We start from the raw sequence: 144,179 nt of genomic DNA, 5'->3' as shown, positions 1-144,179 counted from the left end.
ACTAGTCTAACCAGATGGACCAAAGAGGTCACTTTTCAGAACCTATTTTCATATCTAAACTGAGTCACTGCAGACTAATACAGACCTCATCCTTTTCCCAAAAAAACCTACTATCTCTGCAATACTTTTAGGGTTTGACATCATTGGGAAGGCACAGTGCAATTTAAGAAATAGATTGTTACGTCCACCATGGATGGAAGAGTACTTATTCGTATAGTGATACATGTGCCTTTCCTTTTTCACTAGTTTCATATTCCTAGGCTTTCCTTTTGTTTTTGTGGTGCTTATAGGAAAACAGGCAGGATCCAATAAGAAAGTTCTAGTCAGTTGAAAAGACTTTAAAATCAGAAAGTTTCTTGCTGTCATAGGATGAGCAAATGAGGGATTAACTGCAGAAACTGGACATTCAAAATACCTCTCCTAAAAACCAGTCCCACAATCCTATTTTGGCAGAGTATGTGAAGAGGAGACCCAGTTTCTAAATGAAGAAACTTTGCCTTTTCTCTCTCATGTTGAAAAGTTGACATATAATGTAGGTGATACCCTGTCCCTTAACTATGCCTTTTTTAACTTTGTACATGTTGAAAGAGATAATATCTTTCGAGGAACATGTGTCAAGCAGGAACCTTGGCATGGATTTGGTTTCAGTTGTTTTAAGGCTTAATGAAATGCCTGTATTAGCTTTCCAAACTTTATATATATATATGAATACAACAGACTGAGGAGCTAGATCTTCTGCTGTACCCACATGCCTAAAGCTATCATTAGTGTCTTGGACAAAGTGGCAAAAGATAACATAAAATCTTTGTTGTGAATTAGTCAGTAGGGTCTGACACATGCTAACAAGGTTCCTGACTAGTGCCTTAGTATTTGAGCACCTTAAGCATGATAAGGGCTTCCCTGGTGGCTCAGACAGTAAAGCATCTGCCTGCAATACAGAAGACCTGGGTTCGATCCCTGGGTCAGGAAGATCCCCTGGAGAAGGAAATGGCAACCCACTCCAGTACTCTTGCCTGGAAAATTCCATGGACAGAGAAGCCTGGTAGGCTACAGTCCATGGGATCGCAAAGAGTCAGATATGACTGAGCAACTTCACTTCAAGCATGATAAAATTCAGTCAACAATAAAGTGAGTGTTTCAACTAGAAAAAAGAATTTGATAGTGGGAAATCTTTACATTTGGCCTTTAAAAGTTACTGTTAACTGAGGACCTATTAGGTACCAAGCACAGTACTAGGTTTCTCAGGTGATGCTAGTGGTAAAGAACATGCCTGCTAACATAGGAGACATAAGAGATGCGGGTTCAATCCTTGGGTTGGGAAGATCCCCTGGAGGAGGGCATGGCAACCCACTCCAGTATTCTTGCCTGGTAAATCCTATGGACAGAGAATCCTGGCAGGCTACAGTCTAGGGGGTTGCAGAGTCAGACACTACTAAAGTGACTTAGCACAGTACTGAGAATTAACTTTGACAGGTTGATGAGGAGTCCAAGCCTACGGCCCTTTTATGGAGGAAGTAAGCATTGTTTTTCACATTCTTTTGCTGTGGACAAGTAGGCCTTGTAGGCAGCAGTATCTCTTGTTCAAGGACATGCCTCTTTTTGAGCTTTGGATGTATGTTATGGAGGAAAGTCTGGGTAAAAACTTCCACAGCCTTGAGCTCTGGGTTACCCTGTTCCTTCTGACTAATCTCGTGCTGATGTCAGGATGTATGTTACAGGAAAGGGTCAGCAAAGTTCTCACAGCCTTGAGGTATTTTTTTTTATCTATTTTCAGACGTATATAAGGCCCTACTTAAATTAGTGAGGTGGGTACTCTTCTGCCCCCTTCTGATATCTATGTCAGAAGCCTTTGCTGTCACTTTCACTTTAAATAAAATCTACACAATGCTCTGAGTGACTGAAACTGTCTTTGGTCCCAGAGTTAAATCTCCTTCAGAGACCACCAGCAGCACTGTTCACTGTTTACCGCTAAGCTATCATCTTGGGTGCTCGTCCAGGATCTTCAAGAAAAGGTAAGGACACTTGGAGCTCTAGTTCTTTTGTTATCCTAGTAAACACGTTTTCTGCTTTGTTAACTCTACAGTGTGCCTGTGTAAATGATTGACTGAAAGCCAGAAATGCACAAAACAAGTGCAAAGCAAGAGTAGAGCCCAGTTTGTGTTTCTGTGGCACCTCATAATGACTGAGGGCAGCCCCAAAAGGGGAGCCTGTCAGGGATTTATACTGACATGGTGATACCAAGAGGCAGCCAAGGGTAGTGGCCAGAAATGGGTGAAGTATGTGGACCAAACTTTCCTTCCTTGGTCACGTTTTCCTGGTCTTTTTGACCATTTTTTAACTGCCTGGAGAATTGAAACTACTAACCTAATCTGTCAAATCATAGACTTTCAAGGGACTTGCCATCCATTCTGTTACTGTGTATTATTACTTAGACCTCAAATTTGGATTGACAGTCACAAAGCACCTAGTCTTGCTAGAAGCCAAAAGTTACACCTGGATTGTCTTTTCATGCACTGCAGACAGGAGCACAGTTGGGAGCTGGGTGGAGCTCTGACTCCAGGAACATTTCTCAGGCTAGAGGTTGTTCCCTTAGCTACCTGCCTCGGGCCAACAACCTGAAAATGAATCCTTGTTACAGCTGTGCATCTGGTCTATATGGATGGAGGCACTGCTGGCAAATGTGAGATTTCTGAGGACACAGATTGGGAATTCCAGGACCTGGTCAGATTGGAAGTGCAATGGGCTTCATTTGGTAAGGCTGGCTCTTAGCAGACCAGAGGAGGTTCTCCAGTGGTTTTTGTCTAAACTCCTTAGATATTCTCTCTGTGTAATCTGTGGAAATGAACTGGAAGGATTGGCCCCAGTAGCTCAACAAAAATCACTATTTCCTCGCTGGCTGGCCCTTCACCACCTACTTTTTTCTTATCATATATCACCCTGGGTGGCATCAGAGGAGGAGCAGAAATCATGCAAAGGTTTTAATGGTGAGGAACTGGACATCAATCTGAGATGCCATCAGGACTACCCCTCCACCTCGGTGGTAGAATGGGGAGGGATGGTAATGAGACACCTGCATCGGTAAGTTCAATTTAGTTCAGTTGCTCAGTATTGTCCGACTCTTTGTGACCCCATGGACTGCAGCACACCGGGCTTCCCTGTCTATCACCAACTCCTGGAGCTTGCTCAAACTCATGTCCATCGAGTCAGTGATGCCATCCAACCATCTCATCCTCTTTTGTCCCCTTTTCCTCCTGCCTTCAATCTTTCACAGCATCAGGGTCTTTTCTAGAGTCAGTTCTTCCCATCAGGTAGCCAAAGTATTGGAGCTTCAGCTTCAGCATCAATCCTGCCAGTGAATATTCAGAACTGATCTCCATTAGGATTGACCGGTTTGATCTCCTTGCTGTCCAAGGGACTCTGAAGAGTCTTCTCCAACAGCATAGTTCAAAAACATTAATTCTTCAGTGCTCAGCTTTCTTTATGGTCCAATTCTCACATCCATACATGATTATTGGAAAAACCATAGGTTTGACTAGACCTTTGTCAGCAAAGTAATGTCTCTGCTTTTTAATATGCTGTCTAGGTTGGTCATAACTTTCCTTCCAAGGAACATGTGTCTTAATTTCATGGCTGCAGTCACCATCTGCAGTGATTTTGGAGCCCAAGAAAATAAAGTCCATCACTGTTTCCATTGTTTCCCCATCTATTTGCCATGAAGTGACGGAACCAGATGCCATTATCTTAGTTTTTTGAATGTTGAAGTTTTAAGCCAGCTTTTTCACTTTCCTCTTTCACATTCATCAAGAGGCTCTTGTTCCTCTTCACTTTTTGCCATAAAGGTGGTGTCATCTGCATATCTGAGGTTATTGATATTTCTCCCAGCAATCTTGATTCCAGCTTGTGCTTCATCCAGCTTGGCATTTTGCATGATGTACTCGGCATATAAGTTAAAAAGCAGGGTGACAATATACAGCCTTGACATACTCCTTTCCCAATTTGGAACCATTCCATTGATCAATGTCCAGTTCTAACTGTTGTTTCTTGACCTGCATACAGATTTCTCAGGAGGCAGGTAAGGTGGTCTGGTATTCCCATCTCTTTAAGAATGAGTGTTCAACAGTTTGTTGTGATCCACACAGTCAAAGGCTTTAGCATACTCAATGAAGCAGAAGTAGATGTTCTTCTGGAATTCTCTTGCTTTCTCTATGATCCAACTGATGTTGGCAATTTGATCTCTGGTTCCTCTCTGCCTTTTCTAAATCCAACTTGAACATCTGGAACTTCTCAGTTCACGTATTGTGAAAGCCTCACTTGGAAAATTTTGAATATTTGCTGGCGTGTGAGATAAGTGCAATTATGCAGTAGTTTGAACATTCTTTGGCATTGCCTTTCTTTGGGATTGCAATGAAAACTGACCTTTTCCAGTCCTGTGGCCACTGCTGAGTTTTCCAAATTTGCTGGTATGTTGAGTGCAGCACTTTCATCATCTTTTACGATTTGAAATAACTCAGCTGGAATTCCATCACCTCCACTAACTTTGTTCATAGTAATGCTTCCTAAGGCCCACTTGACTTTGCACTCCAGGATGTCTGGCTCTAGGTGAGTTACCACACCAGCGTGGTTATCCAAGTCATTAAGATCTGTTTTGTATAGTTCTTCTGTGTATTCCTTCCACCTCTTATTAATATCTTCTGCTTCTATTAGGTCCATACTGTTTCTGTCCTTTATTGTGCCCATCTTTGCATGAAGTTTTCCCTTGGTAGCTCTAATTTTCTTGAAGAGATCTCTAGTAATTCCCATTCTATTGTCTTCCTCTATTTCTTTGCATTGATCACTTAGGAAGGCTTGCTTATCTCTCCTTGCTATTCTTTGGAACTCTGCATTCAGATGGATATATCTTTCCTTTTCTCCTTTACCTTTCACTTCTTTTCTCAGCTATTTGTAAGGCCTCCTCAGACAACCATTTTGCCTTTTTGTGTTTCTTTTTCTTGGGGATGGTTTTGATTACTGCCTCCTGTACAATGTTACAAACCTCCATCCATAGTTCTTCATGCACCCTATCAGATCTAACTCCTTGAATGTATTTGTCACCTCCATGGTGTAATTGTAATGGATTTGATTTAGGTCACACCTAAATGGTGTGGTCTAAGTGGTTTTCCCTACTTTCTTCAATTTACGTCTGAATTTTGCAATAAGGCGTTCATGATCTGAGCCACAGTCAGCTCCTGGTCTTCTTTTTGCTGACTGTATAGAGCTGCTCCATCTTTGGCTACGAAGAATATAATCTATCTGATTTCGGTATTGGCCATTGGGTGATGTCCATGTGTATAGTCTTCTCTTGTGTTGTTGGAAGAGGGTGTTTGCTATGACTAATGTGGTCTGTTGGCAAAACTCTGTTAGCCTTTGCCCTGCTTCATTTTGTACTCCAAGGCCAAACTTGCCTGTTACTCCAGGGATCTCTTGACTTCCTCCTTTTGCATTCCAGTCCTCTATGATGAAAAGGACATCTTTTTTTGGTATTAGTTCTAGAAGGTCTTGTAGATCTTCATAGAATTGTTCAACTTCAGCTTCTTCAGCTTTAGTGGGGCATAGACTTGGATTACTGTCGATAAGGGACAGGTTAACTCTAGCCAGGGAAGGAAGCTTAGGTGGAAGAACTGTCTACACCCCTATCTAGAGCAGGGAGGGTCACCTCTGGTAGAAAAAAGCCACGGCACTGGGTGCTGCTTTTTTCTCTTACAGATGGGAGCTAGCAGTCCTAGAACTACCCCTTTGAATTGTATCTTGGAAAAACTGGGGTAAGTTTCATACCCAGAGCCCAAAATGTCCCTTATATACAGGCTTTCTTTAAAAGAAGACCTCACTTGCCCAGAGAGACAATCCCTGCTGGGACAACATCTTATCAATCAGTCTACCCCTGTCATCAGAGCCAATTTGAACACTCTGGTTTAAATTTTAGCTATGAAACTGTGACTACAAAAGGAAGAGATGACATTTTTGACACTGAATGGCCATGATATTTTTTAGACTCTGGAGAAAATAGGTTAAAATGAAATCTTTTTGAAATTGCAAAACCAGTTCTTCTAGCACATGCAATTAGGAAAAAGCTGACTTGTTAAAATACTTTTTTTTGGAGCTCCGATCCTGCCTGAGAAACAGAAAACATGCCTGGGGAAAATCCTGAAGTTAACGCTTATCATGCCCTTGAGATACACAGCCCACTCTGTCTGGGACTCCAACCATGAGCAAGTTGGCAGAACTTCAAGCCAAGAAAAAAAAGGGGGGGTGCAAAGAGACATTTTATATTTCAAGTGGAAAACTGTGAGGTCTCTGTGTGTGTCTTCGTCCTTGGACAATATTGCTGAAGCTTAATTGGCCTAAAGAGAAGTAAGCACTTAGAAATCAAACAATTCTAAATTCAAAAAAATTAAACTAAAATGAATTTCAGGCTTGTATGAACTGGGAAATATTCACTATTGAATTAATATCTGGTATTGATGTTTGTTTATTGACCTAATTAACATAGACATTGTGGAGACGCTTTTGCAAATGACATAGCTTTGGGTGATTTATATTTACTGATCTACAAAATGATGATATAAAGTACAGTTCATGGTTGCTGAAGGAAAGTAAGATGTGTGTTTTCAATAAAAAGCTATAAGAAATGAAATTACATTCTATTAAGAAAAAGAAAGTAAATCTGAACTTAGAGGTAGCTGTTCTCTGAATGGGCAAATACAGTGATGAATACAGAAAATACAAAAAAGGTTTGTGACAAATGAGAAAAGATTTGTGGCAAGTAGAAGAGAGTTTTGTGCAAGATACAAGTTTCTTAAGACATTAAACTGCCTTTGAGGCCTTTTATTGTTACTTTGACTAAGTGAACAACTATTGTTTCACAGTGAACATAAGCTGGTACCAAACTGGAATTTGGTTTTCTCTCCGATTAAAAGAACAAAGTTTTCTGAAATATGGCTTTTGATAATGGACTATGGCACACATAGACAAAGCTCATTCTGCTTCTACAAAATTAACCCCTCATCAGGGAATTTAAAATGGATAAAGAATGGCTGTAAACCAAACAGTCAGGGCTATGGGAGGTCCAACACAGCGCTTGGCTTTTCCTGGCTCCCTGACAAACCTCACTTTTATTTGCTAGACTAAAGCCTTTCCTGGCTGCGGGGTTAATATCTCACAATGGGAAAGAGTGGTTAAAATGTGTTTTCTGCAGTCTGCAGTGATTGGGGCACCCACTTTGCTGGACAGATCATACAGACATTGGCAAAAACTTCATGAGCCTCTTGAAGACTATTGCTTTCACTGATGTCCTTGGTAATCGGGCAGGAATGGCAGAATAAAGGGGTCGGTTGCATAGAATTGAATAGACTGCAAAATATGACTACAATTTTCATGACTTTTTGTCTAATGTATTACTGTCTTCTAATCTTTGTTTTCAGATATAAAGAAGCTCTTCTTCTCAAGTTACTGATGGTTTAAAACAATTTAATGATTTACACCTATGGGTAAAATTAAAACATTTTTCTTCTCTCTCCCTCGTCCCTCCAAAGTTGGAGACACTTGGGTTCTGAACAGCCTTATCAAGGTAAAAAAGACTGTGTCCCAACATATACAGAAATCTCAAAGTATACTGGGGAGCTCTAAAAGAAAAATCCACCCAACTGATGTCAGGCCTATGGCATCTATCATGTTTCACTGAGTATTACATTCTAGTTTTATTAATTAAGGTCTGTATTTACTGACTCACTTCTGAGTTAGTTCCTTGTGGTTATGTTACATTGCTAAGAGGTTTAATTAAGTTATTAAAAAGGACACTCTGAGTTTGTTTCTAAAGTTTATCCCAGTAACCAGTCTTTAAATAAAGATCAGATGCTCCAGGATCTACAACCAGAAGATTAATAGCAGGCTATAGTCATTTAACAAACTCAGTCAGATGACCTGGAGATATCACTGGGCTATACCTAATTAAGTTCTTGACTTAAGGTCTTACTTGTGATTTTACTATTACTGCTAACTATATTGTTTTCTATATTGCCTGTTTCAAGAAGTGTTGTCCCTTACATTATCAAGTATGTGATGGAGCCACTGATATAATGATGGTGTGCAGTTCCATATAAAATCCATAATTATAATGGTGTGACTCTGTATATGAAAAGAAGCAAGAGGGAATATTCTCCTGGACCAAGAGACTAGTGAGACAGGTGGGTCCAGAGATTTTGCTACTCACAGGGCCTAGTACAGTAACAGCACATTGATTGGCCTATCAGTGAAATCTTCAACAGACCTGGTAATGAGCTTTCCCAGCACTGTGGGACAAGATGGTCATGAAATGCCCCCAAACCATGGTCAAACTCATGGCCATAAAGGGGCCCTGTGACTGGAAATTGGCCCTTGCCATCTGCCTCTACAAAGATTAAATCATGTACACTACAGCTGCTGACCTTCGACATCCTCTGAAAGGAGTTCAGGGTGAAAATCAGAGATTAGACACTTGCTCTGTGCTCTGAAAAAAAAAAAAATGGACAAAACAAGCCTTTGAATAGTCAGATATTTTCAGGTAAAAAAATTTTTAAGCCCAAATTCTTGCATTTTCTCATACCTAGAAAAACACTATCTACAATTGTTAATAGTAACAACTACTTTGGCTTATATGTTAATACCACAATAAGAGGCTAAAGCCTACTTGGACAAACTTAGACAACTAGCTATGACCATAGTGAAAGTGAAAGTCGCTCAGTCGTGTCCGACTCTTTGCAACCCCATAGACTAACAGCCCATGGAATTCTCTAGGCCAGAATACTGGAGTGGGTAACCTATGACTATAAGTCTCCCTAAAACAGCTGTATACATAAAGGTTCAGACTCATTCTTCTAAAAAGAAATGGTAAGATTTATTTTGTCTGTTAAGGTTCAGGTTGTCAGTCTTTCAACTACTTCTAACTGGGTTTGTTATACCCACATTCAAAATGTATATGAACATGCCAAATGGCTCCATTCTTATAAATAGGGCAGCCCAAGTGTTGACTATATCTAAACCAGGATCAAAGTTACTAGCAAATGTAACCTGATTCTTACTCTTGCTTGGACTGCTGATTACAATAATTCTCTTACTGATTTTTGGTCTGTGCCTTTTAATCTACTTGTCTAGTTTGTTCTTTCTGAAGGATACAATAGCTTCCCATACAAAGTAACGGTGATGCAGAGATTCTGGTCACTCTTCAAAACTGGACTCCCCTGATGTTCCACTCTGGTCGTAGATATAATCTTGGTTTACAAGCTCTCCTTGGTGAAAAACTATCTTGACTGTAATACTTGTAATCATTCTGATTTTGCTGTTTTTTCCTTACATCTGTAACTGTGTAATGAGATTTGTTTCTAACCATCTGAAAACATTTAAATTACAAATGATTGTTCATGCTCCTACAATTTCTACTGCCTCCTCTAGCTATTACTTGGGATCCTTGGATCAGAAACCCTAAATAAAGGGGCAATGAGAATATGTTGCTTCAACAACTTAGGGTCTGCCCCCCTCACCTGCAGGAAGCAGCTACTGACAGATTTCTCCACCCCTTTCTCCTCAGCAAAAATATTCTCCTAAAAGAAAAAGGGGAGAAGGAGAGAGTTAATTTAGGCAGGTTGATAAGCAGTCCAAGCCTAAGGCCTCTTTATGGAGGAGGTACACATTCTTTCTTTTTCACATTTTTCTGCCCTGGACAAATAGGCCTTTGTAGGCAGCAGTATCTCTTGTTCAAGGACATGCCTCTTTTAGAGCTTTGGATGAATGTTATGAGAAAAGTTCTGGGTAAAAACTTCCACAGCCTTGAGCTCTGGGTTAACCTGTTCCTTCTGGCTAATCTTACGCTGATGTCATCCCAGGATGTATGTTATGGGAAAGGGTCAGGACAAAATTCTCACAGCCTTGAGGTATTTTTTATCTATTCTCAGCAGCTAGTTGAGAAGTATATAAGGCCCAGCTTAAACTAGTGAGGTGGGTATTCTCCTGCCCCCTTCTGTTGTCTATGTCAGAAGCTTTTTCTGTCACTTTCACTTAAAATCTACACAAAGCTCTGAGTGACTGAAACTGTCCTTCAGAGACCACGAATACAGCAGCATCACTCACCTCTAAGCTATCAGTACTAGGCTCTTGTACATTGTTTCTAAACCTTGAACAACTCTGCAAAGTAAGTACTATCTTCACTTTACACATGGGCAAACTGGTTCAGTGTTACATAAGTTCACATACAACTAATAAGTGATTAAAAACCAGAGTTCTAAATCTAAGTTTGTTTTGACTAAGTAGATAATACTGAACCCTGCTCAGCATTCCTTCCTCCTATGGCAGCAGTTAAGCCTAGTTTTTTCCCTTTTTGGGGAACTACTCCTCCCAATCTTGGGATAGAGGTGGACTGACCATCAGTCACATGGCTTCACCTCCCCCAGTGCTGGGATGGGTATATGACCCAAGCAGCGCCAATTGTGTTATTGGCATGGACTTGAAGGAGAACATGACCAAGAAGGCAGATATCTCTCCTAAAATCACAAGCATTAAGAATAATGTGAGCCTGGAACATTGTCTTCTATTTATATCTTCAACTAATCTTTATTTGTGTGTAAGAAATAGGAAAATTCTGTGCTCATTTATTAGGAGCAGATGCAGAAAGTGATCTTTTTGAGGGATTACTATGTGCCAGGGAGAATTCTAGGCACTTTATACCTTTTAAATTTTTTCATTTTATTATTAAGTCCTTATACATTTATAATCTTTAACTCTAGAAAAGGAGAATGTATCAGTTGGATAGCCTAGATTTTGCTGCTACGCATGTATGCATGCTTAGTTGCTCAGTTGTGTCTGACTCTTTGTGACCCTTTGGACTGTAGCCCGCCAGGCTCCTCTGTCCATGGGATTTTTCAGGCAAGAATACTGAAGAGGGTTCCCATTTACTCCTCCAGGAGATCTTCCTGACGCAAGGATCGAACCTGCGTCTCCTGCATTGCAGATGGATTCTTTATCGCTGAGCCATTGGGGAAGCCCTTTGCTGCTATAATAATCCCAAAATCTCACATAATAAAGGTATACTTCTTGCTCATTATGTCCAGCATAGATTGGCAGAGGAGCTTTGTTCATCCAAAGCCACTTGAAAACTCAAACCAACAGAAGCCCCATCACTGAGTTAGGAAGGGATGTGACCAAAACACACACTGATCCTTACAGCTTAAAATGTCACCCATCACTTCTCTCTTCATTACCCAAGAAATGGCCCACATGGTTGCACCTAATTTCCTGGAGGTGGAAAGTACAAATCTACTGTGTCCCTGAAACACGGAAGAAATAAGTTTGCTGAGTCAAAATAATAGCATCACAGGGAGAAATGACCCATTTCTGGGTAGATTTGATTCATTGCCTTTCCCCTCCCCACCCTGGGTTGGCAGTTTATTTAAAAAAAAACAACACAGTTATCTTATTTTCTTCCTTGCCCATCATTTTTCTTAACAGAAAAAGTTATAGAAAACTGGGGAGGGGAGTTATATTATCTTTGCAGACTGATATATTTGCGGACGACTTGTGAATAATAACAATGATTCAAAAGCTCCTAGGTTTACTCCTGAATCCTTTGCAAAGAGCAAAGGACAACACAAGAAAGAATTTTGTTTACAACAAGCTCGTAATACCACATTGATTATGACAGTGCAGTGGTTACGATTATGTTCATGATAGGATATTCCTTGCCCAAACACCAGACACTGCTAAAATCACTTGGCTGCTTACAAACTGAAGGAACCAGTGCAAACAGTCATCTGTAAAGCGGGAACCAGAATGGGTAAGGCTTCTCTGGCGGTGAGACTCTGACATCAACAGCTTCTCACCTGGGCCACCCTCCCTCACTTCGAGTCCTGGTCTTTGGTTTCATCTAAGAGGGCGGAGTGGATCCCCAGCTTTTTGAGTTCTTCCACCAGGTCCTCGTTCTGGTGCATCTGCGGGAGAGTGTCACAGCACCCCGCTGCCCACCACAAACTCGCCGTTGAGGTACACTTGCAGGATGGTGGGCCGGTTGGAGTAGTGTTTAATGCCTTACTGGAGCTGGGGGTCATCCAGCACATTGTAGGCCGCATAGTAGCAGATGCCATGCAGCCGGAGAATCTGCACCACCGCGTTGCTGAAGCCACACTGGGGCTGCTCCAGCGTCCCCTTGAGGAAGACCACCACCTTGTCCTCCACCAACACGTCCAGGTGCTCAGACAAGCCGCTGCCGCCCTCAAGCCGGGGCCCCACAGGCCAACGCCACCCGGCCCAGGGACCCGCTCCAATTAATTGCCTTTTGATTGGTTGCCACTGCCTAACCACTTGAGTTATTATACCTAAAATTTGTAATGGAATAGTAAAGCACTCATTCCCATTCTAGTGTCATAGGGCTTCTCTGCATGTGCACTGAAGTGGATATAATCTGGGGTAAAGCAAGCATTGAGTTTAGCTCCCCCTAAACATAGTGTATGTAAAATGCCTGGCATATAATGCAGCCTCAATAAATGTTAGCTGTTACAGGTGTGGCCAGGGGGTGGGGGAAAGAGTTGTCTAAGCTCCAGGTCCTGATTTCCTCATAACACATTTCTCCCTAGCCTATAATCTGGCATCAGCCCTTCTTATTTGAATGTGGCTGCTTCCAAATGTGACGTGTGCGCCCTGTCACCAAGACCACAGTTTTCATACAGGCATCTCGCTGAGGCCTTCCACAGCAATTGACGTTGAAATACAACCCATTCGTGAAACTCTCTGGCTTCCTTGACACTTCTCTGCTGTTTCACTTTCCTTTTTTGACTATTTAAAAATATTATTATGTACTATTTAATAAGGGCTTCCCAGGTGGTACCAGTGGTAAAGAACTTACTTGACAATGCAGGAGACTAAGAGATGTGTATTTGATCCCTGGGTCAAGAAGATACCATGGAGGAGGGCATGGCAACCCACTTCAGTATTCTTGCCTGGAGAATCCCATGGATAGTGGAGCCTGGCGGGCTACAGTCCATAGTGTCACAAAGAGTCGGACATGACTGAAGCGACTTAGCACACACATTATTTGATAAATGCAAAAGGATATGTAACATTTGTTATGAAATTCAATAATAAACAACTTTCCTGAGCCCACTGCCCAACCTAAGAACTATCCCCTCTCTGCCTTCCCCAGAGGTAACCAGTATTTTCACTTTTAGTTTTCATTCCCTTGATTTCTTCTGAAATAGTTATATTACATATGTAATTATTTTTGAACAATATAGTGTTAGATTGTACTTGCTTTCTAATTTTATAAAAATGTTATTTTATGTAGGTTCTGCAACTCCCTTTTCTCATCCAACCTTTTTTTCCTCTAAAATACAAACACATTGCTGCTATAACTGTAGTTAATTTTTCACTTCTATATAGTAATACCACAATTTATCTACCCATTCTTTTTTTTTCTTGGAGTAAAAGTTTATTTGACCAAAATGTAGAAAAAGTGATACTATTACATATGATACAGTTGCAAGAACCTAAATGAAAAGTGTGGGTTTTATTCAGTTGCACAACTTGCTAGTGTATTTCTTGCATAGTGTGGTGCTTAATAAATAGGAGTGAGGGCAGAAGATTCAGATAAGGTAGAAGCAGTGTGATTTTTTAGTCAGAATTGTAACCTTGAGTTGGCCCCTACACTGCTGGGCAATGTGGAATGTTTCAGCTCTGAGATGTTAACTGAGAAAGCAGAAATATAACAAAGCTAAAACATGCAGCCCTGTCTACAAAATACTACATTTCCAGTTTAACCAGGAGTTTCTTGGTTTTTTATTAACTTGGTCCTGAAGAAGGAATTAAAATTCTAAATAAGTAAATCTCCAATTTGCCATTTCCTCAAGTATAGAGGCGATGAAGTTGGGTCAATTACTTCTTTCATTTTTACTTTGTAGTCTGAGAGGGCCATTCTGTCCAATATTTGTTCATAGAAAAACAGTCTTGCTCAGTTACTGATGGCTAAGCAGTCTTTTTGAAAAAGACAGCTTCTCCTAATAGGACTGAATTATCCAACATTCATTTCTCCTGAGTGAATGGCCTCATATCAAAGCAGATAAGCATGTGCCATTACTGGAATAAGACATCAGCTCCTCAGAGAACAACTTTAGAGTGAAAGAAACATATAGAAGAGTATATCAAAGATCAGTCCAGAAAACATTTGGGTAATTATTACGACTCTTTTCTAAGCATTCTCACACTGACTGCTCAGATAATGTTCTGAATGGTGCAGTGTGGAAAAGCCAGGATAATGAGGTTAACCTCTTGGTAGTTTATGATTTCCCACAGTAACCTCACCTCCCCCCAGTTTTTCGCTCTGGTGGAAAATCACCACCCATTTTAATGTAGGGTTGGGAAGATCCACTCGAGATTTTAATATGATGATCCCTGGCCTCCTACAGTGTGACCAATGGTGGAATTCTTCAACCTTTTAAACTGACCCATGACCAGATGTTGGAATCTGTGTTTTGAAAGTGTGAGTTTGTCTATTCTCCCAGGAACTAAATGCCCTCAGTCTTAAAAGAGAGTATGCTCAATATGAAATACCCTGCCTACCTTAAGAACATATGCAAGGTAAGGATAAAAATAGAGCTGAAAAAACTCGTGCCACTTGAAAAAAAGAAAGGAGTAGATTTAACTGGTGCTCTAAGCTTCTCTGATACAAAATATTTTTCATGTATTCATAATTTCCTTGACATTTCCAGCAAGGCGGGGAAGCAATAACAAAAGAAACTTCTTACAAGAGAAGAGAAAGACACGGAGCTCTAGAGTTTCTGTTGGAACAAGACTCTTCTGTTTTGGTTATATACAGTTTAGTTCACTCAGTGTCTAATCCAGTGTCTGAGATAAGCCCCTGTTCTCTTCTTTGGCCTGGGCAAGTTTTTCTTCCAGGTCATCAATTGTCTTTTCCGGTTTCACAACTGTTCTATGCAAATTTGGTATGGGTCTCAGCCTCTTTCAGTTTGTCAGACAGAAGTTTAATTTCTTCTTCATATTTGTCCTCCTTTTCAGAATACGTTAAAGATGCAGCCTCTAGCAACTTCAGGTTGTTAGTGACATTCTTTGAGTTCTTCCAGGTCACCACATTTTAGTTCAGACACCTCACACTCCTCCACCCTCTCCAGCTCGCCCTCCAGGATGACCAACTTACGAGCTACCTCCTTGTATTTGTGGTCGGTATCCTCAGCAGTGTGCTTGGCCTCTTTAAGCTGCATCTCCTGATTCTCCATCTTCTCATTTTTCATGGCTGGGTTTTCTATCACCTTCATCCCTCTCTCAGTCACATCTGCAGCCTTTTCTGCCTCCTCCAGCTTCTGCAGGGCTGTGGCCAGTCGTTCCTGAGCCCTGTCCCACTCCTCCTCGACAAGCTGGATGTGTGGATTGAGAGCTGCCACATCATCTTGGTCTTTCTCATGCTGCTCATGCTTGCTGTCCAGCTCCCGCTGCAGGCCCTGCGTGCAGTCCTCCACCTCATCTGCTTGTTGCTGCAGAGCCTGCATCTTGCGTTTCACCGCCTCCAGGGAGTTGAGGCCAGCCATGGCACAGAGGTGTACACAGTGGGCCAGCAGTGGGTGCTCAGCTCTGGTCAACTCTAGCAAGCTCTACCCATTATTATTTCCATCAATGTTGCCATAAATGCTTGTGTACATGTCTCCTGCTGGGACCTAAGGCAGGCAAATGCTCAGTTTTATAAGATAGTTACAAAATTATTTTTAGAAGTAGTATTAAATGGGAATAGTAATGCCTGCTTTACCTCCCTTATAGGTAGTTGTAAGAGTAACAGAAGCTAATGGATGTGAAAACACATTACACATTAATACATTAAGATGGCACAATTGGCATGCTGGTTTTGAGTCCAAGCTCAGACTCCTGAAGAGTGTGTCATGTGCATACTGGTTTCAAGGACCAGAAAGACTGACTGTTCCATATCAATTTAAAGTATTTCTAGAATTTTCTCATGATAAAGACTAGACTCTTAGATTCTGATGTCTGTTTTGCTACCTGATCAGCAGCCTTTCCTCATTTCTTCCAATAATAACACCTCAATTTTCTGAAAAACTACCTCTGTTCCATTTTTGGAAGTGTTCTGAAGTGCCCCGCTCTCCCTAGCCAGCTCACTGTGGTTTATTACTGCTATTGTCATGGCTTTGTTTCTTTGCTTTATCTTGCTTGCTCTTTAAAGACTTTTTCCACTTCTAAGTCCAGCATGATAAACTGATTACAAAAATGGTCACAGCTGTTTACACCTCCCTGTATTTACACCTTTTGCAGCTCTTCCCTTTAAGAGATGGTATCTGTTTCTCTACCCTTCAAATCTAGAATAGTCTTGTGTTTTCCTTTGATCAATAGAATGTTGCAGAAGTGATATTATGTCAGTTCTAAGCCTTGCATGCTTCTGCTCACTCCATTGGACCCCTGGAGTTACCATGGGAATGAGCCTGGGCTAGCCTTCTGGAGGAGAGACCCATTTGTCTAGCTATATCCAGCCAGACCAGCTTAGACCTGTCAGTCCTCAACCAAACCACCAGCCACAGATACGTAAGTCAGCCCAGCTAAGATCAGCCAAGCCTAGTGCAGATCAACAGAGCACTGACCTATAAACTTATGAGCAACAATACATGGTTTGGTTTCAAGCTACTGCGTTTTGGATGGTTTATTATGCAGCAGTTGCTAACTCACACAATAAAAAATATGTTTTATGCTGAATCTGGTTGTTCTTTAGCAGGAACACCCTTCAAGATATTTATTCTTCTCTACTATCTCTCCCACTACTTCTCCATTTTCTTCTTAGAATGTCTCTTAAGATTAGCATTTCTGAGTTTCTGTTTTCAGCCACCTTCTCACTATTCTTTCTCCCTGGTCAGTTTCATCCTATCACATGGCCTCAGCTCTTACCTTTATACAGATGACTCCCAAATCTATACCTCTATGTGAACTTTACTGAGCAGAGTCAGAATTCAAATGGTCTACTGGGCAAGTCTATATAATATTCTCCCAGAAAAATCATGACTCAATATGTTCAAATGTGAAGTCTTACTCACACTCCTTCATTGTTTCCTATACCTCCTCCTCCTCTAGCTTGATTTCTCTGTCTCTAGATAGTGTCACTACCATCTTCACATCACCCAGGCCAAAAAGTTCATCACCTAAGACTCTCCATATGCCCAGTCATTCTGCAATGTCTCATATCTGTCCCTTCCCTCTATCTTCATAGTCCCTCCTCCTTCTGCTTCTTCTTTTTCCTGTTTTCCTCTTTCTTTGTTCTTGCTATCAAAGTGTGGCCAGTAGTCCAGCGACATCAGCATCATTCGGGGAGACTATTAGAATGCAGAATATTGGGCCCCATCTAAAGATCTATTTAATCAGAATCTGCATTTTAACAAAATCCTTAGATAATTCATATGCACTTTAAAGTACAGTTAGCAACTCCCTAGTTAAGTCTCAATCAGGATAGGTATAAGTCCTCAGCAGTGTATAACCTATGCACCATGTTAGTGGCACTCAAGCCCAGCTGCACATCAGAATACCTGAGAAGTCTTCAATTTTCCATTTATCTTTTCATTATTTAATCTTAAAAAAATAATACATTTATTAGTTGTTTCTTCAATAGAGAAATACAAAGAAGGAAATTACAGTTGAATTATGCCTTGCCCAGATAACGCCAAATGACTTTTCTTTTTTGACAAAAGGAAAATTTACCTAAGGTTAGGCAACCCAAACAGAATAAAATATACAAAATGAAGACTGAAAAACTGCTAGCACCACCTCAATTCCAACTCTTTTTCTCAAATATTGCTGTTCTTAATCAGAATTAACCTTCCAGGAAATAATTAACCACATAAGTACATATATTTTTATTCTTTTGTTTAAAAAGTATAAATTACTCCCTTTTAATCATCGTGATTTTTATATTTAATATATCTTAGAGATTTTTTCTACAAGCATATACAGAACATTTCATAATTGTTAAACCACATGGTATTCCATTAGATAGATGATTCCATCTGATGGATCAATTCCCTACGGACAAGTGCTTTGACTGCTTCCAGTTTTAGCTATTACAAACAATGCTGCAATGATCATCCATCGGCATATGTGTGTGTGTGTGTGTCACACACGCATTGTGTTTAGTCACGTCCAACTCTTAGTGACTCTATGGACTGTAGCCTGCCAGGCTCCTCTGTCCATGGGATTTTTCAGGCAAGAATACTGGAGTGGGTTGACATTTCCTTCTCCAGGGGATCTTCCCAACCCAGGGATTGAACCTGCATCTCTTGCATTACAGGTGGCTTCTTTACCTCTGAGCCACAAGGGTAGTCTATCTGTCAGCATATATTTTGATAAAGTTCTGCAAGTATATCCATAGGGTAAATTTTTAGTCCAAAATTTCTGAATATATTGGTTAGGGTGCTTTTGGTTACAAGTAACAAAACACAATTCCAGGGGTAGGGTGAGCTAGAGCTACCCAGTTTCTTTAAGTCTCTCTGCTGTGCAGTCCCTACTTTATCCAAGTAGTTTTTTTCAGTGTGATTCCTGGACCAGTAGCATCAATCTCACCTGAGAATTTCTTAGAAAAGGAAATTCTTTGTCCCTACCACAGACCTGCAGAATTTGAAACTCTGAGAGTAGATAAAGATCAGCAATCTATGTTTTAACAGATTAGGTGATTCTGATGAACACTAAAGACTGAGAACCAGTGCTTTAAGCCAAGGTGCCAATGAAATGGCTGACAGTGGCAATGGAGGCTTTGAATCTCTTCCTTAAGTCCAGCAGAGAAGAGAAAACTCTGACCCAACATTCCAAGTAAGTAGGACTCCCATGGTTCTCCCTCATTGACTTGCTTAGGTCACAAGTCCTCTGAACTAATGATGTTTGTGGTCAGAAGAACTGAGAGTAAAATCTGTTTACCTGCAAATACATGGGCTATGAGTGGGAAGAAAACTTCTTGGGAAGGATAAAAAATGGGGAATCATTGCTGAGAAAGCATGAGCAATGCCTACAACATTCAAAGAATATCTGCATGTTTTATTTTGATATATTCTACCAAATTATACATCAAAAAAGTTGTAACATCAAGCCCACCAGCAGCATATGAAAACATCTAGTATTTCTTCATATCCTGACTTGCTCTGTTTAAATCAAACTTTAAACATTTCCCAGTCTTATAGATAAAGATGGCATTTTATTGTTTTGATTTATATGCCTTTACTCATGGATGAAATTAAACATCTTTTGAAATCTCTATTGATGTGTGCATGTCTTTCTCTGTAGATTACTTGCTTATTCTTTAGCTCACTTTACTATTGGGTTTTGTCTTTTTCATGTTAGTTCTTCTGAATTTGTTGTAAATTAAATTAGCCTTTTATCATATATGATGCAAATATGTTTTCCCAGCTTTACTGATCTTTTGAATTTGTTTATGGTATTCTCCCCCACCCCGCACCTCCAAAGCTTTAACTTTTATGCAGTGAAATTCATCAGTATTTTTCTTTACTGGAATCTGGATTTGGGATTTTGCTTTAAAAGGGCCTTCCCCCATGTCCACCTTTCCAGGTGAACATCAGTCAACTCTGTAAAGCTTTTAAAAATTAAGGATGCTGGGCCTCCACTCCAGACCTAATAAAGCAGGTTTTTTAAATGTGACCCTCTGTACTGGCTTGAATAGTGTCCTCCCAAACTGTGATTGTGACCTTATTTGGAAATATGGTCTTTGCAAATATAACCATGTTAAAATGAAATCATATCACATTAGGGTGGACCTTAATCCAATGACTGGGGTCCTTACAAGACGGAAATTCAGGTACACACATGTGATGATGGAGGCAGAGTGATACACCTACAAGTCAAGGAATATCAAAGACTGCAATCACTAGAAACTAGAAAGAGACAAGGAAGGATGCTTTGCTAGGGCTTTCAGAGTGAGCATGGCCCACCATCACCACTTCTAGCCTCCAGAACTGTGAGACAATAAATTTCTGTTGTTTTAAGCCACACAGTTTGTGGTACTTTGTTGTGGCAGCCCTAGGAAACTATATACACTCTGTTTGTTCAGTTGCTCAGTCATGTCTGACTCTGCAACCCCATGGACTGCAGCATGCCGGGCCTCCCTGTCTTCCACCACCTCCCAGAGCCTACCCAAACTCATATTCATTGAGTCAGTGATGCCACCCAAACATCTCGTCCTCTGTTGTCCCCTTTTCCTCTAGCTTTCAATCTTTCCCAGCATCAGGGTCTTTTCCAATGAGTCAGCTCTTTGTATCAGGTGGCCAAAGTATTGGAGCTTCAGCTTCAGCATTAGTTCTTCCAATGAATATTCAGGGTTCAGTATGAAAAGGCAAAAAGACATACACACTCTATATCTAAATTTAAAAATAAATCAAGTGTGATTCCAAAACACTACAGGTTGAGAAACACTGGACCGAATAATAGTCATAACCATCCTCGACTCACTCAGTATTTAGTAAGAGTAGAAAAACAGGGTGACTGAAATATTTCTCCTTTAGAAAAGGGAGTCCTAGGTGTTGTGACAATACTTTGAAAAAAATTAAGTTATCACTATCAAGTTCACTATAATAAACTCTAAATGTGTTCTAGAAGCTAGGGACAGGACAAAATCCCTACTTGCATGGAGTTTTCAGTATAAGGAGAGACAGACCATGAACATATAAACAAAAGTTGGGTAACTTCAGTAAGAGGTGATCTATGAAGAAAATGAATTAAGGTAATGAACTAGGGCACATCTTAATGTAGTTAATTTAGTTAAGGTGGTCAGGAAAGGCCTTTTGGAAGAAGTAATATTTGAGCTGAGCCCTGAGGGTGTCAGCCATAGGAACATCTCGGGGAAAAGTGTTCCAGATAGGAGAAATACAAAGGTTTTGAGAAGGAAATGAGTTTAAGGTAGGTTAAAGACCTAAATGGAAAGCACTATAACAGAATGAGAAAAAGAGATAATATGGTTGTTGCCTTGGATAAAAAAGGTCTTGCAAAGCAATAAACAAAACAGAAAATCCACAGAAGAAAAAACTGACATAAATATATCAAATGGCTACACAAACATCTAAAACCCCTGTATGAACACAAACTATAAACATGGTACATACTATAGGAAAATATCAGCTATATATATATAATAGACAAAGGACTAATATCCAGAAATATAAATGACTCCAACAACTCAATATGGAAACAACCCTGTAAGAAAAACTATGCAAAGGTTACAAACAGTTCACAGAGAATAGGCCAATAAACATCAAATAAAAAGATGCTCAACTGCACTAGTGAGGGAAAATGCAAAGTTAAAAACAAACACAAGTTACTATTTTTTTTCTCCATCAGATTGGCAAACAGTTTAAAGGTTGGAGTCTTAGGAAATGTGAAGCTACACTGCTGATGGGAGTGAAAACTGACATAATGCTTTTGAAAGGCAATTTGGCAGTATGTATTAAGATTGAAAATATCCATACCCCATGGCCCAGCAACTCACTTACTTGTGATTGTCCACCTACAGAAACATGCCTGTGCACAAGGCGGCCCTTACTAGTATGTTCACTGCAGCTCTGTATTACTGAAAAATTAAACCATTGTAAATATCCATCAGGGGAGTGGAGAAATAAATCAAAAGCCATCCAAGTCATGGAATTCCCTGAACAAGAATTCAAAAAAGAACAAGGTTGATTATTTTCCTTGTAGAAAGATCTCCAAGATGTTGCCAAGTGAAGAAAGCAGTCAGCCAAATGATATGGATAGTATGATCCTGTTCACATGGAAATGATTGATATCTACACTAACCTCCATTTTCTGTGTTGTCATCTTGTTTCTACCCACCCCCACCTCCTACTCCCAGTGAAAAGGAGTTTCGTTAGGGCAGTAACTGTTTGAGTGGCTACAATTCCCTCAAATCATCTCACAATTACCATCCAGCAGGAGTGAGAGCCTGCTACATAATTTGTAGGGCCCAGTGCAAAATGAAAATGGAGGGTTCCTTGTTCAAAAACTAGGGGAGAGATGGGAAGTACAGTTAAAGGCATGAAAATAAAATGTTTTTTCTTTAAAAATATTTTATTACTTATAAAACATAATGGTGATAATAGTGATAGCTGAAAAATAATTTACAAATTGCAGAACAATATTTTTAAAATTTATATAATAAATGTTACGTGATATCTTGATTGATCATAAGATTTTTCTGCCTCTCTTTTCTGCAAATTCAATTAGTCATTTTAGCAAGCTCATTTTGAACCAACATGATTGAAGGCAACATCAGTCACAAGATTGTAAATGTTTGATAACTTTTCATTTTGATAAGGAGCTTTCTGCTGATGCATTGGCACTATTTTTTGTAGGCTGTGACAATGGGATAAATTCCTGATAAATTTTTCAAAATACAAATTTTCACACATCTAGACCTGATGATTCCTGCAGAACACTTCTAAAAAGATTTAACTCTTCATACAGATCAGTTTTGTCCAAGTCTAAATCTAATTTTAAATATAATTTTTACAATGGCATTTAATGTTTCCTCTGACATTTCCTGTAACTTGTGGAGGTATGCTATATAGACTGAATGCTTGTGTCCCTGACCCCCAAAGTCATATGTTAAAATACTAACCTCCACAACGTGATAGTATTGGGGGGGGGGGTCTTTGGTAGGTGATTAGGTCTTGAGAGTGGGGGCTCTTATAAATGAGATCAGTGCCCTTATAAAAGAACCTCCAAAGAGCTCTTTCACCCCTTCCCCCAAACAGCAAGAAGATGACCATCTATGAGCCAGTGTCTGGCTCTCACCAGACAGTAAATCAAGCCAGCACCTTGATTTTGAACTTCCCAGCCTTCAGAACCATGAAAAATAAATCTTTGTTCATTAGCCACCCAGTCTATGGCAATTTTATTATGGCAACCTGAATAGACTAATACAAGGTCATACAAGAAATGAAAATGGCTTCATAATTTATTTATAATTTAAAACATATCTGTATGCATTCTACCAATACACCTTCAATTATAAGGAAAACACTTTTAAATTATCTTCCTCATTAATAATTGGTTAATCCAAAGTTTTTGTCTAATGTGTCTACTTTGATGATCTTTAAATTTAATTTTCATTTCCTAGCCTGTGGATATTTGCTTTGCAATTTTGCACTAGTTTTCAAAATGAGATATTCTACTTTGCTCAAAAAATTCTAACAACCACACCTCAAAGTAATTTACTTTGAAGGCAAACCATTCAATATCACAGTAATCCAAGTCTATGCCCCAACCATTAATGCCAAAGAAGCTGAATGGTTCTGTGAAGATCTACAAGACATTCTAGAACTAATATGAAAAAAAAAGATGTCCTTTTAATCATAGGGGACTGGAATGTAAAAGTAGGAAATCAAGAGATATTCAGAGTAACAGGCAAGTTTGGCAATGGAGTACAAAATGAATCAGGGCAAAGGCTAACAGAGTTTTGCCAAGAGAACACAGTGGTCATAGCAAACACCCACTTGCAACAACACAAGAGATGATTCTACAAATGGACATCACCAGGTGGTCAATACCGAAATCAAATTGATTATATTTTTTTGTAGCCAAAGATGGAGAAGCTCTATACAGTCAGCAAAAACAAGACCTGGAGCCGACTGTGGCTGAGATCATGAACTCCTTATTGCAAAATTCAGATTTAAATTGAAGAAAGTAGGGAAAACCACTAGACCATTCAGGTATGACCTAAATCAAGTCCCTTATGATTATACAGTGGAAGTGACAAATAGATTCAAGGGATTAGATCTGATAGAAAGAGTGCCTGAAGAACTATGGATGGAGTTCTGACATGTACAGGAGGCAGTGATCAAAACCCAATAAGAAGAAATGCAAAAAGGCAAAATGGTTGTCTGAGGAGGCCTTACAAATAGGTGAGAAAAAAAGAGAAGCAAAAGGCAAAGTAGAAAAGGAAAAATATATCCATCTAAATGCAGAGTTCCAAAGCTGAGCAAGGAGAGATAAGAAGGCCTTCCTCAGTGATCAATGCAAAGAAATAGAGGAAAACAATAGAATGGGAAAGACTAGCGATCTCTTCAAGAAAATTAGAGATACCAAGGGAACATTTCATGCAAAGATGGGCACAATAAAGAATAGAAATGATATAAACCTAACAGAAGCAGAAGATATTAAAAGAAGTGGCAAGAATATACAGAAGAACTATATTAAAAAGATCCTAATGACCCAGATGATAATGATGGTATGAAAACTCACCTAGAGCCAGACATCCTGGAATGTGAAGTCAAGCGGGCCTTAGGAAGCATCACTATGAACAAAGCTAGTGGAGGTGATGGAATTCCAGCTGAGTTATTTCAAATCCTAAATGATGATGCTGTGATACTGCTGCACTCAATATGCCAGCAAACTTGGAAAATGCAGCAGTGGCCACAGGACTGGAAAAGGTCAGTTTTCATTGTAATCCCAAAGAAAGGCAATGCCAAAGAATGTTCAAAGTACTGCACAATTGCATTCATCTCACATGTCAGCAAAGTAATGCTCAAAATTCTCCAAGCAAGGCTTCAACAGTATATGAACTGAGACCTTCCAGATGTTCAAGTTGGATTTAGAAAAGGCAGAGGAACCAGAGATCAAATTGCCAACATTGGTTGGGTCATAGAGGAAGCAAGAGAATTTCAGAAAAACATCTACTTCTGCTTTATTCACTACACCAAAGCCTTTGACTGTGTGGATCACAACAAACTATGGAACATTCATTCTCAAAGAGATGGGAATACGAGACCACCTTACCTGCTCTTGAGAAATCTGTATGCAGGTCAAGAAGCAACAGTTAGAACTGGACATGGAACAAAGGACTGGTTCCAAATTGGGAAAGGTGTACATCAAGGCTGTATATTGTCACCCTGCTTATTTAACTTAAATGCAGAGAACATCACGTGAAATGCCAGGCTGGAAGAAGCACAAGCTGGAATCAAGATTGCCAGGAGAAATATCAATAACCTCAGATATGCAGATGACACCACCCTTATGGCAGAAAGCAAAGTGGAACTAAAGAGCCTCTTGATGAATGTGAAAGAGGAAAGTGAAAAAGCTGGCTTAAAACTTCAACATTCAAAAAATTAAGATCATGGCATCCAGTCCCATCACTTCATGGCAAATAGATGGGGAAACAATGGAAACAGTGACAGATTTTATTTACTTGGGCTCCAGGATCACTGCAGATGGTGACTGCAGCCATGAAATTAAAAGACGCTTGCTCTTTGCAAGAAAAGCTATGATAAACAATCTAGACAGCATATTAAAAAGCAGAGACATTATTTTGCTGACAAAGGTCTATCTAGTTAAAGCTATGGATTTTCTAGTAGTCATGTATGGATGTGAGAATTGGACCATAAAGAAAGCTGAGTGCTGAATAATGGATGCTTTTGAAGTGTGGTGTTGGAGAAGCCTCTTAAGAGTCCCTTGGACTGCAAGGAGATCAAACCAGTCAATCCTAAGGGAAATCAGTCCTGATTCATTGGAAGGACTGATGCTGAAGCTGAAGCTGCAATACTTAGGCCTCCTGATGTGAAGAACTGAATCCTTAGAAAAGATCCTGATGCTGAGAAAGATTGAAGGCAGGAGAAGTGGATGACAGAGGATGAGATGGTTGGATGGCATCACCAACTTGATGGACATGAGCTTGAGCAAGCTCTGGGAGTTAGTGATGGACAGGGAACCCTGGCTTGCTACAGTCCATGGGGTCGCAAAGAGTTGGACAAGACTGAGCAGCGAAATGAACTGAACTGAACTGAACTGAAAGTTGTTCTGCAATGTCCATGAGTACCTTTTTATTTTGTAATAATTTACTGACAAAGTTTACTGCCTGAATGCTAGCAGTTCCTGACCCAGTTCTCAGGCCAGAGTTAATATTTGTGTATAGTGGCAGGGACAGGTTCTGTGACAGAAGGGCAAGATTGCCTCTCACCACAGGTCCCATCACTACCCCCATGCAGAGGCTATCCTTTCTCTCAGGGCTACAGCTACTGCTACCTCTGCTGCTGCTGCTGCTGCTGCTACTGCAGCCACCATTGTCATTGGCTCAACATCCCCCACTCCAGGCCCCATAGTGTCCCAGACTGCCCCTGATTTGCTAATACATACCAGGCACTGCCGTGTCCACAGGCTGTGCTCACTGCCACTCAGTATACCTCTTCTGCTCATTTGTATGCTCCATTGTCACACTGGACCATACTTAAAGACACAGGTTCAAACATAAAATTAAGAATGTCAAGACAGTGCCAGGAGAGCATTAAATCAAGCCTGAAGTCTTTTCTGGGAGTACAGCTCTGTACATCTGGCACACTCCAAGATGGCCATGGAGGAGTGGGCTGGTGTTCTTAGTTACCTAGTTTGGCACCTGGGGGACTATCTTGTTAGTTTTCATTCTAAGTGAGTGTAAACCCTATTTTGCTTCTGTGATTCAAATTGTGCAAATAACTGTTGATCACCTTCTCCTATTACATGGATCTTAGAGTCACCAGTTGCTGTTAGATTCACAAATGGAGTGGTGAAAAGCCTGGAGCCTGGTCCTGTACTGCCAGGAACCCCAGCTTGCATACATACTAGCCATATGGCCTCGAGCAGGTGGTTTTAAGTGTCTACACTCAGCTTCCTCATCCATAAAATGGGGATAGTACTAGTACTGTCATTGGGTTAGTACCCAATGTACTAGTATCACTAGTACCTCATTGGGTTGCTGTAAGGATTGACTTAATGCATATAAACAGGTTAGAACAGGTGCTTAGCACACAATAACTTCTCAGATAATGTTATTTATCGTTATTTTGTCTTCTGTTTTCACTGTCTTTGTACTTTCCAGTCTATTTTGGAGCAAGTCTGTTCTTATGTAATGCTTTCCCATTTCCCCCTTGTTTTTCTTCATGAATTTTATAGTTCACTTTGGCCCTCATAATTTTTTTTTATCTCAACAGTTATATGTATGTACATTTAGACAGATGAATCAGAAAAGAGCTCGCTGAGGTTCCTTCTAGGAAACCAAGCAGGGATTGAATGGTGGTCAGTGTGGATCTTCAGCCTGTTTGAATGTTAATTCACAATGGGAATGCATTTCCTATTGTTTATATAATTAAAAGTAAATGTTTACAGCTGCTAAGTAGAGGTGGTGTAGAGGAGGAGTTTCCAGGGCAGCCTGTGCTATGGCGGCCAGTTCAGATCAAGTGCTGATGTTGTAAGGCACAACTGGAGGACACATTTTCAGGGCATCAGCGGGCTGCTTCCCAACCAGGGCAGTGTGAGTTACTTTGTCAGCAAATCTAACTGGCTTGATTAGCCCCCTTACAGCTTTGCTTTCCCCATTATCTTTTATCCCACCAACCTCACCACTCAAGATCACTGGGGATAATTTTAGGGATGGGTACCACTGTACCTAGGTCAAACACCACCTCCTGTGAAGCCTTTCTTGACACACCCACTGAATATATTTGAATTAATTGTGGTTCCCTTTCTGTTTATACATGTTATTCATACCTCTAGTTAGCACTTGAGAGGGTTTGACCTTTTAAGCCTTGTTATTGTTCATTGAACCTTGCCTTCCTAATTAGATTGCACAGGGTCTCTAATTCATGTCTGGAGACCCCACCCCCAAACCCCACCAGTCCATCATAAATGTTCAGGAGGTGTTATTGAGAGAGAGCCCTGAAATGGCCCCCACAACCAAATTAGGGGCTTTACACTTTTTATTCCTTCTATCCTGTCCCTGGCCAGTTCTTCCTGTTATTCAGGTCTTCTGCTCACATGTCAGCTTCTCCAAGAGGCCTTCCTTGACTATTTAAAATAGACTAGTGTCTATTTAAATCTTTGTCTCGTAACTTGTTTTATTGTCCTCATTGAACTCACTGCAGTTTCAAATTCTTACTTAACTCAATTGTCTCGCTCTCTGGAATGTGAACCACAGGAGGGCAGGGACCTTGTCTGAATCCCCAGTGTCTAGAACAGTACCTTGTATATTAGTTGTTTTCAGTTGTTCAGTCATGTCTGATTCTTTGCAACCCCATGGACTGCAGCATGCCAGTCTTCCCTCTCCTTCACCATCTCCCAGGGCTTGCTCAAATTCATGTCCATTGAGTTGGTGATGCCATCCAACCATTTCATCCTCTGTTGTTCCCTTCTCCTCCTGCCTTCAATCTTTCTCAGCATCAGGGTTGTTTCTAATGAGTCAGCTCTTCACATCAGGTGGCCAAAGTACTGAAGCTTCAGCTTCAGCATCAGTCCTGTCTGCCAATGAATATTCAGGATTGATTTCCTTTGGGATTGACTGGCTTGATCATTTACAGTAGGTGTTCAGTAAATATATGAATGAATTGTACATGATTATTGACTGATCTCCATGAAGAATGTTAATATCACGAGGGCCAGGACCTTATCTGGGTTACTACTACATCCTCACACCTAGTACAGTACCTAGTGCATAGTAGATGCTCAAGAATTGTTGGGTGAGTGAATTAATGTTCAACACACTCTTTAACCCAGCATATTCAGAACTGAACTTAGTCTCTTCTGCACAAAACCTGCTTTTCCTTCTATGTACCCTGGCTCAGTCAATGGCATCATTATCCAGAAATGACACCCAATCCATAAATGAACTCACACTCCTTTCACTCATTCATCTACTATTTTCAATTAGTCTCCTAGCCCTGCCTATTCAACCTCCAAAATACCCCACTTATCTGATCATGTTCTACCCCCTGCTGCAACTGTTCTGATTCAGGCCTCATCTTTTTTTCATGGCTTTTGCAACTGCCTCCTCTCTGCCTTCTCCCTTTTCTGCCATTTATTATGGAATCCTTCATAAATTTGTATGTCATACTCATACAGGAACCATGCTTAATCTTCTCAGTGTCTTTTCAATCTTAATATATGTGCTGCTTAAGCAAACATCCTTCTGCCTTCATGTGAAGTTAAGAAAGCTTAGCTGCAGGGTTTGTCACCTGCCATATGGTTATGTGGTTATATGTTTTATAAAGTTTACAAAGTGTAATTAAACCACAATAGGTTAAAATTGCTGTCCCTTTCTACTGAGAGTTTTCCTCGTCACATTTTCCTTGTAGGTGGTATTGGAGCTGCCTCAGACATTTTTGAGATTCAGCTAAATAGAAGTTGATTTGTGGGATAAATTTAGTTTGGGTTTAGTGGGGACATCTATATGTTTGTGCCATTTCCATTTATAGTTATTACCCAAGTATAAGAATGACTTCTAGAAAAACTTTACCTTTTAATGTAATTTTGCATTTGCAAGTCTGTATTCTTTTCCTAATGAAATGAACCTCACAAACTGCATAAGCTTCAGGTCCCACTAAACCTGGACTGTCCTCTGCCTAAGCCACAAATGTGACCCTGTTGCTTCTGCTCAAAAACTATAGTGATTTCTTATTGCTTACAGGAGAAAATCTAATAGTCAACTTTTTTGTAAATATTTTCCCTGTGCATCCATGCATTTGAACACAATGTTTGTGTGTGTGTGTGTGTGTGTGTGTGTGTGTGTGTGTGTGCATGTGCATGCACTCAGTGGTGTTTGACTCTTTGCAACCCCCATGGACTGTAGCCCACCAGGCTCTGTCCATGGGATTTTCCAAGCAAGAATACTGGAGTGGGTTGCCATTCCTTTCTCCAGGGGATCTTTCCCACCCAGGGATCCAACCTACATCTCCTGTATCTCCTGCATTAGCAGGCAGATTCTTTATCACTGAGCTACCTGGGAATCCCATTTGTACATCATAATCCTTTTACATACAATGTTCTTGTTAATTTAATGAACTTTTATATACTCTCCAAGTCTCTCTAAAATCTTCCTTGACATCATCAAGCAGCTTCTGAGACACTTTCTTAGCCTCATTCTACATTTTGCAAGAGGTTATCTGTGTACTTATTGGACGCTATATTCCAATCGTTTACTTGCAGCCTTGTCTCCTGCACTGGCTGGCAATTTCCCACTGCAGTGTCCCTCTTTTTCATCATTCTATCCCCAGGGCCTAACCCCCTCATCGCTTAGGAAATTGGTGTGCACACACGCATTTTCTTTTCTAAAGCAGTGGGACCCGTTAAGAAAATGAAATAGTAAGAGGATTCCTAGAGAATTTTCTAGACTGTCTGAGAAAACCGGCGCCACCCTGAAGCATGTGTGTGGAGTTCCATCCCCTCAACCTCTTCTACTCCATCCTCAGGCTGTAGTAAGAAAATCATGGGACAGGTGCATGGAAACCCTTCAATTGTATCTGAACTGAACTGGGGGGGGGTGTGTGGGTGTGAAAATGAAAGTTGCTCCTTCGGGTCTGACTCTTTGCGACCCCATGGACTATATAGTCCATGAAATTCTCCAGGCCAGAATACTGGAGTGCATAGTGTTTCCCTTCTCCAGGGGATCTTCCCAACCCAGGGATTGAGCCCAAGTCTCCCCCACTGCAGGCGGATTCTTTACCAGCTGAGCCACTAGGGAAGCCCAGACGGGGGTGGGGAGTACCAAAGAAGAGAGATTTCAGAGGGAGCTGGGGAGTTCACAGAGGCTTTATGGAAGGACTGAGGGCAGGACCCCTTGGGTAGTAGAGGGTGCAAGGTTCAGCCTTCTGGCTCTGAAACTCAAGCAACTTGGCCTCCCTAAGCCCGTGTCCTCACTTGGGGATGACAGCTTCTCTTTCATGGTGAAGATTAAAGACCCGGAGACCCTGTTAAACAGGCCGACCTGCTGAAGGTGCTCAGTGAACAGGAGACTCTGTGAGTACTCGCCCTCCCCCATCGCCCCCATGCTGCCACCTATTAAGTTTGCGGCGCACAGTCGCAGAGTTCACCTTCTAAGAAAAAGCTGGGGAGGAGTGGGAAGAGAGAGTATGTGTGTGTGTCAGTGTCTGTTGGGGGTGGGTGCTTAACTCCCTGCTTGCCCGGAGGAAGGGGAAAGCAGGGAAGGCTCTGGCCCCACTCAAAATGGAGCCAGGTGCCTGCCTCGCCTAAGATGGCGGCCTCTCCGCCTCTTGGTTCCGGGTCCTCGGCGTCGACTGGGTACCTGGGGAGTGCAGCGGGTCCAAAGGTGGCGGAGCCCCGCCCTACTTCTCAAGGTGACGCTCCGCCCCTCATGGCGTCACGCGGGAGCCGAGGCCCGCCTCTGCCGCGGTTACCTCGCGAGTACGGACCTCATAAGATGGCGGTTGGGTCGCCTCCCCACGGCGGTGCCGCCACTCTCAACATGGTAGCTGTTTACCCCGTATTTCTCCAGCCCTCTCCGCCCCAACTTCCTCGTTGTTTTGAATAAACTTTATTGACTACTCCGAATTGCCTACCACCGCCACTGAGCATCTCCCAGCGACTTTCCGGACTGCTTTTCTCCAACCCGGCCGCCGGTTCGTCTCTTTCTTCGTTGGTTTGCCCGCGGCGATCTCCTGCCAGCCCAGCGACGCCGCCGCTAGCCCGTTCTTTGGGCGGCCGCCGGACTAGGCCCGAGCCGAGGGCTCCAGTAGGCCCTAACGGCCGGGCCCGAGGCAGAGCTGTGGAGAAAGCTACCCTGAAGCACCGCCGGGCGGCCAGCGAGACCCAGCGGGTGGTTCGAGGGTAAGGCGAGCGAGGTTCGCCGCGTTGCCGTGACGATCCCACAATTCGGCGCGCGCAGCCTGTGGGGCCGGAACTGCCGGCCGAGCCTCCCGCTGAGAGAGGCGCTGAGCCGCTCCGGAGCGAGCCTGGCCGCTGGCAGTTCGGTGGGACTGGGCTGCGCGGGCTTGAGGACTCTCTGCAGCTTTACGGATGAGAAGGTCCCTGTAGGTTTCGGGACCGAAGACGTTCTTGTCAGGTTTGGGTCATGAGGAGGTTCCTGTCAGTTTGGGAGGCGTGAGGAGATTCTCCTAAGTTTCTGGAGCTGGAAGGATATTCCTGTCACTTTGGGATCTGTGATGAGATACCTGTCAGTTTTAAGGGGGCAGAGGAGTCTTGGTCAGTTTGAGGGGGCTGTGAGGAGATGTCTGCCAATTTCAGAGCTGTGGGAGGAAAATCCTCACTTGGTTGCGGAGTGTGAGGAAATTCTAGTCAGTTTCAGGGGTTTTGAAGTGAACTATTTGAGTTTCTGGGGTGCAAGAGAAGCCTGTCAGCTTTGAAGAAGTGGGTGAGCTGATCATTTTTGGGGTTAAGATTTATTTCAGTTATTGGGGTTAAGATTTATTTCAGTTATTGGGGTGATGAGACTCCCGTCTGGTCGTGGATGGAATAATTTTGAAAATAAAGGAGCAGATAAGTTAAACTCTCAGAACACGACCCCAGAACTGTGATTTTAGTTGGGCGCCTAGTCTTGTCTCCCTCGTTCCTGAAGGCATCGAGGTAATTTTCGAGTAATCTGAGGACTTCCAGGGATCCCTATTCTCTCTCTTGTTGCCTCTATTTTTGGAGTGAGAGAAGGGGCTTTTTCTAAGATACCCCCAGCCTCGTCTTCTAGGCTGTAGTTTGCGTCATAATAAAGAGAGCCCTGGGAAGCAGCGTTGCTAACAAGGAGAGGGTGCAGTGAGAGATTAAAGGAGCTTCCTGAAAAGGCGTCAGATCTTTCCCTGAAATCCGGAAAGAAGTTATCACTGACGCAGGGGGCTGAAGGAGGTAAGGAGGGGAAATAAAGCTTCGAGAGCAGAGCGCTGTTCTTTATTTGTTAAAGCGGCCCGTGGACTTTCTCCAGTTGCCCCCTACAGCCCCAACCAGCTGTGTTGCATCCTGGCGGCAGCGGTAACTGTCCATTTGAGAGTTGAGGGTTGGTACCCTGGGGGACCTGATTCACTCTGTAAAAGTGTCGTTTGTGCCCAGCCTTGGTCCAGAGGGGACGCGTGCTGCCGCCTCCTGCTCCTTTTGAAGCTAAGAACCTGGCCCACTGCAGAACACTCCAAGGCCTGGTGAAGATGGCTTCAGTACCAGTGTATTGCCTCTGTCGGCTGCCTTACGATGTGACCCGCTTCATGATTGAGTGTGACATGTGCCAGGACTGGTTTCATGGCAGGTAAGGAGGGCAGGGCATCCTGGACAGGATGCAGTGGCCAGGTGCTCACTGGCTTGCTCCTTTCTCAACTCTGGTTCAGGTTCCTCCTCAGAAACTTAATTTCCCCTCTCTCCAGGACAGTTAGGTCCAACCCACCCCCAGACACAGGTTCTTACATCCCTCCTTGTAGATTATGGCCTAACTTAACATTGACATTTGGTTTCTCCTCTTTTTTCTTTTCCTATATATATTTCTATTTTGAACCCTTCTTCTATTTTTTATTTTTATTTTTTCTTAGAAAAATACTTTCTTTTCAGTTACAAAGAATGTATCATCTTTATATTCTGGTAATTTTGTTTTTCCTCAGAGGCTGGCTTTGGGAGAGACTGTACTGCATTTTTGAGATATTTGAGTCCAACAAACATGGATTTGAGTTGTGGTTTTGCAGCTTACTATCAGAGTGACCTTGGACAAGTTGCTTTGCTTCTCTGAGTCTCTTTGTCTTCAGGCAGACAGAGTGTTTTCTTTATTTATTAGATAAAATATATCTAATACAGCCTTCCTCTTTATTTAAAGCATTTTTGCATGCACTTAGTAAATGGAGGCAGAAATGCAATAGTATTTTATTTCTACAGTATTACCTGCAGAACCATCCAGGTAAATTGAATTAAGCAGAGGAGATATTGGGTAAAACAGTAGGAGTAAAACCACTAATGAGTTCCCTCCAGGTAACCATGTGTGCACATAAGCACCTGTCACCCAGGATTCCAGAAAGGTTAGTGTGTGGAATAAACCTATAATATTATCCCATTATTGGGACTTATGTCAGCTCTAGAAAGAAAACCATGAGAGGATTTGTACATTGGGGTACAACAAAACAGTGTATGGCGCCCTCCTGCTGTTGCATGTTGTTAGGTTCTAGAATTTTCAGTTGTTAGCAGTCGTTTTCAAAGGGAGGCTTCACAGAGGCTCTAGTGACCTGCCAGTGCAGGAGACACAGGAGACGCAGGTTCAATTCCTGGGTCAGGAAGATACCCCAGAGGAGGAAATGGTAACCCACTCCAGTATTCTTGCCTGGAAAATCCTATGGACAGAGGAGCCTGGCAGGCTACAGTCTAGGGGATCGAAAAGAGTTGGACATGACTTAGTGACTGACCACATGTGCACTTCCCGAAGGAGATGTTCCTGTTACCACACCCAAGACCAAACTGAAGGTTTTGGTACTGGTAAAATTCTACTCTTAGCAGGGACTGTCCCATGCAGCACATCCAAATTCATGTTCAGCTGATCTTTGTTGAGTATTTACTGTGTGCCAGGTGCAGAGTTCTATTTACTGCCTCATATTATTTCATTTAAGAGGGGACAGACCTAGATGATGGGGCCTTTTTCTTTCCCCTGGAAATAAATGGGCATTAAAATGTCTTCAGGATTCCTGGTATCTTTGCTAGTGCTGATCAAGTCACTCCTCTGCTTAAAATTCTTTCAGTGATCCTCCTACAGAATAAAAATCAGTCTCTTTTGTGTGACAGACAAAACCTTTTGTGATATACTTGTTCAGTCTCATTTACCATCACTCCTCCTCCCTTGTTCTTTATATCCCAGAAAGAGTTCTGGGGAAATTTTATACTTCCTTATGCCTCTTTGTCTTTGCACATGCAAAGAACACTAATGTCCTTCCATTTACAACTCATAGCATACCTCTTTTGTAGAAGGCCTCTTTTTGGGTTCCCATGGCACTTTATGTATATTCTTATTGAAAGTAATTATTTCATCATATCATAGTTATAAATATATTTTTGTCACTCATTAGCAAGAGCTACGTGAGGGCAGAGATGCAATCTTTTCATATTTGGTATCCTCAGAACCTAGTTCAATGCTAAACATGTAATAGATGCTGAGTACATTTTTCAATGAACAAATGAATGAATCTTCTTGATTTTTTGCCTGTGGCCCTTGCTTTGGATTGTGTAGGTTTAAACCTAAAAAGTGAACTTTCTGCACGCAATACAGAGACCCTAACTCTGCAGTGTGGGAACAGAAAATAGGAATGAATGCTTCCTGAGTGCTTACTGTGTGCCAGGCCCCATGACAGAGACTTGGCATACATTTATCTCATCTAATGCAAATCCAAGCCTGAAAGTTAGATATTTCGTTTTCAAATAATATTAAAAAATTTTCCCTGACTATGTAAGTGAGACATGCTTATTGTAGAAAATACAGAAAAAGAATAAAGAAGGAAATAAAAATCCATGGGCCTTTTATCCAGCACAGTCTACTGTTTAATTTTTTGTTGCATTAACTCCCATCGTTTGACTTAGAATATAAACGTATATTTTATTGGGTTGGCCAAAAGGTTCATTTGGGTTTTTCCATAACATCTTACAGAAAAACCTGAACCAATTTTTTTGGCCAACCCAATACAATATGGGATTGTATTATAAACACAATTTTGTAACATGATTTTTATTCTTAACATTATAAAGTTACGGTCATTAAATATTGATCTAAAGATGATTTCTGATATCTCATTATATATCTATGTCATCAGTTACTCAGTCATTTCCTTTGAGGTTGGATATTTAGGTTGTTTTTACTTTTTTATATTGTAAATAATACTATGATGTGAGGGAAACTTTAGGGTTTCTGAAAATGTTTGGCATTTTTATTTGGGTGCTCGTTGAAACAAAAAGGAAAACATTGTGGTAAGCATCTTTGCACAGTAGAGACCTGACATTTATAAGGAATACCACTGAGGCCTTTAACAATTCCAAATTTACAATATGAAAATGTGTTTATGGGCCAGGCCCCTTCTTAATCACATTTCTGTGATGAGTCCTGTGTTTCTGTGCACACCCTGACATAAGTTAACTGCCTTAATTTTTTTTTCCCATGAAAGAGACCAAAATTTTATCTCTTACCGTGCTTTTCTATGGACTGCCAGAGAATAAGGAAGCCAGCTGAGAATCAGGTCCTTGGTGGGTGGCTGTTCTTGGTTACTAAGTGCATTGCACACATGCACACACATGCATATACACACATCCTAGGCTCATAGTACTTTAGCATAATTGAAAATTACTAAATATTGTGCGTTTTTCATGGTTGCCCACAATAGTTAAGCCCACAGATGCCTGTAGATGATATAAATTTGTTCATATCTTTGATGACTTCCAAAGGCCAGATTTCTTAAAGTCCAGTTAGGGATTAGTAATGCCATGTTACTTCCTGGAAAGGTTATAACAAGGAAGATGACTATTCCATTTTGCTGGTGAGAATCTGGAACTCATGGAAGTTAAGTTACTCTTTGAGTCTGGATTTGAACTTAGAATTATCTGGCTTGAGACCAGGTTCTCAAAAGTGGAAAAAACAATGGTATAGCTCCATTCCTCTATTGTAAGGGGCTGGATTTGGAAGAGCACTTCGATTTGTAGAGCAGTGGTTCTCAAACTTTAGGGTGTATCAGAATCACTTGGAAGACCTCTTAAAAGATGAGATAGGTAGGCCCCACCTGCAGGATTTCTGATTCAGTATGTGAGTGGGAGCTACTCTCAGAACCACTGATTTAGAACATTGCTGCTGCTGCTGCTAAGTCGCTTCAGTCGTGTCCGACTCTGTGTGACCCCATAGACGGCAGCCCACCCTCTGTCTCAATTCCTTCCCATTCTTTGGAGTGTGACAGCTTCTGATATTGTGGGATGGGTGGGCTAACATATCATAACTGTACACTGTTGTTCTCAAAATATGGTTCATTAACTGGAAATTTGTTAAAAATGTGAATTCTTGGGTTGGAACCCAACAGTCTATTTTAACAAGCAGGTAGATTCTGATGTATCCTAACTTTTGAGAAACCTTGCTGTATACTAGCGGGGGAAGTTAGTTGGCAAGCATATATCTGGGGCTTTGACAAAACCTCACTCCTTTACAGTTTTCCTATCTATAAAGGAAGTATTGGTTGCCACATCCCCAAGGTGGTGGCCGTGGTGTGGACTCTAAAACTCTAGGGAAATTGGCACTGGCTTCAGATCTGGGTTCAAATTCTGACTCTGTTTCTGTTACTTTTTAGCAAAGGATTTCATCTCTGTGAAGCCTCAGTTTCCCCAAGAGAGCTTGTAATGATTTAAATAAAATGGTAATGACCGTTGTTTATTGAGTACTAGCTAGTCTGCCAGTCATTATACTAAACACTTGATGTATGAAACCACCTGATGTGAACAGCTGACTCATTGAAAAGACCCTGATGCTGGGAAGGATTGAGGTTAAGAGGAGAAAGGGATGATAGAGGATGAGATGGATGCATAGCATCACCAACTCAATGGACATGGGTTTGGGTGGACTCTAGGAGTTGGTGATGGACAGGGAGGCCTGGCATGCTGCAGTTCATGGGGTTGCAAAGGGTTGGTCACGACTTGAGCAACTGAGCTGAACTATCTTTAATCTTTTTTTTTGAGTTTTAAAATTATCAATTCAATTCATTTAATAGTTATAAGACTATTTAAATTATCTATTTTATATTGGATATGTTGTGGTAATTTGTGCTTTCCAAGGAATTGATTCATTTCTTCTAAGTTGTCAAATTTAGTGTGTACAGTTGTTCATAATATTCCCTTATTATCCTTTTGATGTCTGCAGGCTGGCTCTGTGGTGACATCTCATTTCATTTCTGATATTGAAAATTTTTATTTTCTTTTTTTCTTTTCAGACTTGCTATAGTTTTGTCAGTTTTATTGATCTTTTCAGAGAGCAAGCTTTTTATTTCATTGAATTTCCCTTTTATCTTTCTGTTTTCAGCTTCGCTGATTTCTATACTTTATTATTTCCTTCCTTCTGCTTGCTTTGGGTTCATTTTGCTCCTCTTAATATCTTGAGGTGGGAGCTTAGGTTATTGATTTGAGACTTTTCCTGTATTCTAATATAAGTATTTAGTGCTATCAGTTTTCCTCTTAGTACTGATTTAGCTATGTCCCTCAAATTTTGATGTTTTCCTTTTCATGTAGTTCACTCTAATTTTTGCTTACCTTAGAGACTTCATGTTTGACCTGTGAATTGTATAGAAGTATGTTGTTTACTTTCCAGGTGTTTGCAGATTTTCCTGTTATTCTGTTGTTGATTTCTGGTTCGTTTCCATAGAATATACTCTGTACAATTTTAGTTCCTTTAAATTTACTGGGTTTTGTTTTATGGCCCAAGATATGGTCTGTCTTGGTAGATGTTTCCATGGTCACTTGAAAAGAATGTATATCCTGCTGATGTTTGGAGGAGTTTTCTGTAAATGTTGATTTACCCCTGTTGGTTGATGGTGTTGCTGAATTCTTCTCTGTCTTTGGTGATTTTCTGTGTAATTGTTCAGTCAGTTGTTGAGAAAGAGGTGAAGCATCCAGGTATAATTGTCAATTTTTCTATTCTTCCTTTCAGTTTTATCATTTGCCTCATATCTTGCAGCTTTGTTGTTTGATGCAGATGCATTTAGGAGTGCTGTGTCTTGGTGGATTGACCCTTTAATTATTATGTAACGTCCTCTGTCACTGGCAATTTTCTCTGCATGGAAGTCCATTTTATAGGATATTAATATAGACATTAAAATAGCCACTCCTTCCTTTTGATTAATGATTGCCTTGTGTCTTTTTATATCCCTTTACTTTCAACTGACACCATTATATATAAAGTGAGTTTCTTGTAGACAGCATATAAGTTTGGAATTATTTTTTTCCACTCTGCTAATCTCTATAATTGGTATATTTAGACCAAATATACTTAATGCAATTATTGATGTGTTAGGGCATAAGTTGGTAATTTTTTTGTTTTGTTTGTTTTCTCTGTTCATTGTTTTCTTTCTCCTGCCTTCCTTTGGGTTACTTAAGTCTTTTCAAGAATTCCATTTTGATTTATCGATAATAAATTTAGATATAAATATATATATATAAATAAGTATAAATTTATCTATAATGTTTTTGAGTGTATCTCTTTGTATAGCTTTTTCAGTGCTTGTTCTAGGCATTAACATAAAACATACATAACTTATCACAATCAACTTATAGACATTTTAGTAGTTTGCGTGAAGAGTAGGAATCTTATTTTAAATTTCTTTATGCTCCCCTGCTGTAGTTATCTTAAATATTTCATCTACATATGTTGAGAACCATATCATATAGTAGTATAATTTTTGCTTCAACTGTCAAATATGATTTAGAAAACTCAAGTGGAGAAGGAAAATATATTGTATGTACCCATATTTTCAGTCTTTCCCTTGTTCTGTCTTCCTGGTGTTCTTAAGAGTCCTTTTATCATTTCCTTTCTGTTTAAAGAACATCCTTTAGACATGCTTTTAGAATTGGCCTATTGGCAACAAATACTCTTAGTTTTCCTTCATATCAGAATGTCTTGATTTCCCTTGAATTGCTGAGGGGGTCTTTTCATTTGATATCAGATTCTAGGTTTCTAGTTCTTTTCAGCCCTTGAAAACTGTTGTGCTACTGCCTTTTGGCTGCCATGGTTTCTGATAAGAGATCTTCTGTCATTTAAATTGGCATTCTCCTTTAGGAAATATCATTTTTCTCACTGATGTCAAGATTTTTTCTTTGTCTTTTTTATGTTCAGGAATGTGATTTTTTTTTTTTTTGGCTGTACCACATGGCTTGTGGGACCTTAGTTCATGAACAAGGATCAAACCTGGACCACGGCAATGAAAGCACCGAGTCCTAACCACTAGCTCATCAGGGAGTTTCCTGATTATGCTATTTCTGAGTGTGGATTTCTTTGGGTTTATTTTTGTTTTAGTCTACAGGTTGCTAAAGCTCTGTTCATTTTCCTCAGTCAATTTTATTTCAGTTTTATTGAGATGTAATTGACATACAGTACTGTTTAAAGTATAGAGTATAATGATTACCACAATTACGTATAGATACAATAACTATACCACAATAAGGTGTAGAATGAAATGATTACCACAATTAGTTTAGTTAACATCCATCATCTCATGTAAGTACAAAAAAGAGAGGAAAACTAAGCTTTTTGCTTGTGATGAGAACTTTTAGGAATTACTCTTAGCAATTTTCAAATATACCATGCAGCAGTGTTAACTATAGTCATCGTGTTGTGCATTACATCCTCATTACTTATATAACTGGAAGTTTGTATCTTTTGACTACCTTTATGCAATTCTCCTACCCTACTCCCACCTCTGGAGGATAACCACAAATCTAACTTTTTCTGTGAGTTTGGGTTTTTTCCCTAGATTTCATATATAAATGAGATCATAGAGTAGTCTTTGACTTGTTTTACTTAGCATAATGCCTCCATGTAACTGTTGGTCATCTGTGTGTCTTTGTGAAAATGTCTGTTCAGTTCGTCTGTTCACTTTTTTTAAAAAACTGGATGATAGTTGCTTTACAATATTGTGTTGGTTTCTGCCATATATCAACATGAATCAGCCATGGGTATACACATGCCCCCTCCCTCCTACCTCCCACCCCATCCCAACCCTCTAGGTCATTACAAACACCAGGTTTGAGCTCCCTGTGTCTTACAGCAAATGCCCACTGGTTATCCATTTTACGTTTGGTAAAGTACATATTTCATTGCTACTCTCCCAATTCATCCCACCCTCTCCTTCCCCAACTGTGTCCACAAGGCTGTTCTCTGTGTCTGCATCTCTATTGCTGCACTACAAATAGGCTCATCAGTACCAGCCTTCTAGATTCCATATATAGGCATTAATATATGATATTTGTTTTTCTCTTTCTGACTTTGTTCTGTATAATATGCTCTAGGTTCATCCACCTCATTCAAACGGACTCAAATGTGTTCCTTTTTATGGCTGAGTAATATTCCATGGTATGTATGTACCACAGCTTCTTTATCCATTCATTTGTCAATGGACATCTAGGTTGCTTCCATGTCCTAGGTATTGTAAATAGAGCTGCAGTGAACATGGGGTTACATGTGTCTTTTTCAGTTTTGGTTTCCTCAGGGTATATGCCTAGTAGTAGGATTGCTAGGTTGTATGGTGGTTTTATTCCTACTTTTTTAAGGAATCTCCATACTGTTCTCCATAGTGGCTATATCAGTTTACATTCCCACCAATAGTGCAAGAGGGTTCCCATTTCTCCACACCATCTCCAGCATTTATTGTTTGTAGTTTTTGATGATGGCCATTACAATGACGTAATACCATATTGTAGTTTTGATTTACATTTCTCTAATAACGAGTGATGTTGAACATCTTTTCATGTGTTTCATCTGCCCACTGTTTAACCAAATTTTTTTTGCTGTTGACCTGTAGGAGTTCCTAAATTTTTTGAATAATAACCCCTTATTTAATATTTAACATATTTGCAAGTATGTTCTTCTGTTCCATAGGTTGCCTTTTTATTTCTGCATAGCAGAAACTTTATAGTTTGATGTGGCCAAACCAAATTTTTGATTTATTTTTGAAATTATTTATTTTTGATTTTGTCACTTTGTGCTTTCAGTGTCACAGCCAAAAAATTATTGCCAAAGTTCCACATTAAGGACATTTTTTCCTGTGTTTTCTTCTAGGAGTTTCATGGTTTTCGGTCTTACCTTTAAATCTTTAATACATTTTGAGTTAATTTTAGTGAGTAATATAAGTCAGGGGTCTATTTTCATCCTTTTACATTTGTTTTTTTTTCTTCTTTTCTAATATAAAGTTATTTATTTTAATTGGAGGCTAATTAATTTACAATATTGTATTGGTTTTGCCATACATTGACATGAATCCACCACAGGTGTACATGTGTTCCCCATACCGAACCCCCCTCCCATCTCCCTCCCCATACCATCCCTCTGGGTCATCCCAGTGCACCAGCCCCAAGCACCGTGTATCATGCATCAAACCTGGACTGGCGATTAGTTTCACATATGATAATATACATGTTTAAATGCCATTCTCCCAAATCATCCCACCCTCGCCCTCTCCCACAGAGTCCAAAAGACTGTTCTATACATCTGTGTCTCTTTTGCTGTCTCACACACAGGGTTATCCTAACCATCTTTCTAAATTACATTTATATGCATTAGTATACTATATTGGTGTTTTCCTTTCTGGCTTACTTGACTCTGTATAATAGGCTACAGTTTCATCCACTTTATTAGAACTGATTCAAATGTATTCTTTTTAATGGCTGAGTAATATTCCATTGTGTAAATGTACCACAGCTTTCTTATCCATTCATCTGCTGATGGACATCTAGGTTGCTTCCATGTCCTGGCTATTATAAACAGTGCTGCAATGAACATTGGGGTACACATGTCTCTTTCAATTCTGGTTTCCTCAATGTGTATGCCCAGCAGTGGGATTGCTGGGTCGTATGGCAGTTCTATTTCCAGGTTTTTAACGAATCTCCACACTGTTCTCCGTAGTGGCTGTACTAGTTTGCACTCCAGCAGTGTAAGAAGGTTCCCTTTTCTCCAACCCTCTCCAGCATTTATTGCTTGTAGACTTTTGGGTCTCAGACATTCTGACTGGTGTGAAATGGTACCTCACTGTGACTTTGACTTGCATTTCTCTGATAATGAATGATGTTGAACATCTTTTCATGTGTTTGTTAGCCATCTGAAGGTCTTCTTTGGAGAAATGTCGGTTTAGTTCTTTGGCCCATTTTTTGATTGGGTCGTTTATTTTTCTGGAATTGAGCTGCAGGAGTTGCTTGTATATTTTTGAGATTAATTCTTTGTCAGTTGCTTCATTTGCTATTATTTTCTCCCATTCTGAAGGCTGTCTTTTCACCTTGCTCATAGTTTCCTTCGTTGTACAAAAGCTTTTAAATTCAATTAGGTCCCATTTGATTATTTTTGCTTTTATTTCCAGTATTCTGGGAGGTGGGTCATAGAGGATCCTGCTGTGATTTATTTCAGAGAGTGTTTTGCCTATGTTTTCCTCTAGGAGTTTTATAGTTTGTGGTCTTACATTTAGATCTTTAATCCATTTTGAGTTTATTTTTGTTTATGGTGTTAGAAAGTGTTCTAGTTTAATTTTTTTTTACAAGTGGTTGACCAGTTTTCCCCGCACCACTTGTTAAAGAGATTGTCTTTTTTCCATTGTATTTTCTTGCCTCCTTTGTCAAAGATGTCCATAGGTGTGTGGATTTATCTCTGGGCTTTCTATTTTGTTCCATTGATCTATATTTCTGTCTTTGTGCTAGTACCATACTGTCTTGATGCCTGTGGCTTTGTAGTAGAGCCTGAAGTCAGGCAGGTTGATTCCTCCAGTCCTATTCTTTCTCAAGGTTGCTTTGGCTATTCGAGGTTCTTTGTATTTCCATACAAATTTTGAAATTGTGTTTTCTAGTTCTGTGAAAAATACCATTGGTAGCTTGATAGGGATTGCACTGAATCTCTAGATTGCTTTGGCTAGTATACTCATTTTCACTATATTGATTCTTCCGATACATGAACACAGTATATTTCGCCTTCTATTTGTGTCCTCTTTGACTTCTTTCATCAGTGTTTTATAGTTTTCTATATATAGGTCTTTTGTGTCTTTAGGTAGATATATTCCTAAGTATTTTATTCTTTTTGTAGCAATGGTGAATGGAGTTGTTTCCTTAATTTCTCTTTCTGTTATCTCATTGTTAGGGTATAGGAATGCAAGGGATTTCTGTGTGTTAATTTTATATCCTGCAACTTCACTATATTCATTGATTAGCTCTAGGAATTTTCTGGTGGAGTCTTTAGGGTTTTCTACGTAGAGGGTTTTCTATCATGTCATCTGCAAACAGTGACAGTTTTACTTCTTTTCCAATCTGAATTCCTTTTATTTCTTTTTCTGCTCTGATTGCTGTGGCCAAAACTTCCAACACTATGTTGAATAGTAGTGGTGAGAGTGGGCACCCTTGTCTTGTTCCTGACTTTAGGGGAAATGCTTTCAATTTTTCACCATTGAGGATAATGTTGCTGTGGGTTTGTCATATATAACATTTATTATGTTGAGGTATGTTCTTTCTAGTCCTGCTTTCTGGAGGATTTTTATCATAAATGGATGTTGAATTGTGTCAAAGGCTTTCTCTGCATCTATTGAGATAATCATATGGTTTTTATCTTTCAATTTGTTAATGTGGTGTATTACGTTGATTGATTTGCAGATACATTGATTGAAGAATCCTTGCATCCCTGGGATAAAGCCCACTTGGTCATGATGTATGATCTTTTTCATATGTTGTTGGATTCTGTTTGGTAGAATTTTGTGAAGGATTTTTGCATCTATGTTCATCAGTGATATTGGCCTGTAGTTTTCTTTTTTTGTGGCATCTTTGTCAGGTTTTGGTATCATGGTGGTGGTGGCCTCATAGAATGAGTTTGGAAGTTTGCCTTCCTCTGCAATTTTCTGGAAGAGTTTGAGTACGATAGGTGTTAACTCTTCTCTAAATTTTTGGTAGAATTCAGCTGTGAAGCTGTCTGGTGCTGGGCTTTGTTTGCTGGAAGATTTCTGATTACAGTTTCAATTTTTGTGCTTGTGATGGGTCTGTTAAGATTTTCTATGTCTTCCTGGTTCAGTTTTGGAAAATTGCACTTTTCTAAGAATTTGTCCACTTCTTCCAAGTTGTCCATTTTATTGGGATATACTTGCAGATAGTAGTCTCTTATGATCCTTTGTATTTCTGTGTTGTCTGTTGTGATTTCTCCATTTTCATTTCTAATTTTATTGATTTGATTTTTCTCCCTTTTTTTCTTGATGCATCTGGCTAATGATTTGTCAGTTTTATTTATCTTCTCAAAGAACCAGCTTTTGGCTTTGTTGAGTTTTGCTATGGCCTCTTTTGTTTCTTTTGCATTTATTTCTGCCCTAATTTTTAAGATTTCTTTCCTTCTACTGACCCTGCAGTTCTTCATTTCTTCCTTTTCTAGTTTCTTTAGGTGTAGAGTTAGGTTATTTATTTGACTTTTTTCTTGTTTCTTGAGGTAAGCCTGTATTGCTATGAACCTTCCACTTAGCACTGCTTTTACAGTTTCCCACAGGTTTTGGGTTGTTGTGTTTTCATTTTCATTTGTTTCTATGCAGATTTTGATTTCTTCTGTGCTTTGTTGGTTATTCAGCAGCATGTTGTTCAGCCTCCATATGTTGGAATTTTTAATAGTTTTTCTCCTGTAATTGAGACCTAATCTTACTGCATTGTGGTCAGAAAAGATGCTTGGAATGATTTCAATTGTTTTGAATTTACCAAGGCTAGATTTATGGTCCAGGATGTGATCTATCCTGGAGAAGGTTCCATGTGCGCTTGAGAAAAAGATGAAATTCATTGTTTTGGGGTGAAATGTCCTATAGATATCAATTAGGTCTAACTGGTCCATTGTGTCATTTAAAGTTTGTGTTTCCTTGTTAATTTTCTGTTTAGTTCATCTATCCATAGGTGTGAGTGGGGTGTTAAAGTCTCCCGCTATTATTGTGTTATTGTTAATTTCCCCTTTCATACTTGTTAGCATTTGTCTTACATATTGTGGTGCTCCTATGTTGGTTGCATATATATTTATAATTGTTACATCTTCTTGGATTGATCCTTTGATCATTATGTAGTGTCCTTCTTTGTCTCTTTTCACAGCCTTTGTTTTAAAGTCTATTTTATCTGATATGAGTATTGCTACTCCTGCTTTCTTTTGGTCTCTATTTGTGTGGAATATCTTGCTAGCCCTTCACTTTCAGTCTGTATGTGTCCCTGGTTTCAAGGTGGGTCTCTTATAGATAACATATATAAGGATCTTGTTTTTGTATCCATTCAGCCAGTCTTTGTCTTTTGGTTGGGGCATTCAACCCATTTACATTTAAGATAATAATTGATAAGCATGATCCCATTGCCATTTACTTTATTGTTTTGGGTTGGAGTTTATACACCCTTTCTGTGTTTCCTGTCTAGAAAAGATTCTTTAGCATTTGTTGGAGAGCTGGTTTGGTGGTGCTAAATTCTCTCAGCTTTTGCTTGTCTGTAAAGCTTTTGATTTCTCCTTCATATTTGAATGAGATCCTTGCTGGGTAGCATAATCTGTGTTGTAGGTTTTTCTCTTTCATCACTTTAAGTATGTCCTCCCATTCCCTCCTGGCCTGAAGAGTTACTACTGAAAGATCAGCTGTTATCCTATGAGATTCCCCTTGTGTGTTATTTGTTGTTTTTCCCTTGCTGCTTTTAATATTTGTTCTTTGTGTTTGATATTTGTTGCTTTGATTAATATGTGTCATGAGGTGTTTAGCCTTGAGTTTATCGTGTTGGAACACTCTGGGTTTCTTGGACTTGGGTGTCTATTTCCTTCCCCATTTTAGGGAAGTTTTCAACTATTATCTCCTCAACTATTTTCTTGTGGTCTTTCTTTTTGTCGTCTTCTTCTGGGACTCCTATGATTCGAATGTTGGGGCATTTAACATTGTCCCAGAGGTCTCTGACGTTGTCCTCATTTCTTTAAATTCTTTTTTCTTTTTTCCTCTCTGCTTCATTTATTTCTACCATTCTATCTTCTACCTTACTTATCGTATCTTCTGCCTCCATTATTCTACTGTTGGTTCCCTCCAGAGTGTTTTTGATCTCATTTATTGCATTATTCATTATATATTGACTCTTTTTTATTTCGTCTAGGTCCTTGTTTAACATTTCTTGCATCTTCTTGATCCTTGTCTCCAGGCTATTTATCTGTAACTCCATTTTGTTTTCAAGATTTTGGATCATTTTCACTATCAATATTCACATTTCTTTATCTAGTAGATTCCCTATCTCTTCCTCTTTTGTTTGGTTTGGTGGGCATTTATCCTTTTCCTTTACCTGCTGAGTATTTCTCTGCCTTTTCATCTTGTTTACATTGCTGTGTTTGGGGTGGCCTCTCCGTATTCTGGCAGTTTGTGGTTCCTCTTTATTGTGGAGGTTCCTCCCTGTGGGTGGGGTTGTTTAGCTTGTCAAGGTTTCCTGGTTAGGGAAGCTTGTGTCAGTGTTCTGGTGGGTGGAGCTGGATTTCTTCTCTCTGGTGTGCACTGAAGTGTCCAGTAATGAGTTTTGAGATGTCACTGGGTTTGGTGTGACTTTGGGCAGCCTGTATATTGAAGCTCAGGGCTATGTTCCTGCGTTGCTGGAGAATTTGCATGGTATGTCTTGCTCTGGAACTTGTTGGCCCTTGTGTGGTGCTTGGTTTCAGTGTAGGTATGGAGGCGTTTGATGAGCTCCTATTGATTAATGTTCCCTGGAGTCAGGAGTGCTCTGGTGTTTTCAGGATTTGGACTTAAGCCTCCTACCTCTCTGGCTTTCAATCTTATTCTTACCGTAGCCTCAAGACTTCTCCATCTATACAGCACTGATAATAAAACATCTAGGTTAATGATCAAAAGTGTCTCCACACTGAGGGAAACCCGGAGAGGTACACAGAGTACATGGAGAAGAGAAGAGAGAGGAGAGAGATAGAGGTGACCAGGAGGAGAAGAGGGGGATTCTAAAGGGGAGAGAGCAAGCCAGCCAGTAATCACTTCCTTATGTGCTCTCCACAGTCTGGATCCCTCAGAGATGTTCATGGAATTACACAGAGAAGAGAAGAGGGAGGAAGGAGACAGAGGTGGCCAGGAGGAGAAAAGGGGGAGTCAAAACGAGAGAGAAAGATCTAGCCAGTAATCAGTTCCCTAAGTGTTTCCACAACCCAGAATACACGAAGATTCACAGAGTTGGGTAGAGAAGAAAAGGGGGAGAGAGGAGTAGAGGCGACCTGGTGGAGAAAAAGGAGAGTCCAAAGTGGGAGAGAGCAATCTCACTCCCAGGTAAAAATGGGTACTCAAGATTGGGTTCTCAAAGGTACAAAATTGATAACAAATATAAAAAACCAAAGATTAAAAATCTAGAGTAGAGGTTAGATTCTCAAAAAAAACAAAGTCACAAAAATTATAATATATATATATATATATATATATATGAAGTTTGCTTTAAAAATAGGGTCTTTTGCAAACTTATAGTAGATTATAAAAATGAAAATTAAAGGAGTAATAGAGGACTTAAAATTTAAAAAAATTTTTTAAATGATAATAGTAAAAATATATCTAGGACTTTGTCTGGTGTCGTTGTGGACAGTGTGGGGTCAGTTCATTTTCAGAATGTTCCTTGAACCAGCTTATACTTCTCAAGATCTATAGGCCCCTTCCTATGTAGTCCGTGCTAATTGCAGGGTTTTAATCTATTGTACCTGTCACTTCCAAAAGCGGTTCCCTCTGTTTATTTTAGTTTCTTTTGTTTGCTGGTCTCTTCAGTGTCTAATTTCTGCCCTGACATAAGGGGGCAGTGGTGGTCACTTTCTCAGGCTTACTTGTTCAGTCGTTCTGTGGGGAGGGCGAAACACTGCAAGCAAATATCACTGGCTTGTGTGGGGAGTGCTCACAGTGCCTCAGCTACAGTGGGTTTGCCCCCACTCATGGTTTATGTGCTTTCCCAGTCTGCACTGTTCAGGCTCTAGGTTGCTCTGCCAGGAGCTGTCTGAGGTGGGCCCTGGGTTCACCTGCACTTCCCAGGTCTAAGATGCTCAGATTCAGGTTCTTGGGTACTCCACAAAGGCGCAGATTTGTTTGGGCCTGCATTTTGTGCCCTTTGTAGGTCCGAGCAGCTCAGGTGTCGAGGTGCTTGGTGAGCGCAGTCGTCCCCAGTTGGGGGCTGTGTCTTATTGCCTCTCCGGTCCCAGCCGCTCGGTTTTCTGGGTGTACAACCAGCATGCCTTCTCAGGTGTGCCGTGTGTCTCTTCTGGGGGCTGATCTCTGGCTGCGACCCTTCTGGTGGATGTCGACCGTCCAGAATCCCAAGAAGTCTTGGTTAGCAATGAAGCCTGCTTGCAGTTTGGTAGATGATGCCTCCCTGGGGCCGCGATTGCCCCCTTCCGGCTCTGGCTGCCCTCGCCTGCCTGTCTCCAGCAGGGGATGGGCCGGTCCGCAGCGAGCTAGCTCTGCTCAGTCCTTTGTTATGTGAGCAGGCCTGGCAGTGTCTTCAGTTCAGTTCAGTTCGGTCGCTTAGTCGTGTCTGACTCTTTGCAACCCCATGAATCGCAGCATGCCAGGCCTCCCTGTCTATCACCAACTTGCGGAGTTCACTCAGATTCACGTTCATCGAGTCAGTGATGCCATCCAGCCATCTCATCCTCAGTCGTCCCCTTCTCCTCCTGCCCCCAGTCCCTCCCAGCATCACAGTCTTTGCCAATGAGTCAACTCTTCGCATGAGGTGGCCAAAGTACTGGAGTTTCAGCTTTAGCATCATTCCTTCCAAAGAAATCCCAGGGCTGATCTCCTTCAGAATGGACTGTTTGGATCTCCTTGCAGTGTAACACCATAGTTCAAAAGCATCAATTCTTTGGTGCTCAGCCTTCTTCACAGTCCAACTCTCACATCCATACATGACTACTGGAAAAACCATAGCCTTGACTAGATGGACCTTAGTTGGCAAAGTAATGTCTCTGCTTTTGAATATGCTATCTAGGTTGACCATAACTTTTCTTCCAAGGAGTAAGCGTCTTTTAATTTCATGGCTGCAGTCACCATCTGCAGTGATTTTGGAGCCCCAAAAAATAAAGTCTGACACTGTTTCCACTGTTTCCCCGTCTATTTCCCATGAAGTGATGGGACCGGATGCCATGATCTTCGTTTCCTGAATGTTGAGCTTTAAGCCAACCTTTTCATTTTCCTTTTTCACTTTCATCAAGAGGCTTTTTAGTTCCTCTTCACTTTCTGCCATAAGGGTGGTGTCATCTGCATATCTGAGGTTATTGAGAGTTCTCCTGACAATCTTGATTCCAGCTTGTGCTTCTTCCAGTCCAGCATTTCTCATGATGTACTCTGCATATAAGTTAAATAAGCTGGGTGACAATATACAGCCTTGACGTACTCCTTTTGCTATTTGGAACCAGTTTGTTGTTCCATGTCCAGTTCTAACTGTTGCTTCCTGACCTGCATACAGATTTCTCAAGAGGCAGGTCAGGTGGTCTGGTATTCCATCTCTCTCAGAATTTTCCACAGTTTATTGTGATGCACACAGTCAAAGGCAGTGTCTTAGGTTAGGGCTTTTCGTGGGATAGCTATTCCACAGTTTGGGTTGCTATCTCAAGTTAGTTCCCTCAGATTGCCCTTGGGGCATTCATGCCTGGTCCTTATCCTAAACAATGCAGCCTGGGCCTGCCTGTCCAGCCCCCGCTTGCTAGTCCTGGATGTGGAGCATCTGCGCTGCTTCTCTGCTGGGAGTTGCCGTTAGGTACATAATCTTTGGGTTTTAATTACTGTTTTTTTTTCTTCTTGGTTATATTGCCCTCTGAGGTTCCAAGGCTCGCCACAGACTCGTTGGTGAGAGTGTTTCCTGGTGTTTGAAAACTTCTCTCTTTTTTAAGACTTCCTCCCTGGGTCGGATCTCCATGCCTACCTCTTTTGTCTCTCTTTTTATCTTTTATATTTTTTCCTACCTCCTTTTGAAGACAATGGGCTGCCTTTCTGGGTGCCTGATGTCCTCTGCCAGCATTCAGAAGTTGTTTTGTTGAATTTGCTCAGTGTTCAGACGTTCCTTCGATGAATTTGTGGGGGAGAAAGTGGTCTCCCTGTCCTATTCCTCCACCATCTTAGGACCGCCCCTCCTTTTACATTTGAATATCCAATTTTCCCAGCACCATTTAAGGGACTGTCTTTACTGCACTGAGTATTCTTGACTCCCTAGTCCATTATTAGATGATCGTGTATGCAGGGTTTATTTCTGGTCTCTTGATACTGCTCCTTTGGTCTGTGGGTCTGTTTTATGCCAGTACAACACTGTTTTGATTACCATAACTTCGTAATACAATTTGGAATCAGGAAATGTGATACTTCCCACTTTCTTCATCAAAATTGCTTTAGCTATTCTGGGTCCTGTGTGGTTCCATATAAATTTGAGTGTTGTTTTTTCTACTTCTTTAGAAAAATAACATTGGAATATTTTTAAAGATTTATTTTGAATTGGAGGATAATAGCTTCATAATGTTGTGTTGGTTTCTGTCATACATCAACATAAATCAGCCACAGGTATATGTATGTCCCTTCCATCCTGAACCTTCCTTCTTTCTCCCACCCCATCCCACCCCTCTGTATTGTGACAGAGCACTGGGTCTAGCTCCCTGAGTCATACAACAAAATCCCACTGGCTACCTATTTTACATATGATAGTGTATATGTTCGGAGAAGGCAATGGCACCCCACTCCAGCACTCTTGCCTGGAAAATCCCATGGACGGAGGAGCCTGGTGGGCTACAGTCCACGGGGTCGCTAAGAGTCAGACACGACTGAGCAACTTCACTTTCACTTTTCACTTTCATACATTGGAGAAGGAAATGGCAACCCACTCCAGTATTCTTGCCTGGAGAATCTCAGGGACGGTGGAACCTCATGGGCTGCTGTCTGTGGGGTCGCACAGAGTCGCACACGACTGAAGCGACTTAGCAGCAGCATCAGCAGCAGTGTATATGTTTCAGTGATACTCTCTCAATTCAAAAATATGAAATGCTTCATGAATTTGCATGTCATCCTTACACTGAGCAGATGACTCACAAACTGGAAAACAATTATACCAAAGAAATTCTCACACTTTTGTGAAAATTTTAGGGCCCATAACAGATTTCCTAACCTGGGGATCTGGCATAGGGACTGAGAACCCCCAGGGAATTTGACTTTGAAGGCCAGTGGGATTTGATTACAGACTTACATAGGACTGAGGGAACAGACTTTTGGAGGGCACAAACAAAACCTTGTGTGTACCAGGACCTAGGAGAAAGTAGCAGTGACCCGACAAGAGACTGAGCCAGACTTGCCTGTGAGTGTCCTGAAGTCTCTGGCAGAGGTGTGGGTCGACAGTGACCTGCCGTGGGATCAGGGGAAATGAATAGAACAGTCCTCGGAGCCATGGCATGCTGGCAGAAGTCCTTTTTAAGGAGGTCATCATTACCCCTGCCATAGTTTGGCCTGAGGCCAAACTACAGGGAGAGAACAGTCCCACCCATCAACAGAAAATTGGATTAAAGATTTACTGACAATGGCCCTGCCCAGCAAAACAAGACCCAGATTCCCCCACAGCCAGTCTACCACTCAGGACGCTTCCACAAGCCTCTTATCTTTATCCATAAGAGGGCAGACAGAATGAAAACCACAATTACAGAAAACTAATCAAACTGATCACATGGATGACAGCCTTGTCTAATTCAATGAAATTATGAACTGTGCTGTGTAGGGCCACCCAAGATGGACGGGTCATGGTGGAGAGTTCTGACAAAATGTGGTCCACTGGAGAAGGGAATGGCAAACCACTTCAGTATTCTTGCCTTGAAACCCCATGAACAGTATGAAAAGGCAAAAAGATATGACACTGAAAGATGAACTCCCCAGGTAAATAAGTGCCCAATATGCTACTGGAGAAGAGTAGAGAAATAGCTCCAGAAAGAATGAAGAGGCTAAGCCATAGCGAAAACAGTGCCCAGCTGTGGATATGACTGGTGATGGACATAAAGTCTGATGCTGTAAAGAACAATATTGCGTACGAATCTGGAATGTTAGGTCCATGAATCAAGATAAATTGGAAGTGGTCAAACCGGAGATGGCAAGAGAAAATCGATATTTTAGGAATCAGTGAACTAAAATGGACCAGAATAGGCAAATTTAAGTCAGATGACCATTATATCCACTATGTGGGCAAGAATCCCTTAGAAGAAATGAAGTAGCCGTTATAGTCAACAGAAGAGTCCAAAACACAGTACTTGGATGCAATCTCAAAAATGACAGAATGATTTCTATTCATTTCCAACACAAACCATTGTATATGACAGTAACCCTAGTCTGTGCCCAAACTTCTGGTGCCAAAGAAGCTGAAGTTGAATGGTTCTATCATGACCTACAAGACCTTCTAGGACTAACACCAAAAAAGATGTCCTTTTCATTATAGGGGACTGGAGTGCAAAAGTAAGAAGTCAAGAGATCCCTGAAGTAACAGGCAAGTTTGGCCTCGGAGTACAAAATGAAGCAGGGCAAAGGCTAACAGAGTTTTGCCGAGAGAATGCACTGGTCATAGCAAACACCCTCTTCTAACAACACAAGGAAAGACTATACATGCACATCACCCGATGGTCACTACCGAAATCAGACTGATTATCTTCTTTGCAGCTGAAGATGGAGACGCTCTATACAGTCATCAAAAACAAGACCAGGAGCTGACTGTGGGTCAGATCATGAACTCCTTATTGCAAAATTCAGACTTAAATTGAAGAAAGTAGGGAAAGCCACTAGACCATTCAGGTATGACCTAAATCAAATCCCTTGCAGTGGAGATGACAAATACATTCAAGGGATTAGCTCTGATAGTGACAAATACAGTGGAAGTGACAAATAGATTCAAGGGATTAGCTCTGATAGAGTGCTAGAAGAACTATGGATGGAGGTTAGTAACATGTACAGGAGGCAGTGATCAAAACCATCCCCAGGAAAATGAAATGCAAAAAAGGCAAAATGGTTGTCTGAGGAGGCCTGACAAATAGCTGAGAAAAGAATAGATGCAAAAGGCAAAGGAGGAAAGGAAAGATATATCCATCTGAATGCAGAGTTCCAAAGAATAGCAAGAAGAGATAAGAAAGCCTTCCTAAGTGATCAATGCAAAGACACAGAGGAAGACAATAGAATGGGAAAGACTAGAGATCTCTTCAAAAAAATTAGAACTACCAAGGGAACATTTCATGCAAAGTTGGGCACCGTAAAGGACAGAAACAATATGGACCAAACAGAAGCAGAAGATATTAAGAAGAGGTGGCAAGAATACACAGAAGAACTACACAAAAAAGATCTTCATGACCCAGATAATAATGATGGTGTGATCACTAATCTAGAGCCAGACATCCTGGAATGAGAAGTCAAGTGGGCCTTAGGAAGCATCACTATGGACAGAGCTAGTGGAGGTGATGGAATTCCAGCTGAGCTATTTCAGATCCTAAAAGGTGATGCTGTGAAAGTGCTGCACTCAGTATGCCAGCAAATCTGAAAAACTCAGCAGTGGCCACAGGACTGGAAAAGGTCAGTTTTCATTCCAGTGCCAAAGAACGTTCAAACTACTGCACAATTGCTCTCATTTCACATGCTAGCAAAGTAATGCTCAAAATTCTCCAAGCCAGGCATCAACAGTACATGAACCTAGAACTTTTAGATGTACAAGCTGGGTTTAGATAAAGCAGAGGAATGAGAGATCAAATTGCCAACATCCTGTGGATCATAGAAAAAGCAAGGGAATTCCAGAAATACATTGGCTTCATAGACTATGTAAATGCCTTTGACTGTGTGGATCACAACAAAGTGTGGAAAATTCTTTAAGAGATGGGAATCCCAGACCACCTTATCTGCCTCCTGAGAAATCTGAATGCAGGTCAAGAAGCAACAGTTATATCCAGACATGGAACAACAGACTGGTTTCGTATTGGGAAAGGAGTATGTCAAGACTGTATATTGTCACCCTGCTTATTTAACTTATATGCAGAGAACATCATGTGAAATGCCAGGCTGGATGAAGCACAAGATTGTAGGGAGAAATATCAATAACCTCAGATATGCAGATGACACCACCTTTATGGCAGAAAGCCAAGAGAACTAAACAGCCTCTTGATGAAAGTGAAAGAGGAAAGTGCAAAAGCTGGCTTAAAATTTCAACATTCAAAAAACTAAGATCATGGCATCTGGTCCCATCACTTCATGGGAAATAGATGGGGAAACAATGGAAACAGTGACAGACTTTATTTTTTTGGGCTCCAGAATCACTGCAGATGGTGACTGCAGCCATGAAATTAAAAGACACTTGCTTCTTGGAAGAAGAGCTATGAGAAACAATCTAGACAACATGTTAAAAAGCAGAGACATTACTTTGCCGACAAAGATCTGTCTAGTCAAAGCTATAGCTTTTCTAGTAGTCATGTATGGATGTGGGAGTTGGGCTGTAAAGAAAGCTGAGTGCTAAATAATTGATGCTTTTGAAGTGTGGTGTTGGACAAGACTCTTGAGAATCCCTTGGACTACAAGAAGATCAAACCAGTCAATCCTAAGGGAAAGAAGGACTGATGCTGAAGCTCCAACAATCTGGCTACCTGATGCGAAGAACTGACTCATTAAAAAAGACCTGATGCTGAGAAAGATTGAAGGCAGGAGGAAAAACGGATGACAGAGGATGAGATGGTTGGATGGCATCACCGACTTGATGGACTTGAGTTTGAACAAGCTCCAGAAATTGATGATGGACAGGGAAGCCTGAAGTGCTGCATTCCATGGGGTTGCAAAGAGTCAGACACAAGTGACCAACTGAACTGACTGACTTGCACAGGGGCCATAGTAATCTTCTGTGTATCATTACCATTGGAATCTTGATAAAGATTGTTTTGTATCTATAGATGGCTTTGGGCAATGTGGACTTTTTAACAAAATTGATTTTTCCAATCCATGAACCCAGGATATCCTTCCATTTCTTTGTGTTTTCTTCAGTTTGTTTCACTGATGTCTTGTAATTTTCAGTGTAGAGATCTTTCACCTTCTTGATTAAATTTATTCCTAAGTAGTTTATAGTTTTTGGCACTATTGTAAATGGAATTGTTTTATTTATTTTTCAGATAATGTTTTTGGTGTATAAACATGCTACTGATTTTTTCATATTAATTTTTTAAATTAATTTTTTGTTTTTGGTTGTGCTAGGTCTTTGTTTCTGCATGTGGGCTTTCTCTGTTGCAGTAAGCAGAGGCTCCTCTTTATTGCAGTGTGCAGGTTTCTCATTATGGTGACTTCTCTTGTTGTGGAACATGGGCTCTAGGCCCATGGGCTTCAGCAGTTTTGGTGCATGGGCTTAGTTGCCCCATGGCGTTTGGGATCTTCCCAGATCAGAGGTCGAACCTGTGTCCCCTGCTTTAGCAGGTGGATTCTCAACCACCAGGGAAGTCCCCCATGTTAATATTTTATCCTGCAACTTTACAGAATTTATTGATTAGCTGTAACCATTTTGGGATGGAATTTTAGGATTTCTTATATATAAAATCATGTCACCTGCAAACAGATAATTGTGCTTCTTTCTTGCCAATTCTGATGCCTTTTTCCCCTCTCTTGCCTGATTGCTCTGGCTGGGATTTCTAGTACTCTGTTGAATAGAAGTGGTGAGAGTGAGTATCCTTGTCTTGTTCCAGATCTTAGAGGAAAAGCTTTCAACCATATACCATTGAGTCTGATGTTAGCTGTGGGCTTATCTTATATGGCCTTTATTATGTTGAAGTACATTTCTTCTATACCCCAGTGAGTGTTTATAAATCAGTGTTGAATTTTGTCGAATGCTTCTGTATCTTCTTTTGAGATCACTTTTTTCTTTCATTCTATTAATGTGATATATCACCTTTATTAATTTGTTTATGTTGAACCAGCTTTGTGTTTCAAGGATAAATCCTATTTGATCTTGGGAAATGATCCCTTTAGTTTGCTGCTGAATTTGGTTTGCTAGTATTTTATTGAGAATGTTTCCATGTGTATTCATCAGGGATATTGACCTGTAGTTTTCTTTTCATGTAGTGTTCTTACCTGTCTTTGGTATCAGGGTAATCCTGGCGACATAAAATGAGTTCTGGAGTGTTCCCTTCTCTTTGATTTTTTAAAAAGGAGTTTGGGAAAAATTGGTGGTAATTCTTCTTTAAATGTTTGATAAAATTTACCAATGAAGCCATCTGGTTCTGGGCTTCTCTTTGGGAAATTTTTTTTTTTTAATTACTGATTCAATCTCCTTATTAGTCTCTTCAGATTTTCTGTTTCTTTCTGATACAGTTTTGTCAGGTTGTATGTTTCTAAGAATTAATCTATTTCTTCTAGGTTGTCCAATTTTTGACTTATAGTTGTTCATAGTTCAGTCTATTTTCTTTCTGTTGTTCAGATTGGATAGTTTCTGTTGTTCTGTCTTTAGATTTACTATTTTTTTCCCACTATTGTCTACATTCTGTTGTTGAGCCCATGCAGTGAGTTTTCATTTAAGTTGCATTAGTTTTTTCTAAGTGCTTCCTTGGTGGCTCAGTGGTAAATAATCTGCCTGCCAATACAGGAGACGCAGATTTGATCTCGGTTGGGAAGGTTCCCATGGAGAAGGAAATGGCAACCCACTCTGGTATTCTTGCCTGGGAAATCCCATGGCCAGAGGAGCTGGTGGGCTACAGTCCATGGAGTCTCAAAAGTGTCAGACATGACTTAGTGACTAAGCAACAACAGTTTTTTCTAAAAATGTCATTGGTTCTTTTCTATATCTTCTATTTCTATGCAGAGATTCTAGTTTTTGCTTATACTTTTTATTTATTCATTTGTTTCTGGCATGTTTGTAATTGTTATTGAAGCATTTTTGTGGTTGCCCTTTTAAAATCCGTCAGATAATTCCAGCATCTGTGTCATCTCATTAGTGAGATTACTGATTTTCTTTGTTCATTCAGGTTGTGATTTTTCTTGTTCTTGATAAGCTGAGTCATTATTTTCATTATATCCTGAATATTTGGGGTATTATGTTATGAGACTCTGGATGTTATTATATCTTGTTTTTGCAGACTTCTTCAGACACTGCACTTCATTGTCAGGGTAAGAGGTAGGTACTGCTCTTGACTGCCAGGTAGAAGTAGAAGTCCAGGTTCCCCCACTTGCTGTCTGTTGACACTCACTACCTCAGGTCCTGCTGTCATCTGGTCAGGCTGCCTTCTCTCCATTTTTCAGAGTCATTTTACCTTTTATTTTTCTTAATGTCTGAGATTTTTAGCTGTACTTAGAGTAATAGAGAGAAGTACATTTACTCCATTATTCCTGAACCAAAAATTGACCAATTAATCTTTCAAATAGCTCTTTGGAGCTGTTATTTTCTCTCATGAGGTTAAATAGCTTGCTCAAAGCTACACAGCCAGTTAGTTGTTCAACCACAAGTCAAACTTGGGTCTCTTGGACTCTTACTGTAGGATATAATACTGTAGATAGTATAAGGCACTGCTGGGTTAAACCATTTTCAAGTGGGAGATAGAGAAAATCAGGCTTATAAGCTCACACACACTCCACATTTTTGTTCCAAGTGAAATCAAGTTAAAGTGGATACCACTCTCTTTAAAGCAGCAGAAGCGTAACCCACAGCTTTCAGAGTGTGTAGCAAAGGGAAGAGAAGGCCTAGCATTCATATTCAGAGTTTGCTAGATGCAGTGTATGGGCTGCTGAATCCCTGGTCTGGAGAAAGTCTTGTAGGGTGTGGAGTTAGAAGGATCAGAAGGACAGCCTGCTCTGTCAGGGCTCATAGGTTGTCTTTGGAGTGGTGTATTTTTTAAAATAAATTTTATTTTTTAATAATTATAGATTCATGAAAAGTGAAAGTGAAGTTGCTCAATCGTATCTGACTCTTTGCGACCCCATGGACTGTAGCCTACCATGTTCCCCTCTCCATGGGATTTTCCAGGCAAGAGTACTGGAGCAGGTTACCATTTCCTTCTCCAGAGGATCTTCCCAACCCAGGGATAGAACCTGGGTCTCCCGGATTGTAGGCAGACGCTTTACCATCTGAGCCACCAGGGAAGTCTCAGCCTTAGTCCTTTACATTCTTTTTTTTTAAGGAAGTTGCAAAAAATGTATGTGGAGGGCCTTTGTACCTTTATGCAGTTTCTCCATGGTGGTATCTTATATAACTGCAGTGGTACAACTCACCAATCTTATTCCAGTTTCACCAGTTTTATACATACTCATTTATGTATATGTATATTTAGTTCTATACATTTTATCATATTTGTAAATTCATGTAACTGCCAAAATCCAGATTCAGAGCCATTCCTTCACCAGTGGGGTAGCATAATTTTTGCCCCAACTCACCTAGGAGAAATTTGGAATGGCAAATATGTACCAAAGGATGGGTAGTCAGTACCCAAGAGGAGTTATAAAAATTCAGACCAGAAGACCTCATAGGCATGATGCCCAGGAATGAGTTATGGGAACTAAATGAACATCTGCTTTTGGTAATAGAGGAATAGTGATGAAAAACTGGCCTGGAATCCTAACTTTCCCTTTTACTAGCCCCATTTCTTTGGGTAGATCATTTCACCTCTCTAAGTGTCTGCTTTCTCAGCTTTACTCATATATTAAAAAAACTTTTTTAATTGAAGTATAGATTTCACAATAATTGCATTAGTTTTGGGCATGCTATCTTAGCTTTAAAACAGAAAGAATCTATATTTCATTGATTGTTATGAAGATTAGTAAGAGAATCTCTGTAAAGCACCTAGCACAGTCCTAGCACACAGTAGATACCCAGTTCTGGCTGTCACCTAGAATATTCATGCAATAAATATTTCTTGAGTATTTACTATTTGCTAAGGTGTGAGCTAAGAGCTGTCGGAGATAGAGATGAATGACACACAGGCTGTGACCTCTAGATTATTTCGTGTTAGAAAACAAGATGAATTCATTCATTTATTCACTCATTTATGGACTTATTCAGTATGTGTGTGCTATGGTATTTTCTAGACACTGGGAGAGTGGATACAGCAGTGAACATGAGACAGTAAGCTTACAAGTAAATATAGTGTGTTTGGCTTCCCTGGTGGCTCATACAGTAAAGAATCTGCCTGCAATGCAGGAAACCTAAGTTTGATCCCTGGATCGAGAAGATCCCCTGGAGAAGGGGATGGTTACCCACTCCAGTATTCTTGCCTAGAGAATTCCATGGACAGAGGAGCCTGGAGGGCTACAGTTCTTGGGGTTGCGAACAGTTAGACACAACTGAACAACTAACACTTTCACTTCACTTTCATATAGTGTGTTAAGTGATAGTGCTGTAGAGAAATGTAAAGCAAGATGAAAAGGAGTGCCATCTCCAGGAATGGAGGCGTAGTTATTTTATTGATGTATAGGGTGATTATATGGGTGACACTTGAGCAGAGGCCTGAAGGAAAGTGAGGGAGGGAAGTTGGGGAAGAGGGTTCCAGGTAGAGGAAATAAGGGACCTGAGTGGGGAGCACGCCTGGCATGTTCCAATTAAAGTGAAGAAGCCAGTGTTACTAGACAGAGTGAGGAGAGAGTAGTAGAAGCTGATGATAGGGGCTGGGAGTGGGGGTGGGGGCATAAATCATGTAGATCAATGGTTCTCCAAGTAGGACCAGCAGGATCAGCATCACCTAGGAACTGGTTAGGCAAAGTCCATTGTCCTACCCCAGACATACCAAATCAGAAACTGGGGGTCCACTCCAGGAAGCTGTGGTTTAACAAACCTTCCAGGTGATTCTGAAGTTTGAGAACCACAGGTATAGGGCCCTATGACCTGTTGTTAAGTTTTTTCATGCCAAGTGGGATGGGAACCACAGAAAAATTTTGAGCAAAGGAGAGTTGTGATCTCGTTTAGGCTTTGGCTGTTGTGAGGACAGACTCAAGATGAGGAGTATGAGATGAAGCAGGGAGAGTTTTGAGATCACTGTAGATCATTGTTTCTTAAAGTGTGGTCCTTGGACCAGCAGCATCAGCATCACCTGGGGTCTGGTTAGAAATGCACATTTCTAGGCCCCACCCCAGATCTATCAAATCAGGATCTCTGGAGATAGACCTAGGAATCGGTCTTAAGAAGTTTTCCAGGTGTTTCTGATGTGCCCTAATATTTGAGAAAATATTCATCTAATTAGGTAATGGTGATTTGGACCACAGTCAGTGTTGATGAGAAGTGATTAGATTTTGAGTATATATTGATACAGGATTTGCTGTGTGAAAGGACTCAAGTTTTTGTTTTGAAGGGCTTTGATATACAGGGGAACAGAGTAATAAGGCAATAACAGAAGGGGTCACAAAAGGCTTTTTTGTTTGTGTGGGTTTTTTGGGGAGATGAGGTGACACCTTGTTTGTGTGCATGTCAGTGCATATAGAATAATTCTTTTGGTACATCCAGAATTTAGTGAAACCTGTTATTGGCAGAGTTATGTGCCAAAGACTGGGTAGACCAGAAAAGAAACTTCCCTGGTACACTGAAACTTGCTCAATGTTCTTTGTACTCCTCCAGTTCTATGTGCTTGGAGGCAGAGGGAATTGGTATGAATGGTGGGTGCCTCAACATCTGGGGATGGATCATCCCTGTTTTTATAGATTGTGCTTGGCCTGATCAAGATTGTAGCAGGAACCAGAATTTGACTTGGATTTTCTGATAGTTTTTGAATAATGAAGAAAAGTAAAATATTTTCTTTTTCCTCTTTATTGATGAAAGAAGATATTGTTTTTGCAGGCATAGGTGGTGACAGCACTTGGCTCTTTGGACATCCTCAGAGAGCAGAGCTTGAGCACATAAGAAGCTAGACAGGATCCTGAGCAATCTTGTTACCTCTTAAGCTTCTCCAGCCCTTAGTCCCCATCTTAGTTCCAAACCCTAGAAGGGTTAAATGCCCAGTTTTGTATTCTCATAGCACTTGTACTCTAACAACCCTACATTATATTCTGATATATATTATAGTGGTATAGTGGAGTCAAACGGATCCAGATTTTTATCCTGCTCTTTTATTTATTAGTTTTGTAATGACCAACAAGTAACTTAGCCACTCAGATTTCTCATCTGTTAAGTTAGAATAATATTAATAATGATGTGCCAAGTACTCTCGGTTTCTTTACCTACTTGAGCTCATTTAAGCCTAACAACCCTATGAGGTGGGGTACTATTAATATTCTTATTTTATAGATGCTGAGGCCCACCAAAGTTAGGTAAACTGCGTAAGTTCACACAATTAGTAAGTGGCAGAGGTGAGATTTAAACCCAGGCAGTTTTGCTCCCAAGTTTGTACTTTTAAACTCTGTGCTTCTGAGTACTGTACAGATGCCCTGGTTTGTTGTGGAGGTTAAATGTGATAATATATTCATAGCTCACTTTTCTCCTCAATTCCTTTTATGAAGACTTCAGATTCACTCACCATCCCCTTCAGTTCAGTTCAGTTCAGTCACTCAGTCATGTCCGACTCTTTGTGACCCCATGAATCACAGCACATAAGGCCTCCCTGTCCATCACCAACTCCCAGAGTTCACTCAGACTCGCATCCATTGAGTCAGTGATGCCATCCAGCCGTCTCATCCTCTGTCGTCCCCTTCTCCTCCTGCCCCCAATCCCTCCCAGCATCAGAGTCTTTTTCAATGAGTCAACTCTTCGCATGGGTGGCCAAAGTACTGGAGCTTCAGCTTTAGCATCATTCCTTCCAAAGAAATCCCAGGGCTGATCTCCTTCAGAATGGACTGGTTGGACCATCCCCTTACCCTGCTTTATTTATTTTATAGCACTTATGAAACTATTTTTCACCACCCCTCTAGAATGTCCAGTCCATGAGGGCAGTAGCTATTTTCAATCAATGTTTATTGAATTTGTGCACCAACTTACATCCAAATACTGAGTACCTACCATGTGCCAAGCTCTGTGGTACATATTGGGAATAATTCATTTTAATCTTGAGACCTGGTGCTGTAATAATTGTCCTCCTCACTAGGGAAGCAAAACAGCATTTAGAAACCTTGGTCCAGGTGATAATTATTGAGACAGTGCAGCCAGAAGTCTGATGTGAGATGTTATCTAGCCCAATGAATTGGATTGAATAATAAGCTGACTTGGGAGATGGATAAGGTGAGGACTTGGGGTGAACAAGAGATGCTGTCTGCTGTATGTAGTAGAGGCAGATAGCAAGTAAATGGGCAATTGCAAGTCTGTAGGGTGGGTACTGAAATAAGAATAGTTGGTGAGGGGTGGGTGGCATGGGAGTAGGGAAGAGAAAGAGAAGGAATGTTCTGGGCATAAGGAGCCATGTGTGATGAGTGCCAGAGACCAGAAAGAGCTTGGCACTGAGAGTTCAGCTGGGTTTTTAGAGCAAGGCTGGCTTCATGGCATGTGTGACAACTGTAGTCACACACAGCCTCATATTTGAAAGGGGGCCCCATGCCCATGCTTGAGGTTTAATGCTATGTGGTTGTTGTCTTGAAATTCATAATAATTTTACCTTTGAATTTGTGTTTTGTATGTGAAGTTCAATGGGATAGTGTAGTTTGTCCTGGAGACCTGGAGCTTTAGCTCACCTGTGGTCCTACTTCTTGCTGCTTCCCTGCCTCCCTGAAGAGATTCTCAGCTGGCTGCCTGTATCACCAGGCTTGGGTGCAGTTCCTGGAGAGTCAGGGTCAGGTGCATGGGTCCTGCACTCTGAGTGCCTGTGAGGGCCTGTGCTTGTCCTTTGAATAGTCCCATGCCCAAGGGAACATGACAGGAATTAGCAAATAAAAAGCCCCATGACAAGTTTGAGAGAGAAATCATGGAAGAGAGGAAAAAGCTTTGTTCGTTTGTCAGCAGGGAGGCCCTGATTTTCATTTGCACTAGCCCCACAAATTATATATAGCTGATGCTGTGTGTGAAGGGCAAATGGTGGGGCCTTTTAGGCCATGAGAAGTTTATACTTTACCTTAACAAAAATAGAAAGCATGTGGTGGGTTTAAGAAGCATTGACAGGATCAAATTTGCATTTAAAAATGATCACTTTTGGCTGTAGTGTGGCTGGCCATTTGGGTGAGGACAGAGTAGAGGCCAGGAGCCCATTTAGGAAGGCAGGACAATAATTCCAGTTAGAGATAATAGTGGCATGAATTAGGGCAGGGGCTGTGAGGATGACAGGACTATCCAGTGGACAGGACACTACTAGAAGGGCAATTGATAGCCAATTAGGACATGGTGATAACTTGGATGATAATAGCATCATATACAGAGCACTTGGTCTGTACAAGGCACTGTTCTAAACACTATATAAATTAACTCATTTATTTTTGAGAGAAGCTTTATGATACACAAAACAGTTTTTATCCCCATCTTACTGACTAGGAAACTGAGGCATAGAGAGGTTAACTTGCCTAAGATCTCACAGCTAGTTAAGTGGAGGTCTAGCTAGGATGTGGGCTTCCCTGGTGGCTCAGCTGTAAAGAGTCTTAACTGCCAATGCAGGAGACATGGGTTCAGTCCCTGCATTGGAAAGATCCCCTAGAGAAGGAAATGACAGTTTACTCCAGTATTCTTGCCTGGGAAATCCTGTGGACAGAGGAGGCTGGTGGGCTACAGTCCATGAGGTTGCAAACAGTTGGACACAACTGAGCAATCATACTAAGCACAAGCACTAGCTAGGATGCAAACCCAGGCAATCTTGGCTTAAAGTCTTAACGTCATGAGCTTGAATACCTACTAAGGGTATAGTGGAGGGAGAAAGATGAGAGGCACGTCATTAGTGGCTGCCAAGTTTCTGACTTAAACACCTGGTGAGCTTATGGTGATAGTTTAGAGAGGGAGTAGGTTTAAGGGACAGGCAGGGAGACAAGTTGAATTTGGACATGTTAATTTGAAGTGCTATGTAAGTGGGCTATCCAGTAGAAATATCCAGGAGACATTTCAAGGGAGTAGTCTGAAACTCACCAGAGAGATCTGGCTTGCAGTTGTAGGTACATAGAGGGCACATGGAGCCCTGGGAGTGAGTGAAACCAACGAGGAAAAAATGAGAAAAGGGTGCCCAGGCAAGAGGACCTAAGAAATGTCAACATTTAAGAAGGGGACAGGAGAAAAAGAGTGCACTGAGAAACAGAAGGAGCAGCCAGAGATGTAATTAAGATCACATCACATCCCTGCTCATAATCCTCTGGTGGATTTCACCCAGTTTTTCACTCAGGCAAAGCCAAAGTTCTTTATGATGGCCAACAGGACCCTATTGCATGAGCCTTTCCAACCTGTTATTGTCCCCCTTGCACTCTGCTCTTCTCTGTTTCCTTAATAATCTGGGCAGACTCCTGCCACAGGGCCTTTGTACTTGCTGTTCTAATTGGAATGCTCTTCTCTTATATACATATGGCTTGCTCCTTTACTTCCTTCAGGTCAAAACAACAATTCAAAAGTTGTTTTGTTGGTGAGTCCTTCCCTGGCTGCCCTACCTAAAATTCCAGCACTGCTGTCATTCCTCTTGCCGCCCCCCAACCCACTGTGTGTGTCTGTATACTTGCATACACATGCATACATATTCCCCTTCTGCTTTATTTTTCTACTTGGCTCCTCTTGCTATCTAAGGCACAATATATTTCACTGATATATTGAGTTACTTTGTTTCTTGTCTGCATCAACCATTAGAATGTCAGCTTCTAAAAGAATACATTTGAATCAGTTCTAATGAGGTGGATGAAACTGGAGCCTATTATACAGAGTGAAGTAAACCAGAAAGAAAAGCATCAATACAGTATACTAATGCATATATATGGAATTTAGAAAGATAGTAACGATAACCCTATATGCAAGACAGCAAAAGAGACACAGATGTATAGAACAGTCTTTTGAACTCTGTGGGAGAGGGCGAGGGTGGAATGATTTGGGAGAATGGCAATGAAACATGTATATTATCATATGTGAAATGGATTGCCAGTCCAGGTTTGATGCCTGGGACAGGGTGTTCGGGGTTGGTGCATTGGGATGACCCAGAGGGATGGGACTGGGAGGGAGGTGGGAGAGGGGTTCAGGATGGGGAACACATGTACACCCGTGGCTGATTCATGGCAATGTATGACAAAACCACTACAATATTGTAAAGTAATTAGCCTCCAATTAAAATGAATAAATTTATTTTAAAAAACAAAAAAAAATGTACTAATCATACCACTGCTGAAAATTTTATCAAACTAGTCAAAAAAATTAGTGAATTTTGGTTTAAGGTCCAAAATAAAAATATTTGCAAAATTATTTCGCCATATAACACTTTTGGACCTTCAGTTCAGTTCAGTTCAGTCGCTCAGTGGTGTCCCACTGTTTGCAACCCCGTGGACTGCAGCACAGCAGGCCTCCCTGTCCATCACCAACTCCTAGAGTTTACTCAAACTCATGTCTATTAAAAAGAATGTCAGCTTCTTAAGAGCAGGGATTTTTGTATGCTTGTTCTGTGTCTTTGTCTCTCCAGCACCAAGACCAGGGCCTGGCAGATGCTCATTAAATATTAGCTTGAGGAATGGACCCCAGGCAAATGGGGTATTATGGAAGTCAAGTAAAGAGAGCACAGGGTCAGTACTGTGATAATGCTGCTAGGTCAAGTGAGATAAAAAAGAGAAGTACTTATTGCATGTATCAATAAGGAGGTTAAGATATCAGTGAGGTCTGTTTTTGCTTTCGAACTGTGGTGCTGGAAAAACTCTTGAGTGTCCCTTGGACAGCAAGGAGATCAAATCAGTCAATGCTAAAGGAAGTCAACCCTGAATATTCATCGGAAGGACTGATGCTGAAGCTGAAGCTCCAGTACATTGGCCACCTGATGCAAAGAGCTGACTCGTTGGAAAAGACCCTGATGCTGGGAAAGATTGATGGCAAGAGGAGAAGGGGATGACAGAGGATGAGATGGTTGGATGGCATCACTGAATCAATGGACATGAGTTTGAGCAAACTCTGGGAGATAGTGAAGGACATGGAAGCATGGCATGCTGCAGTCCATAGGATCACAAAGAGTCAGACATGACTTAGCTACTGAACAACAAAAAGACTAAAATCAGACTGCAGCAGTGGGTGAGAAAGTGTACACAGCAACCTGAAAAAATTCTTTTTATCGGTTTGGTCCCTGTGGAAGGTCTCTGGATACTACCAGTTGGCTAGGAACAGGAGGGAGACTTTTTTAAAAAAGATTTTTTTTTGATGTGGACCACTTTTACCGTCTTTATTGAATTTGTTACAATGTTACAATGTTGTTTCTGTTTTATGGTTTTATGGTTATTTTTTTTGTTTTTTTTTTTTTTTTTGCCACAAGACAAGCAGGATATTAGTTCCCCAACCAGGGATTGAACCCTCACCCCCTGCACTGGAAGATAAAGTCTTAACCACTGGACCATCAGGGAAGTCCCAAAAGGGAGACTTTTCACTGTAAAACACTTCTGTACCTTTTGAGTTTCATAAAATGTATACTTGATATTTATTTAAATAAAAGTCATTGTGAAGCTGCATAGGTTAAACAAAGAAGATATTTAGCTTTGAAGTGACAGAGAAGGGCAGACAAGGAGGGAGGGTGTTGTCTTTTTTATATCTGTAAAGATTAGTGAGCTAGTTTAAATGCTATTATGAAGGAGAAGGTGAAGAGGGAGAGGAAAGAAGAGATAACTTATTGAGAAGGTAAAAATGTGACCCAGGTAGAAAAGCTGACTTTACAAAGAAGGAAAGAGTTCTTTTGTTGTGACAGGAGGAAAAGAAGGGTGTAGAAGGAGGTGGATTTGGTGTGGGAAGTTGAGGTAGTTCCCCTCTGTTTACTTCATTTTATCTAAGAAGTCAGAGGCAAGGTCATTTGTTGCGAGAAAAGAAGGTAGTGGGGTCAGAGATTTGAAATAGCCACTGTGGATAATGGAGGAGAGAACTGAGCAGGGAAATACAGGAGAATTATCAGGCAGCATTACCCAGATTGTTTTTGAAATAGGCTTTATTTTTTAGAGTAGTTTTAGGTTCACAGCCAAATTGAGTGGAAGGTACAGAGATTACCCATTTGCCTCCTGCGTGCACATGCATAGCCTCCCCCATTAGCAACATCTCCCACCACCAGAGTGGTATGTTTGTTAAAGTAGATGAACCTATGTTGACACATGAGTTACACCCCAAATCCATAGTTTACATCAAGATTTACTCTTGGTATTATACATTCTGTGGGTTTTGGGCAAATGTATAATGACTTGTACCCACCATTATATTGTTTTAGTAGCAGAATAATTTCACTGCTCTAAAAATTCTATGTGCTCCGCCTATTCATCTCTCTTTTCCTGCCATCCCCTGGCAACTACTGATCTTTTTACTGTCCCCATTGCTTTGCCTTTTCCAGAATGTCGTGTAGTTGGAATCATAAAATATGTAGTCTGATGGCGTTCTTTCAGTTTCTTTCATATCTATTCATGGCTTAATAGCTCTTTTTATTTTTTTTCAGTGCTGAATAATATTCAGTTGTCTGAATGTACCACATTTTATCCATTCACCTACTGAAGAGCATCTTGGTTGCATCCAAATTTTGGCAATTATGAATGAAGTGGCCATAAACATCTGTGTGCAGATTTCTGTGTGGACATAGTTTTCAGTTACTTTGAGTAAATGCCAGAGAATGAAGTTGGTTTTGTAAGAAACTGCCAAATTGTATTCTAAAGTGGCTGTGTTTTGCATTCCCACCTGCAAAGGATGAGAATTCCTGTTGTTCCACCTCCTCGCCAACATTTCATGCTGTCAGTGTTCTGAATTTTGGCTATTCTGATAGGTGTATAGTGATATCTCATTGTTTTAATTTGTATTGTCCTATTGATAGATGAAGTGGAACACCTTTTCATATACTTATTTGCTATCTGTACGTCTTTGGTGAGGTATTTGTTCAGATCTTATGCCCATTTTTAATCGGGTTGTTCATTTTCTTACTGTTGAGTTTTAAGAGTTCTTTGTGTATTTTGGATAACAGTCCTTTATTAGATATGTCCTTTGCAAATATTTACTCTCAGTCTTTGGCTTATCTTTTCATTATCTACCTTTCATAGAGAGGGTTTTAATTTTAATGAAGTCTGGCTTATCAATTCTCATTTTTCACGGACTGTGCCTTTGGTATTACATCTAAAAAGTCATTGCCAAACTTAAATTTATCTAGATCCTCTCCTATGTTATCTTCTAGAAGTTTTCTAGCTTTACATTTTGTATTTCGGTCTGTGATCGATTTTGAGTTCTTTTTTGTGATGAGTATAAGGTCTGTGTGTAATTTCATTTGTTTGCATGTTCAGTTGTTCTGGCACCATTTGTTGAAAGACTGTCTTTGCCACATTGTATTACCTTTGCTCCTTTATCAAAGATCAGTTGACTCTATTTCTGTTGATCTATTTCTGGGCACTCTGTCCTGTTCTATTGATCTGATTATTCTTCCATCAGTGCCACACTGTCTTGATTATTGTAGCTTTTTAAAATTTTTGCCGCACCATGCAGCATGTGGGATCTCAGTTCCCTGATCAAGAATTGAACCTGCTACCCCTGCATTTGAAGCACAGAGTCTTTACTGCTGGATCGCCAGGGAAGTCCTGATTACTGTAGCTTTACAATAAGTGTTTGAGTCAGGTAGCATCAGTCTTCCAACATTGTTCTTCTCCTTCAATGTTGTGTTGGTTATTCTATGGCTTAGATATTTTGGACACTCAGTTTACTGTGGCACCAATTCATTGAATGATTTTTTTTCTTCTAGCCATGTCCAGTGGTTCAGTGGATTGAGCCAGGGCTTGGATTTGCACGTGGGAGTGATGTAAAGGCAGTGGGGCAAGTGAGTTGAGGGTATCTGTAAGAGAATGGTTGAAGTGAGGAATGATGGAATCTATAAACTAGATAGGGAAGAAGGGTGAAGGCAATAGTAGTTGAACAGGTGAAAAGTAGAATCAACAGATTTTGAGGGCAAAGAACAGGTGTAAAGAATGAGAGCTGGATGGATGACCTTGTGGTCAGAGAGTGATGTGTGCATTTTGTATTCCAGAGGTGGAGCAGTTGCAAGTATTGATAGGGTTTTGAGGGATGGCCATGAAAACTGGCAGCTGAAATTGGAGTGGAATCTCTGAAGATGAGAAGGTCAATGTGCTAAGAGGCTGAGATGTTAGGCCTCTATATCCTTGATTATGTCATGTGAGAGATTGGCAGGACTTGAGATGGAGAGGAATCTGTGAGCAGGTTCTTCAGTGAATGAAAAAGGTATGTTTGGGAGATGAGTAGCTGACAGTGAAGAAGAGTGGGAAGAGGTATGTATGAATGATATGAAACTCAGAAAAGTAGGAGATCTTATACAAGGATAGAGGAGAGATGATTTCAGAATCTCACTGGAAAGTGAGGGGGACGTCCACCCCCAGCCCAGCCCTGAGTTGTAAGGGTCTGGGAGAATGTACAGCTTCTACCTGACCAAGTTCTAACACAGTGCTTCTGAGACTTTCTGAGGTGAAGGACCAGGGTATTTTTTTAATTTCCAATCTGTAATGGACTAATGCTTTTATGAAATAAAATGTCCCCAATTTATTGATCTGAAACAGATTTACAAGGTTAGCAGTGGGGAAGGTGGTGGCGTCCTGATCCCAGGAAGTCAGTTCATGACCATGGTCTTGAACCAAAATGGTTGGAGATCTGCCTTATTTTTATGTTCCCTGTTCTGTGTGGCTGACCAAAGATTTTTAAGAGTTAGATCTTAGCCAGAAGATTTTTAGAGGGCTGCTGATGACTTCTTTGGTGAGGAAGGGTTTACATTTTGTGAGATTACTAGCTCACATACATGTAAACTCAGATTTTCAAAATTATGTCTTTCTCAGATATTATAATATGAAATTAATAATGCGTGCTCATTGTAGACAATTAGGAAAAACAGATAAGGAAGAAACAATGGTTACCATAATCCTTCACTGAGAGGGAACCACTGTTTTCATTCCTCTTCATTTAATAAATTGCTCAATAAAGTTTAGAAGAAGGCAATGGCAGCACACTCCAGTACTCTTGCCTGGGAAATCCCATGGACAGAGGAGCCTGGTACACTGCAGTCCATGGGTCGCGAAGAGTCAGACACGACTGAGCGACTTCACTTTCACTTTCCACTTTCATGCACTGGAGAAGGAAATGGCAAACCACTCCAGAATTCTTGCCTGGAGAATCCCAGGGACAGTGGAGCCTGGTGGGCTGACGTCTGTGGTGTCACACAGAGTCGGACACAACTGACACAACTTAGCAGCAGCAGCAGCAATAAAGTTTAAATGTTTGATTTTATATAGGCATAATATTTTAGATATAGTGGTTAAATAAAATATTATTAAATTATTATTAAAATTAATTTCACTTGTTTCTTTTTACCTTTTAATGGGGCTATTAGAACATTTAAAATTACGTATTTGACTCACATTATATTTCTGTCGTACAGCACTGCTCTAGAGTCTCTTCCAGCTTTGACCATTCTGAGTCTTAATGAAGCTTTATTGTCTACTTTTTTAGCTCTGTCATAATTATTTTAGACCGTTGTGGTGCAATAGAACTTTTTGCGTTGACAAAACAGTTTGATAATCTGCCCAATACGGTAACCACATGTAGCTATTGAGCACTTGAAATGTTCCTAGAGTGATGGAGGAACTGCATTTAAAATTTTACTTAATTATGTATTGAACAACACAATTCTAGACCTTATGAAAAATAACATTTCCACAAACATTGGCTGATTTTCTCTTTTCTAGTTGTGTTGGTGTTGAAGAGGAGAAGGCTGCTGACATTGACCTCTACCACTGCCCCAATTGTGAGGTCTTACATGGGCCCTCCATTAGTAAGTAGATCTTGGGATTTTAAAGAGAAGGCAATCCAAAGAGACAAAGCAAAGGAAGCTTGGAAGGGAAATTGCCTTTGCCTGAGTGCTTCAGATTTGTCTCCCTTGGGAAATAGGAGAAGCTTATGTAGGTCCTGCAGGCCAGCAGCTGCTCCACTGAGAGGGCAGAAATGTAGCTTCACCTCCCTCCCTTATTTAGGGATTCCCCAAAGGAAGCACCTATCCTCACCAAGTGCTTTTCTGAGTCCATGAGGGATTCCTTGACTCCAGATGCTCCAGTAGGTTGTTAGATTGGAAGAGAAGCAGGATCTGCTGAGGCTTTTGCTTTTAGAACCATAGCCTGTAGCCATTTTGACTCAGTCTCTTGTCTTTCTCTGGCTTAGTGAAAAAACGCCGTGTATCTTCAAAAGGCCATGATACACACAAGGGGAAGCCAGTGAAGACGGGAAGCCCTACATTCATTCGAGAGCTCCGGAGTAGGACCTTTGACAGGTGAGGACCCCCTACTCCAAGGCCCAGTGAACACTACTGCTCTGGGAAGCTGGGACCCATCTCTTCTCAGCTTTTCCACTGGCTGTCCCACTAGGTACCTCCATCATTTCGTGATGTCTGCAGGGCTCTGAGTTCCCTTTGTGGGGAGATCTTCTGTTTTAGTCAGTTTCTGAGAAACATTGTTAGAGTTTCATTTGATGTACAGAGTACATTAAGGTCTACTTGTAGAAACTATGAGTAGATAGAGAGGCAGTTTTTGCCTCAGTCAGGAGAGGATATTTACATGTACCTAGGGAATGCTATAACTAGAAAGAGTCTTAAAAACTAGAAAGTTTAATTCTCTCATTGTAGAGAAGTGGAAACTCTCTGGAAAAATTTTTTTGAGTAGTCATGTATTTCTTTTACAATCAAAATATTTATTTCCTTAAAAAATTAAGATTGGCTTATTGAAAATAAACTACTTGAACAAAAATAATGAGTTAGAAAAGTTAATGAAGAAAGCACTGTCTTTTGCTTAGTTTTTAATTCATTTGATCATTTTCAGCTCTCCTGTAAATGAAGTGTTATTTAGGATTATAAGTGTTTCTTCAATTTAGTATTTGTTTTATTTAAAGGCAATGAGTTTCGTTTTTACTCTACCCCCTCAGGTCCTGTCTCCAAAGTCAACCAATTTCTTGTGCATTCTTTCAGAAATAGTTTTTGTTTATACAAACATATATGAATGTGTGTTTCCCCTTTTTTAAAATTAAAAAACACAAATAGAAACACTTACTGTTCTATATCTTGCTTTTTAAAAAATATAAATTCTATATCTTAGAGATCAATCCATAACAGCATATACCAATGTTCCTCATTCCTTTTCGTGGATATTTAGTACTCCTTTGTATGAATGTATAGTTTATTTAAGCAGTCCTCTTGATGAACATTTAAATTGATTCTAGTATTTTACTATTAGGAAAAGAATGCTGCAGTTAATGTCTTTGTACTTAAGTGTTTGCATATGTGAGTGAGTGTATGTGTAGATTTACTACCTAAAAGTAAAACTGCTAGGTCAAAGGGTATGTGCTTTAAACATGTTTATAGATATTGCTAGGTTGTTTCTGATGTGACCACATCATTTCATACTCCCACTAAACAATGTGTGAGGGTGCCTATTTCCCTATTATCCTGGCTAACACTATTTATTATCAAACTTTTTTGCCTTTCTGATAAGATAAAAAATGAGATTTCACTGTTTCCATGTGGATTTCTTTAGTGATTAAGGAAGCATGTATATTATGATGCATTTATAAGTCATCTTTATTTTTCTTCTCTGTTAACTATCTGCTTACATTGTTTGACAGTTTTTCTGTTGGGTTACTGCCTATTTCTTGTTGATCTGTAGTAGCTTTCCATGCAGAAAATTTTAAATTTTAGGTAGTTTAATTTACTTATTACTATTTTTAATGGCTACTGGGCCTTGTCTTTTCCATAATTTTTTCTACCCTGTGGCTTTATTTTTTTCTAATTTAATCTTTGTTCCATCTAGAATTATGTAAATAATGAGCCAGACATTGATCTTCATATTTTTCCAGATGTTTATCCCAACACAATTTGTCAAATAGCCCAGCTTTTTCTCCAACATGATTTTAAGAAAACCAGAAACCCCTGTTTTCTAGTTAACTATGTATGTCAAGAGAGTAGTTATAAAAATTGTTTTTGTTTTCTAAATCAGTCTTTTCTCTACTTTCCAGTATTTTTAAATGTGGTAGTACTTCTCTGAAAGTGAAAGTCGCTCAGTCATGTCTGACTCTTTGCAACCCCATGGACTGTATAGTCCATGGAATTCTCCAGGCCAGAATATTGGAGGGAGTAGCTGTTCCCTTCTCCAGGAGATCTTCCTAACTTAGGGATCAAACCCAGGTCTCCCACAATGCAGGTGGATTCTTTATTAGCTGAGCCATCAGGGAAGCCAAAGAATACTGGAGTGGGTAGCCTATCCCTTCTCCAGCTGAACTACCGGGGAAGCCCAAGGTGCTGCTCTGGGTTAGTGTAAATCAGCTAAACTTGTCTGATACATCTTTTCTTCTGGGGCAGGTGGTTGACTGATTTGTTCCTTTGTCATCTAGAGAAGAGCATCATATTGACAGGATATCCTGGATTTAACTTCCCACCTCTGCCAGTGGCCTGGCTTCTTGCCTTCGATAGGTCATTTCTTAGCTGAGATGTGAAGTTTATGCCACTCATTACTTGCCAGCCCACACTAGGTCCCCTCAGGAAGACCCCACACCTTTGGTGAGTGAAAGCATCCAGTGAGGCCTTCAGTAGCAGAGCTTGTAGGGTTCATGCTTTCTCTTGTGTGGCCCACAGTTCAGATGAAGTGATTCTGAAGCCCACTGGAAGTCAGCTGACTGTGGAATTCCTGGAAGAGAATAGCTTCAGTGTGCCCATCCTGGTCTTGAAGAAAGATGGATTGGGGATGACGTTGCCCTCACCATCATTCACTGTGAGGGATGTGGAACACTATGTTGGTAAGCACCACAGACCCTCTTAACTGTGACATTGTTCACTCCCATCAAAACATATGACCCTTCCCTTCCAGTTTTCACTTCTTTTCTAGCCATCTTGGAAATCTAAGGTAATGTACCTTGCCCAGAGTCATTCTTAGGCAAAGCTAGAACCAAAATCCTGGTCTTTTTTCCTTTTCCTCCTGCTGCTGCTACTGGTAAGTCGTTTCAGTCATGTCTGACTCTATGTGACCCCATAGATGGCAGCCCACCAGGCTCCACCATCCCTGGGATTCTCCAGGCAAGAACACTGGAGTGGGTTGCCATTTCCTTCTCCAATGCATGAGAGTGAAAAGTGAAAGTGAAGTTGCTCAGTTGTGTCCGACTCTTAGCGACCCCTGGACTGTAGTACCAGGCTCCTCCATCCACGGAATTTTCCAGGCAAGAGTACTGGAGTGGGGTGCCATTGCCTTCTCTGCCTCTTCCTCCCACTGCTGCTAAGTCACTTCAGTCATGTACAACTCTGTGTGACCCCATAGACGTCAGCCCACCAGGCTCCCCCATCCCTGGGATTCTCCAGGCAAGAACACTGGAGTTGGTTGCCATTTCCTTCTCCAATGCATGAAAGTGAAAAGTCAAAGTGAAGTCGTTCAGTCATGTCTGACTCTTAGGGACCCCATGGACTGCAGCCTACCAGGCTCCTCCATCCATGGGATTTTCCAGGCAAGAGTACTGGAGTGGGGTGCCATTGCCTTCTCTGCCTTTTCCTCCTAATAGACCACAAACTCCAGGCTGAGCCCCATCTTTTACCTGGGGAATTCCAAAGATTGTTTTGACCTCTCTGTACTCTGTTGAAATGAGAAAGCCTTTGACTTTTGCCCTCATATGCTAGTTGTATTCTGGACATGAATTTTAGGAGAGAGGAAGAGAAGTGAGGAAGCAGGACCCAGGCAGATGGATTGTACTGTGAGACCGTGTGTCAAGCATTTCTGTTGCCCTAGCATGTCTGGACCTGGCACATAGGTCTAAGGAGAGTGTGAGAAATACCTACCCACACTTCCTATATGTGTCCGACTCTTTGCGACCCCATGGACTGTAGCCTGCCAGGCTCCTCCATCCATGGGAGTTTCCAGGCAAGAATACTAGAGTACGTTGCCATTTCCTTCTCCAGGGGATCTTTCTGACCCAGGGATTGAACCTGGATCTTCTGCATTGCAGGCAGACTCTCTGCCATCTGAGCCACCAGGGAATCCCCCACTTCCCATATATGTGTAAATAAATACATGGAGAGAAGTTTTCAGTGTAAGGTCAAGGTCACTGATTAGGGGATGAGTGTTCCTTGGTCCCTGAGGCCACTTGGTACAGAGCCTATCTCTTTATTCCAGGTTCTGACAAAGAAATTGATGTGATTGATGTGGCCCGCCAGGCCGACTGCAAGATGAAGCTTGGTGATTTTGTGAAATATTATTATAGCGGGAAGAGGGAGAAAGTCCTCAATGTTATTAGTTTGGAATTCTCTGATACCAGGTAAGAGGGGCAGGGGTAAGTAAAAAGCATCACAGAGTACCTAGGACTTGTATATACTGAGTATGTATTAGTGTTCCTCTCCCTTCCTTCGGGTGGTTTCTTCCTTTGGCATGGGGAGCTGGTTTATACTTTCTAGGGTAGTTGCTCACATTATAACAACCAAATCATGTTTCTCCTTTACAGTTTCTAGCATTGGATAGATTATTCAGTGGCTGTTTTAATTAATTTTTGTCTCTTTTAAGATCCAGGACAGCTTCCTTAGACCTTTTTTTCTGGTATGTAGATTGTGGCATGGTCACTGTTTAACTCCCAGGATAGCTCCACTGTCCCAGGTAAACACTTCTTTACCTGGAACTGAGCTCTGATAGGTTTCTCTACTTGATCTTCATAAAGAAGAAACTGTGAGATAGGGACAGTACAATACTGTTAAAACCCACATGACAAGTGAGTGGGCCTGGGTGTGGAGATTCTGAGCATTCAGTGGAGGAAATGATCACCTTTGACTGGGGATGGCTGTGGAGCTGGGACTTGGAACTTCCATAGCTGAGTGGAAAGAGAATGCTGACTTGTCTTATAAAAATAAGTGTACTATGTGCTTTTGGGGATTCTGTGGAGAGAACTTCTTTGTCTTCCCTGATTCTCACTAGGATGGGGGGCATTTTATACTGGCTTCAACCTTCAGTTCCCAATCAGCTGACATCTGCTCTCCACCCCTTCCTTGATAGGCTTTCTAACCTTGTGGAGACACCCAAGATTGTTCGGAAGCTCTCATGGGTGGAGAACTTGTGGCCAGAGGAGTGTATCTTTGAGAGGCCCAATGTGCAGAAGTACTGCCTCATGAGCGTGCGGGATAGCTATACAGACTTTCACATTGACTTTGGTGGCACCTCGGTCTGGTACCATGTGCTCAAGGTAAGAAGGGGTATGGTTTCTGAAGACAGCCGGGCCTTGGGCCTCCCTGTTTGTTTCAAGTGGTAGCATAAAACAGGCTGCTAAGGCCTACCTGCATCCCAGATTCTATTTGGGTAACATTTACACTTAACTGCGCTTATCAAGGTTGGGTATTGAGTGGATATGCAGTATAAGTTGTCTCTGCTTCATAGTTTTGATGATTAACTTTAAAAAAAATAACAACAGATGTGTAAGGTTTTCTCTGTTAATTGAACCAATCTGTACTCCTACCTCTAGGTATGGAAATGTCCATATTTATTGCAGAAATTTCTGGTAACATGAGATACTCCGCCTCCTCCCAAGTTTTTTGAATTATAATTTTTTTACTATGACATTCATCGATTTTAAGTTTATAGTTTGATGAGTTTTGACAATTGTATAAATAGTTGCATGACTGCCACCACTGAAGATAGAGCATGTATGAGCTGTTTGGTTTTTTAAAAAAGTTTTATTTATTTCTTTTTGGCTGCACTGGGTCTTCATTGTTGCACATAGGCTTTCTCTAGTTGCAGCAAGTGGGGGCTACTCTCTAGTTGTGGTGCATGGGCTTCTCATTGCACTGGCTTCTCTTGTTGCAGAACATGGGCTGTAGGGCACATGGGCTTCAGTAGCTGTGTCATACAGGCTCAGTAGTTGTGGCTCACAGTCTCTAGAATGCAGTTCTGTAGTTGTGGCACATAGGCGTAGCTGCCCCAAGACATATGGAATCTTCCCACATCAGGGATCAAACCTGTGTCCCCTGCATTGGTAGACAGATTCTTAACCACTGGACCATCAGGGAAGTCTGAGATGTTTTTTTTAAATATCAGCCTTCCTGTAGTTTCCCTTTTCATGGTTGTTACAGTTTTGTAATTAGCATATTGATTGTCAGTATGTGCATCTGAGTGAACTCCGGGAGTTGGTGATGGACAGAGGGGCCTGGCGTGCTGCGATTCATGGGGTCGCAAAGAGTCGGACACGACTGAGCAACTGAACTGAACTGAAACAAATTTCTTAAATAACTTTTGTTTTCTACCACTGTTCATGCTATTTAGTTTTATCAGAAATGCCAAGAAAAGAGGAGAAACTTGGATATAGCTCTTGTCCAAATGATCACAAATCCTGAACTAGTTGTTTATCATGAAGAAATTGGAGTGTGTAAATGAAAGTGCTGTTATACAAATGTTATATTTAACTGTTTATTTTATTTTTTGACTTTTTATTTTGGAGTATAGCCCATTAACAATGTTGTGATAGTTTCAGGTGGACAGCAAATGGACTCAGCCATACATATACATGTATCCATTCTCCCCCAAACTCCCCTCCGATTGAGGCTGCCATATAACATTGAGCAGAATTCCCTGTGCTATACACTAGGACCTTGTTGGTTATCCATTTTAAATATAGCAGGAGATCCCAAACTCCCTATCTTGTCCCCCATTAACATTTTAATTTTTAAATAGTTTCATTTTTACAGAAAAATTGCTAATAGGAAGATTTCCTGTGTGCCCTTCACTCAAATTCCTATGTTACTATTTTATTATATTCTCTTTCTCTGAAGCAAACATAATAAAATAATCTTATATATATATATTTTCTGAAATACTCGAAAGTATTTTCAGACATGATATCCCTTTACCTTGTAATAATTCAGTGTGTCTTTCTTAAAAACAAAGGTATTCTCTTATATCATCACAATATAGTTATCGGAATCAAAATTAATATTGATATAGTACTATTATCTAATCTGATCTGATTCAAATTTCTCCAGTTGTACAGTAGATATTTTCTAGTGTTGCTTTTCTACACTGAAATGTATTGTCATGAAATATTGATTAAACTAATCAAGCTATGGGTTGGAGAGACTTTTGTGCTAGTGGGTTTTTCTTTCTTTTCTGCTAAATTACCTATGTGGTGATTATCCAGACAAAGCATAATTAAGAAATAAAATGTTCTTCCAACAGATAATCACGCAACATATAATCTTCCAGAAGTCCTTGGGCGATTACTGAACTTTTAAACTTTTATTAGCTGTGATTACAGGTGTGAGAAGAAACAGTCTCCGCAAATGGCATTTAAAGGCAAATTCAATTTTCTTCTCATTAGTAATGTGGCCTTAAATTCTCCTGGGGCTGGCAGTATTGATCTGCTCATCTGTAGAGGACATTTTTCATTTGGTATTGCAGGAGCCTTTGGTGTACATTTGACTTAAGTTGACAATTTTGTTTGAAATGCCCTTTCCAGATTGTTTTTGTTAGTCTTATAGAAGCTTAAAAGTACAAAGTGAAAAGGAACTTTTGAAGTTTTCCATATTTGTATATAAATGATCCTTGGACAGAAAGAATTCTAGCATACTACATGGTCCTGGAACATGAGAGAATATTCTTTTGGAGAATCCTGGAAGTCTTTTCTGGAAACCCTTGATGTCTTTGGCCCTTCCATCTTTGTTTCAGGGTGAGAAGATCTTCTACCTGATCCGTCCAACAAATGCCAACCTGACTCTCTTTGAGTGCTGGAGCAGCTCCTCTAACCAGAATGAGATGTTCTTTGGGGACCAGGTGGACAAGTGCTACAAGTGTTCTGTGAAGCAAGGACAGACACTTTTCATTCCTACAGGTCTTCCCTGGGCCTATCTGGGAGGGTTTGAGGAAGGTGGGAGAGATTTTAATTAACATTCAATTTCCTTAAACTTTATTAGGCTATTCAAGTTATTTTTTGCTGGGTGAGTTGTAATAGTTTGTGCTTTCGGAGCAATTGGCCCATCTTATCTAAGTTGTCAAATTTATATGTGAGGAGTTGTTCATAGTATTTCTTATTATTCTTTTGATATCTTCTAAGTCTCTAGTGTACCCTCTTTTCATTCTTGATGTTAGTAATCTGTGAATTTCAATTTTGTTGAACGTTTAAAAGAATCATCTGTTGTTTCATTGTGATTTTCAATGTAGTCTTTCTGTTTTCAATTTCATTGATTTCTGCTTTTATCTTTTTTCCTTCTTTCTGCTTACTTTGGGTTTATTTTGCTCTCCTTTTTTTCAGTCTTGAGACAATAGCTTAGATTATTGACTTAAGATTTTTCTTCACTTTTAATGTATTTAGTGCAATAAATTTCCCCCTCAGAACTGATTTAGCTATGTCACATATTTTGATATGTTGTAGTTTTCATTTTGTTAAATGTGCTTTTTTAAAAGAAATTTATTTATTTATTTATTTGGCTGTGCTGGGTCTTAGTTGTGGCATGTGGGGATGTAGTTTCCTGACTGGGGATCAGCCCAGGCCCCCAGCAGTGGGAGCACAGAGTCTTAGTCACTGGACCACCAGGAAAGTCCCCTAAATGTGCTTTCTAAAAAGTTGAGATATAATGCACATACCATTAAAATTACCATATTGTTAAAGGGTACAATTCAGGTTTTCATCAAGTTGTACAAGCATCAGCACTAATACCAGAAAGTCTTCATCACTTAAAAAAAAACGAAACCTTGTACCTATTAGCAGTCACTCCCCATTCCTTCTTCTCGCCAGCCCCTATCAGCTACTTTTGTACTTTTCTTTGTATATGAATTTTCCTTTTGTACTTTTCTTTGTATATGAATTTTCCTTTTCTGAATAGTTCATGTAAATGGAATCATGCAGTGTGTGGTCTTTTATGTCTGGATTCTGTCATCCAGCATATCAAGGTTCATCCATGTTATAGCATTTATCAATACTTCATTCTTTAAATAGCTGAAAAGTACTCCATTTGTAAGGATACACCACATTTTGTTTATCCATTCATCATTTTATAGACATCTGGGTTTTTTTCGCCTTTTGCCTATTATGAATAGTGCTGGTATGAACATTCATGTACAAGTTATTGTGTTAACAGATATTATATTTTCAGTTATCTTGGGTATATCTACTTAGGAAAGGGATTGCTGAGTCATATGGTAACTCTGTGTTTAACTTCTTAAGGAATTGCCAAACTATTTTCTAAAGCAGCTGCATTTTACATTTCCACCAGTGATTTATGAGGATCTCAGTTTTTCCACATCCTTCCCGACACTTGTTTTTGCTTATCTTTATGATTATAACCATTCTGGTGGTGTGAAGTAGTAGCTCACTGAGATTTTTATTTTGTGTTTCTTTAATGGCTATTGATTTTAAACATTTTTCCATGTGCTTATTGGATGTTTATATATTTTTTAAAAGAAATATCTATTCAAAACTTTTGCCCATTCTTTAATTAGGTGATTTATCTTTCTATTGTTGAATTGTAAGAATTCTTTATGTATTTTGGATTAGACTTTTATCAGATGTATGATTTACAAATACTTTCACTTATTCTTGGGATTATCTTTTCACTTTCTTGCTATTGGTCTGTGAAGCACAAAAATCCAGTTTATCTATTTTTTTCTTTGCTTGTACTTGGTATTATATCTAAGATACCGTTGCCTAATTCAGAGTCATGAAGAGTAACACCTGTGTTTTCTTCTTAGTTCTTACATTTATGCCTTTCATCCATTTCAATTTAATTTTTGTGTATGGTGTGAGATATGGGTCCAATTTCATTCCTTTGCATGTGGATATCCATATGTCCTGGAACAATTTGAAAAGACCATTCTTTCCCCATTGAATTGTCTTGACACTTTTGTCAAAAATCAGTTGACTATACAAAACACTCCCCCATCAGTATTTATATTGATTGCTCAGACCTAATTAAAAAAGTCCATGACCCTTATTTGTACACTGTTAATCAAGTCATTAATGCAGTGTAAGTTATCTGTGAAATGAGTCTTTGATCTTTCATAGAGAGAATTCTTTTTGCATTTAAAACAAATTCACATTTTTTGTAAAAGTCACTGTTTTGAGCACATTTCTTTGAAAAATGTTGATGGTTTTGTAATTATTTATTTTCTTAGATTTCTTTTGCACTACAGTTTTTAGGATCCTTTTGAAATAGTGTGACTACTGCCTTTTGCAGCATGAATGGTAGTAAATGGTCTTAAGTTCTTAACAACAAATGGATTTCTCTAAAGAGACCAAAATGGTGACTTATCAGTTTTTCTTATGCCCCCTAAAAAGTGGCTCTGCTTCAGCAGATACTTGCCAGTTTTTAATTTATCCATGACTTCTCACCCTACCCCACTCCCATATACCTCCTAACATCAGCTGTCTTGTTTCATCACTTCTCTGGGGTTCAGTGTGCAGTGAGCAATTTTTGTGTCAGAAATCCCTTGTCATAACAAATAGATTTAACAAACTCAACTTATGTAAAGCTACCTGTGTTCTCTTCATATATCTGTAAAAAGATATCCCTAATTGATTATGTAGTGTAAAAATAGTTGAAGATAGACCAGAAAGACTATCTGTGAATTAATTATCCTGCCTATGTAGAAGAACAGTGATCACTGAAGAAAACTAATTAGTTGTTACTAGCCAGTTTAACTTATTCAAAGCCTCTGTTATTTTATTGCATACTAAACTAGTGAATTAGTTGGAGAAGGCAATGGCACCCCATTCCAGTACTCTTGCCTGGAAAATCCCATGGACGGAGGAGCCTGGTAGGCTGCAGTCCATGGGGTCGCGAAGAGTCGGACACAACTGAGCGACTTCACTTTGACTTTTCACTTTCATGCATTGGAGAAGGAAATGGCAACCCACTCCAGTATTCTTGCCTAGAGACTCCCAGGGATGGGGGAGCCTGGTGGGCTGCCGTCTATGGGATCACACAGTCAGACACGACTGAAGCGACTTAGCAGCAGCAGCATAGACCATATGTTGGTTTATTTCTGAACTTTGAATTCTATTCCATTGATCTATATGTCTGTCTTTATGACAGTATCACACTGTCTCAGTTACTGTACATTTGTAGTAAGTTTGAAATTGGAAAGTATCAGCCTTCCAACTTTGTATTTCACCTTTAATTTCCATATAAATTTTTTAGCTTCAGATTTTGTATAGTTTTTTTTAGTGTTGGCTCTAGTTTTATATGTGTGAATATATATGTGTATACATGTATACACATATGTATATGTACATGTATAGATAAATATGTACATGTGTTTACATGTGTAAATATGTCCATATCTATATATGTATATACTTACATACATATATGAATCTTAACCACAGTAAGATGTCTACTGGTATTGACATTTTAATTGACATTTTACCAGTTTGAGGAAAGGGTTCAAACCTTACCTCTTTTCACATCTCTTTACCTTTTATAATGTATTTGCCTTAAATATTTCCTCTGCATACATTAGATCCACATCACATCATGTTTTAATTTTTGTTTCAACTGTCAAACATAATTTCAATACCCGTATAGCAGGAAAGTCTGTTGTTTTTACCTGTATTTTTACTCTTCCATTGTTCTTCCTTCTTGGTGTTCCAGGATTCCTTCTCTTATTTCCCCTCTGTTTAGAGTTTCAGGGTAGGTCTGCTGCCAATAGATTATCTTAGTTTTCCTTCATCTGTAAATGTCTTGATTTCCCTTTCACTCCTGAAAGATATTTTTGCTGGATATAGAATTTTGGGTTGATAGTTATTTTCTTTTAGTACTTTAATGTTGTGCTGCTTCCTTCTAGCTTCTATATGAAAAGATTTTGACTATCCTTCAAATTATTTTTTCTCCTGTATGTGTTATTTCTTGCTACTTTCAATATTTTTTCTTTTTTATTTAGTTTCTCAGCAATTTGACAATAATATGTGGATTTCTTTGGGTTTATACTATTATGTGTTCACTGAGCTTCTTGAATGTGTAGGTTTATGTCTTTTGTCATATTAGCAAAGTTTTTAGATATTATTTCTTCAAATACTTTTTCAGCCCCACACTCTAACTTTTCTTCTGGGTCTTTGATGATATGAATATAACACATTTTGCTGTAGTCTCACAGGTTCCTGAGACTTTTTTTCTGTCCCATTGCATGGTTCTTTGTTTTTTGGTCTTTTAAAAAATTTTTACTGACATATAGTTGATTTACAGTGTTTCAGGTATACAGCAAAATGATTCAATTTTACATATATATATCTTTTTTAGATTATTTTCCTTTATAGTTTATTATAAGATATTAATATAGTTCCCTGTGCTATACATATACAGTAGGTTCCTTGTTGGGTTCCTGAGTTTATTTTTCACTCAGTCTGTTTCCTTTCTCTTGTTCATGTTGGGTGCTTTCTGTTGCCCTGTTTTAAAGTTCTCTGATTCTTTTCTTCATTGTCTTCATTCTTCTGTTGAATCCATTGTTTCATTATATATTTCAGATGAAGTGTTTTTTTAGTTCTATAATTTCCATTTGCTTATTTATGGATTCTCTCTCTACTTCTTTTGCTTGTTTCCAGCATGTTTGTAATTGTTTATTGAAGCATTTTTATGATGATTCCTTTAAAATTCATGTCATATAATTCTAACATCTTTGTCTAACATTATATTGTATAATTCTGGACTTTTCTGTTACTCAGATCTATTTGTTTATTCTTATATTGATTTGATTACATTGGTTTTATAGAATGTTTAAGGCAGGTCACACACACCCACCCCCATACCCATCTGCTTTCCTCTTTTATAGTTTTCTATTCCCAGGCATTTATTTACCCATCTTTAAATTCTTTGCTGAGTTTTAACATGGTTTTTTTTTTTTTTACACTGGACACTTGGTAACTGGTAAATTGAATTTGTCTACCAGAGATTTGAGTTGAATTCATTTGTTTCTTGGTAGATACTCCCACAACTGGGGGAATCTGCTTAGTTCTACAAGCATTTCATGTTTACTGTCTGCCCCAACATTGTGCTAGGTGCTAGAGATTAAAGATGTATAGGCCATTTCAGTATAATGTTCTAATAGACACAATAGAGGTATTCACCAGAAGTTTGGGGAGCACAGAGAAGAACACTTAGTCTGGCCAGAAGTTTGTGACAGTCTTCTCAGAAGAGTGACACCTGAAGGGTAAGTGGCTACTGATAAAGGAAATAAAGGTATAAAGGACCTCTCAGATTAGGGAAAGACATAAGCAAAGCAAAGATGTGTGAAGCAGTTTGTGAATACTAGAGCCTAAAGACCAAAGGCTGGGAGCAGATGAAGCTGAAAAGATTGGCAGGCTGAACTTACTTCAGAGGCAACTGGGGACTATTAAAGATTTATTTGTTTAATTTCTCATGAAATATTTTAGATGAAGCAAAAGATATAAAGAATAATATAGTGAACATTTATGTGTTTATAACTTAACTAAAAATATAATATATTACAAACATATTTGAAGCCTTCTATATATCTCTCCTCAATTTCCCATTCTGCCCTCTCAGAGCTAGCCATTGTCCTAAAGTTGATGATATTATTCTCCTGCATTGTTATCCCTTTATTACATAGGTAATGCCTTACTAAGCAACTAAGCAGTGTATAGTATTGTTTTACATGTTTTTTGGTGGGGGGAGGGGGTGTGGTCTTAACCTCCAGTTACTAGAGAAGTCTCTGTTTTACATATTTTTGTTATACAAATAGAATCATATTACATATATTTTTCTCTGAACATTATAATTGTGAGATCCTGTTGATAGGTGTGGCTATTGCTCATTCATTTTACTTGCTTTCTCTTATTCCACTCTACAGCAATTTATCTATTCTCCTGTGGATGTACATTTCATTTAAGAGTTTCAAGCAAGAGATGATATGGGCAGATTTGTATTTTGGATATATCACTTAGGATTGGGATTTGGAAGATAGACTTCAGAGATCAAGATTGTTGTGGAGCAGTAGTTTACAAACACTTTGGACTCTAGCTCTCTTTATACCCTTAAGTATTATTGAGGACCCCAAAGAACTTTTATTTATGTGATTTATATGTATTAATATTTACCAAATTATAAATTAAAACTGATTATTTAAAAATATTTATTAGTTCATTGAGAAAAAAACAAGAATAAACCCATTATATGTTAGCATAAGTAACCATTTTTATGAAAAATAACTATTTTCAAACTAAAAATTTAGTTAAAAGGTTGACCTTCACATTTCTTCAAATCTTTTTAATGTTTGGGTTAATAGAAAACTTAAGGCCCTCAAATCTGCCTCTGCGTGTTATGATATCATGTCCTATACCCTTTGAAAAACTCTACTGTATACCTATGAGAGAATGAGAATTAAAAAGACAAATAACATCTTAGTATTATTATGAACATAGTTTTGACCTTGCATATGCTCTGAAAGAGGCTCTAGGAGCCCCAGGATTCCCTGTATCACCTCTTAAAGAACCATTGGTGTTAGAGGAGACAGTTTGGAGGCTGTTATAAGTAGCATAAGTAAGAAATAATGAGGGCTCTGAACCAAACCATTAGTAGGTTGGATGGATGAACAGTAGAAGAGGAGATGAATATGAAAGAGATTTAAGAAGGAAAATCAGGAGGTCCTAGAAAGCAGTATAGGGTCAAGGGCAAGGAAAATAATTTAGTTTCAGCTAGGTATATTCTTCACAATCAACCTGTGAAGTGGATATTTAGCTAGAAAATGGCAGGATTTGAACCCATGTCTAACACAAAAGCTCTTTGTTTTACTTAGGACAGAGTTCGAAGAGGTAGTCATAGCAAGGAGATGATGCCTTTCTTAGTGATAAGAGAGAAGATAGGTGAGGCACTAAAGAGATTTTGAAGTACAGAGAGGGGGATGTAGAAGGAGTTTATTAACCCCATAGGTTGGTCCAGGGTTATAATGATGGCAGACTTGGCCTGGATGGGTGTTGGGAATGTGGAGGAACCTAGAATATTCTGAGTTACTTCCAGACTGGATTCTCCAAGGTATTGTGTTTGAGCTGAGTGGGCAGTGGAGATGTCCAAAGGAAGAAAGGCCCTCTGCCAGCTATGATTTTTGCCTTGTTACACTGCAGGATGGATTCATGCTGTGCTGACCCCTGTGGACTGCCTCGCCTTTGGAGGGAATTTCTTACACAGCCTTAATATTGAAATGCAACTCAAGTGAGTCCTGAAGCTCTGGTGATCCCAAGTTGGCCATTTCCATCTGCTGGAGTCCTTGAGTTCTCCCCTGTAGTGAGGAGTACAGCATAGAAGGAGGCAAGATGATCATAAAGGAATGGATATTGGTTCCTAATGATGTTCAGTGGAAGATGAATACCTCTTCCTCACTTAGCAGTTATGTGACTATCAAGTCACATAATCTTTGAGCTCAAATTTCCTAACCCATAAAATAAAGTCTTAAAGGATAGTTGTGAGGATCAGAGATAATGGATACAAAGCATCCAGAACAATACCTGATACATAGTAGGTACCCAGTAAACAGTATCCTCATCATTGTTATTGTTGTAACTACTTCCTCCAGAGCCTATGAGATTGAGAAGCGGTTGAGCACAGCAGACCTCTTCAAGTTCCCCAACTTTGAGACCATCTGTTGGTATGTGGGAAAGCACATCCTGGACATTTTTCGAGGTATGGAGCCCTTTGCCAACTGTCCTTTTTGCCCTGTTCTCATAACCAACACCTCAATCAAGATACAGTACTATTCTATCACCACAAAAATCTCTGTAGTACTACCCCTTTATAATCTCACCCACTCTCTCCTGTTGAACTATCTGTAACTTTAGGAAACCACTGATCTGTTTTTCATCTTTCTAATTCTGTCATTTCAAGAATGTTATAAAAATGGAACCAAATGTTGTGATCTTTTGAAATTGGCTTTTTACTAAGTATAACGTAGGGTAAGGCATGGATTTTAAATATCTTATTTAATAAAAGGAGCTGAGAAAATTGGATCTCAGTAAAATTATTCCTATTCTTAAAATAAGAAACTCAATCTGAATAGTGTCAGAGTTCTCTGGATATCGCTCCCTTGGGGACAAGGCCCAGTCCTACGCTGACCTCATTGGTTTGGTCTTGGATATCAGCCCAAGTAGAAGCCAACCTACTGGGTTTCTTCTTTCCTGGTTTGCTCTGAAATAGAGTAGCTCCCTTACTCAGACCTGAGATTTCCCAAATGACTTGGCCAGGAAGAGTTACAAAAAACCTCAGAGGCCAGTGAGTATAGTCTCTTATGCAATACCTCAAGCCCTTATTCTGCCACCTAGATAGACTGTCATGTAAGTGTTCATTCAGGGGCTAGATGACTAACTGCTTATTATCTGTTCTGAACAGCTTCAGTTCAGTTCAGTTCAGTCGCTCAGTTGTGTCCGACTCTTTGCAACCCCATGAATTGCAGCATGCCAGGCCTCCCTGTCCATCACCAATTCCCAAAGTTCACTCAGACTCACGTCCATCGAGTCAGTGATGCCATCCAGCCATCTCATCCTCTGTCGTCCCCTTTTCTTCCTGCCCCCAATCCCTCCCAGCATCAGAGTCTTTTCCAATGAGTCAACTCTTTGCATGAGGTGGCCAAAGTACTGGAGTTTCAGCTTCAGCATCATTCCTTCCAAAGAAATCCCAGGGCTGATCTCCTTCAGAATGGACTGGTTGGATCTCCTTGCAACTTAGTTCTGTAGAAAATTCTTTATTGAGCCTAAATTTGGATGTTTGTTATAATCTCCTCCTGGAGTAACTCAGAACAAGGCATTAATGGCTCTTCAGATCTGTGTAGGTGGCAATTGTGGTCCTCTTGAGTGTTTTGAAACCCAAGAGGCAGAGTAGTGTAGAAGGAAGACTGGTGTCAGATTCTGACAGATGTGGTTTCAGTCTTGGCTTTGTCACTTACCAGGTGTGGCCTTTGTATTCTTTGCCTCTCTGGGCCTTATTTTCTGAACTATAAAATGAAGATGATTATCTGGCTTACAGGGTTGGATATAGGGTTCAATGAGATAGTAGATGTCAAGGTACTCATAAAATGAACACCATTATAAGAACTGAGATCTAGAGTTATGCTCAGAACCTTGAATATTTTCTCTGGTTGCCTGAAAAAAAGTAAAAAGTCCTTCACTTCCCTGCATGGTTTCTTTGACACTCTACCTTCCTCTTTCCCCCCGTAGGTTTGCGAGAAAACAGGAGACACCCTGCCTCCTACCTGGTCCATGGTGGTAAAGCCCTGAACTTGGCCTTTAGAGCCTGGACAAAGAAAGAAGTAAATATACTTATTTCTCTATCCACTTTAGAGGTCTACTGTCAGTAGGGACTGGCTTTGGAAAGATCTTCTGGGGAGGTAGAAGATACCAGGGAGTTTTGTGGGCTCCTGGCATTAGAGTGGAGGGCAGAAGAGTATTAAGAAAGAAAAACTTCACCTGTAATTTTAACACTCACAGAGGGTATTAACATGTGGATATATTTTGTTTTGTTTTTTTGTAATATGTATTTTAAAAACATGATTGCTATCACCCTGTACATATAATTTTGTATCTGAATTGATTGGTTTATCTTAATTTTTCTGTGACACCAAGTTCTCCAAAAACATTGATAGTTACATGATATTCTTTTGCCGGGATGTACCATCCTTACCTAACCACTTGTTTATTGTTGCTTCCTTTTTATTTATTTATTTGGGGAATAGTTCTAGAAAATCATGCAGTAAATACCTATTTGCATTAGTCTTTGTCCTTCATCTCTTGATTGTTTCTTCAGGATAGATTCCTCAAAGAGCAATTGCTAAATCAAAGTATATGAAAAATGTAAGACTCTTGATGCATGCTGCCAAAATGGCTTTTTAGGAATATACCAATATCCATCTATCCAACTGAATACTTAACAGCTATAAAAGAGATTAAGGAAGCTGTCTATATACTGATTTGGGAAGACTTCTAGAATTTATCATGTAAAGGTGTCTAACTGTATGTATAGTGTGCTGCCTTATGTGTAAAGCAGGAGAGGGGATAAGAACTGTATTTGTATGTGCTTGTATTTGCCTGAAGACACAATCTGGAGGGATTCAGAAGAAAGTAATAAAAGTGGTTACCCGTTGGGGTGGGCTAGAGGGGCTGATGGCAAGAACAAAGTCTTTTCAATATATATCTTTTTATATTGTTTGATTTTTGAGCTATGTGAATGGATTACCTACTCAAAATGTTGGACTTATTAAAAAAAACAATTTTAAGAAATGCAAAAAAGGAAATACCAATATATTCTTTTATACTTCTGATATTCTTATAGATTCCTTCCCCTGCATACAGTAGTATGAGGAGACTCTTCAGCCACTGAAGGCTTAATTTGCTCAATTTCCCCTTTTCCTGTTGACAGCCTTCCCCTCAAATATTCTTGCACTTCATGTTTTGGGCCTTGCTCTCTGGACTCACCTGCACCTGGGCTTTAGCCTTTGATTCTGTTTTGCCACATCCCTCAGGTGTGGCTGCCTTGGTTTTCATTTCTGACTGTGCATCCCACCAGACCCTTCTCTGAAGTGAACTTCTATTGACTCTGTCTCAGGAACACCTTTAAGGGAGGGAGGTGGGTAGGTCCTAAGCACTCGTGTCCTGGGCTAGGATGGCCTCAAGGACCAAAGAATGGCCCCAGACAGTGTGACCAGAGGGAGCTGAAAGAGAGAAGGACATAGAACTGAGGAGCCCGCACTCATGGAAGAAAACTTTTATGAAGTGCAAATGACTTCCATGAGAAGCACTTGCTCCTTCACCTTTCCAGAGCCCCTGAGCAGGGAGGAGGGAGCTGTCAGGGTTATCCAGTTGGGTCACATGGGTTCTCAGCCCCCATTGCTGCCCAGCCACCAAAATAAATTCCAGATGATTAAAAGAGTTAAACCATGGGAAGCAAGGAAGAAATGCTGAGGAATTTTTATCAGTACTCTTCGGATACAGATTTCAAGTCAAAACTGGTGGAAGAAATCACAGAGGAAAAGCTTGAGAGGTCTGTCTGCATAAAGATGTAAATAAAATCGTTAATAAATTAAAAAAGAGATAATCAACAGGTCCCTTCCTGGGTTGCTGTTGGGCTAGCTGTGGGCCTATAGCTGCTCAGCACTGAGTTCTGTGCTCACAAGTGAAGAGGCTGGGTTCTTCCTGAGGTTCTTGACTTTCTGAGGGGTGTGGTTAAAGCCCACAACTAAGTTCCTTACACCTCTTGACACTGTCCTTTATGTTTTGCAAATATTTCCTCCCAGTCAGTGGTTTGCCTTAACAATGTTTTTTTAATAAGTCTAATTTATCAGTTTTTCTTTTATGATTCATACTTTTTATGTCCTAAGAAATCTTTGCCTAACTTAAGATCACAAAGATTTTCTCCTCTGTTTCCTTCTAAAAGGTTTATAGTTTTAGTTATGGCATTTAGTTCTATAATCCATATTGAGTCTGTGTATATCTGATACAAAATATAGAATGAAGGTCTTTTCTTGCATGTGGATATCTGATCAGTCTAAGTACCATTTGTTAGACTACCCTTTCTCCATTGAATTGCCTTGGTAACTGTTGAAAATCAGTTGTTTCTTACGTGTGGATCTATTTCTCATGCCTTTTGTTTGACAGGCTCTGCCAGACCACGAGGATGAAATCCCGGAGACAGTGCGGACTGTTCAGCTCATTAAAGATCTGGCTAGGGAGATCCGCCTGGTGGAAGTAAGAAGCATGGGAACAGGGGAGGCATTTGAAAAGGGCTTAAGACTCAAGTGGCAGGTCAGGCTTTTGCAACTGGCGTGGGAGCTCGGGAAGGATTGAGAAGACCCCACCAAGGACCCTATTCATTCATTCAAATAATTATTATGTGCCTCAAGTATGCCACATGTTGGGCTAGGTGCTTAGGACACATAAGTAATTACAGTGCCTGCCCACAAAGAACTCACAATCTAGCAGAGTACCCTGGGCAAAGTTAACCTGTCTGAGCCTCAGTTTCCTCATCTCTAAAGTGGCTATAGCTAATAACTACTGAGGGATTGTTAAGAGGATTGAATAAGGTAATATAGATTGAGCACAAAGTATAAGACTGGGCAGATAGTGGGTGTTCAATAAATTCTGATGGTGGGTCATGTGATTGTGGGTGGTGGAGGTCATAGTAGTAGTTGTTGTTATTAATATTTTTACTCAGTCTCTGCATTCTACAAAATGGCAGTTCTCCCGGGTTGAAGATGATTACAAAGCCATGTTTCAACAGGTGGCATATACCACGAGGCAGTGAGGTGTAGTGGTAAGAGACTCAGAGAAACTTGGGTTCTGGTTTCTGCTCTGTCACTTGCTAGAAGTTCAGGGCCTCAGTATCCTTATCTGTACAGTGGGGACAATACCACCTTTTCAGAGTTTTGTTATGATTAAGAGCTAATGTATGTAGAGCCCCTTGCACAGTGCCTGGCAGAGTAAGTACTCAATAAATGTGAGCCATTGTTGTTACTAGACTTTGCAGTGAAGAGAGAACTCAGTGTGGGCTGGTGAAGTAGCAGAGGCACCAGAGGAGAACTGGACTTGAAGTTTCAACTTTCTTTTAGCTCAGAAGCTGTAAGGTTCCATTTAGCACCCAGAATATAGGCACAAAACATGCTAAAGGGTGGTCAGAGTGCACTACTGGGAAGTTGGACTTCTAGCCTCACCATCATGTTCCACTGCCTGCACCATTACACCGTGGCTTACGTTGCCCGCCTCCTACCTAATTTTCTTCCACTTCCATCTGTCAGAATCCATCAGGGTTTAGTTAAAATGCCTGTCTTTTCTCTGGCTATGTAAGTTTTGTATACACGGAACTTTGGGCTGGTTGGAAGAGGACTTAGAGGTGGGTGATATCTTTTTCATTGGCTTTCAAATGTTTTGAAGACGTGAAATCCTTTTTTTCAAATGAAATCTTACATGGAAGCTCAATATATGCAACCAACTGAAGCATAGCTATTATGAATAAGTAGCAGTTATGAAGGTGGAAGGCTTAGAGCTCCACTTGCTTCTCTTATTTGCCTTCCACCTACCTCCAATCCCCAGGGAGGCTCTTCCCAAGAAGTTCAAAGAAGCCACAGAGCATCTTTGAAAACCATATTTCCAGTCTGCTCCGTTAAATTTACAGCTGAGAAAACAGATCCCCAGAGTGATCAGAGCACTTACCCTTGGTCACAGAGCTAATGAGTAGCAGATTTAGAACTAGAAGCTCTCTTCTCTTAAATCCTGTAGTCCTTAGAGTTGGAACCACACATTTTAGTATTCAATTATTTTCTGTCTCATGTCAGCTGCTCTTGGAGTCTTTTCTCTCCAATTTTGATAGTAGTGCTGGGCTTTTTCTCTGCTCGTCTTCTTACTCGTCAATGGCTGGGTAAAGAAATGCCACCCGGTAAATTCTTGATGACTTATTGTGCAAAAACTAGGGTGTGCATAAGTGCCTATGTGGAGCATCTTTAAGCCCCTTCATGGCAGTACCACCAGTGCCATGAACAGACCTCTGCTCTTAGTGTAGAGAGAACCCTTGAGTAAGCTCTAACCCCTCATGTCCTAACACTCTTGTAGGATATCTTCCAACAGAACGTTGGGAAGACGAGCAATATCTTTGGGCTGCAGAGGATCTTCCCAGCCGGCTCCATTCCCTTAACCAGGCCAGCCCATTCCACTTCAGTATCCATGTCCAGGCTGTCACTGCCCTCCAAAAGTGGTTCAAAGAAGAAAGGCCTGAAGCCCAAGGAATTCTTCAAGAAGGCAGAGCGAAAGGGCAAGGAGAGCTCAGCCTTGGGGCCTGCTGGCCAATTGAGCTATAATCTCATGGATACATACAGTCATCAGGCACTGAAGACAGGCTCTTCCCAGAAAGCAAAGGTGGGTGCTGGCCAATGGGTTCAGCCCAACCCTTTTGGGTCCCTTGGAAGAGCAGAGTATCAAAAGGAAAAGTTCTCCTGTCTTCCCACCTCCCTTAGGGCCCCTGGTGTTTGGCTACCAGTCCCACTCATTTAACAGGCATTTATTGAGACCTTGTCTATGCTGGGCACTGTGATAGCTGCTGCAGACAATAACCCTCAAGAGGCCAACAGGCTAGTGAGAAAGATAGGCATAAAAAGAAATGAGTGCAATGAGATGTGGATGCCACAATTAAGGGTGAGTGTGGGACCCTGAGACACAGGGGAGGGGATGATTGTATCTGGGTAGGGATGATGGTCAGGAGCTCTTCTCAGAAAACATGACACTTGAGCTGATCTTGAAATACTAGGATAAAAATGATATTTGAATACATGGTATATGAGTGGCAGGTTGGAGTCTTGAACAGATTTTTTAGAAAAGTCCTCCTCCAGGGCCCCACCTTGCTTAAAGATTGTGGTACCCTCCATGGGCATGTGAAAATGCTCCACCCTCCTTTTAAGGAACATGTTTTGCAAGATTGATAGGTTTCCCCTGAGCCAGCCATACATTCTCAACCTTCTGCTCTTGTGATCATTTGGGTTGGGGATGGGGGGACAGCATAGTTGAAGACCTTGGTTCAGGTGGTTTTGATAGTGAACTCTACCAGTAAAACCAGAGGGAACTGGTTATTCTGATTCACATGGGAGTTCCAGACAGGTGACAACTGAGCCTCCTCCTCCTACAGTTCAACATCACTGGCACCTGCATGAATGACTCAGATGATGACTCGCCAGACTTGGACCTTGATGGGAATGAGGGCCCGCTGGCCCTATTGATGTCTAATGGCAGGTGAGGTGGGAAGAAGAAGCAGAGATGCTGGGATTTTTGGTAGCAATATGCAAGGCATGGAATTGGGACCTGGGGCTGGGACATGGGTGAGGGAGGGACTGTACTTGGGGAAATACCCAGATATTATCAGAAAGCATTGCTTAGTACAGAGAACCATGGTAGTGCTGGGAGTGGGTAAGGGGAGAGGTCTGGAACTAATTGGCAATTCTGAGAAAAATCTTATATAAGTTCTAGTAATTTCAGTAAGTCAGTGGATCAGAACTGTTGGCAAGAATAGGAAGTAGTATAGTATACTGGATAAGAGCATTAGTTTTTTATATACCTTTTGTGATTCAGTTTTTAGGAACTTATTTTGTAGAAATATTTGTCAGGTGTGTAAAGAGAAATATTCAGTGTTCACTATATCATTGTAATAGTAAATAGTTGGAAGTGTTCATTAATAAGGGTTGGGTAAATTATGGTACATCTATGGAATAGAATACTGTGTAACTTAAAAAGAATGAGTTTAGTATCTATTGATGTGAAAAGATTTCCAAGATACATTTTAAATGAAAAAATCAGGTTGCAAGATAATATATGGGAATAGTTCATTTTAATTTTTTAAAAAGGCATGTATGCATATGTGTGTGTGTAAAAAAGTAATGTACAGTCTTTTACATTTATTTATTTGGCTGTATTGGATCTTAGTTGCAGCATGTGGGATCTCCGTTGCATCATGTAGCATCTTTGGTTGGGGAACAGCGACTCAGTAGTTATGATGTGCAGGCTCTGTGGTTGTGTCCTATGGGCTCCAGAGCATGCGGGTATCAGTAGTTGCAGCATGTGTGCTGTCAAGTTGAGACACACAGGCTCCAGAGCACATGGGCTCAGTAGTTGTGGCATGTGGCATGTGGCTTTGTGGCATGTAGAATCTTAGTTCCTGACCAGGGATTGAATTCCCTGCATTGCAAGGTGGATTCTTAACCACTGGGCAACCAGGGAAGTCCCTTGCCTTTATTTTGAATTTAACTTGTTAAAAGAGGTTTAAAATGTATGCAGTTTAAAATTCGATAAGTGTGAAAGAATACGTATGAAAAAATTTTGCTCCCACCCTTCTCTGTTCTCCAGTTTTCCTCTGCACACATGGAAGACCAATGTCAGTGCTTTCCTTCCAGAGATGTTTATACACATTCACGCAAATAAATATATCAGTATTTGTTATATATTTTATGCTTGTCACACCAAACTTGTAACAGTAGTTATCTCTGGAAAGTAGGATAGGGGAGGCAAGAGAGGAAATTTTCACTTCAAAAGCATTTGAATTTTGTACAGTAAATATATATTAGTTTTCTTAAAATAATTTTTAGCAGACTGTTTTCTAAAAGAATAAAAGCACATTTTGACAAAAAACTTGAGCTTGGGAATCAGACAATCCCGAATTTGAATCCCAGCTCTGACACATATTCCCTATGGCAAGCTAATTAACATATCTGCATCTCTCTGTCTTCATTTTATCTGTTCTATAGATAAAACTTATCTTAGGGTTGTTGGAGGACTAAATGAAGTAATGTATATAAAGTGCTTATTGCAGGTCCTGGCACATAGTAAATGTTTAATAAATGGTTGCTTTTATAAATATAATAATGAAGTTAAAAATGAAAGATGACAGTGGTGGTGATGATGATGATAGTTGTGGGTATGGCCAGAAGCTAACTAGGTTGTCAGAAATCCTCAAACATGTAGGGAGGCAGAGGAAGATGGTAAAAGTTATTTTCTGGACACTCAGAACACCAGACAGGAGTAGTCAAGAGCTAAGTATAGAGTATGAACAGTGTAGGAACACGAGGGACAAGGATACTTTAATAGCCTTTTTGTAGGAAAAGATTGTTTTCAGATCTCAAGGGTGAGTATAGTAAGTCTACCTGGCTGGGAAATACAGGAAAAGGGAGTGTGAAGGCAGGGCAGATTCTGAAAGCAGCAGAGTTGTCTTTGTGATTTGAGAACATAGTTTCTCAAGAATAAGATAGACTGAGCATTGCCTTTGTCTAGAACCTATGGTTGGTCTGCTGGGGAAGAGAAAGTTGAGAGTCCTGAGGTTCCAGCCTGTAATGGTTTTTAAGGACATGAGATGTTTTCCCTTTCCTCATCAGTATTCCTTGTGCTGCTTCTAGTACTTCCTTCCACCTGCTAGAGGCTGCTGCTAAGTGAACCTAGGGAGTCCAGGTACAGTAATATTTACAGATGATATGATACTTATTATGTCTGATCTTTTCTCCAGAATAGTGCCATGTTTTGTGGGAGCTGAGGTGCAAATGAAACAAGATTGGCTGTATGTTGATAATTGCTGAAACTTAGCTGGGTCCTTGGAGAAGGCAATGGCACCCCACTCCAGTACTCTTGCCTGGAAAATCCCAAGGACGGAGGAGCCTGGTGGGCTGAAGTCCATGGGGTCGCTAAGGGTCAGACACGACTGAGCGACTTCACTTTCACTTTTCACTTTCATACATTGGAGAAGGAAATGGCAACCCACTCCAGTGTTCTTGCCTGGAGAATCCCAGGGATGGTGGAGCCTGGTGGGCTGCCATCTATGGGGTCACATAGAGTTGGACACGACTGAAGTGACTTAGCAGTAGCAGCCGGGTCCTAGATACATGGGAGTTTATAATATTTTTTTATGTTTGACATTTTTCATAGTTAGAAGTTAATAAAGATCAAGGTTGAATAGCTACCATTTATTGAGCAGCTGCTCTGTGTCAGACTCTATGTTAGCAATTTACATACATTATTTAGCCCTTACAACAACCCTTAGGGGTAAGTGTTGTTATCCCTATTTTACTAATGTGGGAAAGTGAGACCCAGAGAACTATAAGATTAGCTACCATTGGGTCTCTTGTTATATGTCAGTCTCTACATTAGCTCATTAATCCTCCCAGCAACCCTTTGAGGTAGAAAACAGCTAATTCACTAAAAGCCAGTTCACCAAATGACTATTCGTTAAATGTATACTCACCAAAAACTTGTTTCTCTTGACTTATAAGGCTTATTTGAGCAGTTTGTACTGGTTAACATCGTTTACCATATTTGGTAGAATTATTAAGATTTAAGCTACTTTTGAATTCTTTCTACTTTATATATTTTAACACGTTTTTTGAGATATAATTTACATATCATATAATTAACCTTTTTTAAGTGTATAATTAAATGACTCTTAGTAAATTTAAAGAATATGCAACTGTCACCACAATCCAATTTTGGAACATTTCTATCACATCAAATAGATCACTCATATCCACTTACATTCAGTCCTGGTTTTCTTTCCCACACCCAGGCAACCAGTAATCTTTCTATCACTATGAATTTGCCTTTTTAGATACTTCATATAAATGGAAGTCATTTAGTTCCTATGTAAATATAGTCTCTTGTGTCTCGCTTCTTTCACTTAACATGTTTCTGAAGTTCATCCATAATGTAGACTGTATCATTAATTGATTCCTTTTTATTGCTGAATAATATTTCATTGTGTGGATCTACCGCATTTACTTTGTCCATTCTCTAGTTGATGGTCATTTGGATTGGTTATGCTTTTTGACTGTTATGAATAATGGTGCTTATGAGCATTTGTATGCTAGTTTTTGTGTGGACATGTTTTTGTTTCTCACTTAGGAATAAAATTTAGCTTTTTAAGTGCCAAAATTTATCCCAAAGCATCTACCATTTTACACCCCCACTAGCAATTATGAGTTTTTCCATATATTAGCTAATGCTTATTATTGCCCATCTTTTTTATTATAGCCATTCTGATGGATGTAAAGTGGTATCTTAGTGTGGTTTTAATTTGCATTTCCCTAATGATGTTGAGCATCTTTTGGTGTGATTATTGGACATTTATGTATCAACTTTAGAGAAATGTCTGTTCAGATCTTTTGCTTACTTTCTAATTCATTTTGTCTTTGTTGTGTTCTAAGAGTTATTTAAATATTCTGGATTCACATCCTTTTCTAGATAAATGATTTACAAATATTTTCTCCCAGTCTGTGGCTGGTCTTTTCTTTTTCTTAATGGTATCTTTTGAAGCACAAATGTTTTGAATTTTACCTAATCCCAGGCCACAAGATATTTTCCTATATTTTCTTCTAGAAGTTTTATAGTTTTAGTTTTTACACTTAGATATATGATCCATTTTTAGTTAATTTTTGTGTATGATATAAGGTAAGAGTTCACATTCATTTTTTTTGCATGTGATATCCACTTATTTCAGCATCATTTGTTAAAAAGACTATTCTTTCTCCACTGAATTGCCTAAGCACCTTTGTCAGAAATCAGTTGACTATAAATTTAAGGATTTAGGTCTAGATTCACAGTTTTGTCCCATTCATTTTTATCCTTATGCCAATATCATATTACCTTGATTACTGTAGCTTTATAGTAAATTTTGAAATTGAGTAGTATAAGTCCTCCAACTTTGTTCTTTTTTGAAATTGTTTTGGCCATAGCCTTTGTATGCCCATATACATTTTAGTATCAGTTTATTAATCTCCACAAAACTAGATGGATTAGATAGGATTGCATTGAATCTATAGAACAATTTGGAGAGAATTGCCTTTGTGTGAGACTGTTTTTATGTTCTCCTTCACTCTCTCTCCAGTACCAAGAGGGTGAAGAACTTATCCAAGTCTCGGCGAGCCAAGATCGTGAAGAAGGCAGACAAGGCTAGGGTGGTGTCAGAACAGGTGATGGAGGATGAATTGGACTTGGATTCAGATGATGAACTGCAGATTGATGAGAGACTGGGAAAGGAGAAGGCGACCCTGATAATAAGACCAAGTGTGTACTTGTTCTATTTCTTTCTTGCCCTGCCCATTTCAGTTTGGTTTTGGTCCCTTCAGTAGACTCAAGACCTTAGGCCTAAGCTTGTTGACTTTCTGATTTACGAGCTCTGTAGGCTTTCTTTGCTCTAGAGATTAATTTATGAACTAATTCCTTATCTCCTTAAATTACTTATCTGTGGTCATTACTTTCAGGAAAATTATAGTTTTATTCTCTTTCCCCTGGGTATTTGGCTCAGATACTAACCTTAGCTTCATGGTAAGTACATTCTATTGCTTTCTAGAATTTCCCCGAAAGTTGCCTCGTGCGAAGCCTTGCTCTGACCCCAATCGAGTTCGTGAACCAGGAGAAGTTGAGTTTGACATTGAGGTAGGAGCCTTCCCTGTTTCTTATCTTCTGCTTGTTCTGGTTACAGAACCAGAATATGATTTGTCATTTTAGTTGAGGTTGGGGGAGACATCCTATGCATTCCTAAAATATTTATAAAGTGAAAGATTGTATGCTAAGTGCTCCTGAATATATAAATGGAAGATTATACTTTAGTTGAAATATTTTAAAAATCTTTAATATAGAGTAGACTAAAAGGCAGTGTGATGTAGCAGAAACAGTATCTGATTTGGAATATCTGATTGTGACTTTACATACATTAACTTCACTGAGCCTTAGTTTCCTTATCTGTAAAATGGGAATTAGTACTTGCCTCACAAAGATGCTTCAGAGACTAAGATGAAAAACTTAAGATGAAAAAACAAATATTCTGCTTAGTACTTGGTAGATACTTGGTGCTCAGAAGATATTAGTGTCAACTGTATATTAGGGCCTGGACAGCTGAGGTGATATCGCTTTTCTCCAACAGGAGGACTATACAACAGATGAGGACCTTGTAGAAGGGGTCGAAGGCAAGCTTGGAAATGGGAGTGGAGCCGGTGGAATTCTTGATCTGCTCAAGGCCAGCAGGCAGGTGGGGGGACCTGACTATGCTGCCCTCACGTGAGTACTGGCTTTGTTCTCCCCTTTCTAGGTGATCAGACAACACACACCCCCACCTGCCACCTTTGGCTAGGTCAGCCAATCAGTAGATATTAATTGAGTCATTTAAAGGGACAAAGAATTATACAGGGCATTTGGGCTGAAAGAGTAAAGTAGACATGAAATCTGTCCTGAGATATTTAAGATATGACTTAGAAAGGAGGTACAGATTTCAAGGGCAGTGAGTTTGGGGTTCTTTGGAAGTCAGAAGAGGCATGGAAGGAGAGCTGGGCCTTTTCTGGATCTTGTTTTTTTTTCCTTAAAAAAAACAAAGAATGTGGCATGTGTGAATAGGAAGGGAGGTGCACCCTTGTTATTGCCACCTTGCCTGCTGTCTATGGAGAGATTTCAGTCAAGAAGGACCGGCCTTTTTATGGAAATAGTCTTTGATACTATTTTGATCTTTAATTTGGTTTCTTGTTTTTCACTTGGGATAATTCTCTCTTGCTTGTTCCTTTCTTGACCCAGGCAGCTCTTGTCCCTCCTCCCTGACTATTCTGATGACTGGTTTCCTCTGACAACTAGAGAAACTCCTTCAGCATTTCTTCTCTGTCCCTTACAGCGAGGCTCCTGCCTCTCCCAGCACTCAGGAGGCTATCCAAGGCATGCTGTGCATGGCCAACCTGCAGTCCTCATCATCTTCACCAGCTACCTCCAGCCTGCAGGCCTGGTGGACTGGGGGGCAGGACCGAAGCAGCACGAGCTCCAACAGTGGGCTAGGCACAGTGTCTAGCAGTCCTGCTTCCCAGCGCACCCCAGGGAAGCGGCCAATCAAGCGGCCAGCCTACTGGAAAACCGAAAGCGAGGAGGAAGAGGAGAATGCCAGTCTTGATGAACAGGACAGCTTGGGAGCATGCTTCAAGGATGCAGAGTATAGTAAGGGCAGCTGAGCACTGGAGTCAAGGCCAGGAGGGCTCCCCCCTAGCCCCAATCTCAATCCCAAATCCAGTCCAGGACAGTGTAGTGAGCAAAGGCCTGGCCATAAGCCTGATACTGTTTCTCTGTGCTATATTTTCTTAATCTGTAAAATGGGTGTGTGTCACAAGTTGATGTACAGACTTCCTGGCACTGTGTCTTGCTTATGGGAGGCCCTCAAAAAATGATAGCTATTATAGGGACTTCCCTGGTGGTTCAGTGGTTAAGGCTCCATGCTCCCAATGCAGGGGGCCCAAGCTCAATCTCTGGTCAGGGAGTTAGATCTCACCTGCCACAATGAAGATCCAGTACAGCCAAATTTAAATAAATAATTTTTTACATGGTAACTATTATCCATTTTTAGCATTGTCCAGTTGTCACTGCAGGTGACTCTTTTTTCCTCTTGCCTATTATACTTCCATTTGTTGTTGTTTAGTTGCTCAGTCGTGTCCGACTCTTTGCGACCCCATGGACTGTAGCCTGCCAGGCTTTTCTGTCTGTGGGATTTCCCAGGCAAGAATACTGGAGTGGGTTGCCATTTCCTCCTTCAGCAGACTTTCCTAATCCAGGGATCGAATCCATGTCTCCTGCATTGGCAGGTGGATTCTTTATCATTGAGCCACAAGGGAAGCCCCTTTACTTCCATTACCTGTATCATTTGTGTTATGTGTTGTTCAGTTCATCTCTTGCAAAGGTATATGATGACTTTTTGTGGGCTTTTCACATTTAATAGATGACTCCTTTTTTAAACTAAAATGTATTGAGTATGCAGTGTATAAAGCACTTTTTTTTTTATAGTGCAACTGAGTTGTAGGTTTTCGTTTTAACATTATTTTAAAAAGTAATCCTTGTTGACCAAAAGTAGGACAGAGAAAGCAAAAATTCCCTTTGACTAACGTTCTCCCCTCTCTGAGGAAGTTATTCAGAGGTAACCTTTATTATCAGTTTGAAGTATACCTTTTAATTTTTTGTGTTTATACCCATTTGTAGACATGAATAGAGGTATAGTTTTGTTTTGTGTGTAGGTGGTTCTACAACTTGCTTGGATTTCTTTCAACATCAGTATGTAGAGGTCTACTTCATCAATGCATTGAGACCTACCTGCTGCATAGTAGTCTGAAGCATAGGTGTACCATCATTTGTTTAACTGTCCCCTACTGGTTAACATTTAGGTTGTTTCTAATTTTTAGTGTTATGAAAATTCTTGTAAATAACCTTTTGTTTTCATGTGCTAGTTAGCATTTCTCTAAGGTAGCTAGACCTGCTGAGTTGAAGGATATATACAAAATAAATGTTAATGGTGCTGAATTCCCTCCACAAGGGTCAGTATATGAGCAGTGTATGAGAAATACCTGTTTCTCTACAGCCTTACCAACAGTGGATGTTATCAGCCTTTTTAATTTTTGCCAATCTGATGGCAAAAACTGGTGTCACAGTTTGTTTTATATATTTACTGACTTCTCCTTATTCCTTTCCTGTGAATTAATTACTCAGTTATTCACTCATTTTTAGAATGTTAGTTTTTTTATTGATTTATAAGAATTCTTCATATATTCTCAATTTGTTGGAGTGTTTTTTATATATTTTGCAAATGTTGAAAAATATTTTAGTCTGTTGCTTATATTTTAATTTTACTTATGGTATCTTTGTGTGTAGTAGATTTCAGTTTTTACAGAGTCATCTTTATCAACATTTTGTATTTTATGTTTTGGTAAGAAAATTTCTTTTATTTTCACCTAAAAAGTATATAGAAGTTAAAATTTTAGTTTTTTTTTCTGGAATTAAGTTTTATGAATTGTGGGAGGTAAGAATCTAACTTATTATTTTCCACACAGATAGTCATTTGCCCCAATACCATTTATTGACTGGTTCATCAATTATCCCCTGATTTGAAGCTCTTCTTCTGTCTTAAACTAAATTTCCTTATATGTGTAGATTTCTTTCTTTCTTTCTTTTTTAGGGGATGGGTTGTTGAGTGCCTTGTGGGATCTTAGTTCCCTGATCAGGGATTGAACCCATACCCTCATCAGTAAAAGCACAGAGTCCTAACCACTGGACTTCAAGGAATTCCCTGAATTTGTTTTTCTGCTCTATTCCCAGTTCTATTCCTAAATAGCTATATTACTTTGGGCAAGCTAAATAACTTCTCTGTGGTAATAGTACTTACCTCTTAGATTGTTGTGAGGAATAAATGAATTATACATAAAGCAATTAGAATATTGCCCAGCACATAATAAGTGCTGTGTGTTAGATGTTATTAATAATACTCTGTTCCATAAAACCAATTTGTCCATTCCTGTGGCACTACCTTATAGGTTAGTTACTACAGGCCTTGTGTCTGGTAGGGCAAATCCCCTCTGCAGAACTTGCTTTGGACCTGAGGAGAACAAGGATGTTCAGCAAGCCTATTATCTCTGGGTTGAACTGTGATTAGTCTTAATTTGTTGCCAAGTTTCCCTGGCTACTCATCCTACCTTTAGCAATCACATTGACCAATAGGATTAGGGTTAGGGGAACTAACCTTAATAAGTTAGGCTTAGGGGAACTAACCTTAATAAGATTACCTTGAAGTAATTCTTGCCCAGTTTGAACCAATTTGCATTTGCACCCAGTATTGTACTGGGTAATCAGTGGATTCTTTGTAGCCTTAAACTCTGCCTGGGCTTCTTTTAGAAATAGGTTCTTGAGGGTATTTGCTCAAGATAGATAGCAACTTCATTAAATTAAAATCTGATCTAGAGCTTAATCATCAGCAGTCTTTGTTGTTAGTTTTAGACACAGGGAGAAGTGTCTTCACAACTTCTTCATGTGCACTTTCCACCATCCTCCTCGCCCACTGGCACTTAATTTTGTAGAAAACAAAGCCACCATTTGCCCGTCCTGATAGGAGGCACTATTGCAGGATTTTTAGCTTTTATATGTAGATCTTCATATATAGGTTTTCTCTGAAATGTGAGAAAACTTACCACTGATTGGTTAAAAACAACATGCCAGGGAAAATTGCTTTTGAACCAGTGCAACTTGTAGATGACATTGGTGTCATTCTGCCATTTACCTTTGAATAGTCACAAAACAGGCCATCTTGTCCTTTTGTCTTCAGACACGATCTGTCTCTATTCAGGCTTTCTTGTGTATCTCTTCTTCAGTTTTTTACTATGTATTTTATTTTATAGTTTGGTTCCCATTGAAAATGGCACTTTTTAAAAAATTTTATTTTATTATTATTTTTTTTTTACTTTACAATATTGTATTGGTTTTGCCATACATCAACATGAATTTGCCACGGGTGTACACGCATTCCCAATCCTGAACCCCCCCTCCCACCTCCCTCCCCATACCATCCCTCTGGGTCATCCCAGTGCACCAGCCCCAAGCATCCTGTATCCTGCATCGAACCTAGACTGGCGATTCATTTCTTATATGATATTATACATGTTTTAATGCCATTTTCCCAAATCATCCCACCCTTTCCCTCTCCCACAGAGTCCAAAAGCCTGTTCTATACATCTGTGTCTCTTTTGCTGTCTCGCATACAGGGTTATCGTTACCATCTTTCTAAATTCCATATATATCCGTTAGTATACTGTATTGGTGTTTTTCTTTCTGGCTTACTTCACTCTGTATTCAAATGTATTCTTTTTAATGGCTGAGTAATGCTCCATTGTGTATATGTACCACGGCTTATCCATTCATCTTCTGATGGACATCTAGGTTGCTTCCATGTCCTGGCTATTATAAACAGTGCTGCGATGAACATTGGGGTACACATGTCTCTTTCAATTCTGGTTTCCTTGGTGTGTATGCCCAGCAGTGGGATTGCTGGGTCATAAGGCAGTTCTATTTCCAGCTTTTTTTTAAGGAATCTCCACACTGTTCTCCATAGTGGCTGTACTAGTTTGCATTTCTACCAACAGTGGAAGAGGGTTCCCTTTTCTCCACACCCTTTCCAGCATTTATTGCTTGTAGACTTTTGGATCACAGCCATTCTGACTGGAGTGAAATGGTACCTCATTGTGGTTTTGATTTGCATTTCTCTGATAATGAGTGATGTTGAGCATCTTTTCATGTGTTTGTTAGCCATCTGTATGTCTTCTTTGAAGAAATGTCTATTTAGTTCTTTGGCCCCTTTTTTGATTGGGTCATTTGTTTTTCTGGAATTGAGCTGCAGGAGTTGCTTGTATATTTTTGAGATTAGTTGTCAGTTGCTTCATTTGCTATTATTTTCTCCCATTCTGAAGGCTGTCTTTTCACCTTGCTTATAGTTTCCTTTGTTGTGCAGAAGCTTTTCATTTTAATTAGGTCCCATTTGTTTATTTTTGCTTTTATTTCCAATATCTGGGAGGTGGCTCATAGCGGATCCTGCTGTGATTTATGTCGGAGAGTGTTTTGCCTATATTTTCCTCTAGGAGTTTTATAGTTTCTGGTCTTACGTTTAGATCTTAGTGGCACTTTTTATCTATCATATTTTCCAATTGGCGATTGCTAGTATGCAGGAAAATAGTTGATTTTTCTATATTGTTCCTGTGTTACCTTACTATGCTTTTGTTAGTTCTGTTAATTTTTCAGGTAATTGTCTTGGGCTCTTGAAGTAGGTGATCTATGTCCCCTATCTTAGTTTGCTAGGGCTGCCATAACAAAATACCACAGACTGGATGGCTGGAAGTGAAGTGAAGTGAAAGTTGCTCAGTCATGTCCAACTCTTTGCAATCCCATGGACTGTAGCCTGCCAGGCTCCTCTCTCCATGGAATTCTCCAGGCAAGACTACTGGACTGGGTAGCTGTCCCCTTCTCCAGGGAATCTTTCCAACCCAGGGATCAACCCCAGGTCTCCCACATTGCAGGTGGATTCTTTACCATCTGAGCCAACAAGGAAGCCCAAGAATACTGGAGTAGGTAACCTATCCCTTCTCCTTGAGATCTTCCCGACCCAAGAATTGAACCAGCGTCTCCTGCATTGCAGGTGTATTCTTTACCAGCTGAGCTACCAGGGAAGCCCACAGAACAATGGAAATTATTCTCTTCACAGTTCTAGAGGCTAGAAGTCCAAAATCAAATTATTAGCAGAGTTGCTTTCTCCTGAGGACTCACCTTGGCTTGCAGATGATCTTCCTCTTGCTACATTTTCACGTGGTCATCCCCTGTGCATACGGGCTCCTGTTGTCCCTCTGTATATCCCAATCTCTTCTTAAAAAGGGAGCAGTATGATTGGGTTAGGGCCGACCCTAGTGGCCTCATTTTAAGCTAATTACCTCTTTCAAAGCCTTATCTCCCAATACAGTCATACTCTGAAGTACTAAGAGTTAGGAATTCAACATATGAATTTTGGAGAGAAGACACAGTTATCCCATAACACCCCCTTTCTTTCTGGTATTCATACCTCTAGATTTTCCTAGTTTTATTACAGGTGGTGAGGGCATCCTTATGTTGTTTCTGACTTTACAGTAATGTTGCCAGTGTCCAATCAATATATAGGGCTCTGTAGGACTCTGGTAGACTACTCTCATGAAGTTCAGGGGAATCTCTAGTTAGAGAAGTTTTTGTTTGTTTTAAAATCTGGAGTGGAATTAGGTTTTATCAGATTTCGGGGGGACACCTTTTGATATAAACACATAGTTTTTCTCTTAATTTGTTAATGGTGATTTACATTAATAGAATTGCTGATTTAGAATTGATATTTCTGTCTTAAAATTAACTGTATTTGGGGCTTCTCAGGTGGTGCTAGTAGTAAAGAACCCACCTGCCAATGCAAGAGACAAAGAGACTCAGCTTCAGTCCCTGGGTCAGGAAGATTCCCTGGAGGAGGGCACAGCAACCCACTCTAGTATTCTTGCTTGCAGAATCCCATGGACAGTGGAGCCTGTTGGGCTACAGCCCATAGGATAGCAAAGAGTCAGACATGACTGAAGCAACTTTGCACTCAATTTCTGGTTTTATTTTATTCCTTTTTCTTAATGTACTTTGTACAACATCTTGAGTTGAAAGCTCTGTTCATTTATTTTCAGTCTGTCTGCCCTTTTGATAAAATATTTTTTAATTTTATTTTTTAAATTAACCTTTAAATAAAATTGGCTTTGTTGATATACACATGCTTAGATTCTTGTAACCACCACAATCACCACTACTACCACAATGAGTAAAACACAACCCCCTTAGTAGTCATGCCCTCCCTCTACCCCTAGCTCCTGGCAACCACTGTTCTTCATCACTGTGATTTTGCCTTTGCCAGAATGTCGTATAAAGGAATTACACAGTATGTAATATTTGAGACTGACCTCTTTTACTTAGCCTAATGCCTTTAAGATTTACCCATGTTGTCGCATATTGATAGCTTGTTCTTTTTTTATTGAAGAATTGTGTGGATCTACCACAGTTTCATTTTGTTTATTTTGAGTGAGCCATGTGGCATGCAGGATCTTAGTTCCTTGACCAGGGATCAAACCCCTACCCCCTGCAGTAGAAGCACAGAGTCCTAACCACTGGACTGCCAGGGAAATTCCTCTACCACAGTTTCTTTATCAATTTACCCACTGAAGGACACTGAATTGTTTACAGCTTTGGGTGATTATGAATTGGGCTGCTGTAAACATTTGTGTGCAGGCTTTTGGGTGAACATGAATTTCCCTAGGGTAAAGACCTAGTAATGGGATTCCTGAACAGTGTGGGCAGTAGATGCTTTAACTTTATTGGAAACTGCCAAACTGTTTTCCAGTGATTGTGCCATTTTACATTCCCACCAGCAATATGTGAGAGTTCCAATTGTTCTGCATACTCATCAGCACTTGGTATTGTTAGTACACTTATTTCAGTCATCCTAATAAGTGTGTGGTGATATCTCATTTTGTGGCTCATCTAATGGCTAATTATGTTGAACATCTTTTCATGCATTTATTTGCTACTCATATACTCTTTTTTGAAATGTCTTTAAACAGACACTTGGAACAACTACTGCCTTTTAAAAAATTAGGTTCTTTAACTGTTGAGCTTTGAAAGTTCTTTTTATAGTCTGGATTCAAGTCTCTTGTCAGGTATGTGATTTGCAAATATTTTCTCCCACTCTGTGGCTTATATTTCATTCTCTTATGACTTTTTTAAACACATTCACATTCTAGAAAGTCTAATTTATCAGTTTTATCTTTCATGGCTTATGCTTTTATTTAACAACTCTTTCTGTAAACTCAGGGTGCAGTTTTCTCCTTTTTTAACCTAACAACTGTATGGTTTTAGGTTTTGCATTTCTATCTGTGTTCCATTTTGACTAAATTTTCACATAACGTATGATGTTTAGGTCGGGTGAACCTTTTTTTGGCATATGGATGTCCACTTGTTCCAACACCATTTCTTGAAAAGACGATTTTTAATTTTTATGTTTCTGTTGACTTGGATTTGTACGTTTGTCAAAAGTGGAATGACCATATTTGTGTGGTTCTGTCTCTGATTTGTTCTTTTCCATTGATCTACATTATCAATCCCTTTGTCAAAACCTCACTGTCTTGATTGCTGAAGCTTTATAGTAATTCTTTTTTTTTTAAGATTTATTTATTTTTGGCTGCACTAGGTCTTTGTTGCTGTATACAGGCTTTTTCTAGTTGTGGAGATTTGGGTCTACTCTTTGTTGTGGTGTGCTGGCTTCTCATTGAGGTGGCTTCTCTTGTTGCAGAGCACTGGCTCTAGGTGCGCAGACTTCAATAGGTGGCACCTGGACTTAGTTGCTCCGCAGCCTGTGGGATCGTCCCTAACCAGGGGTCAAACCTGTGTCCCCTGCATTGGTGGGCAGATTCTTAACCACTAGACCACCAGGGAAGCCCTATAGTAATTCTTAAAATCAAGTAATATGACGTCTTCAATTTTGTCTTTCCATAAAATTTAAGAGTCAGTTTGTCTGAGTCTACAACAATTTCTGCTAGGATTTTGGTTGGAATTATGTTAACTATATAGATCAATTCAGAGACAATTGTGATCTTTATTCTTTATCAAGGTGAAATATATAGCTAAACATATATATATAATTAAACATGAAATATATAATTATAAACATTTTAAAGTTTACAATTCAGTGATATTTAGTGCATTCACAGTGTGGTGCAACCACAGCCTCTCTCTGTTTCCAATATATTTTCGTGGCCCCAGAAAAATATCCTGGATCCATTAAATAATTGTGTCTCATGTCCCCACTCATCTCATCCCCTGGTAACCAATAATCTGCTTTCTGTCCATATGGATTTGCCTGTTATGGATATATGATATAGTAGTAATCATACAGTATGTGATCTTTTGTGTCTGGCTTCTTTCACTTACCATAATGTTTTTAAGGTTTATCCAAGTTATAGGATGTATCAGTGTTTTGTTCCTTCTTATGATTGAGTAGTATTTCATTGTATGGATATACTACATTTGTTTATCCATTCATCTGCAGATAGGCATTTGAGTTATTTCCACCTTTTGGCTGTTATGAATAACGCTGCTATAGATGTTTGTGTGCATGTTTCTATGTGGACACATGTTTTCATTTCTCTTGGACATATACCCAGGAGTAGAATTACTCAGTCCTATGGTAATTCTGTGTTTAACTCTTTAGGGGACCACTGAAACATTTTACACAAGGACTGCAAGAGAATTGTCACCTTAGATATATTGAATCTTCTAATTTGTGTGCATGATATGTTCCTCCATATTTACTCTTTGAAAAATTTCATCAGTGTTTCATAGTTTTCAGCATACAGATCCTGTGTATGCTTTTTTATTATTAGATTTATCCCTGAGTTCTGTATTTTTTTTGCAAATACTGTATATGGTACCTTTTTAAACCCTTGGTTTCTAATTGTTTATTGCTAGTGTAATACATGTGTGTGTGTGTGTATGTATATAAAACACAAAGTCAGACACGACTTAGCAACTGAACAACAACAAGTGTATATAAATATGATTGATTTATATTGACTTTATATCCTGCAACCTTGGTAAACTCACTTATTAATTCTAAGAATTTTTTTTTTGAATTGTTGTTCAGTCACTAAGTCGTGTCTGACTCTTTGTGACCTCATGGACTACTGCGTGCCAGGCTTCCTCATCCTTCACTGTCTCCCAGAGTTTGCTCAGACTCATATCCATTGAATCAGTGATGCCATCCAACCATCTCATTCTCTGTCGCCCCCTTCTTCTCCTGCCCTCAGTCTTTCCCAGCATGAGGGTGTTTTCCAATGAGTTGGTTCTTCACATCAGGTGTCTAAAGTATTGCAGCTTCAGCTTCAGCATCAGCCCTTTCAATGAATATTCAGGGTTGATTTCCTTTAGGATTGACTGGTTTGATCTCCTTGCAGTCCAAGGGACTCTCAAGAGTCTTCTCCAGCACAATTTGAAAGCATCAGTTCTTTGGTGCTCAGCCTTCTTTATGGTCCAACTCTCACATCCATACATGACTACTGGAAAAATCATAGCTTTGATTATGCAAACCTTTGTTGGCAAAGTGACGTCTCTCCTTTTTAATATGCTGTCTAGATTTGTCATAGCTTCTTTTTTGGTATATTCTTTGTATTTTTTATCTAGATGATTGTGATCATGTCATGTGCAAGTAGGGACAGTTTTATTCCTTTCTTTCCAATCTTTGTTTTCCTTCTTGCCTTTTTGTTCTGGCTACGATTTTCAAGCACAATGTCGTAAGTGAACTAACACCCTTGCCTTGTTTCCAATCTAAGGGAGAAATCATCTTTTCACTAATATAATGTTATCTGTATAGATTATCAAGGTAAGGAAGTTCACTTCCATTCCTTTTTTGCTGAGTTTTTCTTTTTTTTAATGAATGAGTGTTGAATTTTCCCAATGTTTTTATTCCACCAATGGATATAATCATGTTGTTTTATTCCTTTAATCTGTTAATATCATAGGTTACATTGATTGATTTTCAAATATCACAGAATTGAAATCACAGGATAAACCTTAATTGCTAATGATGTATTATTCTTTTTATATATTATTAGATTTGATTTACTAGTATTTCACTGAGGATTTTTGTGTCTTTGTTCATGAGGGATATTGGTCTATAATTTTTTTTTCTTACATTTTAGTTTTGGTATCAGGGCAAGCAGTGCTGGCCTCAAAGAATGAGTTCCTCCTCTATTTTCTAGAAGAGATAATGTAGAATTAGTGGGTTTTTAAAAATGTTTAGTAGGATTTTTGAGTGAAACCACCCAGGCCTAGGGATTTCTTTTTAGGTTTTAACTATGGATTTATTTTCTTTGGTAGATATAGAATTATTCAGATTTTCTATTTTGTCTTGGGTAAGTTTTGATAGTTTGTGGTATTCAAGGAATTGGTCCACTTTAGCTAAGTTGTAGAATTTATGAGCATAGATTTATTCATAGTTTTCCTCTGTTATCCTTTTAGTGTCTGTGAAGTCTTTAGTGATATTTTTAATTTGATTTTTGTTTTTCATTTTTATACTTAATGTTAGTAATTTGTATCTTTTATTGTCATTCTTGTTGGCATCTTATCAATTTGATCTTTTCAAAGAACAGTTTTGGTTTCACTTAAAATTTATTAAGATTTGTTTTTTTCACATAGGATTTAGTCTATCTTGATAATTTAGTGTTGTGAACTTGAGAAGAATGTGTATTCTGCTACTGTTGGGTTGAATATTCTATCAGTTTCAATTTAATCATGTTGATTAGTGATAATCTATATCTTTGCTAATTTTTCATCTACTTATTTTCTTGATTACTGAGAGAGATGTGTTGAAGTCTCCAAGCATAATTGAGAATTTATCTGTTTCCCTTTTTAGTTCCATCAGTTTTTGCTTTGTACAGTTGGAAGCTCTGATGTTAGGTGCATCCACATTTAAAGATTGCTATGTTTTCTTGTCATTATGTTTACCATCTTATCATTGTTTTCTATCCCTTTTCATCCCTGCTAATTTTCCTTGGTCTGATGTTACTTTATTCATTATTTATTTATAACTGGATATTTGTGCCTTTGACCACCTTCATCCAATTCCCTTGCTCCTCACCTGCTGCCTCTGGTAACCACAAATCTGATCTCTTTTTCTATGAGTTTGGGCTTTCTTTTTCAGGTTCCACATATAAGTGAGATCATATATTATTTGCCTTTCTCTATCTGACTTATTTCACTTAGCATAATGCCCTTCAGTTCACATGTGGTAGGATTTCCTTCTTTTTTTGGCTGAGTAGTATTCATTCATTTGTATGTGTATGTGTGTGTATCACATTTTCTTTATCCATTTGTCTATTAATGGACATTTAGGTTGTTTGATTTTCTTATGTCGAACCACTCTTGCATTCCTGGGATAAATCCGCCTTGGTCATAGCATATAATCATTTTAATAGGCTGCTGAATTTGGTTTGCTAGTATTTTATTGAGGGTTTTTACATCAGTATTCATAAAGCATATTAATGTGTAGTTTCCCTTTCCTGTAGTATCTTTTTCTGGCTTTGGTATCAGGATCTCATAGAATGAGTCAACATGTGTTCTCTCCTGTTTTTTGAAAGAGTTTGACAAGGATTGATGTTAATTCTTCATTAAATGTCATGTCCATGAGAGATGGACTATAAAGAAAGCTGAGCACTGAAGAATTGATGCTTTTGAACTGTGGTGTTAGAGAAGACTCTTGAGAGTCCCTTGGACTGTAAGGAGATCCAACCTGTCAATTCTAAAGGAAATCAGTCCTGAATATTCATTGGAAGGACTGATGCTGAAGCTGACACTCCGATACTCTGGCCACCCAATGCCAAGAACCGACTCATTGGAAAAGACCCTGATGCTGGGAAAGATTGAAGGCGGCAGGAGAAGGGAACGACAGAGGATGAGATGGTTGGATGGCATCACTGACGCAATGAACATGAGTTTGAATAGGCTCTGGGAGTTGATGATGGATAGGGAAGCCTGGAGTGCTGTAGTCCATAGGATTGCAAAGAGTCAGACAGGACTGAGTGACTGAACTGAACTGAACTGAACTGAGAAACCACCAGTGAAACCATCAAATAACCTTAACTTTTCTTTGTTGGAAGCTTTTTGATTTTTTATTCAATCTCTGTACTTAATATACATGAGTTCAGATTTTCCACTTCTTCAGTCAGTTTAGGTGATTTGTGTGCTTCTAGGAATTTGTCATTTTGTATAGTTTATCTAATTTGTTAGCATACAGTTGTTCATAGTATTCTCTTATAATCCTTTTTATTTCTGTAAAGTTTGCAGTAATGTCCCCACTTTCATTTCTCATTTCAAGTATCTTTGTCTTCTCTTCTTCTTTGTTAGTCTAGCTAAATATTTGCATATTTTGTTGATTATCTTTCAAGCAACCAAATTTTTATTTTGTTGATTCTGTTTTTTTATTTCACTCATCTCTGCTCAGATCTTTATTATTTCCTTCCTTCTATTAGCTTCAGATTTAGTTTGTTCTTCTTCTAGTTTCTTAAGGTGTAAAATTAGGTTACTGATTTGATATCTTTCTTGCTTTTTAATATTGTAAGCATTTACACACATAAATGTCTCTCTGAGCATTGCTTTTGCTGTATCCCGTAAGTTTTGGTATGTTGTGTTTTGGTTTTCCTTCCTCTCAGTGTTTAAAAATCAACTTTTGATTTTTTTCCTCTGATCTATTGATTTTTTTCAGAGTATATTATTTAATTTTCACCAGTTTATAAATTTTCCAGTTCTGTTACTGATTCCTAGTTTTATTCCATTGTTTTTGGAGAACATACTTTATATGATTTTATTCTTTTAAATTATTGAGACTTGTAGGCTAAATTATGGTCTATCCTGGAGAATATTCCATGTATACTTGAGTAAAATGTATATTTTGCTGTTTTGGGGTAAAGTTTTCTGTATTTGTTGGTTAGGTCTAGTTGACTTATAGTGTTGTTCAAGTATTCCATTTCTTTATTGATCTTCTATCTGGATGTCTTATTCACTATTGAAAGTAAGGTATTGAAGTTGCCAACTATTACTATAGAACTGTTTCTCCCTTCAAGTATGTCAATATTTGGTTTATATATTCTCCTGTAACAATTTTGTACTTAAATTCTATTTTGCCAGATATTAGTATAGCTACCCTAGCTCTCTCTTTGGTTACTGTTTGCATGGGATACCTTTTTCCATTCTTTTCACTTTCAACCTAGTTGTTTCTTTGGACCTAATGTGAATCTCTCATAGGTAGTATACAGTTGAATCCTGTTTTTGATCCATTCTATCTTTCTTTGCCTTTTGGAGGGTGAATTTTCAAATAATTTTATTTATTTATTGGCTGCAATGTGTCTTTGTTGCTTAGTGCATGCTTTTTCCAGTTGTGGTGAGTGAGGGGCTACTCTTCATTGTGGTGTGTGGGCTTCTCATTGTGGTGGCTTATTTTGTTGCAGATCATGGGTTCTAGTCATGCAGGCTTCAGTAGTTGAAGCATGCGGGCTCAATAGCTGTGACTTGCAGGCTCAGTAGTTGCAGTGCACGGTCTGTGGTGCATGGTCTTAGCCTCTCTGCAGCATGTGGAATCTTTCCAGACCAGGGAGCAAACCTGTGTCCCCTGCATTGGCAGGCGGATTCCTACCCAGTATGCCACTAGAGAAGTCCTGAGGAGTGAGTTTAAACCATTTATAATTAAAGTGATTTCTGGTATGGAAGGACTTACCTATGCAATTTTGTTATTTGTTTCAATATGTCTTTATTTTTTTTTTTTGGTTGTTCCTCATTTCCTAAGTTACTGCTTTCTTTTATATTTAATTGATATTTGGGGGGTAGTATACCAAGAAGGCAATGGCAACCCACTCCAGTACTCTTGCCTGGCAAATCCCATGGACATAGGAGCCTGGTGGGCTGTAGTCCATGGAGTCGCTAGGAGTCGGACACAACTGAGCAACTTCACTTTCACTTTTCACTTTCATGCATTGGAGAAGGAAATGGCAACCCACTCGTGTTCTTGCCTGGAGAATCCCAGGGATGGGGGAGCCTGGTGGGCTGCCGTCTCTGGGGTTGCACAGAGTCGGACATGACTGAAGCGACTTAGCAGCAGCAGCAGTTTGAATTAATGCACTCTAGCTTCTATAGCATACAAAGACTCTGCTTCTATATAGCTCTCCCACCCATGTATGTTATTTTTGTCACAAATCACATCTTTAAACATTGTGATCCTTTTGACATAGATTTATGGTACTGTTTTATACACTGGAATTTCAAATAATGTATTAAAAAAGAGTTGGAAATCACAAATACAACAATACTGACTTTTATATTTACCTCTGTAGCTGCTTTTATTGATGTTTTTCTATACTCTCAAAGATCCTTTTATTTCACTCTGAAGGACTTTGTTTAGCATTTCTTAAATGGCAGATTTATTAATGGACTACCCCAGCCTTGTTTACTTGAGATGTCTTAATTTGCCTTCATTTTGGAAGAATTGTTTTTCCAGATATACTTTTGGTTGACAGTTTTTTTCTTTCAGCACTTAAAATATATCATCTCACTGTCTTCTGGCCTTCATTGTTTCTGATGAGAAATTGGTTGTTTTATTGTGCTGTCTTGCTGCTTTCAAGGTCCTCTCCTTTGTCTTTCTTTTGACAAAGTAGTTCTATATTTTCTTCTTCCTTGTCTTTGTCTATTGACAGTTTAAATATAATGCATCTCCGTGTGAATATCTGAGATTATCCTATTTGGAATTTGTTGAGCTTCTTAGATGTATATTTTCATGTATTTCATAAAACTTGGAAAGGTTTTGGTCATTGTATCTTCATATAGTTGTTTTGCCTTTTTCATGCTTTCCTCTCCTTCTGACACTCCCATATGAATATGTTGGTTAAGCTTGATAGTGTCCCAACAGTCCCTTTACCTCTGTTCATTTTTCTTTTTTCTTTCTTTCTGCTCATCAGATTAAATAATTTTTTCTTCATGTTTGCGGAGTCTTTGCCTACTCAAAATCTGCTTTTGAATCCCTCTAGTGAATTGTTTATTCAAGCCATTGTACTTTTCAACTCCAAAACTTCTGTTTGGTTTCTTTTTATATTTTCTATTTCCTGATTGATAGTCTCTTTTTAAATTGAGACATGATTATTTTTTTATCATATTTAAGACAATTGATTTAGTCTTTGTATAGTAAGTTTAATGTCCAGGCTTCCTCATGGATAAGTTTTATCAATTTTTTTTTCTATAAATGGGATATACTTTTCTGTTTCTCTGCATGACTTATAAATTTTTTTGTTGAAACCTGGACGTTTTGAATAATATAATGTGATAACTGGAAATCATACTTTCCTTTCTCCCTAGAGATTAACTGTTGTTGCTTATTATGAGCTACAATTATCTATTTACTTAATGACTTTACAAATGATTTTTTGCAAATACTGTGTTCTTGTTGTGTGTGATCACTGAAGTATCCATTTCATTGCCTCAGCAGTCAGCTGAGGTTTCCTGAAAGAGTTTTTATAAGTGCCTTAATTTAGCAGGTTTTTTCTTTGTTAAGCATTCTTTTTGTTGTTGTAAGTTTTTGATTGGATTACAGAATCCCCCAAAAGTTTATTATATAAGTTTTTGACACCCTAATGGTTGCTTCAATGGAGGAACAACAGATCCTTGGCGCTCCCAATTCTGTCATTTTTGGAGGGGGCATCACTCCTCCCACTCTCATATTTTTAATATGCATATTTTAACTTGTATTTTTAAAATGTCTGAAATTAATTATTATCTACATCTTATTTCATCTTGAATAAGACATGAATCTTAGAGTAGATTTCCTTTTGTATATTACTTTATACCTATTATCTCTCAGTCCTCAGAATTTTGCAAGGCAGGTAGCATCTATTATTTCAATTTTATGGTTGAAGGTAGTGAGACTTACAGAAGTTTTCCTTGGCTACAGAGCTAGTGTGTCAGTCCAAATTTCAAAGTAATTGTCTAATCCTGGAAACTCGAGGTCTTTCTACCATAGGTGGAAAAAACCTTTCAAACTCAATGAAATGAATTGACAAACCCAATATTGACAGCCATTAGGCTAGTAGGGATGGAACCTTTGTCACACAGCTCTATTACCAGTAGTATTTTCTTTCTAGGGACAATTAATAAAATTTTTTAAAAATTTAATGAGTCAGGAGGCAGAGGTTTTACTTCTTTGCTCAAGGAAGAAGGCCTGAAAAACAGACTCATTTTCCTACAGAGAGGCCCATCTGGAAAGAACTGTGAGAGTGGATTCTTCTCTCTGATGAAGTAGAATTCTAGAGAAGTTTGAAGCTTATCCTTAGTAGGAATGGGAAAATTAGGAGGAAATTTTCACTAAGAAGAAATTTTCACTCTCATTTTGCTTTTCTTTTAAGTTTAGTAGCAGTAGAGTAACCTCATCAGTAGGACCTTTCTAGACTTTCTCTCTATTAAATCATATAGATGTTGTATCTATATGATAAAACTGGGTGTTCGTATGTATTTGTACAGGATAAAATATATGTGTGTGTTTTGTCATTCACATCATTCAATTCCAGTAATCTTGTTCCCAGTTCAGCCTAAGTGGTCTTTTTGTTCCCTTTGCATGAATGTGTGAACCACTTCTTTTTCCATTAATTTAACAAACATTTACTGAGCAGCTACTCTGCATTGTGTTTGGCTCCCTTAGTTTAAAATCAGATAACACATATCCTTGCCCTCACAGTAAATTAGAAGTGGCAGATTTACTAATTATCTCTTACATACTATGTAACAACTCCAATAGAGGTATACACAGGATACTATGGAGAGTTGAGGCATCTGAAAGAGATTAAGAGAAGAGGGAAAGCTTATTTAGGAAGTGAATCTAAAGCTGAATTTTAGAGGGTCATTAACTCATGAAGTTGGAGAAGGCAATGGCACCCCACTCCAGTACTCTTGCCTGGAAAATCCCATGGATGGAGGAGCCTGGTAGGCTGCAGTCCATGGGGTCACTGAGAGTCAGACACAGCTGAGTGACTTCACTTTCACTTTCATGCATTGGAGAAGGAAATGGCAACCCACTCCAGTATTCTTGCCTGGAGAATCCCAGGGATGGGGGAGCCTGGTGGGCTGCCGTTTCTGGGGTTGCACAGAATCGGACACGAGTGAAGTGACTTAGTAGCAGCAGCAGCAACTCATGAAGTCACTCATTAAATGGTTGTTGGGCGAGTGAAATTAGAGTTAGGTGATGCTGGGAGAAGAACATTTGCAGTAAGGGTGCACAAAGTAGAAAGATATGAAAAGTATGTGACATATTCAGGAATTCCTACAGTTGAGTATGGATTAAGTAAAGGGTCCACTTGTAGGGGAGTGGGAGGAACCCAGGTAGGTATCATTCTGTTGTCACTATTCTGGATGAGATCTCAGTTTGCCCTGCTTTTCCCTCTCACGCAGTTTACCCTTCCCTGGAGTCTGATGATGATGACCCTGCTTTGAAATCTCGACACAAGAAAAAGAAGAATTCAGATGATGCTCCGTGGAGTCCTAAAGGTGATCCAGTATTCTGTCCTTAAACTCTGTGGGGGTGGTTGGGAGGGAGATAGACTGGCTAGGTGGGACATTAATATAGGAAGACACTCATTTGATGAGTATCTGCTATATGCCAGGTACCGTGTTAGGTACTGGAACAAAAATGATCAATAAGACACAGAGTTCATGCACTCACATCAGCAAAGCCAGAGGTAATGGAGCATGTTGCTTTTGATATATGGCTTGAGATGAAAGGAGGAAGATCTTGAACAGACTTCAGCAAGCAGTCAAAGGCTTCTGAGAACATTCAGCTACCATCATCCAAGCCCTTTCATAATAATATTGTTGTCAAAGGAGGGAAATTCTGCTGACTGTTGAGTTCTGCAAGGCCCAAGACTCCTAGATTGTCACCTGTACTGGCTGAGAGTCCACCTCTGAGGAAGGAAGGAAAAATGATTGTTGAGTTGAATATGGAATTTAGAGGGTAATAAAACAATTGTATTAATGTCACTGGTTGGGTGGTTTTTACAGTGGATGGTATGTCAGTTAGCCAAACCACTCAAAACTTAGTGTCTTACAACAATAGTTGATTGTTTCTCATGATTCTGTACATTGGTTGAACTATTATTCTAGTTCTGGACCAGATTGCCTGGAGCTAGATGGTCTAATAAGATCTCCGTCAGGTGTCTGGGACCTAATTTGGGGGTGGCTGGGGCCTTTCTCCAGAGGGTCTTTCATCCACCAGAAGGAGGTCAGCCTAAGCTTTTTCACATGGTAGGAGAAGGGTATCCAGGAAGAAGAGAGGATAAGCCCAATGTGCAAGCACTTTGCAAGCCTCTGCTGTGTTGTTTTCTATTGTCCTATTAGTCAAAGCAAGTTACCTGGCCAAGCTTTGATTCCAAAAGTAGAGAGGTAGATTCTGTTTCTTGGGAGTGGGAGCTGCAGTGTCTTCCTTTGCATACAAGGACATGTGAACAAGTTGAGAGCCATTATTCCAACAGTCTGCCAAAGAGGGTACTAGCATTGCAGTATCCCTGTGGTTTTCTAGAAAATAAAGGGTCTTCTGTCTCCACCCAGCCTTATTTGACCTTTCTGGTAGTTGCTTAGGATTGGGGGAGTGGGCAGGCAGGACAGTCCTGGGAAGTGTTCTCTTAGTGAGTCAGTCAGCAAATGTTTCTTTTTTTCTTCCTTCAGGCCTCTTTTATGATTTTATTTTCTCCTATACTTTCTGACTTTTAGCATAATAGAACATTTGGAAAATACAGTAAATCGAGGAAAGGGTAAAGAAGAAATCACCCATGATTCTGCTACCCAGAAGCAGCTATATTTCCTTCTAGTCTTTTTTTATGCATTTTTCTTTTTATGGTTGAAAGCACAGTCATATATCCTATTTTAAAAATTTTTTTACCTTTTAATCAAAATAATGTCTATATCTGGTAGCAAATAGTACAGAGGAGTTTAGGATGAAATGCAGTGGTCTGCCTCTACTTTCCCTACTTTCAATCCCATGCCTGAGAGGCAACACTGTCATTTTCATTTTTCTGGTAGTTGAGTCCAAAACCCAAGATAATAGGGTTTATACTACCATTTCTTGATTTATTATCTTAACCTCTGTTTCTCCTTCCATTGGCTTTTGTCAGTCTCTCTTGATTACCTACTGTCTAAGATGTGTACATTAATGCTGCTACTCTTTTTTTTCTTCCTCCACCCTTCTATAAGCTGTACATTTTTGTTTATATTGTCACGGTTGTTAACACTGTCTTGTAATTAATACTCCATATTGACTAGAAGTTGACTGTAAAAGTTGAAAACCAGTAAATATATCTGATATATCTGGCCTTTTAAATATTATATCATAAACATATCCCTATGCCATTATTTATAAATAGTATTTTAATGGCTACAAAATATTCTATTCCATGAATATACCTAATTTACCTAACCTCTCTAATATGGGACATTTAGCCAATTGCCAAATTTTTACAATTAGTGATAACATTTGGAGTGAACGTTTTTCTGTGTAAGTGTGTCTCTATTTATATGCTTTAGGATAGATTCCCATGAAACTCTTGAAGGGCCAAGTCAAAAGTCTCCCTCCCACCCCTGTTCCACAGCCTTCCAATTCCCCACCTGGAGTCAGCCACTGTTAATCAGTTTCACGTGTATCCTTTTAGACATAGTTTATGCATATACAAGTAAATGTGTGTATATATTTTCTTTCACCCCTTAACTCAGTTGGAAGCATACTTTATATACTGTTATGTGCCTTTACTTTTCTCATTTAACAATTACATGTTGAAGATTGTTTACACTCCCACAAGCAATACATGAGTGTGCCTGTTTGCCTACACTCTTGGCAATATAATTTGTTAATATGAATGTTTTAAAAGGTCTTGATATGTATTACCAAATTGTTTTCCAGAAAGGTTTTACTGGTTTACACTCCCACCAGCCATGTGTGAGAGTATTTGTTTATGAATCCTCATAGGCATTGAGCATAATAGGAACCTCTCAGGCATCCTTAGTGAGTACTTATCCCCTCCAGTGGAAGGGTCTGAGTTGCAGTTAGGAAGAAGAGGAAGAGCAAAAGGAGAAAGGAATAGGCCTGGTGGGCATTTCTCCCCAAGGAGTTTTAAGTTCTACTTAAAAAAAAAATCTTGGCTGAAATTGTGTCATGGCCAATGTTATCTGCTAAAAAGGCCAGGAAGTGTAGTTTTGTAGATACCAATTAGCTAAGTTGTTCCGCAAAGTTATATTTTTTATTAGTAAGCAAGAAAGGGAGAATGATACTGGGTTGAAAACAAGCAGTCTCTATTATGGTATTTTTTTGACCTTTGGTGATTCACAGGCAAACAATAGCATTTCACCGATTTAATGTGAATTTTTTTATTAGACATTTCCTATATGTTTATATTAGTGTTAGAATTTCATCTTTTGTAAATTTTATGTCTGACTTTTTCTCATTTATTCATATAGGTCTTCAAGATTTTCAGAGGCCCTCTTTATATATAATAATAAGTAGTCAAATATATATAATTTATTTATGATACTTTTTCCTCATTCTACATTAAAAAATATGAATATTTCTATGTCAAAACGTGATCTTATCCATTGTTTCCCTTTTCAGAGAGCAGATAATTAATTAACACCACTGTATTTTTAATATAAATATGCATATATGCATGTATATTTCTCTAAAGAGAAAGCCAATAACTTTTATCACGTTTTCAAAGTAGATTCTTAACCCAGAAAAGATTGAGGCAGTCTACTAAAGATTTTCTCATTAAAATGAGGAATAAGACAAATATACCCATCATCACTGCTGTTATTTAGCACTGCTATAGAAGTTCTAGACAGCATAATTAGGAATGAAGCAGAAATAAGAACTATAATTATTAGAAATTAAGAGACCAAATTATCATGATATAAGGCACTGTAAGGGTGGCAATCCTGATCATTGTATCTGTAACAACTTGCATAGTGCCTGGTATTTGACAAGTGAAAGAAATGATATGACTGTATAACTAGAAAAATGTAAGGGAAACAGCTGAAAAACAACTAATATGAGAATTTAATAAATTGGGTAATCTCTGCATATAAGCCACATATCTAAGAATCAGGAATTGCCAATATCAGTAATAACCATAATACACTGAGGGGCAAAAAAGATCCTATTGACAATAACAATTATATAAAATACCCAAGAATAATCTTAAGATATGTGTGAGACTTATGTGAAGAAACTTCAAAACATTACTGAGGAACATATAAGAAGACCTGAATAAATAGAGTGTGTCTGATTATAAAGACTGATTTTTATAAAGGGTCATTTAATTAATATATATACTTAACACTATCCTAAATCAAAATCCTAATGGAATTTTGTGGGGAACTCATTCTAAAATTAATTTAAAAGAGTAAACAGATATGATGAAAGGAAATTACCCTTTTAAGATTTAAATATACTATATTTCTATAATCAAATGGTTACAAGAATAGTGAACATTTTTTCTTTTGTGTTTAAAGAATTCTTGCTATGAAACATTTCAAATATACACAGAATTAGAGAGGCTGGTATCATGAATACTCATATACTTATTACTGAGATTTAACAACTAATGTTTTACTATATTTGCTTCATCCTTTTTTTTAAGCATTTTATGGGAAATATCAGACATCAGGACATTTCTGTTTCCTTGCTTACTTTATGTCTAATTGTTCTATCCATTAGAGAAAGTAGGGTATTGAAATCTCTAGCTATTGTTGTTGAATTATCTGTTTCTCCCTTCAGTTCAGTCAGTTTTTGCCTCATGTATTTTGGGCTTCTGCTGTTAAGTGCATATGTGTTTATAGTTCTCATACCTTCTTGATCTACTGACGCTTTTATCATTATAAAATGTCCTTTGTTTCTAGTAACAGTCTTTTTATTAATCAATTAAGTCAATTTTTTCTGATATTAGTATAGTTTTGAATCTGAAATATGTTTCTTGGAGACAGTATATAGTAAGATTATGGTTTTTTATCCCTGCCAATCTGTGCCTTTTAACTGGGGAATTTAGTTCATTTGTACTCAAGTGTAATAGCTGACAATGTAGGGTTCACATTTCTCTGTTTGTTTTTTCTATGTTTTATTTCTGTTTTGTTCCTCAATTCTTCATTTCTGCCGCCTTTTGTGTTTAAAAGCTACTTTCTAGTGTCCACTTTAATTTTCTTCTTTTCTATATATATTTGAGTTATTTTTTTAGTGATTATTCTAGGGATTAACATTAATATCTTAATTTATACGGTTTGAATTCAGATTAACATCAACTTAATTTCAATGGTATATGAAATCTTTGCTCCTGTATATTAGTAGTTCCATTCCGTTTAACCTTTATGTTATTACCGTCACAAATTAAATATAACATTTTTATAAATTGTGTGCCCATGAGCATAGAGTTATAATAATTGTTTTATGCAACAGTCTTTAATTAGGAGGAAAAAATGAGATACAACAAAAATATGTTTATACTTCCTTTTATATTTCTTCCTTTTATATTTACATATATAGTTACCTTTACTAGTGCATTTTATTCATGTGGATTTCACTTACTGTATAGTGTCCTTTCACTTTAAGCTGAAGAGCTCTCTTTAGTATTTCTTATAGGGCAGGCCTACCAGCAATGAACTCTCTGGAATTTTTTTTTTGCCATTTTTTAAGAGTGATCATTTATTATTATTATTGGCCACACTGTGTGGCATGCAAAACTTCCTCAACCAGGGATTGAACTTGCACCCCCTATTTAGGAAGTGTGGAGTCTTTAACCACTGGACCACCAGAGAAGTCCTATATTTGTTTATTTGGGAATATTCTGATTTCTCCTTTTTTTGAAGGATAATTCTGCTGGATTTAGATTTCTTGGTTGACAGTGATTTTCTTTGAGCACTTTCATTATGTGATCCTACTGCTTTTTATCTAACTCCATGGCTTCTGATGATCAGTAAACTGTAAGTCTTTTATGAGTCACTTCTCTTTTGCTGATTTTAAGATCCTCTGTCTTTGGTTATGATATATAAACTCTTTGAGTTTATCTGTCATGAAGTTTGTTGAACTTCTTGGATATGTAGGTTAGTTTTTTTAATCAAATTTGGGAATGTTTCAGCCATTATTTCTTCAAATAGTCTTTTCACTCCTTTTTGTCTCTCCCATATGCATATGTTGATAAATTTGATCACATCCCATAGATCCCTTTGGGTCTGCTCATTTTCCTCATTCTTTTTTCTTTCTGCTCATTAGACTGGGTAATCTCAAATGACCTCTCTTTAAGATCACTGAATATTCCTTTTGCCTACTCAAATCTGTTGTTGAAACCTTCTAGTGAAATTTTCATTTCAGTTACTTTTCAACTCTAAAATATCCATTTGCTTTCTATTTATGGTTTGTCCCTTTCTTGGTGTTCTTTATTTGGTGAAACATCATTCTCATATTCTCCTTTAGTTCTTTAGACATGATTTCCTTTACCTCTTTGAACATGTTTAAAATAGGTGGTATAAAGTCCTTGTCTAGTAGGTCCAACTTTGTTTAGAAAGTCATGGAGGGTTTTTTTTTTTTTTTTTGGTTACTTTTTCCCTGTGTGTTGCTACCCTTTCTTGTTTTTTTGCATATCTTCTAAATATTTTTGAAAACTAAACGTTTAAGTTAATGTGGCAACAACTCTGGAAATCAGATATTCCATACTTCAATCCCTAGGGTTTGTTTTGTTGCTACTTGTTATTTATTTATGGAATTTATTCAGAAAAATCACTAAAGTAGAAGTTTCTACTCAGTTAGCTTAGTGGTCAGCTAATAATTGGATGGTGATTTCCTTAAATGCCTGGAACCGATAAATCTTCCAGGGCTTGACAAAGGGCTCTGTGTGCATGTTGGGACATACCTTCAACACTCAGGCAGACAACTTACAACTCTGCCTTCGCCTTCACTTCCTACTTTGCAGAGCCTCAAAGTCAGCCACATGTGAGTACTTAGTATTTCTCAAGTCTTTCCAGATTATGCTCACAGCCCCTCTGCATGCAGAAGTGAAATTTTGGAAGCCCTTAACTGCCATTTTTGGTGATGTCATTCCATCATGACGTACTAAATATTATGGTTCAGTATTCATCTCTATGACTTTTTCTTCTATAATCATAGTACTGTTATTTGACACCTGAGTAAAGTAACATTTATTTCCTAATATCATTTAATACCAAATGCTTATTCAAATTTCCCTCAGTTATATCAAAAATATCCTATATAATTTGCTTATTTAAGCCAGGATCTATTCAGGAATTATACATTTCATTTGTTTTTTATAACCACTTAATCTTATTCATTATTTAAAATTTTATGAGAATTTTCAAATGTGTAAATGTAAGAGAGAACATAAACACCCCGTATTCTCAATACTTTCATCCTACAGTTGTAATATTTTGCTGTATTTGCTTCATTATCTATATCTATCTGTCTATAGTTTTTGCTGAGCTACTTCACTGTGCAGCCACCGTAACATAGTATCTTACCCCTTAGTACTTCAGTATCTCCTAAGAATAAGAACGCCCTCCTGCATAACCACACTACCTTTGTTTTACTTAATAGTTAATTCCCTAAGATCTTTTAATAACCCAGTCCATGATCAGATTTCCTCAACTATCCCTACAAAATGTCTTTTATAGTTTTTCCCCCAAAATCCAGATCTGGTCAGGAGGTTAATTTTTTTTTTTTCAGATTAAAATAACTTGCTCACGTGTTAACAGGTCAGGAATTTGGAAAGGACACAAGGGGGACAGCTTGTGTTTATTCTGTGATGTCTGGGACCTCAGCTGGAATAATTTGAAGACTGGATGATCAAGAGTTTGGATCATCTGAAGTTTCATTAACTCATGTCTGGTGCCTGGGCTGGGAAGACTCAAAGACCAGAAGTACCAAGCAGAGTGCCATTATGTGACCTCTGCGTGTGATGGTTAATAGCTTCCTCACTGCCTGATGGCCTCAAGGCAATCAGATTTCTTATGTGGCTGCTTAGGGCTCTTAAGTGTGAGTGTTCCAAGAAGCAACATAGAAACTAAAGTTGCTTTTTCTGACATAGTCTCAGAAGTCATGCAGTGTCACTTTTGTCACATTCTATAGGCTACAAATGAGTCTGCTCAGGTTCAGTGTGAGGAAACATAGACCCCCCCCCCCCACCTATTAATAGGAAAAATGTCAAAGAATTTGGGGTCTTGTTTTAAAACCACCACACATACAAAGCTATGTTGTTGTTTAGTTGCTAAGCTGTGTCCTGCTCTTCTGTAACACCATGGACCCCTCTAGGCTCCTCTGTCAATGGAATTTCCCAGGCAAGAATATTGGAGTGGGTTGCCATTTCCTTCTCCAGGGGATCTTCCTGACCCGAGAATCGAACCTGCATCTCCTATATTACAGACGGGTTCTTTACCACTAAGCCACCAGGGAATCTCTACAAAACTATAGAGAACACTATAAAATACACCCAAGAATCCATGACTGAAAATTGTGCAGTAATATTTTTGCTAGATTGGCTCCAGATCATTTTTAAAACAAATAAAACATCACCTTTTAAAAAAGGACTTCACCCTCCTGAATTGCCTGTTCTAGAATTGGCATACTGCTTATACAGAAAGTTTCCTTTATAGTAATAACAATAGGTAACCAACCAAGGAATCTTTAAATATAGATCCAATAGTACCACCACTTCTTTTTTTCTATGACATTTTTTTCATTAATTAAAAAAAGTGAAATCCCATACATCCACCACTGAGATTCAAGTTATAAAAATTTTTCCATATCTGACTCATCTATAATTTGTTTTTTTAAAACTGTCTAAAGCAAATCCCAGACAGTGTCGCTCCCTCCCTCTCCACACCACCACATACTTCAGTATGCATCTCTAAAGTATACGTTTGCTCACATAACCACTGTCCTGTCATCATATATAACAATATAATAATTTTATAATTTGCCTTAATGTTACCTAATACTAACTCTGTAATCAAATTTCCTTAACTGTCTAACAAAAAAGCACTTTCATAGTGGATTTGTTTAAATCAGAATCTAAACAGGGTCCATATGGCATTTGGCTGTCTTGTTTTTTGAATCTCTCTGAATCGAGAGAAAGCCCTTCCTTTCTTGTTTGATGCTGTTGAATTGTTACAAAAACTAGTGTAATTGTCCTGATTTGTTTGCTTCCTTGTGACATTGTATCTTTAAAGAAACCAAGCCAGTTATCTTGTAGGACACTGATGTAGCCCTCAGTGTCATTTAATTTTTTAAAAATCTCTGTGTTTCTTGAAAACTGGAAGTAATATGAACTGCTTACTTGATGTCAGGTCTTTGGCAAAACTGCTTCGGGGTGATGCTGTAAATTTCCTATTACATTACATTTAGAAGCTGCATGAAGTTTGCCATCTTGCTGTTAGTGACAGTAAGAGGTGAACTCCTGATCTCACCATTGTAAAATCCTTTTTTTTTTCTTTCTTTTGAGACTAGCAAGTAATCTGTAAGATAATACTTTGGTACTATCTGAATATCCAGTTCCCTAAAATCAGTTAATTCATTAGGACTTGCAAACCTGTGATTTTCTTTCTTTTAAAAAAAAACATACTTTTAATTGGGGGAAATTGCTTTACAATGTGTGTTGGTTTCTACCATACAATAACACAAATCAGCCATAATTATACATATATCCCCTCTCTCATGAGCCTCCCTCCATCCCACCCCTTTAAGTCATCATCACAGAGCACCAGGCTAGGCTCCCTATGTTATGTAGCAACTTCTCAGTAGCTATCTGTTTTACACATGGTTGTATATATATTTCAACACTACTTTCTCCATTCACCCCCCTCTCTCCTTCCCCCACTGTATCCACAAGTCCGTTCTCTATATCTGAGTCTCTATTCTTCCCCTGCAAATAGTTTCCTCAGTATCATTTTTCTAGATTCCATATATATGTGTTAATATTTGATATTTGTTTTTCTCTTTCTGACTTACTTCAATCTGTATAATAGGCTCTAGGTTCATCCACCTCACGGGAACTGACTAAAATTCATTCTTTTCTATGGCTAAGTAATATTCCATTATATACATATGTGCCACAGTTTCTTTATCCATTCATTTGTTGACGGACATCTAGGTTGCTTTCATGTCCTAGCTATTGTAAATAGTGCTGCTATGAACATTGAGGTCATGTGTCTTTTTCAGTTATGGTTTTCTCAGGGTATATGCCCAATAGTGGGATTGCTGGGTCATATAGTAGTTCTTTCTATTCCTAGTTTTTTAAAGGTATCTCCATACTGTTCTCCATAGTGGCTGTATCAATTTACATTCCCATCTACAGTGCAAGGGCTTCCCTGGTGGCTCAGAGGTTAAAGTATCTGCCTCCAATGCGGGAGACCTGGGTTCGATCCCTGGGTCGGGAAGATCCCCTGGAGAAGGAAATGGTAACCCACTCCAGTATTCTTGCCTGGAGAATACCATGGACAGAGAGTAGCCTGGTAGGCTACAGTCCACGGGGTCACAAAGAGTCGGACATGACTGAGCGATTTCACTTTCTTCTTTCTTTCTACAGTGCAAGAGGGTTCCTTTTTCTCCACATCCTCTCCAGCATCTATTGTTTGTAGATTTTTTGATGATAGCCATTCTGACTGGTGTGAAATGATACTTTATTGTAGTTTTGCTTTGCCTTTCTCTAATAATTAGTGATGTTGAACATCTTTCTATGTGTTTGTTGGCCATCTGTATGTGTTTGGAGAAATGTCAAACCTGTGATTTTCCAATTTTGTTATTCCTTCTACATTTATTAGCTGCCATCTGTAAAGAGCTTTCCCTCATCATCTAGGGCTGTTTGGTTATTCTGAAATACAATTCCTATATAAAATGTGAGATAACTATTTTTTCATTCAAGATTGTTAAGACATTATAAAAAAGGTTTTACAAAAAAATGATCTTCTTCAGGAATTCATAGCCTGGTCATTAGACAAAATAGCACACATTAACATTAGGGAATGAGACAGGATGGTATGTGCTATGTATTGAGTGACTTGTACATAAGTTCAAAGGAGGGAGGGGTCAGTGTAAGCCAAAGAAGCCCTAGATGTTTTGCATAGAAGATTGATTTTGGCTTGCCTTTGAATCTTGGGCAGGTTTTAAAGAGGTAGAAAAAGGGAAGTGGGTACTCGAGGCAATGTGGATGGTGAGGATGAGGGCACAGGGGGAGAGGATGAGCTGTATGTGTTCTGGAGGTATATATAATAAGGAAACCATTCTGTCTGTAGAAGCTGAAGGTATAGGAGTGGAAATAAGATTGGAGAGGTAGGTAGGGAGCAGAACATGGACAACTTTACATGCCAGTTCAGGGAAATTAACTTTTATCTTTTAATCAGTGTGTGTTTTGTGTACCTTGGGCATTCGTGAATTAGCTTTTTACCCATTGGGAAGCAAAATCTGGCTTTGTAAAAAGCTAAATGGAGGAAAACTAAGGAGACACCTTTTGGGGGCTCAGGGGTCAGGAATATGATTGGCATTCAGATAAATGCCTTCATCCTGTTCTCTCTGCAGCCCGTGTGACCCCAACTTTACCGAAGCAGGACCGTCCTGTGCGTGAGGGGACCCGAGTAGCTTCCATTGAGACAGGCTTGGCTGCAGCAGCTGCAAAGTTGGCCCAGCAGGTAGGTGCTGACACTTAGGCAATGGCTCTGCCACTGATTGCAGTTTGACTTGGAATCTCAAAACTCAGACCTTCAGGCTGATAGGATCCCACTGTTCTCACTGGGAAGTGGGTAACTTGTGATCTTTATCCATGGCAGTATTCCAGCTCTCTTCTATATCCTACATATCCCAAATGACAAAGCTACTTCCACAGGTCACACAGTTGACATGATTTAGGGTGAAAGAAAATAAGGAACCAGAGAAAAGCCCTTGCATATATAGCTTGGATGTGTAAAAACCTCTCATATGGGAAGGACCAGATGTCCTTGGGTGAGAGCATTTGGCTTCAGATGAAGCTCTGAGGAGGTGACTCAGTTGAGTACACTCAATTTCTCAGTCTCCCATTAGTATGGGAATTTGTTTTTGTTTTTGTTTTTCGGAAAGAGGCTTTTCTTATCCTCTATACCAGATCCTATTGCCTTGATCTTTACCCTCTGCTTCCCAAGAAAGTTTCACCCACCAAGTTTTGCCCTAGAATCAAGTTGACTTCCTAGCATGTTATAGTTTTCAAAGTTCTTAAATGTTCTCCACCTGGGAGCAGTTGGAGGTGAGTCTTAATGGTTCTCTCCTTATCAACATCCCCTTATATCCCACATCGTATAGCTTAGAGCATTTATTCACCATCAGCTTTATGTTAAGTGCTTCCATGTACAATGTTTCATGTAATCTGTCCAATAGCCCTGTTGAGTAGGTGATATTTTCATCATTTTACAGGTGAAGAAAGTGAGGCTCTCTTTAAGTGACTAGTCCAGGATAATGCAGCCAGTAAATGGAGGAGACAAGATTCAAACTCATATCCTCTAACTTCAAATTTCATGTTACTTGCTATTTAAATAAAATGAAATAATTAAATGTCTATATGAGTCAGTAATTACATCCTATTTAAATTAAATTTTAATAGAATGATGTTTTTAATATGATGTTCTTTGAAGTTCTAGAGTTACTTAGAAATATCTTGGAGACTTTTGATGGGAGCCAGCAGAAGAAACCAACCAGGCCAAGTGGCCATTCTTTGTCCAGAACTTCTCTCTGTTATGTGTACCATGTAAGATGTAATTTGAAAAAAAGAGAGAGAGAGAGAGAGAGAGAGAGAGAGAAAGAGAGAGAGAGATTTGACTGCTTTAAATAAACAAATTAATTAAAGTTGTAAAAACTACTCTTAGTCCCTTCTGAGGAGCTCACTTCTGGTTGAGTTCATCAGGGATGACCTCAAAGAAGAGGTTTTGAATTTGGGAAGGGTTTTGCAGGCTAAACTTTTGGAGGGGATAGGGAGGCATTCCAGGATAAGGGAATTCCTTGGTACAGCACACAAGGCCCTCTTGATTTGCTCTCTAATTACCTCTCCTCCCTGACCTTGTATCAGGCCCTCATGTATGCCATTTATACCAGTCATACTGTTGCATTACAGTATTTATATTCATTCTTTGTATTAGATTGTCTCAGGCCTCTGTGCCTTTGCACAAACTGTTCCCTCTGCACACTGGGAATCATGCCCTCTTAGATGCCTTTACCTAACACCCCTTCACGCCATCCACCACCAGTTTATTTCAGTGGCCTTCTGTGCTTCCATAGCATTCTCTCATGGTACTTATAGTGTGTACTTTTCTGTGTTTCTTATTAAACTGTAAGGGCCTCAAGGGTGGGGACATGTCTAATTTAACTTGGTATCCCTACAGCATGTGTTTAGTCATTGTTGACTGAATGAATGAATGAATGAACAGATCTTTCTGGATTATAGACTTCTTGTTGGGAAATGGAGTAAGATAGAATTTAAAAAATGCGTTCTGGAGCCAGCTGCTTGAGTTCAAATCTTCACCCTTTCACTTAAGCAAGTAACTTAATTTCTCTGTGCCTCGGTTTCCTCATAGACTCTTATCTGAGGATTAGATGAGGTAATATGTGTAAAAGCTCTGAGAACAGCACTTGCCACAGAGTAAGTACTATAGCCACATTAACTTTTCATCATTATCATTACGGGTTAGCTAGGTATAAGTGGCAAGACTGTGGAAGACCATGAATGTCAGGCCAGGGAGTTTGTACTTGGGTAATGGCCTTTTGAACAAAGGAATTGATAAGGTAAAAGTGGCCCTGTCATAAGATAGATTAGTCTGTGGGGGAATCTGGATGAAATATATGAGAAGGAGATTAGCAACAAAGGTAGAAAAATTTAAGTGACCTAGGTGTGAAGAGATAATTTCTGGATTCAGATAAGAGAAATGGGATCAGAAACAGAGTTCTTGGTATTGATGGAGTAGCGAGCACTTTGGCTGAGAAAAGAGACTCTGAAGACAGATGGTTCCCAATTTGGGATTATGTGACACAACTCTCTTCATCTCTCCCATTATTGTTCCTATATGTGTGTATGTTAGTCACTCAATCATGTCTGACTTTTTGCAACCCCATGGGCTATAGCCCACCAGGCTCCTCTGTCCATGGAGTTCTCTAGGCAAGAGAACTGGAAAATGACTTAATCTTTCTGTGCCAGTTTCTGCTCATAAAATTGAAATTATAATTCTTCTTTCTCATGTTTCATATGAGTATTAAATGAGTTAAATTATAGAACAGTGCTTGGCATGTACTACTAATATTATTATTCTTGTCCCCTAGAAATTCCTATGGTAGCCACAGCCTGTCAGATCTTCCAAAGGCAGGAATAGGCCTATGTTGCCAAGAGAAGGCAAAGAAATGTAATCACTGAGTTGGTCTGTGTGGCTGTTTAGCATTTCAGAAGGTGAAGTCGTTCACATGCTCCCAGCAGCACTTTTCCAGGTTCTCAGGGGTCCAGGTACTCATTATAAAGGTGCTTACTACACGTGGATAATATATCCATAGAGGGATGGATGGGTGAAACCCAATATATTGCAAGAAGTGACACAACTCCTTATTCATCCCTTCCATCCAAAATTGAGATTTTAAGATCTAGTAACCTGAAGGACTGTCCTTTATTAAAAGAAAAAGACCAGAAAGAAGATGTAAGAGATGAAGATAAAATAATAGTTTACCACTTACTGAGTACCTATTATTTGCTATGTGTTGTTATATTATTTGATGTTTCCAACAACCCTGAAAAACAGCTAGTGTTTTGCTCATTTTACAGAGGCAATTGAATTTCAGAAAGGTTAGTAACTTGACCAACGTCATCCAAATTAGGGAGCACAAGCATAGATTTAAACCCAAATTTATCTCATTCCAAAGCTGCTGCTCTTTCACTTGCAGATGTCCCATTTTGAGAAGTGTGCAGGGTGGGTATTCTAATATACCTAGTTGAAACCTGAACCCAACAACTCTTCAGCTGTGAGGCTTTGGGCTTAAGTTACTTAATATCCCTGTACCTCAGTTTTCTCATGGGTAAACAGGGATTTTCCTTCTCAGGGCTGTTCTAAGGATTATATGAGGTCAAACATTCAAAGTGCTTCAGCTACTAGCATAAATTTAGCTGTTATTATTAGGCATGTCCTTGGTCCATCTCATAAATGGCAATGCTAGGACCGAAACCCAAGTTTCTGAACTCATTTACCCTTCTGTTGCCACTGTACTAATTAGTAGCAGTGATGAATGAAGAATGGATGGTACTAAAGGACCTGCAGTATTGGAACGCTTGTATGTACATACATCCAAGCTAAGCAGGGTAGTTGGGGAGGAACCATACTGACCACCTTCTAGTTTCTCTGGGGAATTTTCTTCTCTTTTATTCATTCCTAAATTCTCCCCTCTTACTTGGCTTGTGTTTTAGGAGCTACAGAAGGCCCAAAAGAAGAAATATATCAAGAAGAAGCCTCTGTTGAAGGAGGTAGAACAGCCTCGCCCTCAAGAGCCCAATCTCAGCATGGCAGTACCAGCCCCAACTCTGGCTGCTACACCCCAGCTTCTTACCTCCTCATCGCCCCTGCCTCCTCCTGAGCCTAAACAAGAAGCGCTCTCAGGAAGTCTTGCTGACCATGAGTATACTGCTCGTCCCAATGCCTTTGGCATGGCCCAAGCAAACCGCAGTACCACACCCATGGCCCCAGGTGTCTTCCTGACCCAGCGACGCCCTTCAGTTGGCTCCCAAAGCAATCAAGCAGGACAAGGTATGACTGCCACATGGTTGTAGAACTGAGAAAGATCTTAGGATCACCGGCTTCAAACCCTAAGCACTCTGGGAAATTAAAACACCCAGGAGGGACACTGATGGGCAACCTAAGATGCTTGGATTTGACCTCATAGTTCAAGAAGAGACATTGGTGTTAAGCAGAGATTAACTCAGATATGAGTTTGGAAAGATCTTTCTGGTGGGCCAAAGAGGAGGGTGAGCTTAAGGTGGGAAGTCTAGGAAGGAGATGCATACACAAGTCCAAGCTGTAGTGAGGAGAAGCTAAGGGCTCTGGCAGAGAGAATGAAGGAGGGGATAAATTGATCAAATATGGAAGAGTTCACATGGGACATAGGAGGTGGTTTGATGTGGGGGAAAAGGATTGAGAGGGTTCAAGCTCTCCTTTTCCTCACTTTGGCTCTGAGAGTACACAGCTCAAGGATGATGAGATTGGTGTGGCACTGGGGTGATGAGGATAGGGGTTTCTAATGAAGCAAGGCCCTGGGAGTGGCAACTTCAGGGACACTGAGCTATAATCACTAACCAGGCACTTGTTCAATCCTGATGGGCAGGATAAGAGGATGGGGAGGCACAATCACCTCATTGCAGAATTTAGGAAGGAAAATGATTGGGACTAAAAAATCAGTTGGGAAAAAGAATCAGAGTAACCAGAAAATCTATAGCCACTGCAGGAGGTCATAGAAGGAAGAGCCAAAGCATGTGGTGTTGGATGAAAGTAACTAAGGAGGGCTTCTTGGCCCAAGATGGTCCTGGAGCCAGCCATAAGGATGGGGAGGCTCTGTGGGCAGAGGAACAGGATGGGGATGGCTCAAGGACAGTTGGTGCTGGAGCTGCTGCCATCACCCTTGCCATAGCCTTTGCTTACCTCTCCTTTCCCCCACAGGAAAGCGTCCCAAAAAGGGCCTGGCTACAGCAAAGCAGAGACTCGGCCGTATCCTGAAAATCCACAGAAATGGCAAACTGCTTCTGTGAGCCCCTTTGTCTTCTGCCCCTCACCCCTTCACCCCCATTGCCTTCTCCATTGTCAACTCTCGGGGCACTCCTGGATCCTACCTGCCCTGGACAAGGTGCTGAGGTGCATTGTCCTGCTTTCTTGGAACTGACCAAAGGCATGGACTCTCCCATGGGCCCCTTCACCTACTCCCACAGCTCCCTGCCCGACTTCCACTAGAGCATCCTGCCTTTCTTTTCCATATCTCTGAGTAGCAGGTAAATGGGAGAGGTTTCCAGCTGACTAGAGCCCTCTTTTCTGCTACTCCAGTCCATTTCCCTTTCACCAGCCTTGTCTGCCCTTTACTCTCATCCCCACTTAAAGCTGGAAGGCAGAGTGAGAAGAAGCATGAGGAGAGCCTGGGCCCCTTGGTGTTTCCCTGGTCATGAAGTGGGAGGCCCAGCACTCAACACTTTCTGCAGCTCTAGCCCTATCTCCAGAAGCCTACCCATCTCTGCCCATTCTCCTTCATCCCCTCAGCCCAGTGGATGTGTCTCATTCAAGACTCATTCCTGGGAGAAGGCTCTGGCTTCAGCCCCCTCTTGCCAAATGCTTCATGGAAATAAAGAGGAGGGCCCAGAGTCTTCTTACTGCCCCATTTCCAGGGTGGCCTAGAAAGCCCATGGGCTGACTTCATTCATCTTTGGAAAGAAGAAAGATTCCTGTCACTTCTCAAGGTGGGGACAGGACCAACACCCAAGACTTTGATTGAGACTTTGTAGCCTGTTGGAGGAAGCTACTTTTGGGTGACTATAGACAAAGCCACCTCTCCCAAGGTGAGCTCCAGGGATTTGCCTGGAGTTTGAGGTCCTGCAGAACATTATCCACATAGCTTTGGCTGGGCACCAGAAGGCAAAAACCATCTTCCAGAAGCTTGAAAACATCTGCCACTGAAGCAGATAGCCCATGCTCAATGGCCTGATCCCTTCACCTATACCACGGAGCACAGCCTGGACCTTCTGGAGAGGATGTGGCAGGACAGTTCATCTTGGATTCTCCATCAGGAGCCTCCCTGCTTCTCTCCCCACCTTGAGGTCTTGGTCTGAAGAAGGCTACAGAACTCACACTTTCACTCCTGGGGCTCTGTACTCCCAGACGTCAGGTAGATGCTCAAGCAGAGTGCTGACGGGTCACTCAGAGCCCCGAGTGTAGGAGTGGTGATGCCCTTCTGTAAAGGAGCAGATCATCTGGTCCTCCTACCCTCTCTTCCCTTTGTGAATGTTTCTATTGTCCAGACAGAGCCCACCCCCTTCCTGGCCCTCCCCCAGCTCCCTCCACCTCCGCCTGTCTTCCCTCCCTGGTGACCTGGACTGAATGGAGAATGTCTCCCTCTCTCCATTTTTGGCACTACCCAAGTGGAGTGCCTCGTTGTCCTCTACCCCCCACTTTAATGTCACCTCAGTTTTCCCAGTGCTTCTGGGGAACCTAACAGCTACCATGCAGGCTGCAGGGAATATGGGAGGCTTCCTTAGTCATCTTCATGTCACCATTTTGTCTTTCTTTTCTCCACAGCCCCACATCTACTCTCCTTCATTGGAATCAGGGGTCCCTTAGCCCCATTTGCCTTTTCTGTCTTTTGGGACCCCAGGGCCAAGCAGTCCTCCATCTAGTCACACCAAAGGCAGAAAAGCCTGGCTACCTCCCCCCTAGCACTTGAGGTTACCACTCCCTTCCCCTCTGTTTCTGCCCAGCTTTGCTTTTCTTGGGGATTTCAGAGCAACAGAAGGTAGTGACGGGAGGGAAGGAGAGCAGCCTGTGTCCCTGTGTAGGCAACTGCCTGACTAGGCCCTGACTGCTTTAACCAAGACCAGGACCCCAGCCCTTCTGCCCATTAACAACCTCCTCCCCTTGCTCTTTCAAAGGCAGCTAATTACTAGCATATTCCCCCTGGTTCCAGGCCTCTTTCCCCTCTGTTTCTTTGTTAAAAGTTTCTGTGGAGCTGAAACCCAACCTCAGTTTGACTGGGTTTCTGTTTAATTTAGTTGGGCTCTCAGAGCCTGCTGTTTGTTGTTTTGTGTTTTAAATGAAAAGCAAGTTTACCCTCAGATTTATGCTTTTCCAAAGAGGCTAAGTGTATTTTTTTTTTTTAATGTTTCAGGTTCTAAGTGAGTTGGGAAGGGATTGGGAGTGGCCATAACCAAGGTTTAGAACATGGTGAGAGAGTTACCTCTGGTCTCTAATCCCCAGCACAGAGCTGGGGGTTGGAAAGGGGGAAGGGAGAGAGGATTTCTATTTACCTTTAATATATTTTTACAGAAAAGCAATTTAAAAACAAACCCACCGCTTCTGTACATGTCTAAATATATTTTTAGAAGTGGGTAGGATTGTGAATTTCTGATGCAGGGCCTTTTTATAAACAGGTTAGAATAGCATCATACAGACTTCTCTGTTGTTTTTTTTTTTCCCCTGTTTTTTTCTTATGTTGTGTTACTAATGTAATTTATATTTTTTTTGATCCTTCTTTTCCTATAGAGATAAAAGTGATTTATCTTGGCAATTGCTTTGCTCGGCATTCTTTTTTTTTTTTTTTTTTTGGTGGTGGTGGTGGGAGTGATGGGGTGTTGGGGTCCAGGAGTATTGCCTTCTCTTTACATTCCCTCTGTCTCTTCCATCAACTCAGCTCTTCCCTAGTGCCCAGCCTTATACCTGAGGTGGGGATGAGATAGGATCCCTGCCCTCACAGGAGACACAGTTCATACACCAAAAACAGATAATCGAAAGTACAGTGAGCAGAAAATCGTGCAACAATTCAAAGGGGCCTGACAAGTTTGTTGGGAAGGCTTTCCATAGCTTCCATGGGCTATTTTTACTGGCTATACCTGTATCTTCTTTCTGTGAATGTGGAGTTGTGGGGTTTTTATTTTTTATTCCCCTTCTGTCTCTCTGACATACTTCTCCATACTGCACTTGATTACTGTGTTTAGGGCCACTGCAAAGAATATAATTATTCGAGCTAGCATATCATGCTTATTTCCTTCTGCTAGACGTTGCTCTTAGCATTCTATTTATATTCATTTCATCGTCTCCAATAGCTTCATCCTACTGATGAAGGAATAGGCAAAAGAAACTTCTGGCATCACATATCTTACAAAGTGGAGCCAACCTGGTTCCACACTCTGTGTTCTTATCCTATCACTTTGTTCTAGCACCTCTCACTGATAACTGCTACCATTTAAGTGCCTTTTCTGTGCCAAGGGTTGGGCTAGGGATTTTACCTGCGATATGTCATTTAATCCTCACTGACAACCCCAGGAGATAGTTATTAGCCCTATTTTATAGTGAAGGTGACTGAAGCTTGCCACTGGCCTTCCATAGCAGGATCTGCCCGACTTGAAAATCCATGTTCTTTCCTCTCATAATGTTAGAAGATTTTAGCAGCTCAGTGACCCAGTAAATGTTTATTGAGCACTTGTGTGCACGATGTAGCATTGAGAGTGTGTCCTGAGGAGAGCCTCGGGGGTGATGTTGGAAGCCTCAGTTCCAAATTTACCACCACCTGGACTCTCTCTCTGACCAAAGGCAAGCTGCTTACTGTCTGCGGGTCACTGTAAAAGAAGTTTGAACCCAATCAGGATTTCTTTATCTTGGAGATTTTGCTTCTGTGTCACTGGGGCATGGCTGGCTGGGTTTAGCACTTACTGGTTAAATGACTCCCCTCCCCCCCCCCCCCAGCTCTCCCAATATGAATCTTGACATTGGGCAGGATTTAGATAGAGAAGGTTCTTGTCTGGAGCATGGGGAACTGTGTCTCCTGGTAGAAAGGCAACAGGAAAAAGAAGGGATTTTAGAGCCCTTGCAAGAATGGTGGGCTGGGTTCTTTTTGTCACCAACTCCCGCCCCACCCTTTCCAGTAAGGGGACAGAGCACTGTCACCAGCCTCGGATTAGCAGATAAGAGTCACCTTACTCCTCATAGGATAGGAGGTACCAGCAGATAAGAGGCTTCTGTCTGAAAAATGGAAAGAAAACAAGAGCACCCAACTTCAGTCTTCTCTCCGGTGTGAAGTGGAAAAGTGCACAGAACTTGTCACTAAGAGCCTGCCTTCTCAATGACTAACCGAATAATTTGGGGGAGATTGCTTGTCTTGATACCAGTTTCTACATTTGTTGGATGGAATTATCTCAGCTATGAAGCCCTCTAATGCATTGTCACTCCTAAACTTCCTGGGTACTGTGATGCCCAAACTGAATCTCTAGTCCTGACCTGTCCTTAATACACACCACACACACTTCTGCTTGCCTGTGTTGTATTCACTGCCTCAAGTACATGGGCTCCTCCCTTTCCATCAAGACCTTGTTCATACCAGAAAGTGAAAGAAAGTGAAGTCGCTCAGTTGTGTCTGGACTCTGCGACCCCATGGACTGTAGCCTACCAGGCTCTTCCATCCATGGGATTTTCCAGTCAAGAATACTGGAGTGGGTTGCCATTTCCATCTCCAGGAGATCTTCCTGATCCAGGGATTGAACCCGGGTCTCCCGCATTGTAGGCAGATGCTTTACCATCTGAGCCACCAGTTGACTGAAATGGCATTTGCTCTCCAGTAAACTGAGTGGAGGAGAAGAGCACCATATGGTGCAGTGTGGTGATAGAGATGAGCACAGGATACTGATCAGGGAATCTGTCGGGGAAGCTGGGAGTTCAGACAAGGCTTCCTGTCTGGGGGCGGAGTGGGGGGAGAGGGGGGCAGGGGGAGGGTGAGTGGGATGTTTGAAGCTGAAGGATGAAAATTAATTAGGCAGAGAACAGTGGAAAGAATATTCCAAACTAAGGCAATAGCATGAATAAAAAACAGAAGTGGAGGCAAAAAAAAAAAAAAAAAAGAACAACCCACATGCATATAGAGGACAGGCAATTTAGTATAGCTGTAGCTGTGATTTTCATCTAGGGGAACATACAGAGTCTCCAAGAGGGAATGTGTAGTTTGAGAAGTCATATGATCAAAATTGATTAGTTTTTTGGCACAATATTAATTTTAAAGCCTCAGATAATGGAGGATATGTAATTTGATGTTTGTCCAAAGACTTAACTGTATCCTGTGAATGACAGAGAACCATTAAAGGGTTTTAAGCAAAAAATGGCATGATCCAACTTGCTTTTTAAAAAGATCCTTTCTTTTTACTGAAAGAAGCATGGGAAGGGTACCATCTTCTAATGCCCTATCAAATGCCACTCCCCTAAGGAAGCCTTCACCCAATTCTGTAGTTGATTCTGACCTTTTTCTGGACTTTTGCATCTTATAAAGGGTAGATATTCCAGGTCATTTCCAGGAGGCTGACCCATGGAGTCAGCCACTCATATAACACAAGAGATAGAAGTTGCACTTCTCTATCCCCATTTTCAGCTTTTAACTCTAAAGAAAGTTCTCCTTTCCTATAGGACCACAACATAATGCCAGCACTCAACAATGAATGTGGTAAGAGAGATACAATATCCATTTTATATTTTCCTTGTCAGGAGTCCAGCAAGCCTCTGTCATATTTCATCCCATTCTGTCATACACAACTTTTCAGGGTTATCTCCCAAAAGTCCTCATTTTTTCATCTCTTCCTGCATAAAAACATCTATGGCTTCCCACTGCTGTTTACACATGAGTTTCAAGGCTTTTCAAACCTTTCCCAACCTGGAGACAATGGGCTATGATGGAAGGAGGATCTGCCTGGGAGTTGAGAAAACCAATGACTCAATTCCAACTCTGCCAGCTACGGGATCTTGAGCAGGTTGCTTCATGTTTCCTTGACTCAGTTCCATCATTTATAAAAATGAAGATAGAGGATTGTTGAGAGTGTCGTTAACCCTATCAGTGTCTTTAAACAATTCTGTGCCTGACATTCAGGTAAATCAAGTTTAATTTTTCCCAATTAAAATGTGCCCAACAATGCCTGGGTGTTTCCCAGGTGGCTTAGTGGTAAAGAATCCACCTACCAATGCAGGATACATGGGTTTGATCCCTGGGTCGGGAAGGATCACTTGGAGGAGGAATAGCAATCCACTCCAGTATTCTTGCCTGGAGAATCCCATGGACAGAGGAGCCAGACAAGTTATAGTCCATGGGGCCACAAAGAGACACAACTGAGTGACTGAGCACAACCACTACCAACAAGGCCTGTAATCTTAACAAAGATTACAGAGAAAGCAAGCCTCAAGGGAATTGGAGAGACTATTTCAACCTGAGGCGGGAAATCAAGTTGGCTTCATGAGGAACGTATTTTAAGGACATAGAGAGATGACTGAGTTAATTAGTACGGTGAGCCTTACACTCTTTTAGAGGAAATACAACTAAATCTATGACACAAAGTTGTTGGAAGGTGCTAGATTATCATCCATGCCAGTTCAATATCATTGGTTCCATTCTACAGTGATTTATCAAAGCTTTTGTGTCAGGCCCTGTACATGCCTTTGGAGGACTTGATCCTAAGAAGTATGTATGTGGTTTATTACCCAGACTTGGAAATCCAAATGCAGCAATGCTAGGATAAATACTGTTTCAAATTAGTATAGGATGCTATGAGAGCATGAAGCAGACCAAACCCAGTCTGAGGATCAGGAAGGACTTCAAGAAAAAAAGAACACCTGAATTAACTATTAAAGGGTATTCACCAGGCAAGAGAAGGCAGAAGAATGAGTTTCAATAGCATTATAAGCAAAAGTAGAAAATCAAAGCATCTTGGCACATAGGTGGAACTATAAGCTTTTGAGTTGGGTTGGTATACAGGCTGGGGTTAGATGGCACATATTGGGGGATGAAACTGAAGAGGTTGGCAGGAATGTGATCATAGAGGTCCAGTTTATGCTTCAGGATGTTTTTTCTGGTGATCCTTGGAGTGGGGAGAGACAAAAGCAAATTAGTGTGGAGGCCAGTGTGAAGGTAGTTGCAAGATTCCAGTTAAGATGCAGTGAGGTCTAACCCAGGGCAGTGGTTATGAAGATACTAGAGGTGTTAACTCACCCCTCCCTTTTTTCCCCTTGATATTTTACTATAACATTTTCAAACATTCAAAAAGTCAAAGTAATTGTACCGTGAACACATATCCCTACCATCTAGATTCTACAATTAGTGTTTTACTACACTTGCTTTGTCAAATATATCTATTATATCTATTCATCCCTCTATCTGTCCATCAGCCCATCTTATTTTTATGCATTTCAAAATTTGATACCTGTACACAGTCTCTTAAACACTTCTGCGTGCATGCCATAAACTAGAGTTCAATATGTTTGTGATTCTTTTTTAGCTAAAATATTCACACAATGAAGTGCATATGCTTTGAGTATAATTTTATGTTTTGATAAATGTGTATATACCCTTGTAATCAACACCCCTATCAAGACACACAACATTACCATCTACCCAGAAAGTTCCCACATGTTTCTTTCCAGTCACAACCCTTCTCCCTTCCACAGTAGGCCTTGTTTGAAAGGATAGGATTTGAAAATAGTTGATCCAGGTGGAGAGAAACTGGATGGCTTCCCTTTTCAGCAGAGTCACAAAGGCAGGTAGTCATGGGGGATACACAGGCTTTACTAAACAAAATTGAATGGATAGATGCCTTTCAGCCTCCCTTCCCCTTCCTGGGCCTCATCAATGCATGAAATGGTGAGGCAGAGAGGAATTGAGTCAAGGGACTGCCAGGCCCTCAGGAACTAACAATCTTGTGAGGAAGACAGAAACATAGTCACAATTCTATGTAACAGATGTTGAATGTTGTACCAGGGTCAGTGCTATAACAGAGGAAAGGATGGAAAATGAGATAAAACAGCACAAAAGTTCTGCAAGGGTTTGGAGTGTGTGTAGGTGGGTGGAGAAGGAAGAGATAAAGCAAGTGGCTCAGACTTTGGAGGGACTGGAGGAGCTCAAAGGAAAAAGGGAGGAAGAATCATTAACAGCCGTGAAAAATTTCCTGGAGGTGAGAGGACTTAAGTCTTGAATGATGTTGACTTTGATAATATGAATGGTAGACACAAAGATATTTTAAGTTCCAAGTAACAGAAAATGCAAGTCAAGCATGGGACATTGGCTTATGTAATGGAAAATTCTAGAAGTATGTAGATTTTAGGCACAGTTTCATCAGAGCTTTGGTTCTGATTATTTCATATCTGCTCTTTTCTGTATGTGTTAGCTTTGTGTTTGGGATATTTCTTCATGGTTAAAAGATGGCTGCACACAACAGCAAAGGAAACCATTTTTAAAAAGTGAGGAGATAACCTACAGAATGGGAGAAAATATTTGCAAATGGTGTGAGAGACAAAGGCTTAATCTCCAAAATATACAAATAGCTCATACAACTCAGTAACAAAAAAGCTAAAAATCTAATTGAAAAATGAACAGAAGATCTTAATAGACATTTTTCCAAAGAAGACGTGCAGATGCCCAGTAGGCCCATGAAAAGATGCTCAATATCACTAATTACTAGAGATATGCAAATCAAAACTGTCAATACAATGAGATACCACCTCACACTGGTTAGAATGGCCATCACTGAAAAGTCCACAAATGATAAATGCTGGGTCCCTTGGAGAGAGTGTGGAGAAAAGGGAACCCTCCTACACTGTTGGTGGGAATGTAAATTGGTGCAGCCCCTGTGGGAAATAGTGTGGAGGTTCCTCGGAAAAGTAAAAGAATCACCATATGATCCAGCAGTCTCACGCCTGGGTATACCCAGAACTATAATTCAAAAAGGTCAGAAAGAAAAACACCAATATGGTATATTAACGCATATGTATGGAATCTAGAAAGATGGTAACGATGACCCTGTATGCAAGACAGCAAAAGAGACACAGATGTAAAGAACAGACTTTTGGACTCCGTGGGAGAAGGCGAGGGTGGGATGTTTTGAGAGAATAGCGTTGAAACATGTATATTACCATAAGTGAAATAGACCGCCAGTCCAGGTTTGATGCATGAGACAGGGTGGTCAGGGCTGGTGCACTGGGATGACCCTGAGGGATGGGATGGGGAGGGAAGTGGGAGGGGGGTTCAAGATGGGGAACACATGTACACCCATGGCTGATTCATGTCAATGTATGGCAAAAACCACTACAATATTGTAAAGTGATTAGCCTCCAATTAAAATAAATAGTTTTAAAAAAAGATACATACCCACCTATGTTCATAGCAACAATATTCATAGTAGCCAGAACACGGAAACAACCTAAATGTCCATTGACAGATGAATAGATAAAAAAGATGTGGTACATATATACAATGAGATACTATTCAGTCATAAAAAAGAAACAAAATAATGCCATTTGCAGTAACATGGATGCAACTAGAGATTATCATACTAAGTATGTCAGAAAAAGACAAATACTATATGGTATCATTTATGGAATCTAAAATATTGCACAGATAAACCTACCTACAAAACAGAAACAAACTCACAGACATAGAGAACAATTTGTGGTTGCCAAGGGGGAGGGATGAGGGAGGGAAGGACTTGGAGTTTAGGATTAATAATGAG

The 144,179-nt window shown here is 39.8% G+C and overlaps 1 protein-coding gene, 1 non-coding gene and 1 pseudogene across 4 annotated transcripts; 1 reads left to right on the top strand and 2 right to left on the bottom strand.

Annotated features, from left to right (window-relative positions):
• Window positions 1-14,856: 14,856 nt before the first annotated feature.
• LOC138070801 (tropomyosin alpha-4 chain pseudogene) lies at window positions 14,857-15,593 on the bottom strand (annotated as a pseudogene).
• A 13,270-nt stretch (window positions 15,594-28,863) lies between these two features.
• Window positions 28,864-28,967, bottom strand: LOC138072063 (U6 spliceosomal RNA). Its single transcript, XR_011144216.1, has one exon. It is a non-coding gene; the product is annotated as a U6 spliceosomal RNA (small nuclear RNA).
• A 3,966-nt stretch (window positions 28,968-32,933) lies between these two features.
• PHF8 (PHD finger protein 8) lies at window positions 32,934-137,129 on the top strand. 3 transcript variants are annotated; one of them, XM_068962024.1, is made up of 21 exons: window positions 32,934-33,046; window positions 71,229-71,314; window positions 71,698-71,806; window positions 74,156-74,316; window positions 75,678-75,819; window positions 76,545-76,731; window positions 79,203-79,365; window positions 86,605-86,692; window positions 87,054-87,160; window positions 88,687-88,778; window positions 91,120-91,209; window positions 93,067-93,369; window positions 94,133-94,236; window positions 98,861-99,039; window positions 99,326-99,411; window positions 99,899-100,032; window positions 100,634-100,947; window positions 118,327-118,422; window positions 129,488-129,597; window positions 133,371-133,707; window positions 134,614-137,129. In XM_068962024.1, the coding sequence occupies exons 1-21, from the start codon at window positions 32,949-32,951 to the stop codon at window positions 134,700-134,702; spliced, it is 3,075 nt and encodes a 1,024-aa protein (XP_068818125.1). In that variant the 5' UTR covers window positions 32,934-32,948; the 3' UTR covers window positions 134,703-137,129. The 3 variants fall into 3 exon arrangements, with proteins under 3 accessions (XP_068818125.1, XP_068818123.1, XP_068818124.1); XM_068962022.1 differs by lacking the exon at window positions 93,067-93,369 and having other exon boundaries at window positions 32,949-33,046; window positions 134,614-134,698; window positions 135,817-137,129; XM_068962023.1 differs by lacking the exons at window positions 133,371-133,707; window positions 134,614-137,129 and adding an exon at window positions 130,352-130,384 and having other exon boundaries at window positions 32,949-33,046; window positions 99,899-99,973; window positions 100,632-100,947.
• The last annotated feature ends 7,050 nt before the right edge of the window (window positions 137,130-144,179 follow it).

The sequence above is a fragment of the Capricornis sumatraensis genome, chromosome X (assembly GCF_032405125.1).
Source record: "Capricornis sumatraensis isolate serow.1 chromosome X, serow.2, whole genome shotgun sequence".
NCBI classification, from domain to species: Eukaryota; Metazoa; Chordata; class Mammalia; order Artiodactyla; family Bovidae; genus Capricornis; species Capricornis sumatraensis.
This window is presented reverse-complemented; position numbering and strand designations above follow the sequence as displayed.

What these genes read in the sequence shown, in the direction of transcription:
- PHF8 (XM_068962024.1), top strand. Translation starts at nt 32,949, where the DNA reads ATGGCTTCAGTACCAGTGTATTGCCTCTGTCGGCTGCCTTACGATGTG. An exon ending in GACCCTGATAATAAGACCAA is followed by an intron (nt 99,040 to 99,325) that starts GTGTGTACTTGT and finishes ATTGCTTTCTAG; the next exon opens with AATTTCCCCGAAAGTTGCCT. An exon ending in CTTCAAGGATGCAGAGTATA is followed by an intron (nt 100,948 to 118,326) that starts GTAAGGGCAGCT and finishes CCTCTCACGCAG; the next exon opens with TTTACCCTTCCCTGGAGTCT.